Here is a 115,549-nt window from a genome sequence, read left to right on the forward strand (position 1 = left end):
GTCATAGATGTCCCCCTCCCTGGAAAAGAAGATGCTGCTTAAAATGTAATTTGTGTTCATATTTTTTGTGTTAATCGAGACTACAACCAAAACTACAAATTAGTTTTTCTTGTATGTTAGAAGTGGATGAGGACAAAATGCATAATAATGAAACATGGAACAAGGTGGAAGAAGTGCATTAAAGTAGGCTACATGGTTCGATACTTGTCTATCTTTATGCAATGTGTTATATAATACTGAACGAGCCACATAGACACATTTAATCAACACTGCCACAATGTTACTGTTTAACAACCCAGGTCAAGGATGAGCAGTCAACATACAAATTAAATGTAATTGCAGCAAAGCTTTATATTAGCAGTCATGAAAATTCTGATTTTTTTCTCTTCAACAGTAAATGAGCCTAAAAATAGCATTTTTAAAACTCTTTTTCTTCAACTTAATATCTGTTTTTTTTCTTCTTCCAAATCTGATTATGATCTGTTTTTGCACTCTTTTGTAGTTTCATAGTCTGTAGTATTTGATATTTTGTTTCGACCTTAATTAGAGTTATCTGATATTATTCCAACTGAAAGACTTTAAGATTATAAAATTCAATTTTAAAAGAAATACAGTAAACTAAAGAAATGCTGTTTGGGGAAATTTCACATAAAAAAACCTTTTTAAAGATCCACTTACACTGGAAGAAGAAGAGATCTGGAAACATAACCATCTGTGATGTGACACAAAAAGAAACGTACAATAAATCAAGCACTGATCTTCTGTCATACAATTGTTACTGCAAAAGGGACAGCAGAACCTAAGAATATCTGGCTGATTGTAACTGAAGACAGCAGTTTAGTAAATCTTGGACTCAAGTATCTAATAATAATAACAATAATAATAATAACAAATAAAATGACATATATTTTGAGAGGTGATGTCAAGCGTTTACATACATTTTCCAAACTGGTTACGACAAAGAGCTTTCTTGCTGTTGGTGAGTTGAATGATGTCCAGAAGTTCCCCCTGAGTCACATGCAGATAATTCGTTCCTGGCTTCTTTATAACACCATTAGGATCCACCATCATGGTGTGCAGCACATTAAGTGTCCCTTCATACTAAGAGAGAGAAGAAAAAACTGTTACAGGGATGTTTTTATTTTATTTATTTATTTATTTTTAACAGAAATAGGCTTAAAGGTGAAAAACGTTGTATTTTATATATGTGGATATTAGGCATTTCATATTTTTGGGGAGTGTGTCAAGTTCCTCAAGGACATTTTCACAGCCCTACAAATGCTTCATAAACATCATCAACAATTTGTCACAGGGAAATCCTACTGACACAGTGCTTGATCTAACACGAAAAGGACTTCAAATAAACCACATGACCAAGTGTGAAAGTGAAAATTCTTTACCTTAAATTTCTTTCTTAGTTCCTTAATCATTTTAGGATCTATGCTGGAAGAAATGAAATGATAAAAAAGTTGCATTACAAACAACCACACCAAGACATTTTCTAGGATGTTCTCCCATAAATAGATCAAGTAAGTGTGAGGTATATTATCTATTTTTCCTTTCATGCGTTTCACCCCTTTTCGATTTTACATGAAAAATCTCAACATTACCGTACACTGATATTTGAGCTGGACTAGACATTTCCAGATCCCTCTGTGTAAAGCAAGTGTGAGTAAATACCTGACTTCCGGCGGTGGTGGGGGGAAATCCTCAGACATTGCTTCAACATCATCATAGTCATCTGAGGACAAAAAAAAAAGGAAATGACACCAAAAGAAAGTTGTGTTCCTGAAAATCAATCAATAGCAGTTCAAGAAAGATATGATTAAATTCCTTGATTAAATAGAATAATAAAATAAATTATGTCAAGTCATGTGATGTTTAGCCCAGAAGCTGATTAAATAGAGAAATACAAGAGAATTATTGTGTGTCCATTCAAATTCTTAATGATAAATAGAGAGTGTTTTGTTTCTGATTGAGGTCAAATAAAACTGTGAGGCTCTACCATACATTTGCCAGTAATTTCTCTGTGTGGTTGTGACTTACTGTCATCTTCGAGCATGCTGCAGATTAGAGGAAAAAAAAAAAATTAGCTGGAACAAACATGGCGAAAATTAGTAAGCATGTATGTTATTGACTCACAGAGTTAATCAATAATAAGCTAAACTGGCTATGTTGCTTATGGGAAAAGTTGGCTTCAAGATTGTTTTTTACAATATCAAAACCAAAAAAATGACAAAAACAACAACATGATCTAATATACCTGCTCCTGTTATTTGAATCTGCAGCAAGCATCAGTGGGGGGTCTGGAGGTGGCGGTGGCAATGGTGCAATTTCTGGATTTCTAGACTGGTGAAATTTGCGTTTCACTGCCTCATAGTCAATATCCACACATGTGTTACTAATGTATCCATCTGCAAAGTAGCACAGCGACAAAACTTGATTTTAAAAGTGATGGTTGTGAGTGAACACAGATTAATACAAATTATGCAGCAATATAAAGCGTTTAATATACATACATGAATTAAATGCATACTGTATGAGCTCCATGTGTTTTTAGAAAGGGTGAACTAATACACTTTTCTGTCACCAAATAAAATATTAATACCGTAACATATTTGAAAGGCAAGATATCACCCCAACACCTCCAAGGACAAACACGTATCAAAGCTAGATGAAGACAGGAAGGTTCTTCTGCAAATGCTAAACCGATATCGACAATATACTCACAGTTTCCGTTCATAGCGCGAGCTAACCATTTTCCTCCTGGGTTATTCTTCACTCGGACAATCTCTACACTCTCGCCTTCTCGAACACTAAGGTCCAGTTTACCTCCTCCAGGCCAGTCATGCCGGACCCTTGCTGTATGAAGAACTTCAACCTCACCTTGCAACTACAGATCAGAAATTAAGCTTTTAAAAGTTGACAATTAACAGAAATTGAAGTGAGTCTGATGGGGATTCAGTGTCTGGATCTGAAAAACCTCAATATTTTTGGATGCAATCTAAGTTGCAAATGCAAGTTAGAAGAAGAAACTCTTGTTTTAAAGGCATCTATTAAATACATTTTGAACCTTTTTTTATTTACTCACAAACAACAAAAAATATATTTAGCTATTTAATGGAGTGACATAGAAGTGAAGGGTAAAACATGAGATAATTTTACAGCAAATAAATGCTTGATAATTACCTGAAAGTTTTTTCTTAACTGATTTTCTTTTTTCCGACGCTCCGTCTGTTCTTTCTTCTCCTGCTCCTGCTGCCTTTTTGCTTCTTTTTTGTTTTTCTTCTCAGCTTTCACCAGGTTTACCTCCACCTGATCCCTAAAATTGAGCAGAAGATTTGAAAATAATGCAGACTTCTATTCACTTCAGGATTAAATAAGTGTATTCTACTGTTTAATTTTTTGAGGTCAAAAAGTCACAGGTCTACTTATATGGTTATCTGACCCTGGCACAGTGGTCAACAGGACCAGACCACCCAGCAGCTCATCTCTCTCTTTCTGTTTTTTTTTTTTTTTAAAGTTATTTTTGGGTCCTTTTGCCTTTTTTTGAATAGGACAGATGAAGAGAGACAGGAAACATTGAGAGTGTGGGAATGACATGCAGCAAAGGGCCACGGTTGGATTCTAACTCATGAATGCTGACTATAGCCTCTGTACATGGTGCACACAACACACAACTACTAGGCTATCAAGGGTACTCTTTCTGTTTCAATTCTTAAAGAAATTCATTTCTGTTCTTAACTAAAGTTCATCTAAATTATTGAATATAGAAATTGTACTGGTCACAGAGCTCTATGTCTGCACTGCCAGAGAGCTTCTTCACATACAGAAAAGCAATTTGAGTACAAGAACATAGCAATGAAAAGTTGATGTAGAGGTGGTTCCTGCAGCTGCCTTTATACGAGCAAGAGGTGCAAAAATAACATTAGCATCAACAGAAATAATGCGAACAACATCTTCCCTTGTGTTTGTGTGGTTGTAGCACCATCTAATAATAACAAATACAACTGTGTACATGTGCAAACACTTTGGTTACACTCTGAGGGCAGAGAGATAGTACTTACTCGTCAATAGATTCATACACTTCCTCGTCATCCTGCAAAAAGGAAAAAGTTATAATTGCACTTTTGACAAAGAGAAAAACCTTGTTGTGCATAAAGGAACAAAGGAAATTGCCAATTAAAGTCCAGATGCCATCCATTTAGAGAAAAAGTATTTAGTCTGAATAGTTCTAATAGTCTGAATTATAAAAAAGTCTGCATGACATTTGTCTGACCAATTTAAGAGCCGGCACCACAAGAGTCTTCAGTTTCTAAATTTGGTTTGAGGTTCGAAGAGCGCAACATGTTACAAGATGAGGCATGTGGTTTTATGTCCTTAAATAGGATAGCTTTCACTTTTATCAGTTAAATATATATCATTTATTTTGGCCTTACCCCATCCAAACACTGTGAACTGTTGTCACTCCAGGACTCTGTAAAGTTAGACAACAGACAGACATAACAGGTTTCCCCCCCTTGTAATAAGACATAGTGTAGCCTCTGAATAGATGGAGGTGACATGTCACATCCGTCCACTTCATATTAAAACAATGTGTCGGAAGAACAAAAGCAACTGCTGTAATGCAAGGATAAAAAAGTTGTTACACTTACCACTTTTCTCGAAGCTTGCAACGTCATCATAAGTGTCCTGAATATCACTGTGAAGAAATAAACTAAATGTAATCAATTTACAAATAGATAGGGATATATTAAATACAAATACAACCCAGAGACGTTCCTGTCTAGTGATGGCAGCCCTGACACTCTCTTTTATTTTATCAGTGGAAACACTCAGACCTTGACATTGTATCACTTGAGCTTTCTACAGCAAGATTAAATGGTACAAAACAACATACATTAGAGAGTTGGAATCACATCTTAGAACCAGTTAAGACCTCTATCTGAAATATATGTAAGACGCCCAGTTATTGTATTATCAATAATGTTTTGGGGGGGTTTTTTCACTCATTTTGTTTTTATTTTTGAGCCTTATTTTCTCCTTTTCTTGTATCATGCTACAGTATGTGAAATGTTTACAGTCAGTGTGAAGCGGCCTGTTTGGTTGTTGCTCTTCTTATTTGGATGTCAATGCCACCAAATAATGTTTGCTGGTGTTGAGCTTTGATTTGTAACCCACTTATTCCTCCTCATAAAAGTAAAATAAACTTGATCAAAAATCGATAGGGAGCCACATTATCATTCAATTTGAATCTCAGTTCCAATCACATTGAAAATGTACACCTATAATCACCTTTATAAACCTCTGATTTAGCTCCATAGTAAAATCAGCAGCATAATGATACTTATACTTGTGCATTAGACTTTTATAGCGTGTTTCTAAGTACTGAAAGAAGCCTAAGAAATAAAAAAAATAAAACAAAATTAGTGACAACAATACGACGTAGTAATAATGTAAGAGAGGGATGATAAGAATAGAGTTTGTTTGTGGTTGTAGATGATGTTGAAGAGGTGAGTTTTTAAAGATTTCTTGAAGGTATCCAGACGTATGATTTTAAGGCAGCTCAAAACCTTGATGCTGCAAAAATCTCTAAAATGTTCCCAAATATTTCTCCTTTAATTTATTGAACATATATCAAATCTCTGACCTTTAGCCTAAAGCCGTTGTCGATTTCCAAGAAAGAAATTCATTTCTCACACAGTTTCCTGTTTGCCATCATAACACACTAGGTGTGGTGTAGCTTGAGTCAGATTTTATTTTTCTTGTTCATGATCTGCTCTTGAAAGTGTGCAACAAAAAGATTATGCCACTAACTTTATATTACATTTTCTATATATATAACCCCAGAGTTAATACTCATGCTGCCAGTTTTCGGGTAAATAACTCACATGGAGGCAACTTGGTGCGGCAGCCCGATGGGTTTGTTGGATCTTTCAGGTAGTTTTGGAAGACTGGGTACTGCAGGTAAAGACATATTTCTGGCCGCTGAGCCAACAGAACCTTGTGAGAGAATCAGAGAAAATGTCTTTAATGAGAGAAATGTACCGAAAATAAGACGGAAAACCAACAACAAATAAACACACCTTCTCATTGTTTTGTTATTTATTGTTAGATTTAATTTGAAAAAATGGGTAATGTAAACTAATAATTCTACTATGTCGTCCTGTAAGAGCTTTATTTAGATTCAATCATGTATTTATTTTATTGACACAATTTTCCATTGTAAATGTAATTCTTGTTTAAAAAAAACCTAAAAAAAACCCTAAAAAGAGAAATTGGTGTCAATTCTCTTTTATAAAAACATGTTATGCAGGAGTACAACAGTACAAGCCTTATGTGAAGATCTTTTGAAAAGCAGACATTCTGATTAGTCAAATTTGATGAAACATAACTTTTAACAGCCAGAAGTCTTTTGTTATGTTTAAATATCCTATAAAGCCTTGATAATGTGATGGCATGAACAAGAGTGGAGCTGAAGAAACTGATAATTAACTAATTTGCAATAATATATATTAAGAGCATAAATATAAATATTCTAAATTTACTGTTTAAAAAAAATCCTTGAATATTTGCTTTTCACGAAGAGAAAGATCGCAACGATCCAACCTTTCACAGATTTTAAGCCAGGTATTAAAGTTTAACATTGGCACAACCAGATGATCTCAAATGGATTGCAATTTATCATTGGTAAAAAGACTCATAGACTTACTGTCCTGTTTTCCCAGGCCATGAGGGACCGGTCCTCGTTTTGACCTCATAAAGGGCTCCAGGTTGACGTGAGGAGGCCGCCTGGGTTTTAGTGGCAGGGGTCCTTCAGGGGGCAGGGGCCTCCTTAGAGGGGTCACTTCCCCTGTTCTATATTGCCTGGGCGGCTGTCGGAGTGGTGGAGGGATAGAGGCGTGAGCAGCTGGTCCTGCAGACTGAGCAGGTGAAGGACCAGGCCCTGCTTTGGCTGTTGGAGGTATCTTGTGCCTCAGCATCATGTTCTGTAGCATCTCACCAGTCTGCTTGACACAATTGACGTCTGTCGGCTGGATTGCTGCTCTGACTCCAGGACTGGTAGGTGGTCGAGGGGAGAAAGCAGGTCTGGGAGGGATTGAGGCAGCTATTGGTTCTGTCCTGGGGAACCTCCCCAGGCCAGGGCTGGCCATTGGTGGAGGAACCGCCGGGGACAGTCTGTGATTAGCCAGATTGTTCTCAGTCACTGGCAGCACTGATCTCCCAAACCCTGGTCTTGGGGATTTTGGGGAGCCGCTGTCTCGGCTGCTGGTGTCCGAGGTGCTGGCCTTGTTGTTGAAGCGGGCCCTCAGAGCCTTCACATCGACGCTCTCCCCCTGACAACAACACAGGAAAACAAACTCTGAAAGAGAAGCAGCTCTGTTTCTTCAGCAGGAAGTTAGCAGCAGAGCAAGGCATGCCCCCCACGCTCACAGACACACTCAGCTCGACAAACCCTTATCCTTACAAAGTGAGAACTCACTCAACAACAGCTTCCTGGTTGTTTGATCTCTATGTGACTGAAAGTTATCCGTGCAAACGAAACAGCTTTTGAAGCAGTTTGAAGAGAGAGATTGGGATCATTATGAACCTATAGGATTATCACTAAACCATTAAAATAACATCTCTGCTCAACAGTCTTTTAAAAATGAGTTTAATCAAGAATTTTCATAGATTAAAACAATGTATTAAAAACAATAGTTTATTTCCCAATTTGTATCAACAAATTGAAATTAATCAGACCAAAATGAAATGTTTAATAAAGTGCAGCTCTGGACCCTCTTAATCATGTTTTTGATAAGAGACCCAAAATGAATCCGCCATGAGTGAAGCACTGAGACAAGGAAAAGGTTCAAGAATCCGTGTGCAGAACCAGACTCATGAAGACTAATTTGTTGTGTCTTCCAGCATGGGTTGATAAATGTTCGTCACCTGTCTCCTTCTTGTCTCACTCTTTTTGTTAGGCCTACTTACAGTCATCACTGCACTCCTATGTTGACTTGAACGGTTGGTTTCGGCTTCAGGGGTTTGAAATGTAATGGTTGTCTTGGTTGCTCCGATTTTATTTTTGTCAATTGGAGTCAAACAAGCCATAATATGCAAACTAAACTCTTAAAAACAGGTACATGACTTACAGGGTATAACCTCCTTCATGAGGGCAAGTTTTATATCCTACAAATGTTTGATGTGTATCTATGGTTTTGTTTATATTTTGTTTTTTCATTTCCCTTTTTCAAAGGTCTTGTTTTATTTTCTGTGTGTCCTTGAAGGACCTTGAACCTTTTCTGATTTATCTTCTTTCATAGTGGAACTAACTTTATTTTTTGCAGGAACTAATCTTCTTTCAGTTTGCAGTTCGGTTGTAACTACACCAGATTTCAGCTAGGGGGAGCTGTGCTCTGAATCTGTGAGACGATGATCATCACGTAGGTGTCTGTATTTCTAAAACAGAATCACTCAAACAGACTCACCTTAGATGACCCTAAAGAAATAGGTCTAATCGCTCAAAAATAATGTTGTTCAGGTTTGATTGAAACATTATGTCAATTATTTGAACTGTGCGTTTTAACTTGAGGTCTGGATTTTATCTGTAGCTGTTTTGTTTATGTCACCGAACTCAAACAATGAACACAGTGTGTAGAAGGAACCATTATTGAAAATAGAGTTAACGTAGTCCACAGGCAGAAATGATGTCACTGATTAAACTTAGCTTCACAAGGCAGAATTTGAAAACTATTGGAATAGAGCAGTGTTTTAATGACAAATACAATTAGAAAATGAAAAAAGTTCACACACATTCAGTGATAAAGGAGCAGTTATCGTACTCAATGTCAACAAAAATGGGAACAGTTAGTCATGATAACTCTTTTTCTGCACACCTCAAGTAATGAGAGGTTGCAAAGAAGAGCAGGAAGTTCTCCCAACCACACACCTCTCCACCTCGGCTGGTTACCATAGAAACGCTGTCCCGCTATGACTTTTGCACCAATAAGCTGCAAGCTCTGCTCGCTGAGCAGATGAACGAAACAGACCAACAAGTTTTCTCTTTACACCACAAAACACACTTATGGGCTTACACTACCAGTCATCCTGAGATAAAACTGTGCATCCATCTATCTGTGTGTGTGTGTGTGTGTGTGTGTGTGTGTGTGTGTGGGTGTGTGTGTGTGTGTGTGTGTGTGTTGTTAGAGTAAAGCTGTACATAAAATGAAGACCGTCAAATCAAAACTAGTTCACATAGGCTACACACACACACACACACACACACACACACACACACACACTAATTATTGTTCATCTGTATATTTTAAATTTTTAAATTTTAATTTAAACAATGGCCTCTCAACAACTTTAAAATAATTTCCATTGTTTAATTGTTCAACAACTACATCTGTTTCAGTTAAGTTACAGTCATGAAAACTACAGAAGTACAAAATTCTTTAAAATTTAAGAATGAAATAACAACCATCACATATATTTTTCTTCTGTAAAACAAGACTAAAAATGCAGGTAATGTGTGCAAGCCAGAGGATTAAGTATGGTAGGAAGATACAGAAGTACTTGTAAAATGTTGCTGAGCGCACTGTGAATCATTAACCTGTGGTAGCTGTGTGTAATAAAGCTCTCTTTCATCCACATGAACACTTCAGTTTTTTCCTTTCTCAAAATTCAACTTCCCCTTTCGCTGAATGATTAAGAGATACAGTACAAATAATAAACTGAAAGGGAATAAGTCATCTCTTTCTTTTTGTTAATTCTGCTTGTAATATTGCATGTTTTTAACCAGGTTAAAAGTTTTAAAGACTATTCAATCAGTATTAAGTGTTGAGACAGAGGCAGACCCTTGTTGGGTTATTCATCAAGGTTTTGAAGGTCAGGAGGAAATAGTCAAAATCAAACAACAAAAACACAAAAAGAAGTTTTGAAAAGGAGCTATTAATCATTATAGATTGAAAAATTCAAAGACTAAGTCTAAAATTGTAAATATCAATATCTTACCATTTTTTCCCTTTGTGGAGTTTTAGCAACCGATGAAGCGCTCCATGTCTGACAGTGAATCAGAATCCAGGCTGATGCGGCAGCAGAGACACCTCCATGTCCTGTGTTACTTTACTTACTGCAGAGGAGGAAATGCTCAATAACACAGCGTAAGCAACAGAGTGCACAACATGGGATTAACACAAGAAGAACATCAGCATGCTGCCTGTATGATAGTTTTTATTTTTCCTTAGAAGGTCACATTTAACTTGGAGTGTTTTTATTTCTTGCAATGTGAAAATGTTTAAAGTAAAGCAGTGTTATTTGTTTCTTTTGTCTTTCTGGCAACATGTGGTTATACATTTCTATACAGTATACACATATAATGTATAGACATTTCTACATTGATACATATATACATTCCTTCTTCACACAACAGAAGAAGAAAAGAAATGAAGCATTGCAGTCTGAAGAATAATAAGCACCCTTTTATGATTTGTAATTTATTAAGTAAGTGCAGTATTAGAACAAAGCTATAATGAAGAACATGAGCTGTATTTTATTTAAAATAGTAAACGCAATAAATGTGAAGCATCCAAATATAGAAAGGAAAAGTAACTTTGACTGTCAGATAAAACAAAAAACAGAACATTTTCTGCAAAAAAATCAAAATATTAGTGCTCCAACATTTGAATCCATATAAATGTAACTTAATTTGATTTAATTAATAGACACATAAGCAGTAAAACTGATTGTGTATAGTTCATATGTCCCAGGTGCTGTAAACGATAACCCTGACTGTTGTGTTGGATGAATTCATTTTCCAGTTCTCTTAATAAAAACACGACAATTTGGTTACAGAATATACAAACAAAAAGAAGAGTCCAGCGTCGAGCAAATATGGTTCCCAATGGGAGCCCTTTGTCTTCTGTTAATGTTGTTGTAAGTTACATAAAACATATTCTAATTAGCTCATGGCCTTCTCCCTTGCTGTCTTAAGAGTACTAAGGGGTAAGTACAGACATTAGGTCTCACAAAAAGCATTCAAATCACTGGTATGCTCTCGCCATATTAGAAGTGAATTAGTACAATCCATCCAACAAAACCAGTAATATTTAGTGGCTGTAAGTTGTGATAAAAACAAATATCAAAGGGGGAAATATAGCAGCTAACTCCTCTTTGAACTCATCAGTCTGACTAGAATTATTTCATCAATCAAAAGACATGACACCACATGATCAATTTCTCCTATTATCCAAAACCCAGGTTTAATTTCACCATTCAATTTCACAGGAGAAAATTTTGGTCTGAATTTGGAGTCTCTGGCTGGGATGGTCCTGTTGCTCCTGAGGGGGTGAACAGGGAGTTTAGAGCAGCAGGATGCCCGTTTACAGCAGTGGGTAAAACTGCTGTGTTGACGCCCCCCATGACACTTGGATGAAAGCCTTGAATGTGAACCTGACCACCAGTGGGGGGTGCTACTGGTGCCATACTGCCTGGCATTGTGGGCCAGGGTGCCACAGCTGGTCCCGCCCACTGATTTCCCAGAGGCCCCTGCTGACCCCAGGGCATGGCTGAGGGAGAGTATGGAGGGGAGGAGTATGGAGAGCCCCCTACTGGCTGTGTGGGGAACATGGAGAGGATCTGAGAGGTGGAGAGGACTGGCTTTGGAGACTCTGAGAGAAGAGAAGAAGATAAATCAGATATAATATCAACTTCAGCTCAGATTTGTTCTTGTTGGTCAGCTTCATTTTTAAATCCCCATGAAACACATAGCAGATTGTTATTTAATGGCAAATTAGATGTTTCCTTTAAATTGATTTGATGAAGTTAGAACACCAAGAGGACAGTGAGAAGTGGAGCAGGAAAATTCAAAAAGGTAAAACATCTGCTAATCTTCGTTCATTTTAAATCATTGGATAGGAAAAATGTATGTTATTGGATACAAACGAGTAATCCTTTGTCGGAAGAATGAGTTTTTTCATTATTAAATCAGTGTGGGAACTTGTTTTGAGGGACACAGCACATTCCTTTGTTATTTTATATAACATCTTAACATGACTGAAACTCCACTCTTTGTCAGCTCCACAGAGGGAGTTATATAATTCCCAGAGTTCATAATAGACCTCATGAACAAGGGGATCATGGGAAAGTATGTTATAGGGACACTGAAAAATAATGTTAGAGATTCAGGTCAAAGGTCTGATGTTATTTAAAGTCCAATGAGATGCTATGTTTCAATCTGATGCAGACAGACGTATTGTTATCCCTGTGAAAAAATGATGTTTTGTGTGCAAATTCGTATCACTTCATTCACCTTACTCAGATTCAAACACAGTTTCTGAACCACAGAGGGGTGTGTCATACTGTAGAGGTTTTGAAAATCTACACTGAAAAGTGTCCAACTTCACGCCACCTTTAAATATATCTGAGGGAAGTGCGTGTTTGTCTAATGGTTCCATCGGTTTATGAAGTAGCAGCCTGATGATTTTATGATGTATTTTTCTTCATAGTATCACACAATACTCATAAACATTGAGATATATCTTTCCATGAATCATTCTTTTCATATGATGGCAAAAAGCATGGCTCGTAACAGCATTAAAAGCTTTCCGACTAGTTACCTTGCAACCAAAACACACTAAAGCAGATGTTTCTAGAAGTTTTAAATAAAGCTAGAAATAATGTCCTTTTCTCTTTTTATAGTAGCTACACAGTACTTGTTTGACGATTTAAGCTATAATACAGAATATATAGAATATGTGTTTTAAAGGCAACTTAAATCATGTTGGAAGAGAGAAACACTGACCGCATGATAGTCGTTGGCCACAATAGGTTAAAAAGGTCTGTAATGTTATTCACCTGGCTGACTGGCACACGAGCTTTGTGGAAGAATCAGAGGATCTTGCATCTGGATGGAGAAGACTTCTACCAGCTCATTTCTGGAAGACTTTTGTAGAAACACACACTAAAAAACTCTCGTCTTTATTTCACAACAGTGTTCAGTGTCTCATTCTCAAGACTGTCCTTAAGCCTAAATACCATACTCTCTTTTTTAAGCATGTGGGAAACACATGACAGCATAATTATTTTAAACTTGTTAGCCAGCCTATTAGCTCACTTAAGGAGACATAAACCTTTCTGACCAGTGTGACCTTAAGCTTTTAAACTTTTCAATATTTATTGTTTAAATGCTGCCTTCTTATCCCTGAGGAATTACTGTATGATAACTCTATATGTAGCGTTCTCTCTGGGTTACATTCATCCATTGTTTGGAGTTCAAGAAACACATGCTTGAAAAGTTAATTGATGTCTGTTTCTCTCTGTTACAGGCGGAATGGAGAAATTTGTCAAACATATGTAAACATGCAAGTGAGTCTTAGTGGTTAAAAAAATGAAAAAAGTTCATATTCATATTGGGGTTTTTTTCACCTGGTTTGTTTGTGCTGATGATGAGTCTGGGCGTGGACTGAAAACATTCTCCAAAGATGGAACCTGGAATAACGTTTAAATAAGAGGCTTAGTTTATAAAAGAGGCCGCCTTCGTTAAATTAAAAAAAAGATAAAAACTCTTGATAAAATTAAGACTGGCTTGACATTTATGAGTAAAACTTCAACGTTTTCCTTCCCTTACCTGAGCTGGTGGGGAGCTGTCACTTAGAACCAACAAGGTGTTGTTCTGAAAAAAAGGTAAATAATTTAAAACATGCTCACCTAACAAACACATTATTATACAGTCATAAAAGATTTCTGACTTGTGTTTGTGGGGCTGCAGGTTCCTGTGGTATCAGTTTGTGCAAACCCTGACAGACCTCCTTGATGTCAGTCAGGACTGGATCTGCCTGATAAACACAGATTATCACTTTTTAAAACACATTACCTTGATCGTATGTGTGGTCTATCTTATATTGGTGTTAATAAATGTGGGTTGAAGGGTTTTTGCCAGGGTCCCCAACAGGGTAGAGTCACCACTGGATTTAATATATATAGCAGTTTGTTTTTAGTGTATTTAGTTGTCAGCTTGAAATATTACCACTGTGTTTGAGAATGGAAAATACAAATGGAATTTGTAATGAATGTGCCAAAAGTCGGAGTCATAGATTTGATTTCGATCACTACATTATAACATATGATCTGCTTCTTAATTACTTAAAAGGATTATTTGCCAGTTGTTACTGTGCAGTGTTACCATGTTGGCCATCTTGATGTAAAAGAGGTTGTAGGTGTCTTGCTGTTGGTAGATGTAGGCCAGAGCTCTGGGGTCAGACTCATCTTTGGTCAAAGAGCTGATTCTGGTCGTGTCATGGTCATAAAGTACAACCTGGAGAAGGAGGATACACAGGGTTTAAGCTTTTGTTTATGCAACACATCTAACAAGTGCTGCACAGTTCAACCATTGACCTGAAGAGAGCGCTAAAGCTGCAGAAAAGTTGGATGGAGGTTTAAAAAGCAATACCAGTAACTCACCCCGGTCCTTTCATCAACAATTTTTAGTCCTCCGGAGTAAACTTTCAACCAGACTCTCTGCTTGTGTTTCCCTTGTTTCCTTGCTGCTGCCTCAAAGCCCTAACACAGAGGGGGTTCAAAGAACAACGAGGAAGAGTGAAGAAGAGGGGAACAGTGAGAGGAGCTGCTTTCAAAGAAAGGTAGCAAAGAAGACACAAACAAAGTCACACTAAAGTAAATGCTGATGTCATTTTGCCAATTAGTAAGTTCAATTCAATGACCAGACTTTGTTGTTACCAACCAAGATGGTTGCCACATAATCTAAATTGCACATTCATTTTTTAAACAAACTGCACATTAGTTCATGTTACAAATGATGTCTGTAAATAATGTACTTATGAACGTTTATCCTTCATAAGTACTTTTTCCGTGGTTTAGAAAAGGGGAAATGTAAAGAGCTGGTTTAAAATGACTGTTATTCCATTATTATGTTATTACAAGTTAATCTTGATTTATACCAACAGTTGAATAGTGAGAGCAGGAGACTAATAATACACATTTCATGAAAGCCCTTAAGTAGATAATAAAGGTTTTATTGTTTAAATATTCAAATGCTTGGATATAAACCAGACTTTCTTTTTGAATTTAGGGGCAGTATACCAACACGTTCACAGTCTAACAATGGGTCTTTTCTGAAAGTGTCACAGACACATTTTCATATATTCAGTTCTTCCCATTGTGTCTTTAAAGTAGGAGCACTGTTTCAAACGTGTATGAGGCTGCTGGTCATATTTGAAAGTTTCACGTGTGACTATGGATGACACTAATCCTCTTCTTGTTTCCTCAGAGTTTTTGGCCCCAAGTTCATCATCTGTTATTGTTATTCTTATATTTTCCGTCATTTAAGAAAATAAGACAATATTCAAAATAAATTCCCACTGGATTATTCAAAGTCCATTGAGATTAAAGGGCCTGGAGTCAGTGACATCAAGAGTTAGCAAGATGTCAGACATGTCAGAAGCTCTTTCTCCAAAAGAGGATTTTTCCCATGGCTGAGTTCATTTTTTATTAATTAACAATTTACTGCCCGAAAATATTTCAGTGCATTTAATGTGCCTACTTTTTACTCTGATCAACAGGAATATAAATGTAAACTACTTTTAAATAGTTGTCTAAATGTTTGCAAATTTTCTAAATACAGCTTGCATACTGTAAATGTTATCCCATACAAGTTTGCAGCCATTATTCTTTTTAGATTGCTTATAGTGCATCCACACATCTGGACCATAGACTGTAAATATTGATGGATGAAGCCTGAGTGACATGACCTGTCTGTGACTGCAGGGGGCTTTGGTGCTCATTGATGGCGGTCACCATGCTGTAAATGTTGTCTCAACCAAACTTTTAGTCAACCTAATGACAGGTTAAGAGCTGGAGTTGAGGCAGGTTTTAATCCTCTTGATGAACTTTTACATTGCGCCCACCTATCAATCAGATCAGCTACAGTATGCGCCTTATTGTGAGTAACGTAAAATCGAAACGGACATGAGCTAATCAGAGCAATTTTGTTTTCAGAACCGGACTGTAAACATTTTTTCAACTGTGTAAGCATGGCTTTATTTGAATGGGGGTGTATATGTGACTTCCTGTGCTTCTGGTGCCAGCCTCAAGCAGACAGAACTGCAGGATTTCAGCTTCATTTTTAAACATTGGAGGTTGCTGCCTTATCTGGACACATGACTATTTTATTGCTTAACTTTTCAAACATCTTCAAGGTTGCACCTGTGATACACAGGTGAGCATTTTTTCAGTATAAAAGCTGCATGCATTTGAGAAAATGATGGTGACGTTGGTAATGTTTTTCGTTATTACATTATTTTGTTTGTTTGGGATTTTTTTCAAACCTTGACAGCTTTCCAAAATTACCAATGCCGGTAATTCTGAGGGCAGGCAGCACGTCCATTAAAAAAATACTACAAGGTTTCTAATGATACAAAGCTGATGCAAATGTGTGAAGTATCCCTTTAATGTAAATGGTTTAAGTACTACGCCTCTGAAAATGACTCATGGCACATAATGACCTTTCATGTCATATATTATTACGTTTATTTTAAATTATATCCCAGATAATTAGAACTGACAGACCAGCAGTGAAGCAGCTTTAATGAAGAAAAGATGGAGGAAGGTTTATTTTGGCGGTGAATGACACAGAATACCTTCAGTTTCATCATAGAGTCCCAGCACATCTTTTCTCCCTGGGCGTCCAGTACAGGGTCAATGCCGATCAGTTTGGCTTTATACCGAACCCCGTCTCCATGGAAACGGGAAATGGCCTCACTTGGTGGTCCTGGGAAACATGACGATACGAGGGTTAAAAAGGGTCAAACTATGAGGATAAATCTGTGTGAGAGCAAAGAAAAGAATGTCTGTGTGTATTTGTGCTGTTAGTTGCATCTTAATATTGTCTGTAAGTATTTAATGAAAGTACATGTGTTTTTGTGTTATTAAAACAATGTCGTCTTTTTACTCAAATAATTATGTATAACTTTGTTTGTACTGAGTGTAGAACATGTGTTTTATTCGAACACATAGTTTATTATTACAACTATGATTAATTTTGTGTGTGTGTGTGTGTGTGTGCGTGCGTGCGTGCGCGCGTGTGCGTGTGTAGGCAAATTGCTGAGCAAGCGTTTGACTGATCTTTAGTCAATGTTTCATCCCATTTCCTGGAATAAAAACAGCAATTTAGTGAATATGGTAATAGCCAGCATGTGTTGTTGTAACAAAGGTCGCCTCTTAAACAGCTTCACTTACATTGTGTAACACTTTACTGAGTTTTAGTCACTGGTTGGTTTAATGTTCAGCACATGACAACACACAGACCAAAATTCAGTCCCTGGGATGTCAGAAGTCAATTTACCATTCAATTAAACATAAAAGGTTCCTTTTTTCTTCAAGTTTGATGACAGGGAAAATAAGCCAATAATATAAACCAAAATATTTGAGGGGAAAAAAGCCAATCAAATAAACAAAAACACAACCTTTGGTGCATGTGATAACGTAGGCTACAATAGAGTTTGTTTTTTGTCTATTTCTGCTTGAAAGTCCTTTTAAAAAGACAATTTATGTTGCAATTTGATAAGTTTATATAAGTGAACTGTATTTGACAATGCTTGACAATGCCTATTTTCTATTAACAGAATTCGGTGTAATGCAGAATCCTTGGAGGACTGAATTTTGAAATGAGAACTGTTCTGATTTCTGTTTGCTATATGAGTAGTATTGTCCACAAGAAATTTAACAGGCATTAGCTGTGTGCGAGAAAACAGTCCTTGGAGACGGAAAAAAAAGGCCTAAAGCTCTAAAGAACTGTTATATAATCCTAAACCAATCAGCTGTTATCTGATGAGGATTTAGTTTACCTAATATATTTAATCAGATATTTGCATGCCATGCAGCTATCATTTGACAGGCTGCCTCTCAACTCAGTTCCTGATCCACAAATTGTTTGTCAGACTGTAATCAATGCAGTGAATGGAAAAGGAAGTATTCGTCAGCTTTCTGAGATTGTAAACCACTGGTTACACCAAAACCCGCAAAAGATGGCCATTGCCCCCAGATGGTAGTAATTTGGGGGGAATTAACTGATTCAAAGATCTACACCTTGGTACAAAACAATGATAATTTAGAGGGCCTTATCAGCTTTTGTTTTGCTGCAGTTTTTTAAATCATAAAAGCAGTTTTTAAAGGCACATATTAGAAATAAATTTTCAGACACAGTATCTATATTCTCAAAAAACATTATTTCTCAGTATGATTAACATGTCTCAGAAGTTTGTAAAACAGACGGTGAAAGATATACATGTTGTATCTAACAGAGGCAAAGCAGCTGTGTGACACATCTGTAAACAAGGAGCGACAAACAAACATTTAAAAAATATATGTATCCACTTGATGTTCACTGAGTTTGAAATGTGTTTAAAGATTTCCAGTATGCACTTCTGTGGATCTCAACAAATGACGTGTTTCCCCACACAGCTGGAACAGCTTGAGTCCACCCAGAGAAATGTCTGTGCAGTGCATGAAGGAGGAACAACGTAAACAGAATTACCTGTGACCAATCACATATTGACTTCACTGTCAAACATCCGACTGGTGGACAGCACTTAGAAACACTATCTGATGTTGTTATCTGTTGTATCATCAAACTGAAAATAACTGTGGTATTAACTGGACAGAGGGAATCCCCCATTATCCAAAACAACAATCTATAACCCAGGATATTATTCAGTCATTGTAACTGGAAAGGTTACCATGGTGAATTTTCATTTCACTTCCCTGAAGCTAGTGGAGTTTGACTCTGGATTTTGGTCAAAACAAAATCAGTAAAGGATGGTAACTGACTGATTTTCTATAACAACAATGTAGTAATTTGTGAAATAGATTTAAATATTCAGGAGGAAATGGTTGTGAATGTGATAACAAAACCTTTTATAAAATGTAACTTTTGTTCAGACAAAGTTCATAAGTGGAATTTTGAAAAAAATCATAATGTAACAAAACTACAAAAAACAGGCTGCCTAGTGCCACATGAAAAACAAATTTAGGATTCTGTGCACACAGGCTTTTTTGAAGGTATGATAGCAAAAATGAAAAAAAAAAAAAGAGCTAAATATTCCCTGAGGAAAATTCCTGATATTTAACAGCAGCTGAGCAATTGTACCTCTTGCACTGGAGGAGACCCAGGTCCTGACAGCAGTTTGGCTTGGGTCAGGACAACTCGCAGCTGTCTGCTCCGTCTCCATCATGACTATGACTCAGGTTGTTCTCTGCAGAAGAACATGCAACAGGTTTTGTAATTAGCAAATAACAAAACATTCAGACATGCAGTATAAAACTGTTCAAATTCAACTAAACCACAGTATTTAAGCAAGTTGTGGGATAATTTTGATTTAAATGCAGAGTGAAAATGTTTCAATCATCTCACCTGTTGGAAATTTGTCTCTATGTTTCCCCACTACTTCGCTCAAGTCATAGCTCAAACATCTCAGAGTCAAAGGTCAGGCTAACAACTCTCTGGTGATATATTAACATCCCCCGAGGCCTGATTACGTGGGAATCCTTGTAAAAAAAATTGAAAGGTCTCTAAAAGTACTAGTCAGCATGTGGTGTATGCTCCCTCTCAGGGGATGAGGGAGAGGTCATGTGCTTCCCTTAAGGACAGACTTTGGAAGGGTATTTCTTAAAATAACAGATTAATTCAACATGTCTGGCTGCAGAAAATTATCAAGATGCATTACACAGGAAAGATGGTTGAGAATAACCAGAAAGCACCAAAATGTTTCCAAATTAGATAAGATACATTCAGATGTGAAAACGTTAATGAACCCTGAAGGGATCAAAAAGAGCATTTAATCCAGAAATAACTGCTCACATCATGATGTCATGCAATGCCTCATTCCACTTAGAAAGCTTGGCAAAAGTGGCATTGTTAAGTAATCAGTATTCAGCCATTCATTATGCATATATGTTTTTGTCTTTTTGTCAGTAAGGCTGGACTCGGAAATGTTTGGCATATTAACTTAGAATTCTTACAATTCTATTGAGATACTTCCGGTTGGATCAGAGTGGCCAACACATAGACTGACATGCCGTCTGTAAAGCCAAATAGCAGTGCTTGACCATGAAAATGAATAAAATATCACTAGACTATACATCTTAACATTTAGTCTTGTATTGGACAGTTAAACTGCCACCAATAGTTGTACAACTGTCTCTTTGCTGTTTTTTTCGCATGTGCTTTGTATGTGATTTATATCTGAATATGATGCAATGCAAGTTTTGCAAGTTAATGGTAATTTCATTGGAAGATGCGTCATCTCGTCCCAGAAGTGCTAAATTGGAGCTATATCCAACGTTTTGCATGTGTTGCAACTAACAAAGTCCAGTTCCTTTCAATCATTGTCAGTTAAAATTAAGAAATTCATATGGATGCAAGACTTGCCTTGCTTTGCTTTTGACTTTTAAAAAACTCTCCTACTTTCTTTTTGTTGTTATTTATTGATTACATCTTTGCTAACACTAGATAAATCCAGGACCTGCAGGGATTCATTTGACAACCCTCTACCTCCCACAGAAGTGTTAAAAACCACCCACTCACATAAGATTTGCATTCCCATTGCAGCCCTGTAGTTTAGACCCTTGCATGATAACGCTGAAAAGAAAACCCTGGATTCTACGCTTACCATAATGCAACTTAAACAGCAGTAATAAGATCACCAAATAAACTCTTTTTTTAGTTTGCACTGGAGACTCTTGGTTAAAAATACAAGTGTCTGGTTGAGTTAGTCCTCATGACTTCACTATGAAATCTTTTAGATTCGACAAATTTTCTTTCAGACCCACAGAGGACATGTCCTTTTACTCTTTCACGAACATTTTATTATTAATTGTGAAGATGCACTGGAACAAGTTGACTTTTCATCCACACTTTTATGTTTTTACCATTGCCCTTAATGTATTTTATCTTTTGTCCAGAACCGAAGAAACCAACCCCACTGCAGGTTTCAACAAGACTTAAAAACGGTATTAATTCATTGTCCACCTTATTCTATTCATGAGAGATGAACTGCTGCTTTCCTCACAATAAACTCTCCATTAGGTCCATGTAAAATAGGGATTTGTAGTTTCTACCTTCTTGTCTGATCTCTAAATAAATAAGTGGTCACGTGTCAGTTGATGATCAATGAAGGAGATCCTCGATGTTTAACTAATTGAATAAAATCATGCTTGCTTTTTCATTGTTTGAATGATAAGCTATGCTAACCTGCCTGTGATTATAGTCTTTTATTAAAAATACAAATGTAAGAGTTGTGTCATCTTCTACCTCTTGAAGAAAAAATAAATATCAAATCACTTTAGCCATTTTTTTTTTTTTTTTTACTTTCCGGGTATAAATATTACCCAAGACACTGTTAATGAGGATAAACAAAAGTGACTTCAAGTTGCAGGAAGAAATATGGGAGCACTCCACTTTCGCAAGTAAATATTTGTTAACCAGAACACTGATGTGATAAGCAAAGTGGCTTCTTTCCGTGAAGAAGCAATTTTCTGAGGAAGCAGAGTTAATTTGTTGAGACCCTCCAGAATCTGAAAGAGTTTTATGTCAGATAAGAAATTAATTTTCCTCAAATCTTGACTAAATGAAAGTGAATCTTTTTGAGTTAAAATAATATGCAGACATGGAACATGTAGGTCAGTTGGCAGGCAGTATAGTCATTAGTAGCCTGAGGACAAGAAATACTGAATTTAATAGGAATTACTAGTAAATCTTAGGATAAGACCAAAGACATGTCGAGGTCATGTTGATCACTGTCATCACGGAACGGGCGGAGTGGTGGGTTTAAGCTTCCAAAGAAAACTGTGGGATAAAGATCAACAACCTCAATTCCCTCCAGCAACAACAATGAATTCAAAGCATGTGTGACATCCTGAGGAAGAGCTTTAGCATTCCGAGTCCTGTTTTGCAGTTTAAAAGATGTGTCTCATAGAGCTAAAATGGATAGAATAATAAACCATCACCCTGCACGGTGGAGGATTTATACACGTGTTAAATGGTTGTTATTTTGAGTAGTTGTCATTCGATGTCTCAGTTTTTGAGTCTCGTTTTGAAAACCAGTACTTCAGAGAAAAGAACTACAAAGGACATGACAACTTTAATTAGATTTTTTATCTAAAGCCTTGATGAATTGATCCAAAAGGAGGCTCAGTGTATGAAGTAAAATAGAGATAGTTGGAATGACAATCTAAAGGTATTGGAAGAATAACACTTTTATAAATTACAAATAATATCCCCTCTGCACTAAAGGTGTTTATTGACAAATATGAGCAGCCTTGAAGGAGTTGTTGAAGATTTCAGAGAAGACAGAGCACATATCCCACAGGTTAGATGACTCAACTATTGACAAAAGATGAGGAAGTCATCGGAGAGCAATTCCTCTGGCCTCTTATATTCAAAAACTCTGTGCCAAGAAACAGGACATTTTTTATTTGTTTCTTTTGGCGCAAAAAAAAGAATGTCTCAGGAAATGTGTTTTTTAAAAAAAAGTCTAAAGCTAAAAATGAATCTAACTTTGTTTTGATGTAGATAGGTTTTTGGTATTCTGTACTGAAAATACTGTCGCCAATATTTTTGAAAATTGGATGAGAAAATGTAGGACAGTATCAGAGATTAGTAGAACATGGGCATTCAGATAAAAGTTTAAATGTGAGGTTTCAGTTCTGTTTTGTTTTTCTGTGGTAGTTTGTGTTGTCTTTTCTCCCCCTCCCTCTTCTGGTTTTTCTTCCTTCTGCAGGTATGTGAGTGGCAGGGGGTGTGGCTGGCTCCTCCAGGCAGCAGACGAGGCACACCTGACGTCTATCTAATCAACCCCTCCATATAAGCCTGGCTTTCACCCAACTACTCTGCCAGATAATTCCGTATTGCTCGGTAGTGGTCACGTTTGCCTTCAAGCAAATTGGTTTTTGTAGCCTTTTGTGGTTTTTGTGCTTTTGGTGTTTTTTGGAGACTTGATGGACTGACTGTGTTTTTTCTTATTCTCTAGTTCTCGCTGTGTGCCTCCTGTTTTCAACTTGTCGGAGTCCCGTCTTCCGGATCTTCCAGCCAGCCAGCTCCCTGCCCTCACTGCCCTCACTGCCTGCTTTCTTTTGTTTTTTCCCCCCTTGGAACATTAAATATATTTTTTGTTAAAACTATTTTTGGGTTTTTATGTCTCTGCATTTTGGGGTCCGCCAAACAAAAACTTAACGTTAAAGATATGATAGACAAGATTTGAAATGGATAACAAAGGTTACTGTAAGTGGAAACATTTTCGTTTATGTGTGTTGAAAATTAAATATAATGTTGCAAAATTAAACAACTGTTATGTAAGGATTTCTGGAACAATTCCTTTCCAGTGACACTATCTAGTCTGCTGGGAATGTTCAATGATTTGAAAGGTTGTGATGTGGTTTTTCTGTGTTACAGATTCCAACTGCATTCCTTCACGTCGCAGAAACTGTCAGAGAAGAAATATATTGTTTCTAATGATTACCCATGGGGAAACTCCTTTCCAGTGAAACTCGAGTTTTGAAAAAAACACTAATTAAACTAATTAAAGTATTCCCAGATGGAGGACAGCGGGGGTCTCCCAGGAATCCCGCTGAGCTGAGACAAACTAGATCAAGGAATTCACGTCATTGTTCATAGCTCAAATAAACAGGAAAGCTGATTACATAGTGTAGAATCACATAATCGCATATTCTAGCAGAGTTTATCTTCCTCCTTTCTAAAATCTGTTCACTCCTTTTACATCAACACCTTCGGATCTGCAGATGGCTTTTATCACATAAAATGTATATATATATTTTTTCTGATTTCAAATATTAACAAATAATATAGACCATTTATTGTCAAAAACAAACGTGATGTTTAAAAGGCAGTCCCCTCACTGTGGTCACAGAAGGGATTTGTGCTCACCCTGTGGTCACATCCATTTGCAGTCCTGTGCTGATACTTTTTCGAATGATTTCTTAAAGTTGTAAGGCCCATGTTTTTAATTCATACAATTAGCTATTCTCTATTTGTGTGGTATAACTCACTGATTGATTTACCTGCATATGTATAATCTCTTTTCTCGTGCCTATCAAATTTGTATTTTGATTTAGTTTTTATTACTCTCACATCCTGCATATGGATATTGAGAGCAACTCTGCACGTTACTGCTGCTGGTGATTAAGAGACATTTTTAATGGAACTAAATGTCCCACACCTGTGCACACACAGTAGGCGGAGTATTGCCTACTTTAGATCAATGTGGGGAAGTGCTTGACAGCACACTTAACAAAAGTTTAAAAGAACTGAAATGTTGTGTTTTTTTTCTAATAAACTGATGATACAGAGCAAGGGGTTTTCCTTTTCATTGTGATGGTAAAAGGTCAAAGATCACCTCCACTGTGGGCTCATGCCCCTTTCATCTACTTGAGAAAATGTATCAGACACTCATTGGTAAATGTTCAATTTTAGCACAGGGAAGAGTTTATTTTGACTAATTATATTTTTTGAAGTTCTAAATCATTGAAATATTGTAAATACTCATTTATAACCTCAAAAAGTGCTTTCGCTGTACACTGTCCATCTGCTAGAAACACAGGTAGATGTAAACTGCGATTGGGGGAAGCATACAACCCTTAGCTGGTTATTCAACTAACTAAAAGACTTTTTCTACATCCATGAAGTTAAAGCGACAGAATCGGGATAAGAAGGATGGAGGCTGTAATTTGTATGTCCCCGGACCATAAGAGACAACAAGTTCAATATAATGACTAAAATCAGAGCAAAAATGACTCTGCCTTTTCATATGAGCAGCATTTTAATAATCTCAGTCCTGCCTCAATGGAATGTACCACTTTGCATTTGCTTGTGATTTATGTGTTATTAAAAAAACTTTCTTTGTAATGAACCTTTAGGGGTAAACTGTGTCATGTTCTGTTTCTCAGCTTAGTCATACACTAAAATCTACATGGACATTTATAGCAACAACCCAGAGGACAGACCACAGACTGAGATAAAGTGAATTTGGGTATTACCTTAACGACATATAAGAAACCCAGCAGGGACAGCCTGCAAGTCCTGTGATTCACTCTGAGCTGAAGAACATTCCAGTCCACGTTGGGTCAGTGGCATCACTTCAGTGAATTTTTTTTTTTCTTGATGTGCTGCGCTGGTTTACCTCTCAGTGAGGTGTTGTTATTGTCTGTCAGTCGGCCTCGCTGCTGCTCCTCTGTGTAAATAAAAGTGAGACTGTACGAAATGTGCAATGGTTAAAGAATCAGCGCCAGCAGAGTGCACTTACGTCCTGTGTTTACTATTATCCATCAGCCTTCTGCGTTTCCTCACAACCTTTTACAGTCATCTCTGCGCTTGGGACACAGTGGTGAGCTGCGGACAAACAGACTGGTCAGGGAAAAAACAGACTATCAGAGCAGAATAAAACTTTTACCCATCATATATTTATGTGATTATTTTATCACAGATACCGTACTTTTCTTAAACCTTTCTCACATGTTATAAACATGTTTAGTATTTATACGATTTAGATAGTACTTTACCTTTATAAAAATAGTACAAATTCAGAATCCACCTAAAGATGGATTTAAATAAAGAGGCTACAAGCTTTGTTGCTTTGTTGTTGATGTTTATACTGCACATGTTTTCTTACACCAGCCTATGTTGGCAAGTGGAAACGATTGTTAACACAAATCTTCATATCCATACCTGTGACACTGGAATTTTATAACTAAAAAGGAAATACAAGCCTGCCTTTCAGGTAACTGAGATCTCTCTGCTTCAGATGTAATGATTTTACATGTCAGCCATGGAGAGTTTTTCAAAGAATAAAAACATGTGCAGGAAAAAGATCAAGTTCAAACCTTCAGATCTGGATCTGGCAGACCTCTTCCAGTTAATGCACCGTCTCTATGGATGTGTTTCTTACATTGGCTCAGGAGTGGAGCGGTGTCCGTTTACTTTTTGAGATTTGAGCTCTCTGCTATCCAATGAATCCAATTGTTTTATTTACATTCTCTGCAGTCTGACTCTCTGGGAAAAGTCTAAAGATGTCCTCATTATCTCTACATCTTTACTCACCAGCCAGTCCAGCTGACTTCCTGTCATGCTGCTACACTTTACGCAGCTGTGATGACGCCAATACTGTGTGGACGAGATCTTCAGCGGAAATTGGATAGAAAAAAACGAGTCTCTCATCTCATTTCATCCTTTCCCGACAGGCTGCAGGGTGGTTCAATAGGCTATATTAACATCCCGCCTCTCCACTCAGTTTGTGAGGCACGTGGATAACTAAATAGCAGGGAGGATTTACCAGAGATTCCCTTGCTTCCTCCTTATCTGTGTTAAAAAGGAAATGCACTACCAAATTCTCAACAGACCGAATGCTTTACCGCTTACCAACACCAGCCTCGGGGTGCATTTGGACATGGATAACCAGAACTTTACGCGAGATGCTGCATCCACAAACGTCACGCTTAATAGTAATAATAATAACAATAATATCGGAATCAGGACAGCCATCGATTTACCGATTTTAATGTTTGCAGGAGGTGCAATAGGAAATTTAATCGCAATAATCGTTCTTTCAGTATCAAGACAGGAGAGGAAGTCATCAGCTTTCTACACGCTGGTGTGTGGTCTCGCGGTGACGGACCTGTTAGGCACGTGCATCGCCAGCCCGCTCACCATAGCAAACTACGTTGACCGGCAGGTGCTGTTGGACTGGCATGTGTGCGAGTTTCACTCCTTCCTGTTGCTGTTTTTCGGTCTGGCAGGTCTAAGCATTATCTGTGCTATGGCAGCAGAGCGCTACCTGGCCATCTGCTGCCCGTACACATACCAACGGTGGGGAGTGGACCGCCGCTTTGCGCAGAAGTTCCTGCTCTTCATGTACATCAGTCACATCTTCTTCTGCTGCCTCCCAATGATGGGCATGGCGAGCAGTGAGTTGCAGCCATCCGGGACCTGGTGTTTCATTGCCTGGAGGACGCCAAATACATTGGCTGCCGCGTACTCCGTTCTGTACGGCGCCGTCAGCGTGCTGCTCATCCTCGGCACCATTGTGCTGAACCTTGTGGTGTGCGGAACGCTGCTGCTGATGCGCCAGAGGACCGTGCGGCGGCCCGTCACCAGAGGCAGCGTCCGAGAGAGGTGGAGGGCACTGTCCTCCGCTGCAGAGACTCAGATGATCGCAGTGCTGGTGACTACTTCCGCGGTGGTTCTGGCATGTTCAGCCCCGCTTGTGGTGAGTCAGAGTGAGATCGTTCTTCGCAGTTATTGGTTTCCTATAGGTTATGGATATAACATCCCTTTAAACTTTACACATGTAGGAATCGAAAAAAGTTTAGACCATTAGTTTTCCTTCAAGGAGTTTAAACGATAAGATACATTATTGGTCTAAATCCCAAGGTTTTTATAGAATAAAACGTGATGGACAGTGGTGGTCCGACGTTTTTAAGAGCAGGGGCAAACATTTAGGGGCCCCATTTCTATTTGGTTGGGCACTTTAGCCCTATATAAAGAGCAAGCAGTTGAAGTTGTGATTATGTGATGTGTGGGGTGTGATTCATGTGATTCTGTGTGATTCTATGTTGAGTTTAAATCAGAGAAGCTGCTTGAAATAGCGAATAGGGGTCCCTGAGTGTTGACAAACTTTAAACCCTTACAAGAAAACCTCCCTTAGTTGGCCCCATCTGACAGCAATCACTCATTGCATTTTAAGCAACAATTTATTTGTTGGTGTCGAATTATTTTAAAACATAATGGTGATAAACGCTGGTTGGACGACCCCCCCTGAGAATTCTTGCCTATAGGGCCCCAACAGACTCGAGAATTGCCAAGAATTGGTTTAACAAGAAATATGACACAGGGGTCCGTGGTCAGCCAAGATTCTTTGGAATTGGTTTTCAGTGTGGGAACCTCCAAAGAGGCCAAAAGATTTATGTGAGGGGGTCAAAATATTATTAAGGGCAGAATTAAAATATATTTCTTGTACAAAAATTTTTTTTTTCACTGTAACATATTTCATTTACAGAATTTTGCCTTTTCCAAACTCTTTTTAACAATAAAAAAATAATCGCTAGAACATTTTAGAATTTTCTCCAAGAAACTAAGATAACTTTGGTTTCATTTGGGAAAATATAAAAGTTTATAATGTAATTCTATACAAGTACAGTAGCAATATTAAGCTCGTACTTTGTGAATATCTGAATTATCTTTTCTTTTTTTTAAGGTCCGTGTGTTTGCAAACTGCTTCATGATGAATGAGGACCACAAGGCTGACCTGGCTGCCATCAGGATAGCCTCCGTTAACCCCATCCTGGACCCCTGGATCTACATCCTCCTTAGGAGGTCTCTGTTTCGGCGGTTACTCAGTTTATCCAAGCGAGGCAGCAGATCACCCCCTACTCCAAAAAGAAATCTGTTATGTCCTGAACTCAAGACAGACAGCCATGTGTTTAAACAGTTCATGTTCAGCACAAACGTTATCAATCATCTGCCTGCTGCCATCGAATTCACTCCATGCAACAGTATGAGCCTCCAGCAGACCTAAAACACAGAGAACAAGTTCAACATCTGTCAGCGTTTGTAGCTTCTTACAATGTGTGTTGCTGTTATGTAGAAACAGATACTTTGCTTCAGAGACAGTGAGATGGAAAAACTGATGACTCCGGACTCTGTCGAGCGGGACTCTCCTGGCTCCTGTTGTATTATGTATTAATCAGAAGCAAAAAACTGCTCTGACAACAAACAGCTTGTATATGGAGCCTGCAGGAAAACAGGAAAGTCAAGGCTCTGATGTTCTTACCTAAAAAGTGAACATTTATTTTGTGCTTCATCCTCTCCTCATCAGCTCCTGCCTGCTCCTGACCACCACACCTTTATTCAGCTTTATTTTCCCTCTCTCATTATCTCACCCCCAACTCTTCCTTCCACCTGAACAGTCAATCCTCCATGAATGTGAATGAAAAAGCTGCAGGGATATATACAGCTGCTGCTGATTTATCCAATCTGCAGCTCATATATTGTATTGTGGACTCAGAGTTCAGTTGACTCTTGTTGTGAGAGATGCAGGAGCATCGTTACCGTTTGGTTTTAAAAGAAACCGAGCGTTAATTTTTGTTTGTATTAGCCCGGTCTCATCCTCCTACAGAGACAGGCTGATGGGAATCTTTTCACTTCTACATTAAAGGACAAATCAAACACTAATATAAAGTCAGACTAAATACTGATTAAGGCTGTGTACATTAAACATCTTACAGCTCCATATTTGGTGTCGTCTTTTGTTATTTTTTGAGTGTTTGTTGTCTGAAATGAAACTGATGCTTACCACGTGAGTACTTTTGCTCCTATACTGAACTTGAACACTGTGTTTGGTGAGGATTTTATTTTGAGTATTTGCCTTTTTTGACAGTTTGTACCTCTCCTTCACATCTACAGCAAAAGGGTCAAATTGTACTTTTTAAACCATTAAATTTTTACCTACTTCTTTGAAAACATACGTGTGGTTTCTTTAACGCATGTCATTACCCGCTCTCACAGTCTACCCAATTTCTACCTCCATGCTCTTTTTTTAAACAATTAAGTCAATCATATGGGAATGAGCAGGAAGTGGATAATGACTGAACTCCACCTTCATAAGTTCTCCACAGGATCCTTTTCCATGTCTGTACTGGATGTTTGCAGAAAGTCACACTGCATCATCAGCTCCTAACAGACGAGAATGAGCTGATTCAGGATTTCTTTGTCGTAGCTTGAAAATCCATCCTGACCAAAAATGCATTCAAAACGATTTCCTTTGATGAACGTTGATGTAACAATAATTGTTTTTGCCCAACGGGCGGCAGAAATAGACAGAAAAAAGACACAACTACACATTAACCAATTAAACTTAGATTTCTTGTGCCTAACTGTCATGTTGTTCTCCCCCATGTACAGCAGACAGTGTTCATCGCAGCACAGTGGGTTTGAATCCGACCCATGCCCTTTTCCACATCATCCTCTATTCTCACCTCTCAACATTTCCCGTTTCCTTTTCAGATGTCCAACAATAAAGGAACCTTTAGTCATTGCATTGAGTTTTTCAGAACAGTAGTTTGAATCTGTTCTTCACTGGGATTTAGGCTAAATAATTCTTAAAAGTCAAAAGTTACAAGTTTTCATTCAAACTCCAAAAATATATGATACTAGTGGAATATTTAGAGATATAGCACGTATGTGTACACGTCCTTCTCATCTGCACACAAAGGTTAACAGAAGCCACTGTTTTATATCAGGTCATTTTTAAATTACACTAAAGACAAAGTCAAAATGTTTAGTATTCCATGATGCATTTATTTTTCACAGACATTTAAAAATAGCGTTTACTAAACATAAGCAGACGAGACTGTGCAAAGCTGCACCTCTGTACAACGTAGTTGTACCTTGACACATAAATAAAAATCTATAAACATCAGTTAAGTAAAAATTCTGTCTGGAGATCCATGAAAGACGCACAAAATTATAATTATACAAGTTTTACAAAGTAACACCCCCCCTCTTCCTATAGTCATTTACATCTCAAGTACAACTTTTACAGGCGAGTCAACGTCCCAATCGACCCTTTTCAAAATGTAGAGTTCTCTAAACTCTACGTACAGAAAATAAACAATCATTAGGGAAACTCATAAAGTACAACATGTTGTAGTTTATGAATTTTTACATCGTTTCACCTGCAAACAAGGCCCCATGCTGCAACGTGTCAGCATCACAAAGATCAGACTGCTTTTGGCAACATGACGAAGGACAAGGACAAAAAGAAGAAAAGAAAACATTTATGTGATCCGGAAAGGTTGAACAATGAGTTCTTAGTCGTCGTTGCACTGCACTCTGGGACAGATGTAATATGTTGATTTTGAATCTACCGAGCATAGATTTAATCACACAGTGTTTGGGAACTCTAAGCGGAAGCTGCAAAATGACAGCGGAAAATAATTGCGTCATTTCTGCGTAATAAGTTTGTTTGGATGTTAAACTGCTGCTTCACATGAAATCACAATCATCAGCCACTTATAAAAACACCCAAATCTTATGTAGGGGTACAAGACATGTTGCATTCAACTCATCTTCTGCACCGGTCTGATATGAAGACTTAGTCTGTGTTCTGTTAGTTATCAGCTGATCTTGATCAAAGTGTGACAAGCTGTATTTAACAACATAGAAACATCTGTTACTTTAGCACTAAGGTGCTCCTCTGCATTCTCTGGACACCCTCAGTTTTCTCCTTCTGTAGGTAACAACCACTTGTGTGTTTCTGAGAGCGTTACTTACACACGGCTATAAGCCTCCATATTAAAGGTTTACAAATGCACAAGCTGTTAAAGGGAAGGTCCTTTGCGTCTCTGACCACTTCACAGGTTCCTTCACTGTCATCGGCCATGTCTAAATCTTTTACAGTGTTGCCACTCAGGGAATTTGTCTGCTGTGGTGTGAAGAGTTATCATATGATCACAGGTAATTTACATAGCTGCTGCTGCTGAGAGCAGGTGGACATTAAACTATAGCAAACATGCTGCTGTCATCATTCACCATCATTAACTGCTGTTTGGGCATCATGAGGAAAACTTTACTTTGTCATTTTATGAGAAATTATTGCAGAAAATGTCGATTAAAGAGGAAAATACTGAAAACATTAACATTGCAGAGATAAAGAGGAGGACGTTAAGGGATTGCTGTATCGGCTGAGGGGTTTGAATCAACTCCTTTTCTTATTTTTAAAGCTACACTTTTTTATGGAGTGTCTTATTAATGTAGTTTTATGTGGTTTACAATAATTGATTCACAAAAATCTACACGGATAGTAGCTCTGGGGCATTTTAAATACACTTGATCAAACCAAACCAGGGTTTCTTCTTTCAAGGACCTCGATGTTTTCTATCAGGAGCCCTACCTGCAGAAATGGTGATTTCTCGACTGAGCTGCTCTGGCTTCCAAAGCGCTCACAATTATCTCCTACAAAACATCTCAGCAGTGAGAGCTGGATTCTAAATGAAAAAAAAAAAACATCGTTTGACACCTTTGTCTCAAAGACCTCTGGTCTAAACTCTTCAAGATTATTCTAAATTTCAAAAAGCAGCTAAACATAACGCTCTATGAAAAAATAAAATAACGAGAATATAAGCAAACTCTCCTTGCTAACGTGTACAGCTGAAAAATATATATATGAGGCTATAACTGGAACTTATGCGCTGTTAAAAGTGCGTTATCCAACTAAATAACTAAGCAGAGTTTGAGATATAGATGGGCTACACGGCACACTAAGTAATGCAAAATGTCATATTGCTATGGGGAGCTCAGCTCAGTGTGCATCAGAGAGAGAGAAAGCTATCCTGCAAGGAGAAAAGGAAGGGCCTCAATAACTCCTCGAGTAGTAACAGGAGGCTTTTCTTTAGAAATGATTATTAGTAAATAATGTTTAGACACAGATGAATAATGACCAGGATTCCTTTTTCTTCTACATGAGCTCACAGTTGAATCTTTAATTGCACAAACCAAACGTTTGATATCATGAACGTCTGTCCTGACCTGTGACCGATGACCATCTGACACCAAAGACAGTTTGAAATCGTTAAAATCGACAGAGAGACACAAGCTGTGTAACGCATTCAGTTTTATGATGTGCAAATTAGAAACTGAGCCTCCAACTTAAAAAAAACCCACAAAACAAAACAAAAACAAAAACAAGAACAGAGCAGCTTTGGTTCAGACCGAAAAAGAAAAAGAAAAAAAAAAAAAAAAAAAAGGTGACAGGAGAAAAAAAAACATGTTGAAAATCTTTAAATATGAATAATAAAAAAATTACCAAGCCCATACGATGACATCTCAGCTACACTGACATGGTTAAAGTCACTAAGAAATGGGAAATGCCCTCTCAGCACTGAACAGATGTTTAAGGCTAAAATCTAAATTTCATGCTAACTGTTTATACTCTCGCTCCATGATATCAACTGAAATGGATCGATCTGTGAGAGGTCACTGACTGCTCTGAGTGACATCACTCATCTCACTCTTTGTTTTATAGAAAGATTATCTCAGGCTGAACACACCGGGGCTTTGTTTGTGCGTGTATTGTTGCATTTTAGAACAGCAGATTCAGTAAAAACTCTTGCTGATGAGAAGTGTGGCTGAAAGTTTACTCATCTATACAGGAAGTTCACAGCACACTGTTTTGCAGACGGTCTGAATGGATTTTGTTTTGTAACTTTCAGACATTTGTAATTTTGAACAACTCAGCAACTCAGAGTTAACAGCCGTACTAGTGAGGCTTTAATGTTGACGTGCTTGACCTTCATCAAGTTTAATATTTACCATGTCCAACATGTCAGTGTAGCATGCTAACATGCTAACACATACCGACTAATACCAAACACAAAGTACAGCTGAGACGACTGTAAATTGCTCGTCTGTCCACTCGTGTCCATATGTGCTGTCTGCATCGAGTTTCATTGGTAAATCATTTTAATCAGTGGGAACACGTTTTATAAGTTCATTGCTTTCACATCATTTCAGGAGCCTTATGAAGAAAAGTGACAATCCGACTCATGAAACTGTCAAGAACCAAAATAAGACCATTTCCACTGAGCTGCCTACATGACATGTCTCATCACTGTAGTTCGTTTCAAGGTAACTTTTGCACTAGATCATTACAGCGGACATTCTTCCTAAAAAAAAAAAGAAAAAAAAAAAAAGTTAACTAACGTACCAAAACAGTAATCGTGGGTTGTGGAAAGAGATCTCCAGAAAGCAAGGTGAAAATGAATCAGAACTAGCGTTTAGGATCTACTTGCTGTGGCACTTTTTTGTGTTGGGAGAAAATGGCTGAATCTGTCACCAAAGTGTCTGAAGCAGGTGATTTGACGTCTTCCCCCCTCTTGGACCCTCCCATACCGTCTGTACCAAAGTAATGAATGAATGCCAGAAAGTGAAGTTTGGACAGCGAGGGAGTGTTGGAGAGGTCACGTCACTGGCCTGGCATGCGGCTCTTCTCGTTCTTTCTACCCACCACCAAGAGCACTTGCCTTCAGTCTCGTGTGCGGGGTGAAAAGGACCCGCGGCAGGGAGGGCAGCTACACAGCAAATGTCTACGACAGCGAGCCCGAGCGAGGACGAAAGCCTCCTTCACACCACATACTGGTGGTTGTTTGTCGTGTAGGCCTGCCTGCTGTACTGGAAGTGGTCGGTCAGCACGTTGTTCCAGTTGTGCTGCTGCTCCCCGCCGTGGGGGAAAGGCATCGAGCCGTTAGCCTGGATCTTCTCCAGCGCCGGGTTGTCAAAAGACATCAAGTCCTCCTTGGTGCTGGGCAGCAGCTTCTTCTCCTTGTTGGCGTCATACTTGGCCTGATGACAGATGAGAAATTAATTTTATATGACTGGACGTCTTAGTGGCTTACCCCTCAACCCTGAGCCATGGCTGCACACTGATCGTAAATAGTCTGGATGGGTCAAACTTTTCCTCAACATAATAAAACTTCATTATTTACATTTCAGTGAGTGCTGAACAGCCGCTTGTTTGTAGGCAGATTGCCAAGCAGTTGACGGCTATTAAAAGAAAAGGTGAGCTGTCATGGATCTACAGGGCGCATAGTAACTGTAGGTTGCTATGAAAGCAAGCAGTTATGCAAACCCTGTTTAATGCATTTATTTAATAGACAACATCCAACAGGAAAAAGATGGAACTTTTCTTAAGAGCCACTTGAAATGCAACCCGATGTTTATAAACTCCCAGGATTCAGACAAATATTCTCTTCCAGTGTTGTAGTCAGAAAAAAAACAACTTTCCCCCAAAAAATGTATTTGTTGGAATCCTTCATCTTCATAAGAATACTTGGTTTGGCCGACAGGGACACTCATGTCTCTGGGTTGGAGAAGGAAAAATGTTTTCGTAAAATCTCTAATCTGTTGATATCTGCTCGTCATACGTACGTCAGCGTCGATGTTCTGTGACTGAAAACTGAAGGTTTATTTGTATTTATCTCTTTATTTGTATTGTATTTCTTCTTCAGTCCCTCGACGTGGGGACTCACCTTGTTGTAGAGGAAGACGCCCACGATGGCCGTCATCATACCGAGGACGTTTGTGGATGAGACCGGGTTGCGCAGCATTAGCAGGGAGATGCTAATGACCATGATCCTCTTGGTGGCATTGGCCACGGCGTAGCTTAGGGGGCTGACGAGGTTGAGCACGCTGAAAGCAATAACGTTCTGAGCGAAGTTGCAGAAGCCGCTGATGAGCAAAAGGACAAACGTGCTTGTCCAGCCCGAGATCTCCGACTGTGAGGAGAGACGGTTGGCCACGTTACGTTCAGGGTTACAAACGCTCCAAAGTGATGTTATAAAATGACTATCACTCATACTCACCAGGTCTCCATTAACGAGAAACACAGACAGATCCACCAGGACCCAGGTGGGCAGCATGAAGAAAACCGCATTGAAGCCCAAGACATTGAGCAGCCTCAAGTGGTGGATCCTCGTGTCCCGCAGCACCTTCACAGGAGGAAAAGATCAACTTTTAAATAAAAGGCAGAGTTACTACTGCACCAACCAACACGACAGAGATTCATAGTTCAGACTCTGTTCCCCGTTGACTCTGAACTTGTTCAATCAAATCAAGAGTCCACTCCACCAGAGGATTTTAAACTGAAAGACGCACTCCCTGTTCACCTAATGAAACGGTTAGTTTAGTGCAAACACAGTTTCCAGCGTCAGTGACGCTCCACAGCTTTAAACAAATGCAACAATGCAGTTGATAAAACAAAACAGGCCTGTTCCATGCGTCTCTCTTCAGCGAGGTGAAGTCTTCCTCACCAGAGAATCGGACGACTGAATATTCTTCATGAACATTTGTGTCATTAAAAACTCAAAGTTTGGGTTGCATTATGTGTACTGGATGGGAGATTTGTTTGGCAGAAAGCCAGATAGTGACATCCATCACAACCTAAAGCACTAAACAGACATTAGAGAGACACCATGGTCATCTAGTGGCAGGAGCAGGTATTGCATACTAACTAAGAAAAAGCATTTTAGGGACTGAACCTTTTTTTTTTTTTTAAACCATATAATGATAATAATGTTGATTAAAGTCACATCAAACTAAATAGCACCTTACACATTAAAGTCATTTTTTTAACCCCCAACATGTGCGGTGTGACGGCGTCGAGAACGAGTTACCTTTTTGGAGAAGATGTTCTGCAGAGAGAAGCAGAGCGTGGCGGCCAGAGCGCTGATGAGTCCTGAGACATCAAAGGAGAGCTCCGTCGCTGTGGCCAGCAGCACTCCACCGATGATGGGGATGAGCGACACGTAAACCTGTGACAGAGAGCACGCAGCCGGACAGTCAGCAGGAGAGCATACACATAACCGTTCACAAGTTTCTGTACACGCACGCACAGATCAAGACCAGCTGCATCATGAAACGCTCCCCTCAAATCCTTCTAAAATTCTTTAGAAAAGTTCTTACCGAGTCTTTTTGCACTACTACTTGGGGAAAAAAAAATCAAAACTGAGATGAAAGAAATCTAGTACAATTACTCTACTAAAAAGTCAACTACAATTTCATTTTTAATATCCAACTTTATTGCAATGTAAAACAGCTAATGCGATTACTATTAGCCTTCTCGTGATAGTCCATTAGTAATAAGTCCATTTATATTCGAGTACAACCGTTACAAATAAAGAGAGTGAAATCTGCAGCGTGTGCCTCTTCTTCAGGCGTTTAAGATGTCAATCACTAAAACATACATGAAAATAAATTAAGTGTTCCTCAAGTCCGTCGCTCAGATGTTATATTTGTTTTTTGTAGATTTTAAAGTGCCTCATTTCAGTACAGCAGCGCTCTGCTCCTCACACACAAACACGTCAATCGACACCTTCTGCCTCAGTCTGAGCTCGCAGACAGGAAGTAAACATGACAAGCTCATGACAGACTTGGAGGTTACCTTGACTGTTAAACGCTCCTATCAAATAGACTCAATATGAAACTCCAATGTTGATGAGCAGCAGACACTAACATCAGATTGATTTGACATAATAAGGAAACAGAGAATACTACTCAAGGTCATGTAAACCGTTTGTTCTTATAAAACTTGTTGTCCTTAAAAGCCTCACAGCTCAGAGTTCAGGATGCAAGGCTTTCTTTAGATCTCTGCTCTTGAAATGTTCTCCCACCTATGTGACCAAGTTTTTTTAAATCACCTGAAAGCAGTGTGTGAATTCAGAGATTAAACAGGTGAGTGTACACACACACACACACACACACAGATGGCCGTAATATGAGCTACAGTCGTGGCCAGCACGGTGCCACATCACCACTGCTGACTCTCAAACAGTGAGAATCAGGCTGACACAGAGCGGGCCTTGTGCCTCGTCTGCTGGGTCTAACCCCACTCACCTTTGTGGTTTGCTTCTCCCTCATGATTATTCTTGATAACAGCACAACCCATATCGGCATCGTGGCTTTGACTGTGGAGTACAAAAAGACAGAAAGGGGATATTGTCAACTGGGATTGTTTTCCTGGGCGAACACAAACAGCATTTAGCAGCAGCAGGACACCATGTGGAAGTATTAAGTGTCATAAACTGGCGTCAGAGGCAAGACAACACACCTTTGTCAAACACTCAACTTGTATCATTCAAATATTTATAAACCTCTGTATGTCGGACATGATCCTGGTTGTATGCTGATTATTACAAAAGGCTTTAATAAATTAGATAATGTTTGCAAACTTAAAAACCATGAAAAGTTGACAGAGTGCTGTCGAAAGTTGCTGGAAAGAAAGACAGACTGTTAATAGAGTGTAGTTAGTGAGGCCATCTAAACTTGGTAATAGAAGAAGAAACACTATAAACACCTACAAGGCTACAACTCTCAATTTGGCTGCAAAGAAAGACCAGCAGAGAAAGTTTAAGGGTCTAAAGGTGAAGAATGAATGATTCATCTTATCTTGTTACTTTGTAGTTAGGGCAACAAATCAGGGCTGGACAATCAATCGATATCCACATTCAGAACCTTTAACCAACATAATCTTGCCAATGACAAACATTTTCAGGGCAGAGTCACGTGACGACACGTCCGTTGTTCGGACACATTTTGTCTTTAGGGAAGATAAATTGTGACCAAAAAGAAGTCCAATATAAACACAGTTATGGATTTTCTACTTTAAAACTGAAATGTGTCCTTTTCATTTCAAGCGAAGGTTTGATTTCAGTTGTAAATATTCAATACATAACCAGAAAAATAGTTACAGATATCAGCACTCTTTCATTAGAAAAAAAAATCCCAGCTTTAATAGTTGAGTGTATTTACTGTGGAGTCAGCAAACAATGACGGCAAAAACAAATAATTGTTCATTAATCCTACCCGAGGTCAAATGTTCAATTAATCGTGATATTGATTTGAGGTCGTATCGCCAAGCCCGACTGCTAACGGTCAAAGCAAAAATTTCAGTTAATGTTATAAACTCAGCGTCCTGCACTGAATAAGGTCTGTTTTTTGAGGCTTTGGGTATAAACTGGTTTATAACACAATATCCTGAAGTGTTTATCTCCTAACATTTGGTTTATATTTTCTAGGACAGCTAAGGAGACGTTAAATGTTGTGAAGAGAGTGGGGAGGACATGCACTAAATGCTCGACTGGGAGTCAAACCAGAGACCAGTGTGTTCAAGACTGCAGCTTCAGTATGTGGTGCCTCATCTACCAAATGAGCTAAACCTCCAACACCTGTCAATATTCATCAAGTGCATTTGTATCACATGTTCAGCCTCAGCACACACACACACACACCAATATTTTAAACTGGTCTCAAATGAGCTGTCAGAGATGGAAGGTTATGAGCGTCTTGATTTAGAGAGGACTGGAGGATAAGACTTTAACTCATGTATAAAAACCGACCTTCATGGAGAACTACTGAATATATGTACTTCTTAGATCTGTAACACAAATAATAAAAAGGTTAAGGATAATGTGTCTGTGATGCCAGAACTCAAATCAGGCAGACATGCATGTGATGACTCTCATTTGATGCAAAAACATAAAAACTATTTTCACTTCACAATGAGTGACACTTAACTCGGATACACAGCCATGCCATAATAACTCTTTCACACTGCTTTAACGTGGTACAGAGGACGTCTATGTTGCTTCTTTCCTTATTAAGGTAAAATAGGGGAAATATATTCACAGGTTTGTACATATTAATCAGGTATAACGACAGTCCAGCAATTGTCTTATTATTGAACACATGTTTTACAACCTTCATTTTAAATAGAAACAGTGATTTTCAGTAACAGCTAGTTGACATGGCACACATTATAATCCCCTCATAGAGATGTTGTATAAGACTCAATTAGTTTGACATTGACAGCACAGTTTCAGTTAAACGGACCTAATTAAAGCCAATTAACTTTATTACAACAGCAGGTAACTTAAATTGAATCCATGTGGTTTCTTATTAGACATAAACGAAGGAGGACACTCCCATTCAGAGCAGATTGAGGAATGGACCCTCCCCTCTGCCGTAGTTTGTATATCCGCGATAATGAATTTGTCTAGCTAGCTAACAGTGCCACTTATTTATTTGTTGTTGTGGTTTAAAGCTGGACAATTAGAAGTTAAAGGTCGCGAGGACAGGTTTTAAATAATATGAACACGTTTCTGTTCCCCACAGAAAAACACAGAGTTACAGCAGTGACAATAACATAGTTAATGTCGGTGTCGCGGAGGTTGTCTCGAGTTAGCAGAGAAGCTAACATCAGCTGACACCATACAGACACATCATCAGGTTACCCTCACGCGCGCTCCAGGTAGCCTCACGTTATCACAATTATTCAAACACACTCACCTGTGTGCGCGTATGAAACAGGTACTTTCCAGATGCTGAAATGGGCAGACACGGATGCAAAGTATTTTCCGAAAGCTAAAGGCAGGATGGACCACCGGTAGTACCGGCTCGGCAGTTCGGTTTTGGGGACTCCCCAAGCCCGCAACAACGGCGGCAGGAAGACGACGATGGAGACGATGTGAAACAGAGAGACCGTGACCGGGTACGGGAATCCATTTAGGATGATCTTGTTGACGATGTTGCCCCCCGAGCTCACTGTGTACCAGCACACACACAGTAGAAATATCCGGATACCTTCCCTGACCGGGGGCCGGTCCGCCGCAGCCATCTTCCAGCGCGGAGTGACGAGTCACCGCCGGTGCGCTGCTGCAAACTCGAACCGTCAGATCACAAACGAAGAACACGCACAGCTTCCGGTTAACAATTTCAAGATAAAAGCATTCACGTATACAAGTAAGTTTCTAATTTCTGCGCTATTAAAATAGTGGAATTTTAACTTTCAAGGCTAAAATGAACCACTCTAAGCAGGCCATTACTAATTCAAATAAATACTATATATATATACACACATATATATATATATATACACACATATATATATATACACGTTTCAAACTTGTACAACAGGTGCATGAAAATATATTTATCTCCGAGTTGAACCATTCCCTGAGATGAACGTGATCAAATAAAATGCTTTTAGTTGAATTATTTGAACAGCAGACATAGCATCCTGAACTGTGGATTTGTGAATCATGCAACAAAGATAAAGAAAAGAACACAAACAGACGATCACAATTCCTTCAGTCTTTAATTAACACATAACACATGTCCACTTAAAATGGCAAAGTAGGAAATATGGTCTCATCTGTGTTCAGTCTCACACAAAGAGCTCATTTCTGTATTCCCCAAGTCTTTAGGGGGAAAAAAGTTTCCATAAGGCAAACAATATCTAAAAGGAATGATGTTAAGTACTTTATCCAGCATTTCAATTGATATCCCAGCTCCTCCTTACAGTACAAAGATGCAAGCTAGCAGTACTTACTGCTCTGCAATGTCAGTTTATATTTTACAACCTAAATAAACAGTAAAGGGAGAAGGCAAGTTTAAAATAAAATGAGTTAACAGTATTACAATTTCTCTTATGGAAAGTATTTCATGTGTTAAGTAGGATGGTGTATGAGCAGGAAGGGGCGGCTGCATTACCAAAACAATTTTGAGTCAGTGTGGTCTAAAAAAGTATCTAAATTTAAATTAAACATGAATGTTTAAAAGTAAATGCATATCTTTCATGGCTGTCACATTTCTCCCTCAGTGTGTAATGTTTTGTTTTAATACTTGTCTCTCTCAACTCAAGCTGTACAGTCACATCTGGCAGTTTCACAATTTGACCACAAAAAATTTTTTTTTTTGAATGTTCTGTGACAGCAGAAGTCAGTCCATTTTTCTTTCTGCTGGATTACACACTTGTATACTGCTGTCAGTACCACAGGTGCCTTGCAGAATAAGTTTCATGGCTCAAACACTTGCTAGTTCTTAACACTGATGTTATTATGATAGAAACTTTTTTGTTGATACACAGATTTGATGAAGACTTGAGAAAATACCAGCACAGACCTCATTGGTATATGTATGTTAGATTTGTGAAACAAACTAACAAAACTTGAACTTGGGAAAAAAAAATACTGCACTGTTAATTTATTGTGGGTAGATGCAGGAATCATATTCACATGGCAAACAATAAGATGAAGAAATGTAGTTCTGCCGTTTAATGTTGTGTCCTCCTCACCAACACAAACAGTGTCAGGTTTGGAAACTCAATCTGTACAGTAACTAAACACAGGACAACTTCATGATCAGATTGTGCATAGCCCCGTTTTTCTTCCTGTCCACACACATTGTTCAAAAACTCATTAAGAGCACTGAATACACACCTCCACACACAATGAAGCAGTCAGCACATTGACTCAACTTTTATCCAAAGGTGCGAAACACCTCATATATAAGTGCCTTCACATGCAGAGTTACTCTGCTGATGGACAATGAATACAACTTCCAACCAGACCTTGGTTTCAATCCAGACAGACGTACGGCAGTATGTTCAACTTGCTCTCATCTCCATGTGGGTCTAAAGACATGCACTCTGTCCAGTCATACCAAGTACCCTTTGTGTCATAGCAACCGTTAACACCAGACCAGTGTTGGGTGTGTAATCTGTTCAGGTCTTCATTGATGACCTCTCTGCTGACTCCCGGTAAATCCTTTGCTGGGAGTTCTGGTGCAAGCGTGTGTGTCTTCTTGGCATCTCTACTCTGGTGTTCTTCTTTTTTTATGAACTCTGTCATGAAAAAGTGAGCACCAGGTGTGTGTGTGCCCGATGATGTCAGCATGTTGCTTTGCTGGCTCAGGTACGACTGGATGATTTCGCTCCTAGACAGTTCTTTCCAATCCGTCTGCTGGAAGGGACTGGGAGGAATGGGCTGATTGTGTTTCGGCCTTTCAGTGCACTGGGATTCAGGGATGTGGCTCAGCCCGACCTCCTCCTCCTGGCAAGGCTCTTTAAGAAAGGAGGGTTTGATCTGCCCGGTCACAGGGTCAAAAGTCAGCCTCCTGTCTTTTAACCTGGCTGATTTAGAGCTTTCTTCTACAGAATGTCTGTCTGACTTCACAACAACACAATCCTTATGCTTGTAGTTGTGTCCTTTCCTTCTGCCTGTATTGCTAACAATGCTATTGTCCTCCACAGCGACACCATCACTGAAGGACGAGGTGTAGGAGTTGAGAGATGCATGGGGAGCCCTGCTTTTAGAGTCTGAATTTGCAGACCACGAACCTGGAACACAAATATTTAAAGGCTGAAGGGAAGACCCTGACACAGAGGTGTCATCTGAGCCAGGCCTCTGTGCTTGTGGTGCTGTTTGATTAGAAACAGCTTCCTGCTTTAAAGTTTCAGGACTGTGCAAGAAACCACGTGGGCTTCTGGGTTTATACTGTCCCCCAGAAGCAGCTTGCTCCTGTCTGGCATGCTGCTGCAGGACTGATGCCTTTAGCAAAGAAGAAGTGCTAGGAGGCTTGCTGTATCCTGGGGCACTTGGATGAGGTTTAACAGCATTGACTGGGATTTTATTTAGCCTGTTGTTGTCCAAAGGCTCAGGAATATCCCTATCTAAAGGCTGATGTGCATACATATCTGTAGAAATTTCAGAGCTACTGCTAATTCCATTGGTCGGCAGCTGTTTGGAGCATCGTATTTTATCATTAAGTGTCTTTTTGGATATCTTGGCTGGCAAGAGCTCTCCTTCTTTATGGTTTCCCTTTCGTTTTTTGTTGCTCAAATGTTCCATCCTAAGAGGGGAACAGTTGTTGAAATCGTTCCTGTTCTTCAACTCGGCCCCGGTTTTACCTGATGGTGGGGTAATGGCTTGAGTGGAGATGCAACCATTGGAAGACCATGATGCAACAGTGTGTCCCTTGGCCAACACCTCAACATTTCCTGGTTCAATAAGCTTCTGCCAGTTTCGCAAAAGCTTCTTGGCCCTTTTTGCAAGGTCTTCATTCTTGGTTTTCTTGCGGACATCGTTGACGAGTTTGCCGAGACGGGTTTCCTTGAGGAGATAGAGTGAGAGTGTTACAGAGCTGCTAGAAGTGGATTCAAATGTAAGTCCATATTAACTCAACCTCACATTTAATAGGTGCGAATGTAACCTACCTCCAGTGCTTCTTTGGTGATGGGATATTTCTCCAGAAAGGAGATCACCTCCATAACTACCACCATGTTGCATATCTGCTGAAAAGACATACAGATTTACATTGAAAATCCTGAGCCTTCATTATTATGTCTACATTATCCAGGTACAGTGTTTTTTTTTTTGTTACGTTACAATTGATCATCACAACGCAACAGCCTCAATTTGCATGACAGAGAAATGATTTGAATGGACTCTCATATGTGCAGCTGCATATCAACACACGAGGTACTCATACCGGTTTCAGGCACAGAATGAGTAAAGTTAGATTACATGCAAATATGTTTTTTTATTTTAATAGGAAAAAATATATTTAACAGATGTGTTAAAATAATTCTGTTGTGCACTGTTTAACATTTTAAAAGAAATACTCATCAGGTAAACTAGTTGTAAGCATCATGTGATTCTACTTGGAAGTGTTTGGATTCGCTTTGAATCTACAAGTATGACTGCATGGACATCCGACCTTCCTCTGTCTAGGTTGATTGTATTTAAATGGATTATCTTCTTCAACAGAGCTTGTCAATGGTTTTGTTTCCCCCTGACATGTATAAAGTGTTGTGCGTCTCTGCAGACTGAATCACTAGGACACACTCTGTCTCATAAGAATAAACCTCACAAAGACGATTGGCCTCTGTCTTTATCCGTATTCTCACTAAAATATTTTCCATTACAGAATCCCATAAGAAGACCAGATCAGACTAACATGTATGATAGATGACTAGAGATACACAGTGTAAACCTTTTACTCTTTGTAATAAGGATATTATCTCCCCATTGTTTAAACTGTGCTGTGACATAATGCTAAAACTCCTCAGTACTAAAAAGGTGGGAGTCGAGATATTTGTGATGACCTGATTTAACTAAACCCTAAGTGTCTGTCAGTGAAACAAGTTAACCTGTCAATTAATAACACTCCACCTAAATCAGTTTCACAAGCCTCCCAGACTAGAAGCACTTGAAATCTAGTGTGCAATGTAACGCTGGCCACCAGTAAGTAAAACCAGTCTGGAGTGCCTGCACACTGGTGATGTTAGCCGGCTAATTAGCAAGCAAATAGTGACTCACTATACCTACACAACACTACCCCCAACTGTGTCGACCCTTTGTGGCTCTACTGTCTGCCTGTCTCTACCTCCCTTCCATTGCAGACTAGCAGGTATACTCACATTGCTCTGGCCGTCGATGGCCTTTAGCAGCCGGTCCCTCATCACCTGCGGAGTGGCTGTAGCCGCTGTCATCTCCTGGCGGTGTCACGGGTCAGGACGGACTCAGACTGCACTCCCCCCCCACACACACCAAGAAAGGAGAGGCGATGGCTGGGGGAAAACCTGCAGGCACTTACAGGCTAGTCGGAAGCTCCTCTGTGTGTTCGAGCACCATGTTTATGATGCATTCGGATCTGTGTTGTGTTTTATTGTGTCGGCGACGAGCACGAAGCATCCTCCAGAAGATCGGCTACCCCCCTCGGCTGGTAGCCTTCTCCTGCTCGCTCCTCTCATCGGGCTTTTTGTGAAGCGCTGGCGCAGTGCATGGTGGGAGAATTTGACGTAATCGACTGATCACGTTGGTCGATGTTGTTCTCTCTACCATAGACTGTCTTCTCTACTTATGGACAATAGTGTTGTCTATCCTGCGAGGGTTTCTCATATTTTAATCACTTAGTTGGAGTAATAGTAGTCTACTAACCTGAAACAGTTTTTGTATTCATTCTGTTCGTGCTGTATAGGATATAAAAACATCTGTAAACCTGTAGTGTTTTTTGTATGTAGATAGAGTAAAATTGTTAAGGGAGTAATTTGCTTTATTTAATCTTCTGAACACACTTTTCCTGAGTAACGCAGTTTGTTCCACTTCATATATATCATATATACTCATATTCTTCATATATATAATGACAGTCACATATTGACGAAATATAAGCATTTAAGGAGGATGACTAAAAGGAAATGAAAAACATATTTAAGATTAGAAAAAAAAACATTTAATAAGATTGAGGATCTATATTATTGAGCAAAAATAAGAAGAAACAAATCAGAAAAGGCATAAAGGTTCAGGAATGGCTAGAAGATGTATAATTCACAACCTTAAGAGGCTGAGCACTTGCCCTTTACTAGTTTTATGATCCAAATTCCCTCTGACACAATTGTTCCCCACTCCTCACATTTGAAACTGACACTAAATGACTCCAATTACATGCCTTTTACACGCTACTGTACCTGCCATGGGATTCAATACCATGACAACTTGCTGCGTCTTAACTTAACCAAAATTACATAACTATAATGGGGAAGATTTAAAATTAAGACGTCTGCAGACGTCTCATCCTAAATAATGATGGGAAACAGACATTATACTGTATATTCATTTAAAAGTATATAATTGCAAGTCAATGAGCAGACATTAGATAAGAAAACTGTTTTTATTGTTAATAAGGAAACATTTACATAACAGTGCATAGACATTTACATACAGCTTGTGCCCCAGACCTCAGACATGTGTTTAATATCTGAGCGGGCTGCATTAAAAAATGTCTGTATTGATAATGCAATGCATCACAGATGGTGGGTAAATGGGAAAAACTTTTGTCACTTATCACCGACAGAGGAAATGCAGACTTCTTTAAGTGACAGTGGACATTTTGACTGATCTTGTTGAATCCATTTGAACTCTGACAGTATTTATAAACCAACTGTGTTTTAAATCTGTAAAGTGGTCGGCAAGAGCTTTGTTCCTGATCAGGGTCAGAGATCTCAGGAGAGAGAAGAGGCAAGACGCTTTGTCTGTTAAATTTGTCAATATACACTTGGATAGTTTTGACAAAGTCATTTTGGTCAAAACAAGTGTGTATAGAATGTACCAATGAAAGCAATTCTTTCAAAACATGAAAAACTGGTTGGGAACCACTGCTATACAGGCATATACAAGGGCAGGAGACAACACATGTACATGTGAGGTGGGAGTATTGGTGCAGTAACAGCTTTAACAACAGGTTATAAAGTAATAACTTCTGTAGGAAACAATATATCCAAGTAGTTCATAAACACCTGTTCCAACAGGAGCAGCTCTAAGCTTTGGGGTCTTTAGGTAAATGAAGCTTAATTACAGATTTAAGGGCCAAAAGAGCGACAAATAAACAAGTAGTCATAGCGTGCATGTTATCAGCATTCTGATAGACGTCATCCATCCCACAGATGTTGATCATGATCCAAACAATCTGGATGGAGAATTGAAAACATGCAGTCAATTAAAAAAGCAACACATTTACAGCAATTTATAGAACTTCTTTTAAAATACGAGGGATATATATTTGATGTTTAATAAATCAAACTGAGGCAGGGTTGAGGCACAAGGGGTCAGGATAAAAGGAAGAAAACTGAGCTTCATTACTAAAACAATGAATGAATGAGAATTTAACCCTGAAAACTGTATGATAAAAATGTGTGAAAAATATGTGCCTTCGATTTAAAAAATACTACAAAAGTCTTGAAAGACCAGCTCATTTTCCTTAACAACAGTAGATGTTTGACTTGACACTGCCAGAGAGGCAAAACAAAAACAAAATAGAAAGACAAAACACTCTTTTATTGATGAAGCTGATTCGACCATCTTTTTAAGACACAGCTGAGAACCAGAACCAAGAGAGCTCTCAGCCTATCGCTTTAAATAGATTCCCCTTCCCTATCTGTGGCACTCAATCCTGATCCTGGGATCTTTTGACAGGAGAAACCTTTAAAAATAAGTTGGTAGGGGGGAAGCAGAGTAAGGATTGAGTGTTCATTAAAAGAGACGACATTGAATACTCACAGGATCATGCAGAACATCATGAAGATGTTCCACAGGGCGATGAAGATCCGGAAGTATCGCAGGCTGAGTAAAAACTCTCGGATGTTGTCACCTGAATGACATCCACATGTTTAACAACACATAACATAACTACAGATACCTGAGGCCTGTACTATGAAGCAGGATTTGAGCTTAGCGAAGTAACTTCCGGGTTAATCCTGGGTTTTCAGTCCTACGAGGGTCGATTACTTTTACCTGGGTATATCACCACGGTAACTTATGCTGAACACCCAACATAACCTGCTCTGGAGCATGCTATGTTGGGTGTTAGAGATCAAACTGTAAGAGATCAAACTATAAAAATCTCTGCCCACTGACCAATCAGATCTTTTGATCTGATTGAGATCGTGGAGCTCCCGGATCTGATCGAGATGGGGGGAGGACACTTCATGAGTCCTGCATGATTTTATTTTAGAATACAGTCCGTTAAGTTATTGATTATTTTTCACTGATATCCTTCAACAGAGACTGAAAAAAAAAAGCACCGTAACATTTTAGTTGAAAATGTACAATTACAAATATTTTCTTGTGGCTTTGAATGAATGTTTAATGTCTCAAAGTCGCTCTGTTTGTGATGGACAGAGCTGCAGTTCAAATATAACTTCTAAAATCTGTTCTACTCTCCACCTTAAAGAGTCAGAGCAGAAACCGGAGTTATTATAGTCAGTTCTAAGGGGAACTAACGATGGAACAAATATAAACTGCAGTTTTTACGCACAGATTTTCCTTTTTCATTTGTCCTTCCTAAATTTGTTACTGCAGCTGTGTCTCTTGGGAGCCTGTTTGTCTTAATGTATTTATATTGTTAATATAGTTTGTAGTTTTTGTAAATATAAAGTTTGTAGATATGACGATCTGCTGACGGCAGACGCGGTAATGATTGCGATAGGTTAAATGACACTAACTCCGCCCCTTTAACGTGCTCTCTTGGCAACCCTGGGTTGATGGATCAGGTTGATAACCAGCTTCGTAGGACTGATAATCACGATCTCTTTTGTCAGGATTTGTTAAGCCAGATAATCCAAAGAGACCCTGGATATGTTGAACAGGCCCCCTGCTGTGACATGCACTGTCCTTCTCTGTCTCACACAAACACATCACCTGTTGTCGGTGCTCTCGACTCATCTCCAAATCCTTGGGACTCCTTCCTTTTGCTGCAGAAAAACATCCACAAAACAAACAGATTACAGGTTGATGTATTTTAAGAGTTTCGCTTCTCTTTTTTTTAGTTGACCGATTTAAATACTCACAGCTTGAAATTCAGCACAGCTCCTGCATTCACCAGTAAGGTCCTAAAGAACAAATTGGAGAGCTTATTGAAAACAGACTGAATATATACCCACAGTAACACTGTAATCTGTGTTTATTGACCATGGATTGAACAGCTGGAGAAGAGCAGGAACTAACACGGAGCTAGCTTGACATTTAGCTTGTTACGCTGCTAATAAACTAATGACAGAGGACAGTAACACATGGAGAAGGTGTTTAGATAAATCACAGATTGAAAAATATCAAATAAAATTACCCAAATATCAGTAGATCTCCGATCATTTTGTCCACATCACATTACAGTGACGCCTCACTTCCGTGTACGTCCACGCATTACAAGACAGTGACCAATAGAAACCGTGGGTTCAGACGTTGTCTTTGCCCTGCTGCAGGACTGTCAGGCTGCTCGGAGGCAGCGCGTGGGCTCCTCCTTTCCACTGGGGATTATTTTAAGAGTAGATAAAGTTTGGCAAAATGAGATGGGTTTTGAAACAGGACACAACTGTCCGATAAAACTAAAATTGGAAAATAACTAAACCAACTTTGACTTGCAAAATCAGTGACAGTAGATTAAGTTTTTTATTCTCTTCTGTAGATTATCAACAATAATATCGTGAAGGAACTTTCAAACCAAGGCGCCATCTAACACTAAGCCAAATGCATTCCTTTATATTGTGCTACTTACAACAGTTTTTGGGGGATGCAAATTATGCACATGGTAGCCTATTTTAAATGTGTTCTTAATGTTAGGCCTACAACCTTTTTTTTTTAAATCAAAAAGAGTAAAGAATTATTATAATTATATAATTATAGCCTTTAGTTTCCCTTTATGAAGGCTGGAGTCTGGAACTTTCAGGAGGCCTGTAGATGGCGCTACATGGTAATCACCGCATATTCGGGTGATTCTCCAACTACAAGCACGTTCATGTCCTTTGGTCATAATTTAAAAAAAACAATTTTACAAAAATAATCACTCTCTGGTAATTAAACAATAAAACTATCTTAAATATTTTCACCATCTCTTAAATATGTATTTTACTTACTTTTGAACATTTTTATGTGCTTCAATATCACTCTTGTCCTTGTCCCACACCTGAACTTTGCATGTTCAACAATGAAAATGTAGGCTCGTTATAAATCGTGATTAATCATATGAATTTGAATGTACTTGTGTTAAGTAGAACTTAAACAATCAATACATATTTAAGTCTTTAATGTGAAACAATTATAAATATTAATTTTACACAAAATATACCTGTCATACAGTGCAGCATGAAGGTTGTTGTCATGTTGCCTTTGAGGAAAAATGAAGGTAAATATTGCTTGAGCAGATATTTTTATTGTATGTCATTTCCAAACATGCTATCTCCATGGAAGTTTGGCAGAGGAAAGATATCTTAGGTTAATTAAGTCTATTTTGTAAGCATTATATTACCTTTGTCAACCAAATGAAATTATTGAGTTAAATCATCCAGGCTTTCTTTATGCCTTGTGACCAGACGATAGCTGCTGAATTCAAAAGCAGAAAAAAGGCGCAAAAATAACAGGAAGGGCTCGTCAAATAAAAACTGGCTAATTCTATTGAATTGGATTCATTAAAAATTATTTTAATTTAGAAACACAACGATTATATTTAATGCAACCAAAATAAGCAGATACTTTCTCAAACATTTTCGTTTGAAAGTTACTTAAATAATTGCCACAAAATCAAGGACACATTTATGTTGAATACATTTGATCAGATATATTAATGTAAATGACTACAGAATCATTTATTACAGAGTATGCTTGATGAGACGTAGTACAGTCTCTTTCCAGTAGGTAGCGCAACAAGAAGAATTGTGTTATGGTAGATGTGACCTGACCTGGACTGTCATCGTTCACGTAAAATTTAAAGAATGAACTGCAGATATAAGCATTTACTTTTTTGTTTACCAGAATTGGATGAGCCCAGCAATATTTAGCCTGCTGCAAACCATTTAATTATAGAACAGATGACGATTTAAGGAAACATTTTTAAAATGTACTTTGGTGCCCTCTGGTGGTGGCAGATGTCGTTGCTCTGATTATTCTCAAACTCGAAAGGGAATTTCAGGCTATACATCCAATAAATTAAAATGACGATAAATGGCGCTGCTGTTTATACGCAGGCTTCATGGCTGGTGGAGCCTCACTGTGACTTAACAGAAGAGGCTACTGCATTATGCTGGGGAGTGTGAATAACCGATGGTAGCGCTGTCCTAATGTTAGCGAGCTGTTTGTTTGGGATTAGAGCCGATCATCTGACTGCGAGGCAGGTTTGATACAGGATGTGACTGCTGTGGATGTTTCGTATCAGATGACAAATCTCTTTTACATAAAGCATGGGCAATATGTTAGATTTGCAGCGTCTGCAGACTAAAATCGAGCCTCAAAGAGCGTTTTGTTGAATAATAATGACTTCGACGTGGAGCACAAGAGGACAATCCCTTTTTGTTTTTTTGACATTTCAGGCAGCTGACATGTTTGACCCCCTGTCGCGGAGCAGCTGGCACAGAGCGCAGATGAGGATGATGATGCTGCTGAGACTGTAGAGATGAGTGATATTAATAGGAGGGTTTGAGTGTCACACAGTCTTTCACTGTTGAGACCGGGGGGCTTTGGCGGAGAGTCGGTGGACTGGGCTCGGGGGGCTTTTGCATCAAGACTGCGCAGTTGGAATAAAAACAGAGATTTGTTGTTTACCAGACGGTCATCATGGACGTGCTGGCAGTTCTTAATTTGGGCGATTTTGCCCAAATTTTCTCCAAATTGGGAATGTTTCCTGTATTTGATCTCGCGTATTACATCGTGTCCATCCTCTACCTCAAGTACGAGCCAGGTCAGTGCACATGAGACTTTTTTATTTGCTTAAAATGAGCGTTGTACTTTATGGAAATGATGAGCTTTGATGTTTGTTGAGGTCGACATTCAACAGACAAAATGCTATACTTCATTCAACACAAAGAGAGAAAAAACAAGAACAAACAAATAGCCTACTAACATGGGAGTTCACAACTTTACTCATTGAAAACGTATTAAAAGGTCAAAGTTGCCTGTCGCATGAAGTTCATCTTCTGTGTTATATCCCTATACGGACTTTCTATTGCTGTAATCTGTGTCCTTATAAAGCATGAAGTGTTACATAAAGGAAGCAGGAGCACTTGCAGCTCTGCTTGCTTGGTGTGACAGACTCTGATGCTGCAGTAGTCTAACCTTTACACTCTGGAAATCACTGAACTGGATTAAACCACTCAGCTTTGGGTAAAGCCTGATATTTTCCAAGATCGGACTCCTTTTGAGAGCTCGAAGAGGGTGAAACTTGAGAGAAAGCCTTTGCATACCAGCGACTTAGGCAATAAATAGAAGATCCTGAAATAGACAGTGTCAGTGGGCCTCTGAAGCCCCTCTGCTGCACACTTTTCGGCTGCAGTTGAGTGTGTTACCTTGACTGTTAGATGTGAAATAAGCTTAGAGTGACTTTATATTGTTCCTAGGAGTATGTAGCGTTTTGAGATAACTCCAACCCAAAGAAAAGTTTACTCGGGCACAAGAGTTAAGTCATTGCAGTGGAGCACCCAACAACATCTAAAGCTCATCACAACATGTAAAATGTCCGAATCTCTTTTACAGCTTTAATGGAGCCTGAAATGCCCATCAAATACAAACTACATGTGCTGTTTATTTGGAAAACTAAACTTCCATGTTGCTCCACTTTCTTGCTGAGGAGATCGATGGGGCCTATATGTCGCTAGACACTCATTTTAGAATGAGCTACACACTTACATGATTTGATATGTTCTCTTATTGCCCACAAAGTTATGATTGTCATTTTTACAACTAATCTATCTCCACTTGTTTTTGAATAATGACTGTATGAAGTTCACAGTAATACACTGCTTTATGGGATGTCACTTGAGTCAGCATCAGTTGTCGGAGACCTCAAATTTGACTGAAGCAAGACAGAAGTGAATTGACGAGATTGAGATTAGCCCCAACTACTATAAAACCTTTTGACAAAATCGCTCATGATTTAGTTGCATTGTGGGTGGTGAAGGCACACATTTTTGAAAAGTTTATTATGTATCTCTGGTTCTGCTGCAACATTTAATAGGATAACAAAACAGAAAACAAAAACAGTTATTTAATCCCAAAAATTTTATCAAAGTTGTCTCATACCAGTTTGAAATTTTGCTTACATGAATGAGCACATCCATATAATTATACACATGACCAATCCTGAGTTTTAAATCATCAGGGGTGTCAAACTCCAGTCCTGGAGGGACGGCTTCCTCAGACTGTTAGATGTCTCCCCAGCTGAATCCAATGAGTGACTCGTTATCAGGCTTCTGCAGAGCTTAATGACAACACATTGTTTTAAAGCAGGTGTGTTAGAGCAGGGAGACGTCTAAAAGTCACCTGTGATCTAAAGGGTTTTAGGATTTTAAACACTTTAATGTTTTGATGGGAAAACCTTCTTTCAAAACAATTGTTGTATGATCTATAAAATGAGCAGGAACAGGAAAGTCAGTAAACATGTTAAATAAACATCTTTCAGGTTTACTTTAGTATTATATCTGACTTCAGGCTCAGTGTTACATAAGGCTACCAAAGATGACTTCATGACTGTAACTACAAACCTATCATCATATCAGTGGATATTTTACAGTCAAATGTCTCCTGCAGCCAACATTTGCAAGATCATTGTATTCACCTTTCCCTGTGTCTGAGTGGAGAGTCTTAGTTTGCAGTCCATGTTAGAGGAGAACATGAATGAGTATTTGGGGGTCGACATGGGTGGGGAAGGTGAGACAAGTGTTGGGGTTAAAGGTTAAGGCGGGCCTTACAGTTGAAAAGCAGGAGAAGCAGTCAAGCAGAATATATTTAGCGGGCGACATTTCTCAGGATCAGATTGCTTACAAACTGAGCAGCAGCCACCATGACACCCTCACCCACCTGTTGTTGGAGATTTGTGCGGCGAAATAGACGGATTCTGTTCACGTCTTGATTTACTGAAAGTCTCCACCAGGGCTGTTCAGTCTTTAACCAGTTTTTGCATAAAATATAAAAAGTTGGCTTTGACTGGGGGTTTCTACGATTGTATTTTGGAATAACATATCTTGTTTCAGAAATTAAGTCCTTGATTGTACATGTGCTTTAAGCAAACCACTGAAGACTGTTAAGATTGGCCTACCAGTTATGTACAGCACAAGTATAAACTATAAGGGTTCCTTGTTTCTGACTTTTGCCTTTAGCTACAGTGTGGCTAACTTAGACAACATCTGGATGAAGATAAAGTTAGCTAGGTAGTGCAACAATTCAATGAAACCAGTGCCTTTGCTTTGTTCTTGGTTTCCTTTACATCATAGAAAAAGATGACTCCCCTTATTGTGTAACCAGCCCTTAAACCTGGTTAATAAGTATGATAACACTTACTTTCTGCAGGCTATACAACTTTCATCCAGTTTGTTATGTTGGCAAGTTAAGCATGTGCTTTATAATGTCTTAACTTTCCTTTGATGTGAGCAAGAAGTGTACAGTGAACTATCTGTCTTCGTTTCATAAAACCATTTCAATCAATAAATACTTTTTTTATCAGGCTTTGGATGCCATCGGATCTGAATAAACTTTTTGATAAACATCCTTTACATTCTGATGTATAACAGGCTGCTCATAAGCACAAGTACTCATAGTACGTGTGTGTAGACCTCTATAATTGTTTTGGTACAAAATATTACAACATGGGATACATGTTTTTATGTAAAATATATCATTATTATAACTATTTCAGATCAGTTTATGAATTACATGGACATGTACGTTCTGCTTGTAGACTCCCTCACTTGTTGAGTGGGTAAAGTGTCAGCTCATGCATCACATTAGAAGTCTTGAGTCAATATTAGGTTATGATAAAGAGGTGGATTATCAGGGCGGGAACTGAAATGGTGAACTGGGCGTGGATTAAGATACAGCGCGTAGACACATAAGAGATCCACTGATACTGTTTTTTAAGGTCACTGATAACAGTCTGGGTGGGCAGGAACTCAAATTTAAAAGAGAAAATGCATAAATCAATGATTCCTTTCAAACAGATTATTTTGTCTGTTTTTGTGAATAAATCAACTGGGAAGGGCTAAATGATTATGAAAAAGTGTTTAATCATCTTTTAAGGCAGAAAATACGTCATGAATATGTGAATCTTCAAAAGTTTTTCATAGCATTTAGCTTACTAAAGTCACAGAGAAGCATCAACACATTTTAAACTTCACCGAACTCCACCACAGCAGGCCTACTAACTTCACCTATAAACACACATGTTACAAATAATCTAACACACAGCTTTGCTTCTCTCCTTCCATTATGGTGCACGCTATTGAGACAGCCATTTTCCTCTGACAATACACTCAGGATGAAGAGCTCAAAATCTTGTACGCTAAGTCAAATAATATTTAGGTATTAGTTCATGACTTATTCTACATCTTTTTAGTCACAATACAAAGTAAAACTAAGTATTTAACCCCGATGCTAACTTTGTAAAAGCACTGAAGCACCAATTTAGCTAACATTGCTCAGTTACCAAGTAGGCTATCATGTATTAACTGGCCTTTTTTTAAGCTAATGTTATGTTAGTAATTCATTTAAGCAATCTTGATTTTACTTTGTAAAACTAATGTTAGACTCAACTAGTTCCTTGCTAATGGTTATGCTAAAGGTAATATTAAATTGGGTATTAGCGGGTGGTTGATACAAACATTAGCCCAGTTATCTAAATATTTAGGGGTTATTGTCCTTTCAGTTGCTGATGAATGTGGAAGAGAGGGATTTATACCAGAACAAACCCTGAGATCTTTACAGAAACATGTTAGCTTCTCATCCTCAGCATGATGTCAGAGTAAAACGTCTGCTGCATGATGTTGTCCATACCCCTCAGCTTCTCTCTCACCGCTGCTCCTCCTCTTCTGTGTTGCAGGCTCGGTGGAGGTTTCTCGCAGGAGTCCCGTGGCCTCCTGGCTCTGTGCCATGCTCTACTGCTTTGGCAGTTACATCCTGGCAGATATCATGCTTGGAAGCAGCCCCATCGACTATTTCCAACACAACAGTCACATCCTGCTGGCCTCGGCTGTGTGGTGAGAAAATCCTCTGCGCAAAGTTAGACATCACAGGGGAAAGGTTTACAAACAGTGGAGCAACTTCTCCTTGCTTCATTACTGCTTTTCATTAAAGGTGCACAATGTGAAATTTGAAAGCTGGAGAAGTGAAACAATTCTGTGCTATATTTTCTGAATTAAAAATAAAAACTTCATTTAAAAGGAAAAATGGGTCCCTGAAACACTGTTGAGAGCATGGAGCTAAATAGGTACCAGGAGAGTTATGGTTTCACTGTTGCACTGTTCCATCATTTTTCCTGTAGCATTTTATCTTCTTTGTTCCAGGTACCAAATGTTCCTCTGAGGACAGTTTGTTTATAAAGTTATAAACATAAACCAGATAATCTGTATATTTCTCAAACGTTCACATCTCTTTACCAAAACTAAATAGTGCACCTTTAAACTTGTAGGTGTTTCTATCAAGATATTAAAGAGATCAGCATCATCCCAGAACATATTTTCCCCAGCATATCACCAGCTGCTCTGCGGATTTGAAGAAACCATGCGGCCCAGTCACTTAACATGATATTTGCGACGTCATGACCAGCCACTCTAACTGCGATCTCTTATTCTCCACCATCTTTCTCTTTGTCATATAACCTCAGGTACCTCATCTTTTACTGCCCTCTGAACCTCTTTTATAAGTGTGTGGCTTTTCTGCCAGTCAAACTGGTGTTAGTTGCTCTGAAGGAAGTGGTCCGCACTCGTAAGATCGCAGCAGGTGTTCACCATGCCCACCACGCATACCATCACGGCTTCTTCATCATGGTCATCGTCGGATATGTCAAAGGTCAGTGTCTCGTCATGTTGCAGCAAGATTTTCCAATTCACTTTTGTAAATATGCAGTCACCTGTCACAGGGCTGGTGTTGTTGTGAATTCAATAAAATGTCACACAGATTTAGATTCATTATTTTTCTGAGGTTATATTTGATCATTTGTGCCACAACATTAAGTCCATTAGGTTTTTCAAATTTCACAACAACTCAAATTTGTAAAGTTGCTTGCCTGGTGCATACACCAAAATGTTGTCTGTCTTTGGTGTTTATATTGACCATTTTGTGCAGTCCACTGATAATGATGTTGGCAGCACTAATAGGTTGTATAAATTGGACACTCATTTCGAAACTACCTCGGTTCTTATAGTACAGTTTTTCTTCATTAAGCAGCTTTGATGCCCAAGCTAACCAAACCACACAACGAATATTATTCTATGTGAATATACCTGTTGCCTGCAATTAGTAGGGGCAATTGTAGAAATGCTCCTAAGTGTCATACTGGAGAGAAAGAAGGCTTGCAGGAGTTGTTGTTTACTCTCAAACACAATGACATATGAGTTACCATGGCAGAAAACAGTAAGACAAGAGTGTAAGAGATCACAGGTTCAGCTGTCTTTTTATACTTTCTGTTGATGTCTGTGCTTCTCTCTCTGGCAGCAGTTCTTTCTCTAGACAGCTGCATTCATTAAGTGACGACCTCAGGAAACTACATGTCCACATTTAAGCATGAATGAATGCTGCATTTTCATTGACACCGCATACCAGTGTGCACATGTGCTAGTCCCTCATGATAAAGTGAGACACTGCCAGTGTTTGCAGTTTGACAGTACCCAGGAAAGACCAAGTTATATGAGAATCACTCACTTTTATTAGAAGCATGTAAATGTTACAAAAATCAAAGGTATAAAATAAGACTTTCTTCAGTTAAGTTTGACTTATTTTGTTGTACTTTCAAACACAATGACAGATGACACAATGTTAATGATGACGCTAACTAAAATGCATCAAATGGCAACATGTATGTTCAATATTGTACATGGTCCCTTTGCAAATAAAAGGTTAAATAAAGAAATGAAGGAGCAAGCGTGGGAATGCATTTAGTCTTCTGAGACTTTGCAGGGTTATATGTTAAAATAATTCAGTCATTGGAGACACTTTTTGTCCTCATATTCTCCCTCTGTCTATTTTTATTCTTACAGGCTCTGGAGTGGCTCTCATTTCCAATTTTGAGCAGCTGTTGCGTGGTGTGTGGAGGCCTGACACCAACGAGATCCTCAATATGTCATTGTAAGTCTGTGTTTCCAGATAAAAAAACAACTCATCACTGCTGGCTTAAAGCATAATTATAACCCAGAGACAACACTCTTGATTTGAAGAGTTGTATCACTACAACTAGGTCACTTAAATTAACCCTGCTAGTTTTCTTTTCTGGGTTTGTTGAGGTTTCAAGACTTTGGCGCCCTCTTGTGGAAACAACACAAAAGCACTTTGGGAGGCCAATGCAGCTGTTTTACTATGCCACTGGTATTCTTTGAGCTGTTTTGTCTACAGGGGTTGCCAAAATCAACCAAACCAAAAGTTCTCCACAGGAGCTTTAATTTAATGATAATTTTAAAATGAATTTTCTTAACTTGTGTTTTGTTGAGACATATATTTGCAAGAAAAGAGGTAAATATTAGTTTATTGAAAAATGCTTTAAACAACACAATGACTTTATGAAAATAATTGAAATGTCATGCCTTTGTTATTTTAATGTTTCTCTCTGCAGCCCAACCAAAGCCAGTCTGTATGGAGCCATCCTCTTCACCCTGCAGGAGGCTCAGTATCTGCCCCTGTCCAAAAGCACCCTCATCCTCGTCTTCACCCTCTTCATGGCCACAAGCAAGGTGAGATCATCACTGCTGTGTAAATTGCTGCTGACAGTGTTACTTTTTGGATTTTTTTTAAATGTAACTATATGCTGTGTTGTATGTGGATGGTTTTAGATTAGTGAGAATGTTTACTTTTTACCAGAACATTCTCTTGTTTGGTCCTCAGGTGGTGATGACCGCCCGACACTCTCACGGCTCCCCCTTCACTCTCATTGAGTCCTGGATTTGCCACTTGCTGTTCGGCTCCCCTCTCGGTGGATCTGAGGAAGACCACCATCATGCTCCCGCCGCCCCATCATCACCTCTGAAGACCAAGGAGGAACTGAGCGAAGGTGCTCGTAAGAGGAAGGCAAAGAAAGCAGAGTAGGACACCGTGTTACAACAGTAAAACTGTATCTGACTCGGCCTCCACTTGATGGAACTTCCCACTCCTTTCCAGGAAGGGAACAGTTTGATGTTTTACAATTGAAACCCTTGCTATTAGAGCAAAATGGTGCTTTCTGCCTTTTACATAGCACAAGAACTCTGTAAATACCACGGCAATGATTCACACTTTTTACCAACCTGGATAATTTAAACCTATTTGTTTAAGTGTTTGTGAACATCTGCAGCTGTGCTCAGCACTGTGTGGTGGTCCATGTTGGTGTCACAGTGACCTCTGATCCACTTCAGTAGTTGTGTTTCCAGCACCAAACCTTATTTCCCCTTAGAAAGAGGGAGAAACCTTTTCCTAATTCAACCAACTCTCCATTAAAAATTCAAACTTGAATAAAAAAGCATATTGTAAAATAACATTGCTGCTTTTACACTGAGAAGAGGAAAACATGTCTTTCAATAAAATCAAAAGAAATAATGGTGTCTTTGTGGTTTTCGTTACTGATTGATTTATCAATAGTATAAAACACAGCAACATATCAACAGCTTTTGCTATAAGTAAAATAATTGTTCTGACTATAAATGTTCTACATATTAAGATAAACCATTAAACCAGTATATATAGTATATTAAGTGTCAAATAAACATGCTCTATACGTTTTATGAAAGATTAATTGCTAAACCTGATTGAGAAACGTTTCTTGACAAAGTTTATCTAAGCAGTATGAAGGAATTCAGGCTCAATATGTCACACACGACTCTTGTATTTAGGTCTTTTTACGAACATTGTTTTAAGGTAAATATTTCCAGCTCATTATTTTGTGGGGACCATTTCAATTTAATTTTGGTGCAGGTTAAAAGGGTTGAAGCGGATATTCACAACAGAACTACAACTTTTAAGTGTTGATCTGTGAATCTGCTCTGAGTCTGTCATACAAAGACTTCTTTTTTTTTCCCTCAAATTCAATATTAACAATAAGAACAAACTGCATAATGAATTGAGGCTTTCGTTTGTTTGGGTTGATGCACTTGTCATATTGCATTTTTAAAGGAACATTTTTTTCCACACTCTTGTTTGAAAGTGTAAAGCCTCCAGTGTGCGCAGTAGTGTTCCCATCTGCTGGTACTCTCACTCCTCTCCTGAGTTGGTGTCTAATGTTTCATGCCATGTACTTAGTTAAACCTCGACAATAAGTGGTAAAAGTAAAGGCGTATTTCACACTACCACTGGTGCTGAAGTACGTATACTCTGTCATAATAAACCCACTGTTACATAACTGTGAGGTTGTTTGGAGGTGGCAGGAAAGTACTCTGGTCAACCTGAGGTCATGTCCTAACAGACTGGTACGTTCCCTGCTGTGCTGACGATGTGTTGTAGAACAGGCCATAAAGCATCACTAATGAAGTTAGCAGGAGGTTGTTTCACTCGACCTTTGACCTGGACATTCCTCACAGCACCAGAGCAGCTCAGGGCGGTGTACGACCTGTTGGTTACATTTGTTGGAGCTAAAATACAGAAACCATCTCTACAGCTGCGGTCCGGCTGTTTACTGCAGGCAGATGTTTGATTCATCCCCTTTGATTTGATTTCATGTCTTAGACATGGCTTAACATATGAGAAAAACAGTTTATTCTCTCACATGACACTCCAAATAATATGTCACAAATAAAATATATCACATTAAAACATACATAAAGAAATTATACAGTAAATATGTAAAAGGACAAATATCTGTATTTTTACTGACAGTACCATGTTGATGCTTTTCAAGTGTTGAAACAGTATTTTGAATGACTCACTTCAGAGGCTGCAAAAAAGAGCAGCAACATGTAGTTTTAAACCATTGTTAACACTTAGAGTAGTTCATCATTGCTGCACTCTATCCGACTCATGATAGAAAGTTTTTAAAAAAAGAGGTTGCAGATGTGTTTTTCTTAACACATTCTCTTTCCTCTCGAAAATCTGGAGCCTGCGGCACAGTGCATCTCTACTGCTAACACGATGGTAATTGCTTGTTATGGCTAATGTAAAGTAAAACAAACTTTTGAACCATTACTAAATTATTCACTGATCTTAAAAAACGTTCACATCTGCCATAGAGACTAGGACTCCTGAATACTATATGACTTCCTCGCTTCTGTGGGCAAGGCAGCATGCAGGCAATTGCACAGAAAGAGCGATACACTCAGAAACAGAGACAGAGAGAGAAGGACAGAGAGAGAGAGAGAGAGAGAGAGAGAGAGAGAGAGAGGAGAGAGAGAGAGAGAGAGAGAGAGAGAGAGAGAGAGAGAGAGAGAGAGAGAGAGAGAGAGAGAGAGAGAGAGAGAGAGAGAGAGAGGAGGTGATGAGAGCTTATCAAAGTGATCAGGACCAACAACTCCCAAAACATTCAGTGTCAGGAATGTGACCAACATCTGTTGAATCCATTACCCCCTCACACACACACACACACACACACACACACACACACACAGATAGATGGACACATATGTGCAAACACACACACAAACTCAGTCTAATACATTTGTAATTATAAAGCAGTAAACAGGTTTTCGTTTTAAGATATGGAAGCCTTTTGAAAATCTTTTGAAATATATTTTTCTTTGTTAAAAGGTTAGAGGTTAAATACAAGCTGAGATAGGTTTATCTTGTGCAACGTGGGAGATAAATGTACGGACAATTAAATCATACTGCAGTAAAGTATAAAGATGATAATAACCAAGTAAAAAAACATTAAAATTGTTTCTTCTCATAAGCAAGCAGACAAGTGACCTTAAAGTAAATGTATCTAAACAAGCTTGAATTATGTTTTAAAAAAGTATTAGTGGAGGAACAAGACTACAAGTCAGCCAACTTCACAACTTAATGAAGCAAAAACCACCTGACAAAACCAACACTGACCATAAACCTTTTCTATTCCAAATCGAAGGCCCCAGTACAGTAATCCCAAAATGACTAAAATGACTGTGAGTTCAAATGCATCTATTAAAGGTGAGGCATTTATATATTATGCAAACTCCTTTTCCCATTTCTTAGAATTCCTAAAAATTTGTAGAGGAACTTTGGGGGAAAGGACAGGGATGTCAGCCAGGGCGGGGGAGGTGGAGGGGGGGTATAAAAACCAAAAGAGAGGAGCGTCTGCTGGAACAAGGTTTTCAGGAGCGCTGAGTCTAAGGCTGAGTACCTCCGCTTGAACCATGCTGAGGTTTGTCGTGCTGACCTGTGTGCTGTGCATGGGAGGACACGCTGCGGCCGGACAGAGAGGTGAGAACAAGGTTTTATGGAGGCAATATTTAATATCATTTAGGCTTTGGGTTGATCACATCGGAAAGCATAAAATTAAGAAACAAGATGTTGCCAGAGAAGCATAAAGGAGTCCAAATTACCAAAGAGATACAGTATATATGCATGAAATTATTTAAATGTGAAAAAAGTAACAAAAACCTAAGTGTCAATAATCTATCAAAATGCTGAGCCCAAAAACTAGCAACTTTTTGCCCAAAATGTAACAAGATGTTACATTATTAGGAGAAAAATATTTTGCCTGACCCATAATGTAATAAAAAAGTTACTATGTTTTGGGTCCGGCAACATCTTGTTACATTTGCGACTATTTCTTTTTAAACATTTCGGCTCATATACATTTCAAGTAGTTGTTACATTTTGGGCTCTAACATGTGTAGCCCTTATTGTGTATTTTTAATCCAGGACAGTTTAGTTTATAAATGACAATTGTAGAAAAGAAACAGAGCAACATGTTTACAGATTATGAAATCAAATCAATATTACAGAGGTCACATGTGTCAAGAAATAGTTTTAATCTTTTGCCACCACTGTTCTTGCCTCACAATGTGGAAAAACAATCAGCATGAAGTCTCAGTTGTAAGATGTGATGTAAGACTACATTAGCAGTGAGGATGATTTATTCCTGGTATCTCTTCTCTCTGCTGTTGAATTCATTCAGTAAACATGGCTGCTACTAATGGAAAGAGCACATTTCCTGTGCTTCATGCTCAGGGGATTTCTGCCCTCATACTGCTACTGATGGGGAAGGGGTAGTGGTCAAAGTGATCAGGGGCTGGACATGATGGGACTACAGGTCAATTACAAGAAGCATGTTGAGTTCACATGTGAATATCTAAAGTCTAATCCTGTTGGGAAAATAATAAAGCTTCTTCCCTTCAGGGAATCTTGACATCTTGTCCTTACAATTTAGGTAAAATGTTTGAATAACAAATTATACTTTATTGTAAAAACTGAGAAATAGAGAGAATTACCACAAACTCTGAGAATTACCAGGTGTTTAGTCCAGATAGGAGGGTACAAAACACTAAACGACGGGAGAGTTCAGTTCCTGTAACTCACAAGCTTTGAAACATAACTCCCACAAAATCTGTATCATTCCATATCTGGAAAATTCATTTTACGACCGCAATGAAAACATCTCTGATTCCAGTGAATGCGTGGGCAGTAGATCCAAACGAGGCCTGCGGTGGCTGAGGAACGTCAGGTATTTAACGCACAATGGATCATGTTGGAGGAAGTGTGTTTAACCCCCCCCCCCCCCCCATGTCCACTGTGAGCTTCTGCTTCCAGTAGCTCAGCCAACAGGAAACTGATGAGGTGCAAAGACCTGTCATCCAATTTACTACCAAAAAATGTATCCATTACTTATATTACACCATCACTGAACAGCTTCAAAGAAAAAAGACGGGAAGATTAGGGTTTATTAATATGTGTCTTTACACCTTATTCTTATAAACTCTATAAATACATCAGGCAAACCAGCTGCTTATATACATGGTATTGTAACCTCGAATGATTGTGATTACTTTTTTCAGATGGAGAAATTATCAGTCAGATTAAAATGACGAACCTCGCGCTGGCTGAGATTAAAGAGCTTTTGAAACAACAGGTAAAAAAAAACTGTGTTATGGATTTAGTGACTTCTATCCTGAAGGATCTGCTTTAAAAAAACATATTTAAGCAAGGAGACACATTAATTTTGGGTAATAATGTCAATAAATGTCTTAATACAGTTTGATGGCTTCCGAAAACAGAAGTAACTTCATTATTCGATTGTTGAATATTGCAGATAAAAGAGATCGTCTTCCTGAAGAACACGGTGATGGAGTGTGAAGCCTGTGGTGAGTTTACCAGACGAACAGAATCCCTTATCAGCACTTCATTGAAAGAAAGCAGCACGTGTTCATGGTCAATATTAGATCATTTAACAATAGTCGAGTTCAAAGCTTGGACCATACAGAGGTTTTCATCAGTCTCAAATCCTGCATCAATCCCTGTATACAATACAGGGATTCATTTCATGAGCATCATACATCAGTCAGTATGAATGGTATTATGTTCATGTCCTATATGTTTCATGTGTAAGAGGGACATTTGAATGTGTTTGTACTCCATTAGTGTTATGGTTGGGGTCTCCTGGGGAACATTTAAGGGGCAGCAGAAGGATATATAAGCCGCCAATAAACAGACAGCTGGGGGAGTCTGATCTCAGAGAGAATAAGGTTAAAACTGACATTTAAAATGATTCATTTTGAGGTCAAAACAGAACAGCTATTGGAAGAATATTATATTTTCCAGGCCAAAAAAATCTGCTGAACGTGTTGATGCCGATTTCATGTTTCTCATACAATGTGTGCAATGTGAGTGCAGGAGGAAATTTAAAGCGCCTCCAAACTGGGATGCTCAGGATGCTTTCATGGCTCATTTAGATCTGATGAGGTGGATGGTTAGTATCGAGCTCCTGTTGCTTTGAAGCTCACTTTGTCAAAACCTCTCATCCATTTAGCTTCTAAATCATATGAGACATTTTCCCACAGTTTGAGGGTAACGTTTTTTGCGTGGAGCAAACTTTGTTGGCTTTCATATCTACATTGACCTCTTCTGTCTTCAGGGATGGGAGGAATGCAGCCTCGTCCCTCCTGCATTCCCAACCCCTGCCACCCAGGGGTGAAGTGCATGGAGACACCTGAGGGTATAAAGTGTGGACCTTGTCCTGATGGCATGGAGGGGAACGGTACCCACTGCACTGATGTGGATGAGGTACACAGAAATATAATAAGTCAGTGCACCGGCAGTATGGGTAATATAGTTTGGTCATAGGATTTTAAATATGTTTAGAAAATGTTACAATTATTTTAGGTTGAATAAATAGATTCAGAAAGAAACTACGAAAATAATACTCCAGTGGAGGGCAAAGAGTGACCCCGTCTCTTGCTTTTATAGCTATTAAACTACTGAACGTAAAGACACAAAATTTAAACAAAGTGTTTCTCTACACTGAACTGCTTAAATTAAACAAATAAAATAAACAACATTATGATGGATTCAAAACAGACTGTATGAGCTTTAGGTCAACCTGTGGAAGTTCTCTAATTATTGCATTAGATAAAGAACAAGATTTATAATGTTGATGGAAAGTCTTAACTCTTACCTTTGTTGTTTCTGTATCTTTGTTGTCAATAGTGCATGGTGATGCCTTGCCACATGGGTGTACGCTGCATAAACACCTCCCCTGGTTTCCGTTGTGGTTCCTGTCCTGCTGGGTACACCGGCCCGCAGGTCCAGGGTGTTGGGCTTGCCTATGCCAAAGCCAACAAACAGGTTAAGATCAATAAATATACACACAAGTTGACTAACCAATTTGAGTGTTTATTCAGGCTTGAAATGGGGAATATGTGTGTATAATAAAATATTCTAACTTAAGTGCTAATTTATTAGCTTTAGTTGAGCATTAGGTTTTTGTCCAACCCCATTTTGACGCTGTAGTGTGAAATACATCCTCCTACAGCGAAACATAATCAATTTTCACCTTCTTCCTTCTTACATTCATTAGCAGCACCCCCTCTCTGTGATCTACATGTATGTATACAGTGTGTCTCACTGTGTGCACTGGTCTGTATCATGAACATCTTACTCACTGTAATCACTCCACTTGTCCATCTCCTTGTAAGAGTCCTAGTTTGGAATAGTCTATAATCTGTTGATTTCTCTATCTGTGTTTTTGTCCAATCAAGGTGTGCAAAGATATCAATGAGTGTGAAGGCCCTAACGATGGAGGCTGTGTGGCTAACTCTGTCTGTATGAACACACCTGTGAGTACGAACAACAGCAAGATGTCTTAAGGACTGTCAGTGTTCACTATGTCATTATTGAATGAATGTTTTTAATGTTTTTAACATTTAATGGAGGCAAGCCAGGAGTAAAACTAGCCGAGGCAAAAGTTCTCTAGAAGTTTAAAACTACAAGACTACTAATGCAGGTAACACATGTGTTACAAAATACATGTTTTCCTTTCCATTGTGTACCACAGGGATCGTTCAGGTGTGGTCCTTGTAAGACAGGCTACGTTGGAGATCAGCGGCGTGGCTGTAAGCCTGAGAGAGCTTGTGGGGATGGCCAACCAAACCCCTGTCACTCCAGCGCTGAGTGCATCGTCCATCGAGAGGGTAAAATCGAGTGTCAGGTGAGGAAATTAAACTTGCTTCAAGTTGTATTTCTTGGTAAGAAATTGGACACGTCACAATTTTTGCAGCCACAAAGAGTGAAGAATTTCAATGACTGAAGAGAGTAAAGATTTACATTTTTCACTCATTCAAAATGTTGTATATTAGTATCTTTTTGTGTGTTACCATGGACCAATAGAAAGTCTATATAGTTTAAATATTTATTTCAAACCCTTTATTTTATGATTTTCATTCACTGATGCAATGATCCCAGTCAAACAGCTGGTGTCAGATAAAGTGAAGTCAAAGGTCAGTCGGAACAGTTAGGATCATGTGATAGTGTTTGCACTGCACAACAGGGCTGATGTAAACAGTGTTGGATAAAATGAAACACTTTAAACTTCCGCAGTGTGGAGTTGGATGGGCCGGTAATGGCTACCTCTGCGGGCCGGACATTGACATTGATGGTGTCCCTGATGAGAAACTAGACTGTCCTGAGAGAAACTGCAACAAGGTGAGTCTCATTTATGATCAAAAACAGACACAAAAACCAACAAATTCAGAAACAACACTGAACCTAATTAAGTCACCAGCAAAGAATATTTACATCTCTTATTGAGAAGTGGTTTTATAGGATGTGCACAGTATGTTTTCATACTGGTACAGTAATACCACCATTGCATGATTTTTAAAACTCACTTTCAATGACACTTCATCAGAACAAAGTTGAACTACAGTCTTTTAAAGGATGTGGTTTGGGGTTTGAAAAGCATCAGACAAAAATACCTTTTTTTTAACTTTGGTTCTTGTATTGATTCATGATTTCTTCTTCAAAGTGAGTGATTTCTCCTTTCAGGATAATTGTCTCACAGTGCCAAACTCTGGTCAAGAAGATGCTGACAGAGATGGAGCTGGAGATGCCTGCGATGAGGATGCAGATGGGGATGGGATCCCCAACACACAGGTTCAGTTTGAAAAACTGACACAAATCTACATAAGTCCAGCGAAGGTCTGTTTTAAAATGCCACTTAACTTTCAGAGACTAAAAAAGCTTCTTTACAGGACAACTGTGTGTTGGTGCCTAATGTGGACCAAAGGAACATTGACGAAGACGACTTTGGCGATGCTTGTGACAACTGCAGGGCCGTCAAAAACAACGACCAAAAGGACACAGATGTGGACAAATTTGGTGATGAATGTGATGAAGACATCGATGGTGATGGTAGGTATTTAGTTTTCTTATAGATAAATATTGACATTAGTTGTGATTAGTTAATGACAGATCCTCAATTTCAAAGTGGATTGAAGTAAAGTTAGAGGAGTCTATCAATAGTTAAAGGGATACTTCACCCATTTACACAAAACTGTGTATCATTAGAAACATGTTAGCAGTGTTGAATGGTCATGAATCCAGCCCTCATTTTGCCCTGAGACGAGAGAAATGTGTTTTTCTTTGCTTGAAAGTTTTCTTCATGTGATGCAAAAAGCGTCATATTGCATCACATGAAGAAAACTTCCAGGCAAAGAAAAACATATTTTTCTCGTCTCAGGGCAAAATGAGGGCTGGATTCACGACCATTCAACACTACTACCATGTTTCTAATGATACACAGTTTTGTGTAAATGGGTGAAGTATCCCTTTAAGCTCGGCATTGCCAAAACAAATGAAAAATGTAAATGACCTTCACATCTCTGAGTTCCCTCTTAGACTTAGACTGAACTTTATTGATCCTTTTGAGATGACTCCCTCAAGGAAATTTAGGACTTAATGTCTCATCAAGGTTATTTAAAGAGAGATAAATGTACTGACCAACCAGAAGAATTTTTATAAAACATGTTTGTCCGGATTGTTTAAAAGGAGATGTGACAGTGATTCAGTATGCTTCACAGCTTGTAAGAACGAGAACGCCGATGTTTGAAAACATGCTAACCCATGCTCTTAATGCTGTTAATTTAAAGCTCTTATACCAAGAACATGATTAAGACTACTTGAATGAATCACTTCAATCTCAGGAATCCCCAATAACCTGGATAATTGCAAAAGGGTGCCCAACACTGACCAGAAAGATCGTGATGGAGACAAAGTGGGAGACGCCTGTGATAGCTGTCCTTATGTTCCAAACCCTGAGCAGGTCAGAAATCTGTCTTCATACTGATCAGGTCTCAAATGAAACAAATTCACACATAAAGTAAGCAACAAAAATACAGCTGTTATCTCAAGAATGTGTAAAATGGATTAACATCTTTCCTCCCTGCAGTGTTGTTAAAGAGTCGTCCAGGGTGTATCAGACATACTTTAAACTGTATTCTAATCTGTATCGATGTTTCTCAGACGGACGTGGACAACGACTTGATTGGAGACCCCTGTGACACTAACAAAGACAGGTAAGGTGCCACCTTGGAGTAATCCAATCGTCATGAGCCTTTTGGCCTCAAATATCAGCATGTGGCAATGAAAGTGTGTCTCATTCAGTGACGGAGACGGTCACCAGGACTCTCGAGACAACTGTCCGGCTGTCATAAACAGCTCCCAACTGGACACAGACAAGGACGGCAAGGGAGACGAGTGCGATGATGACGATGATAATGATGGCATTCCAGACCTGCTGCCGCCTGGACCTGATAACTGCCGTCTGATTCCCAACCCCTTGCAGGAGGACTCTGACGGTGGGTCTTTTGCTAGCTTAGTAAAGAAAAAAAACCTTTTTTTCCATATAGTGCTTTTGTTAATTATTTATCCTCTCAGGCAACGGTGTGGGAGATATTTGTGAGAAGGATTTCGACAACGATACCATAGTGGACACCATTGATGTTTGTCCTGAAAATGCGGAGGTCACCCTCACTGACTTCAGGGAATACCAGACTGTTGTTTTAGACCCAGAGGGAGATGCACAGATAGATCCCAACTGGGTGGTGCTGAACCAGGTTAAGTGCTGGCTTCCGTTTTAGCTTCATATTTTTTGTGTGTCCCAAAACGCTGCACATTTTCCATAAATCTGATCTCTTTCTTTGTGCAGGGAAGAGAGATCGTGCAGACTATGAACAGCGATCCTGGGCTGGCCGTTGGTGAGAACATTACATAACTGCTCTTCTTAGACTTAGTCTATGAATTTGGAAAACTGGTCATACAGTGAGCAGGAGATACATACAGAAAAAAAAATAAAGTTTTTATGTCCTTAAGGTAAACTTTATTTGGAAAAACCTGGGGGAGATGCCACATAACAAGCTAACTGTACAAATGTTTAAAATGTGCATACATACACATGCAAAGCTTAAAGTTAAGTAATAGAGTAAGTGAATCTAACGGTCGAACTTTTTAAAGGAAAAATAATTTACATTATACCACTCTTTTAAATTGTTCTAACTAAAAGATAGAATACACTGAAGGGTTAAAGTAGTGTTGCTAATCACAGGAGATTGATTTATGTTTGGACATATTTAGAAGGAACATTTAGGCTTCAGGGTTTTTAGTAATAAAGGCAGAAAACATAGGATCATCTTGTAGGATGCTTTTGTAAAAGAGATTTTTAATCAATGACTTTTTGTGGTTAAATAAAGGTTAAAAAAGATCAAAATATCAGGTTCAAAGTTTCCACTAATTTGACATGGTACCAAAAAGCAGCATCTTTGAGCTGCCCACTGACACCTGTGTTTACCACCAGGTTACACTGCTTTCAGCGGAGTGGATTTCGAAGGGACGTTTCATGTGAATACGGTAACAGATGACGACTACGCAGGATTTATCTTCGGGTACCAGGACAGCTCCAGTTTCTATGTGGTCATGTGGAAGCAGGTGGAACAGATCTACTGGCAGGCAAACCCTTTCAGAGCCGTGGCAGAGCCGGGCATACAGCTCAAGGTAGTCTATGGATGTAACACAATAAAAAAAACAGTCCTGCTCAAATTCTAACCTTTAGATTGAGGTCGACTGCTGTTTCACTGACAGATGCAAACATGCATTTTCTTTCAATTTAGCTTTTACAGTTCAGTTTTAAGAGTCACTTAAACTTGATAAGGTTATCGTTTAAAATGTATTAAATGCCTTTGATAATGGTTTATAAATCATATGGTAATGGCTTTGTAAAAGCAAGTAACAGCAACATAGGCTGGGTAACTGTTAAGTGATATTTGACTTACTGGATAACTCCATCACGTTCGACTCAATGATTGCTAATGTCATGGTTAGTCCTTAACCATTAGCTATGATTTATACCTTTCTTCCCTATCATAATGTTTAACACTGTCAGCAGTTATGCTAGCTTCATGGCTAAATCTTAACTCTGGTTGTTGTTGCCATGATAAGTGGTTTAGAGAACATTAAAGTTTAGTCCAGAGGATTAGACTTAATCTTGTTTCTGTTTTTATAAAGGCCGTCAAGTCCGACACAGGTCCAGGTGAGAACCTGAGGAACGCTCTGTGGCACACGGGAGACACGAGTGACCAGGTCAAACTCCTCTGGAAGGACTCACGCAACGTTGGCTGGAAGGACAAGACTTCTTATCGCTGGTTCCTCCAACACCGGCCTGCTGATGGATACATCAGGTACTGTCTGGTTTAACTTGTTTGCAGGATGTTTCACCTCTGTTCTTCTTCATGATGTTTAGCCTCGTGTAGCACAAACATTAAAACTGTACCAAAACATAAACAAACTTCTTGGGACTGCTTTTACATCTAGTTAGAAATGTATATCTTTTTTTTTTTCTGTGCGGATGTTACCTGCTATCTTGTTGGTTCGCAGAGTTCGTTTTTATGAAGGTCCTCAGATGGTGGCGGACACCGGAGTCATTATAGACACCACAATGAGAGGAGGTCGACTAGGAGTCTTCTGCTTCTCCCAAGAGAACATCATCTGGGCCAACCTGCGTTATCGCTGCAATGGTAGGATAAGTTTGCAACGCTGATTCACGTTTTTTCCAACTTTGTCAATTACATTTCACAACTCACAAAAAAATGTTCCACACCTGAAAAAAAACAAAAACAAAACTAAAAAGAAAAGAAAACGTGGAAGAGACCAGCATGCCTGTACATCTCACTTGTGTGTTTAAATGAAATAATTCATTAAGAGGTCTAAACGTGTTCTTTACTTTTAGATATTACACAAACAATAAATGAAAATATAGAAATAATAAAAGGAACAATTTCTGCGTGGATTAATGTTTTGATGCTAAACTAAACAAGAAGGGACTCACTTCTTTTTTTTTTTCTCCAGACACTATTCCTGAGGACTTTGACACCTACAGAGCCCGGCAGGTTCAGATAGCTTTCTGATGACATCAACCAAGCTCAGGGGATTCTGGGAAAGATATCCAACAGAAAACTGGGATAATACGTGACACCAACCTGCAGATGATTCGAAAAGGTCAATCACTCGTGTTTGAAATGACTCAAAAAGGGGATAACACGAGTTGATCTCCTGACAGAACAGTAAGGTCTATAATAAAAAAAATAATCATGATATTAACAGAGTATTTGTCCGATGTATATGTACATTAGAATTTAGACTTATTGAAATATGGTTTTGTAAATGTAACTGTCACTCATAAATACATGTGAACTTTGGTAAGTTATGCCATTTATTAAAAATCTGTGATTTTACTTTTTTGTGACTATAACACTGGATGTGATAGTTTCAAATACTGATTCTTTTCTTACAACCTTGTCAAGAAGGACATTTTGAATTTGAGAGAAATGTTTTAAATCCCAAAAGGCCAGAAGCATCAATAATCTCCTGGACTAGTCAATTGCTATTCAAACAACGGTTGGAACTACTTTATCATGTTAATACATCTTTACATTTCTGGAGAAGTGCTCAATGAAATACATTCAGTAACGGTTATTTAATAGCTACACTGCAACAAAGGCCAAACATTGGATTTTAAGTAACAGACGTAACTTTTTTCAAACTCAACAGCTTTTAGTGGAAATCAACATCCTGAACATTTCACAAGCATGCACATATCCAAAATAATTTTCGAAACTTTGCATTTGGAAATACAGATTACAAAATAGAAACAATAGCAAAGACAATATACAACAGGATTAAAACACCATGCATGTCCACAGCAACAAGCTGCGGTGTTGAAAAATGACAGACGTTTTTTTTCCAGCATATTCTGCAAATCAAGACTAGGTTCAGAAAAAGTCTGTCTTCCACATTCAATTTAATGGACGATTTTCTTTCATCTTATAAAAAAAATGGTCACATAGGGAGAATCACATGGCAACAAAGAAATAGCTACAGATCTTTTACTACAACTTGCAGGACAACAGTAATATAATGTTATTCTCACTATAGTGGAACTTCAACTGTTTTTTTTTTTTTTAATCCAGAGAGAGCTGAAGAGTTACTTAGAAAACCCGTGTTATTAAAGGGAGATTTAAGTCAGACCTAAAACAATCTGGGAACAAGCAGTAAAGACGAGCGGGGACTCCTTTCAGCCTGGGACACAGGACAAAACTTTAAAAACAGGACGGCCTGCTGCGTGAGCTTCACTCATCTGATTGTTCAGTTTGGAACAAGATTTAGCTTCATTGCTTTTCAACACAACCTAAACAATGTGCTAAATGTCGTCTCAGACCAAAACAAGCAGATGAGCCAAGACATAGATAATCTACAAAATGCAGAAAATATACCTTTCGATTTGCTCGTCTCATCTGTTTGCAAAGTTGAATTCATTTTCTACTGCTTAAACTCTGCATTTCACACGAGACAAACTTGCGCTGTTCATGCGAGAGTCTACATGAAATATGGAATTTGAGGTTCACAGTCATTTATGAACCCAGAAAAGTCGCAGATATTGGACTTCATTCAGATTCTAGACTTGTTTCTCAAATTCATTCATGGGATTTATGTCAGAATTTGAAATTACATGCTTTTCCAAAATAGTCCCTGAAACTCTTCTGCAAATGAAGCCTGGAATCAAACTGAAACAGAATCTCAGAGTTCTGATTTTACTTTCACATTGGCTTTATCCTCTTCTGTAAAACTTTTCTAGCTGCCTGAGTTCAAATTCAAATCTTTACCTATTTTCTTGCTACTGCTAAATGACCATGTTCACAAACCTGTGACAACCTACAAATAGCATCCTATCCCTCGGCACATCTGCCATTACACTAATAATTCTTCTTCAGTATCCACTGCTTCATGTACCACATTTTTGTTCTATTTTGCCTTGAAGTAAATGCTTTCAGCTGCCAGTCTCTATGGTAGATGAAGCATGGCGTACTGGAGTTGTTTGACAGGATCTCAATTGGATGAAACCACATTTGTTTCTTTTCCACATCATAAAAGCTGAATGCTAACTTCATGGGGTTAGACCCTGGTGCCCTCCTGCACTCCTGTAGTTCCAGTATTTGTAGCCAAGATGCAGACTGCTACACGAGTGTAACTGATAACTCCTAAGGCTAAATCAGTATCAGTGTAAGAACTGTGAACTGCTCAGATTTTAGGCGGTTTTCGTGAGGAGGATAAACACCCAACTAAGAATTACATTCGAAGTGCCGTTCCTTTCCAACACCAGAGCGCAAGCTGCACTAGAGTAAGCCCTTTCTGGTTTTGCATCCCCTAAAATCTTCACAGATATAAAAGAACAAGACAAGGCAAAATATAGTTTACAAAGGAAAATAGAGAATTCATCTTTTTCTTTGACATGAAAATATCTCCCGAGGATACATCAGGAGAAAAACAGTCAGCATTCACATCGGGCAGAACAGTCCCTGCTCAAGAGCCAGGAAGTCACAAATAAAGTGCGAAGCAACTAGTGGACCGAACATTGCACAAAAAGTAAAAAACAAACAAACAAAACAAAACATATAGCAGAGTTACACTTTACTCAGCCCAGCACCTGACATGATAGGCAACAACAACATAAAACGATCATATCTGATGATACTTCAACAAAGCCAGATCAAACTCCTGTACATAGCATGGGATAAGAATCAGCTCAATGTGTCTATCATGTCATGCAGTTGACTGCGTAATGCAGAAGTTTCTGAAGATTCAAGTCCACATATGCAAACAATCGGTGCACATTTCCATCCACAGTCTTCGCAAGACAAAACCTGCTTTCATTTTGCTCAGAAAGCCAAGAGGTCGTGCTGACAGAGAGGAGGGGGCTGGGTTGAATAGTGTGATTCTTTTTCTTTTTCTTTTAAACAAAAACCAACCGTTTACACTCATATGCTGAGAGATGCTACGAGAGAGAGAGAGAGCGAGAGAGAGAGCGAGAGAGAGAGAGAGAGAGCCAGAGAGAGAGAGAGAGAGCGAGAGAGAGAGAGAGAGAGAGAGAGAGAGAGAGAGAGAGAGAGAGAGAGAGAGAGAGAGAGAGAGAAACAGTCTGAATCCGGGGAAGAGAAGACGGGACACACTGAGGAGCAAAGAGAAGAGTCTGATCTGACTGTGGCGTGACCAAGAGATCCAAAAGACACCAGGACACTGCCACAGGAAATACATTCTCTTATCATTCATGAAGGAGCATTATGCTGAGATGGAGGTAACAAGAGTTACTAAAGAGGAGACCGAGTTAACTGTTGCAAAGGAGAAAATAATGCATGCATCCCTTTAGACTCTTTGATGGCGTTATGTTACACTAATCAAACCTGTGCAGCTATAGAAGGACTTCATTTAGAGGTTTTACCTGTCATTTTCAGTCATGCATTTTAGTTTGAGCAATAGCGTATGTACAAGGTCAGTGTGAGGGACTATAGTACTCTGTGGGATGAAAGGAGGCAGGTGACAGGAAAGATCAGAAATCATAAACATACCTGGAAATAAAGAAATGACGTTTGGCTTAAACACAAAGCTTCATTTGTTTATGAATAAAATCTCTGGAAACATGTAATGTGGAGAATGAGTTCTTTACATTTGTTTCAGCGACTTAAAGGAAAAATCTAACTTCAGATGCATTTCTGGGCCCAATTTGGAGTTTTTTTTCTCCTTCATTTAGTCATGAGTTACAGCCAACAACAATAGTCAGCAAATTTCCTGCAGCTAATGGAGTGATAATCTCATTTTAGCATCATGTTTAGCGTCAATTCCTCTGGGATTAGAAAGAGTGAGTTTCTTCTAAGACAAAAGTTACGAAGACAGCAACGTGTGAAGCTGTGAGCTACGAGTTAAGTAAAAGCCCAGCTGGATTTGTTTCTTCATTGGCAGGAATTAGAAAGGAGAAGTTTAGAGTACGACTTTACATATTTTGATTGTCATAGCACCACTGCAACACTCCGGCACTCATCTCGACTAGACGAGTTTACAACAGTCAGAGCTTCATCCTTAACGTCAAACATACCCATCTTTGCAGATTTTTAGAGGTTTGCAATGCAGATCAACAATACTACTTTTGTTTTCTGTGAAAAGCCTTGTTACAATATAGCAATAAACATGGAGCCAGTGTTATCAAAAGGAGAATATTGTAGTCCTAATAGCCGTACTAAATAACTCCACTATCTCCCATTTGAGAAGAAGAAATCCAGCGTCACTTCCTAAAAACATCACAGGTGGATTTTCCCTTTAAGGGTCGCTTTTTGTCTAATTTGCATAGGAATCACAAAAAAAAAAAAAAAGTTGAAGCCAAGAAAACCTTTGATGGACGAGTACAGCAGACAAATCATCACTTCAACTCACTAACTGTAGAGGTGTGCAGTAAAATCCAACATGATTCCTTTACAGGTGGGTGGGGACGAGATCTCAGCGTTTAGGTGGATAAATGATTAGCTTGTCTGTACATGAACATTACAATACAGCAAACATGACCCCACAGACCGACACACACCTCTCAGGGAAACTCTGACAAAAGGCCGTTGCAGAATCAGATCTGAAGTTTGACACCGTTTGTTTGACACGCGTTGCTTAAAACGAGATGGGTCATGGATGTATTGAGAGCTGATATCAATATGTACATTTTCAGATGAACCCTGTGTAAACATTTACAGTTAAAAAGGTTTTCGTAAACAGTTTTAGACTCTTCTACATCCCTGATTATATTTGTGACGGTTTTGTTTATTCGACTGAACAGACCAGGGTAGATCTCTGTGCTGTGTGCGTAAGATACTAATCATATAAATACACTGTTTCTCTTTGTAACAGAATCTTTATGCAGCCACTACGTTCTCCAGTGTACTCGATGGAGTACACAGAAGTTAATATCCTAATATTCTTTTAAAGTAACAACCATCTTAAGGCTTCTGTACTGTTAAATATCCAACATACAAGCATTAGTTCTTTATACTTTGAAAATGTCTTTTGTTGTCGACCTTTGTGCCATTGGTCTTTAGCTTTTTTGTTAGAGCTTCCCTGTAATGGAGCAAAAAGCCTCCCCATAATTGCACTCTTTCTCAAAAACTTCAAACCCATCCGTTGTTTTGTTTTTTTTAAGCTCCACTTTTAAAAAAACATCGACAATTTGGCTATAAACTGTACCGATACAAAATACAGTACATTGATTTGTCAAACCTTACACAACAGAACCACAAATATCACTGACCAAAAGTTTAAGTTCCTCTGAAATACAGGAAAATGTTACAATAACTTACGAAAATACGTTTGTCACGTGAGACACTTAAAGTAGAACAGTAGGAGACTCATGTAAGGCAAAATCAGGTGATTTCACAGTGACGACTTCCAAAGATTTCAGATTTTAGTGTTTCAAAACTGACTGAGTCCTTCACTAAAAGGATGTTCAGTCTGGATAAATATTAGCTTTTCCACCAGCAGGAAAATTAATTGGGACCAATTTCTCTTGCTTTCTAGTTAAATAGAAATACCTGATGGATTTTCTCAGAAAAAGTTAATTCAAGTGGCGTACAAACCAACCCATTTCTGGAGCATGCAGTGTTTTCTGGAGCGGTGCGAGATTTTGATTGGACCGTTGGGCTGCAGCATGGCAACTTGCGCTTCGCCCCTATATCGGAGAATGGCACATCGAACACTTAAGAGCAACTATGGGGAGGTTTTGCACTCCTTCATTAACCAAGTAGCTTAACAAACACATAGATATAAATATGTACGTAATTAATAAATAGACACAAATTACATCAGTGCAATTTCACACTATGCCTAGAGAGAGCATTTTGGCATTACATTTAAATTATGAAATGGAATATAAAATATCTGTAACCAAATAAATAAATAAATAAAACATATAAATACAGAAAGCATCAAAACATACAGTACATGATGAAAATAACATTTGGTTGTCAAAAATAAAGCTTTGTGAGAAATAGAAAGCCGTTACGGCATGATGGAAAACCGATTCATTTGATTGCAAGGTACAAGCAAACCGGCTGTTTTCTTCTTTTCTTTTCCGTTTTAACACAGCATTAAGGACAGGTACGGTTTAGACCATTGTCCTAGCAGCTTCCTGCTACGAGTAAATAAAATAAATATAAAAGTGGATATGAAGAGAAAAAAAAAAAGTCAAATGTGCGTTTTTTTGGAATAAATGTGGCATGTAATGGTACACTGTAAACACAGCAGGCTAGCGAAAGCGCCGAGCGACCAATCTCATTCAAAACGATAGCGAGGCCATTCCCCTGCAAGCCACTGGATGTCTTTTTCCCTGTTGTCTTTTGGTGGCGCATCATTTTCCAAGGGCTTTACGGACTTGAGGGCGAGGTCGGGCAGCTGGACGGCCATGCAACAAGGGACAGGGTTCATCCTGCCCTTTGTTTGTCTCCATTCACAAGTTAGTGTGTTTATTTTTTTTCCCCTTCCTGTTCTCAGTTTCTCACGTTACAGTCTATCCATCCTGAACGTGTCCTCGGTGGCGGGGTCGGCGAGCACCATGTCAGGGTCGTTGAGCATGTGCAGTCCGTCTAGGGTGAGCGGGTCGATCTTGAGCTCGTCCAGAGGAAACTGAGAGTCTGCGTCAAAGCTGACATCGCCCACACCGGCCAGGGAGTTGGTGAGCTCTTTGGAGAGGCTCGGCGGGGACTCGCCTGTGACTGAGAGACAACACATCAGTGAAACAGAGACACTGACATGTGAGAAACAAGGGAGGGGTCAGAGTGTTTTATAGGAACATTTTCTTACAGGTTCACCTAGAATCTGTCAAAGACTTATTATGTTTAGAGATTGTGTTGTTTTGCTTATAAATGAAAAAGGCCACATTAACAACATGCAACAGCTCAAGTTTCTGTTCTAAATAAAATGTACTGGCTCTGTGATTTATTTTGCTCCCACTTAAAAAAACAAAACCAAAAAATCCTCAGCAGACGGCAAATGGTTCCGTGACTTTATAGAATCCAATAGTGGCGTCTGACTGATATACATGTTTTAACAGTGAAGCCGAAACCAGGCTGAGTAATTTCATTTCATAATTAGGCGACTTTTTGTCGTCCTTGGGCACCAGCATGAAACCAAAACAACTCGAGCTGCATTGTTGTGCTAGCAGGCTAATGGTAGCGCACTTCAGTTTGCTTGAAGCTTCCACTCTCGAGCTCGAAGAAAAATCCACTTATACAGGTTTTTTTGTTGTTTTTTTTTAAGATTTATTTGGTAACCTGAGAGTCTATCGACCAACAAAATTTTAAATAAATTCATCAAGTCATTTGTTTGCGGTCTGCATAAGTCTTACCACACAGTTTCAAATATTCTCCGTTTGTGACATCACAAGCTGGATTCTGGTATCTTCTCCACCCATGGACTTCACCCCCTGCCGAGAGTAAAACTTTTGCACAGGTCTGCCATTTTTATTCTCTCTGCAGAGGAGTGATGTCTACTGAGAAAACTCAGGGGGGGGGGGGGGCTCATTGAATTTAAAGAGACGCACACCAAAACAGCGTTCTGAGAGAGCTGGTTTCTACCATGATCTAAAAACGCTTATGTGATGTTCAAATAAGCAAAGAGTACAGCATGTTGTTCTTCATGTTGTTAAACAGCTGTTATATACAAGAGGATGAGCCGGCCGGCCGCCCCGTTCATGTTCACACAATGTAGATACGGCTCAGACATCATCACAGACAGCGCGATTCAGGTGTCACAGTCATTGTAGACAGTCATGACTCAGAGGTATTTTCAGAGGATATTCTGTATTTAGGTACAACACTTTGCAAATTCAGCCTTTAAGCTCTCTCTGCAAAACATAAACAACAAAGTGCCATTCCATTTTTTTTAAATCAATCATTGATTCGGCAGATTTCCCCAACAGACATTTTAGTTGTTAGTATCTGTATCTTCAGGAAAACTGAATGTGACACCGGCCAAAAGCTAGTAGATACCGGCTAGCATACACCTGAAACCACTGACACACGTACACACTGCATGGAGTACGGTTTGTTCAACACAGCACAAGTTTAAAAACACTCAAGTACACTCAACAAAAATATAAACGCAACACTTTTGTTTTTGCTCCCATTTGTCATGAGATGGACTCAAAGATCTAAAATTCATTCCAGATACACAATATTACCATTTCTCTCAAACATTGTTCATAAATCTGTCTAAATGTGTGATAGTGAGCACTTTTGCTTTGCTGAGACAATCCATCCCACCTCACAGGTGTGCCACATCAAGATGCTCATCAGACACCATGATTAGTGCATAGGTGTACCTTAGACTGTCCACAATAAAAGGCCACCCTGAAATGTGCAGTTTTTGCTTTATTGAGGGTCTGGGGACTCAGAACCAGTCAGTATCTGGTGTGACCACCATTTGCCTCATGCAGTGCAACACATCTTCTTCGCATAGAGTTTATCAGATTGTCAATTGTGGCCTGTGGAATGTTGGTCCACTCCTCTTCAATGGCTGTGCGAAGTTGCTGGATATTAGTGGGAACTGGTACGCGCTGTCGTATACGCCGGTCAAGCACATCCCAAACATGCTCAATGGGTGACATGTCCGGTGAGTATGCTGGCCATGCAAGAACTGGGACATTTTCAGCTTCCAAGAATTGTGTACAGATCCTTGCAACATGGGGCCGTGCATTATCTTGCTGAAACATGAGGTGATGTTCATGGATGTATGGCACAACAATGGGCCTCAGGATCTCATCACGGTATCTCTGTGCATTCAAAATGCCATCAATAAAATGCACCTGTGTTCTTCGTCCATAACAGATGCCTGCCCATACCATAACCCCACCACCACCATGGGCCACTCGATCCACAACATTGACATCAGCAAAGCGCTCACCCACACGACGCCACACACGCTGTCTGCCATCTGCCCTGAACAATGTAAACCGAGATTCATCCGTGAAGAGAACACCTCTCCAACGTGCCAGACGCCATCGAATGTGAGCATTTGCCCACTCAAGTCTGTTACGGCGACGATCTGGAGTCAGGTTAAGACCCCGATGAGGACGACGAGCATGCAGTTGAGCTTCCCTGAGACGGTTTCTGACAGTTTGTGCAGAAATTCTTTGGTTATGCAAACCAATTGTTTCAGCAGCTGTCTGAGTAGCTGGTCTCAGACGATCTTGGAGGTGAACCTGCTGGATGTGGAGGTCCTGGGCTGGTGTGGTTACACGTGGTCTGCGGTTGTGAGGCCGGTTGGATGTACTGCCATATTCTCTGAAACGCCTTTGGAGACGGCTTATGGTGGAGAAATGAACATTCAATGCCCGAGCAACAGATCTGGTTGACATTCCTGCTGTCAGCATGCCAATTGCACGCTCCCTCAATGCTTGCGCCATCTGTGGCATTTTGCTGTGAGACAAAACTGCACATTTCAGAGTGGCCTTTTATTGTGGGCAGTATAAGGTACACCTGTGCACTAATCATGGTGTCTGATGAGCATCTTGATGTGGCACACCTGTGAGGTGGGATGGATTGTCTCAGCAAAGCAAAAGTGCTCACTATCACACATTTAGACAGATTTATGAACAATGTTTGAGAGAAATGGTAATATTGTGTATCTGGAATGAATTTTAGATCTTTGAGTCCATCTCATGACAAATGGGAGCAAAAACAAAAGTGTTGCGTTTATATTTTTGTTGAGTGTATGTCGGATGGACTTGTGGTGCAGCTACCTGTTAGGATGATGTTGGGGATGTTGCCATGGCTGCTGTAGCCGAGTTGCTGGGAGTCCTGCAGGCTGCTCCCGGTGAGGCCCATCATGGCTGCCTGTGTGTAGTTGAGAGTGGAGCACTGGTTGTAAAGGCCTGTGGAGCTGATGGGGTTCTCGATCATGTTGAACTGCTCCAGCTGAAAAAGGGACAGAATTGTAATCCAACGTTAAAACGGAAAGTAGCTGAAGGCAATCTGACATCTTCATCTTCATGTCTGTGCGTTTGGTGTCACCTGGTGGGAGAGGGCGTTGGTCTGCCTCAATGCCAACTGCTGATCATAGAAAGAGTCGCCGAATATGCTGCCTACCACAGGAATGTGCTGGAAGAAGAGAAGAACGCTACAGAGATCACACACGAGGCCAATGAAGCAGTGGTGTTGAAAAAATGAAAACAAGGCTGGAACAAAAGATTACTCAAGCAAAAAAACATAAAACCCACACGTGTTGGACTGAGCAGTGGCCAAAGCGAATGATAGTCATGACTAGGGCTGTGACGGTTTAGTGACAGAGAAAAAGGAAGCTGTAAAAAAAAAAAAAAAAAAAAAGATAAAATAAGGGATGATTTGTCCATCATTCAAATTGTAGCTAATGTTTTTAACACATTTAAAGAATGAAAAAGAACTCTGATTGGCCATGGAAGTATGAAAGTGATGTGGTCGTTTTTCATCCCTGTGGAAAAGACACAACAGTGCATTGTTTTTGTTGACCGCAGCAGCCCCGTTCACTGTGATACAAGCACAACTTCAAGTTGTTCAAAGGGGAATTCAGCTATTTCTCAACCCAGACTCTGTTATTCTGAACATTTTGACTTCTGGTCATGATCATATTTAAATCCCATCATGCTTTAGAGTGAGCTTCTAGCAGCTTGATGTTAACAAGCATGATCTAAATGAAGCCTGATTGGAACCTGAAGAGGTGACGTATCCACAGCAGCTCACTGCAACAGGAATATAAGAGCTTTCTTATTTCTTCTCGAGGTGTTGAGTAGAATCTTTTTTCATAGTCAAAATCTAAAATAGTATACGGCCCAGGTTGACAGATACAGTAATTCCCCCTGAACATTTTATCTGCTATGAGAAAAGCACAAACACTATGTGACTGGCGTTTTTTTAGTGTTGGAGTCTGAATCAAAACAAGCATTATCACTCTCTAGACACAAGTGTGAAGCGGTGATCAGTAAATGTTCATCTATCTCTAAATCTAATTTAATGAAGATATCGGTCGATATATTGAAATCTGATTTTTTCTCTCTCCCCAATATCAATAATGGTAACGGACCTGAAAACCCACATATCAGTCGGGCCTTAATTTGACATCTTGTAGAGCTGTAACGTTTTTGCAATGGTCCTTACTCTGAAATATATGAGAGTGAATTGGCACACAACGGTTTACATTTTAAAATCAAACAGCATGTTTTGCATCCTTAATTAGTAGGACCAAGTTCAAATCCTAAACATTATTATTAGTCTATTGACCTACTCTTTAGTTCGAGAGAAGACTTTTGCAGACTGCAAGACTAACATTTAAAGACTCCATCAACAAGCCCTGGCTTTCTTGTCATGCACATAGTGAACAGTCGAGATGAAGACATGGAAAATGCAGCCGTTGGCGACATGAGTGATTAACTGCTGATACAGAGAATGAAGAGCAGCCTAACTCATCTACAATAAGCTTTCCCCCAGGCGCAAAGCCCTCCCCCAAACAGCAGATAGCTTGGTGGGTGGGCCCTTACTTGAGGCGAGCCACCAGGGGAGAAGCCTTGATTGGAGACTGGGGAGGTTGGAGACTGAGTGGCTGGTGAGCCAGTCTGATTGCGGTACTGTTGGAGGGAAGAGGGTTAGCTAGCACTGGGCTTCATGCCTGTCACACACAAATCTCAGAGGGCGGGATGTAAGAGTGCAGGAGCCTTGCATCGTATGATGGACTACAATGATATAGTAGTATGGGAGGTATTCAATCAGCTACAGAAGTTTGGTAGTCTGTGGTTTGTGTACACATCTGGAAAATAACACAACAGTTATATTTGCTTAAAAAAAGTCTTATATTTCACTGAGCAGTGCAGACAATCAGTTAATGGAGTAGATTTGTGGTCGTGCCGTGGTCAAGAAGTGAAGCTTAAGTGCTTGATGCTGCATTCATGTGGTGTCGGACATATTGGAAAACTGAGTTTCTGATTTGGAAAATGCATGAGAACGGCTGCCAGATTTTGGTGCCCGACTTGACGTCATGTCCTGTGCTCCTCGTTGTCACTAAAATACTGGAAACAGCGATCACCATGGGGTTTAAACTCTCTCAACAGTGACGTTCCTCACATCTCCTTCTTCTTCGCAGCAGCCTTGTTCCTGTTGCTGTTACAACATTCTTACTTTTCAAATTTAAAGCATGTGAACACATTGAAGGCGGAAAAAAAAACGACTTCCCAACTTGGAAGCTGGGACCATCTGAAGAGCACATGAATGCAGCAAGAGAATGGCAGAATGTGTATGATATGTGTTTTGTATCTTGTGAGCTCATATAAGCCAACTCAACACTCAATTACATTTGAAGACATTTTAATGAAACAAAAACTCCCACTTTTTAAAAAAAATAAATGATCATTTGATGAGTATAAGAACTTGCTAGAATCTTTAACTGCAGTGATGTCAACCTTACAAGGCATATATTTCTTCTGCTTTGAAGGTAAGTGGTGAAGCTATAATCAGGTAAGAGTGCAGATGTAGTGTAAAGAGCTAGCTGTACTTTGTAGAAGTGTTTAAAAGCAATATAACAACTGAACCCACGTTCAATAAGAAACTAGGTTCCTAGTCGTTTCATCAAATCTGACAAGACTTCCTGGGTTTCTTACCGAGCTGATGCTGATGCTGGCAGTGGTCTGGCTCTGGCTGTCGGAGGAGGGGCTGCTGGCTGTTCCAGGTGAGGCCAAAGGTGGCAAAGTGATGAGCTGGATGCCCTGCGACAGAACCTGCTGCTGCTTCTGAAGGTCGCTCAGCAGCTGGGCCTGGGCCTGAGCGGTCAGCTGGTTGAACAGGGGGTACTGGGCGAGCTGCTGCTCCAGGGTCAGCAGCTCTGTTGGCACAGCCTGCGAGGAGACACGGATGAACTCTCAGGTCAGCGTTTCAAACTGTGGTGTATTCTGAATGAAAACCACTCCTTACATTGTGGAGACAAAGAGGGATGAAAAGAGGCATGTGTGGACTACGTTGTTTGGGATTACAGTGGTAAAGCCAAACTATTTAAAGTACAGAGTAAAGAGGGCATTAAGATTTCTAAAAACAATGACAAAAAATCTGAAATCCATCTCCAGTCTTTGACAGACAACTCTGAGGATAAATCGACGTCAAAACTCCAGCTGCTTCTTTGTGATTTATAAAAGCATGCACGATCGTTCGGAATAACACTGATTGTTAGGATTATATTTCCATCCAAAATGTCACGAGTCTTACCTGTGTGATATTTATGGGCGAGGAGAGGGTGGGTGAAAGCTGCTGTGGAGACTGTTGGAGATGGAGGTCAGAGGTGAGGGTCAGTGGCACCACGGGTGGTTGGCGGCGCTGTGCTGTTACAGTCATGGTGGGCTGAGAGGAGGTGGTGATCCCTGAGGAAGAGAAACATAAAAGTAAAAGTGAAAGGTTTATTTGTCTTCCGTCTGCTGACCATGTTAACTTTGATGTGTGCGGCTCAAACCAAAATCGCTCCATGTTAAGCGGATATTGCATTAGAGTTTTTCCCAACATCCTCCCCACTTGACGCACATGCCAGTGAGCCCACTTTGACTGTTTCGAGATAGAAGTGATTACCATGGCTTGCAGCACTGATGCCCAGGTGGGTGAGGTTGGTGGTCAAGCTTCCCGTGCTGTTGGACGCGCTGAGGGAGGGGAAGGCCACGGTGTCGTCAGGGTCCAGTGGGGTGGAGAGAGGAGGAGGGAACTGTATGTTGGTCAGATCGGGCAGAGAACCGCCGGTGTTGTGTGCAGCTGGCAGCAGGGAAGGGTTCAACTCCTGGTCTGGTGATGGGAATATACTGAAAAGACAGAAATGAGCTTTTTCTCAGTTTCATTGTCAGACTCCATCATTAAAGTTTGAACCAGTCGTGCAGTGGGTGCAGGATATGAGCGTCATCTTCCCCGACACCCGCTCTGACAATCGCAGAAATGTTCGACACAGAAGATAAAAGTGCCTTCACAGCACATTTCCACTGAACTTGGACCAGCTGCCCTCAATCAGCGCTCCCACTGCATGACTTATTTATGGCTGTGTGAGTGTCGGAGTAAAGGTGGATAGATCCCAGTGATATTCCACTGTAAGGAATAATAAAGGAAAATACAGAAACCACTCACTTAATTCCCGGGACATCACATGTGTTGGGCTTTGATGAATCATCCTGATGAGAGAACAGAATCATGAGCTGCACATTTACGTGCATAGAGACACATGTACACATTGCAGCCCTTCCCTTTTCCCCATCAGTACCTTCTTGTCGTCCCACAGCTGTGTCTGCCCATCCTCATCTGTGTTGGACTCAGAATCCTCCGTTCCAGGCACTGTTAGCAGCAGTACTAATTAGTGAAACGGCAAGACACAGTTGTTTGCTATGACTAAAATAAATGACAATTCGAAAATCAGTGCAAAAAATGAGTCATCGATATCGGAGCCAGTCAGGCAGGATGTAGTGCTGTGCGGTCTAAAAATAGCAAGGTGACCAGCAGACAGACTGAGGGGGTGCCAGCCACTCTGGGATTCATTGTATCAGAGTGTCACACCTAAAAAGACATAATCCGTGGATAATCAGTGAATTATTGATCGCAGGCTCTGGATCACCTGGAGACATTTCCATTCAGAGATGTAGAGTGTCGGCATGCTGAAGCAGTTCTTTGCAAAAGATCAGTATCCATTCCCTTCATGAATATTTCACCAACAGCCCAGCTCTACTTTCTTTGCGACGTCTACCTTTTTATGTCATTTAAGGTTTGCCGCCTGCATTGGCACGTGGCGCATTAATAAAGGAAAGTGGCTCTGTGTCTTTGTAACCGGATCTTCCATTACCTCGTTTGGGCTGCAGCTCCTGTGATCCCCCTGCAAACACCTCCTGGGGCTTCGGATTCATGGCGCTCTGGTGTAAGGCCGAATCCGAGTTTGTCCTGAACGTGTGAGAAAGATGAGAAGTCAGCAACATTGCTGCCAAATTCCCCGATTACAGGCAGACAGCCAATTCTACAGCATACACATCCACTGACGAATCACATGCTGTCATAGACCTCTCTCTGCAATCTTGTGGACAAAAAGATGCTCAGTAAGTGAGTTTGGAAATGTCGTACAAACACAAGGACACAGTTCTTTTTTTTTTTTTTGTAGTTGATATCTTTGGTTCAATACAACTATCATCTCATGTTGTCAAAGGGATAAAGGGGAGGGGGCTTACCTTCTCCAGCTGGTGTCTGGCGGTGGGGAGAGGTAAACTGAGCTGTAAGGACAGCTGTCGATGTGAACGATGTGTGTTAAGGTGAAAAAAGGAGAGGGGATGAAAAAGAACGTCTCAGAGTTTCGCCAAAGTTTCCTGTCTGTCGGCTGCTTTTATGTCTTAGACCGGATACAGAATAAACAACCACAAACACACACACACACAAGTGTTATTGGGGTCCAGTTGCGTTAAAAGCCGCTTCATTATCATCTAATAGCGGAATATATTACCAAGAGTAATCTAGTCAAAAGGGCCGGAAGCAATACCAAGCATTGTGGTGTTGAACAAAGACGAGGTGCCTCCTCTTTCCATCAGCACATGGAGTGATTTCATGAAGTGTTTAGCCATGACGAGGAAACCTACACAGTTTAAAATGAAAAGTCTCAATTCATAATGACCTTTTAAAAGCAATATAAGACATGTCTCGTTTTGGTTAAAGAGTGTAGGTTTTCAATTCAAGTCCCGTTTCTTTACGAGTGTTAGTTTGGCCTCCAGATGAAAACTGTGTTCTCACTTTTCAAACGCACAAAAAATACCATCTCATTGCAGAAACAGTAGTCAAGTCTTCCAACCAATATGTAAGCATGCATGTGACAAGAACAAAGGATATCTGGCGTCCGTGTTTATCGACCGACAGAGGTCGGCGATGAGGAGAGGTGATGCGGTTCCGGTCGCGGTAAACACGCTCCACCAGCCCGTGGTGCCTGGTGGTCCTGCTGGTATCCAGCACTGAGTTCTGGAGTGAACACAGCAGGCGAATGAGGCCAACAACACAGCTTACATGCGCAACACAACTATGTCTAAGGGTCATGTCTTTGGACTAATGGCGCAAATGTGTTTGTCTTAAAATGAGTCAAGCCATGGGCCACCCATACTGATGCTCGAGTTGGCAAATGTTTTTAAAGATGGAAAGCCATGACAAGCAATGGTATATTTTTAAATTTAGGAACCAAATCACACTGCAAGGGTTGAACCTTGTCATACACAATTCTAGCTTCCTTTCACCCCTGAACCATGAAACGACCTTTGCAGTTCTGACCTCTCGTGCCATCAAAGCCTCGAGCTCATAGCAGAGTTTGTAAGACATTGTGGAACTACAGTTCTTTGCTTTGAATCAAGCTTTTCACCGAAAGAAAAAGAGGACTGAAAATGGGTTTGTCTAAAAATATTTCAGCATTTTTTAAGGTAAAGCTAAAAAAAAAAAAAAAAGTAAGGTTGAGAATAAACCATTGTTTAACCAGCCGAGAGAGGCTAAGGGCTCACCTGAAAAGGCAGGTCAATGTTGCCATTTCCAATCTGATTGACATTGGGCAGTGAGCCTCCATAGTACTGTCCACGATTCTGCCCTAGTTGCAAATACTGGGTCTTCTGTAACTGCAACTGTGCAAAGTAAAATTGGATGAAAGCATGAGTGAATGATTGATCTGAATCAATAAAAAAGAGGATGACAGAATGAAACCTGCCTGTCCACAGTGATGGAGTGAAAGATTCATGAATCATTTAATTAACAGATGAAACATGATCAAACAGGCAGATTGAAGCACACACAACATCTGTGTCGCAAACAAAGAAAAACATGAGACCTGACTGACTCACAACTGCTATAATCACAGTATTACCATTTAAAACAAGAGACAAAAATCAGTCACAGAAGTCATGTATGTTTGAACAGAAACCGTGACACGGTAATGTAAGCCTCCTTTCTTGTTCTTTCTTCTTTTCTTTTTTTAACGAATAATGAGCTGCAGTAAGACTCAGCATGGTCTGAACAAATGCATCGGGTTGATGTTTGGACGATAACACAAAGACATCTGACATGTAAAACTGACAAAGTGACTTTTTTTTTTCTTGCATTATGTGACAGTAAAACTCAGGTTTACGGCGCCAGGCCTGTGGTAAGTAAGTGGGGATCATTTCCAGCATTAGAGCTAATAATGAGATGTTTCCCAGCAAAACATTTGACTTACTTTGTGGCTGTGGTCGGGAGAGAAAGGAGCATTTGGTGATTGGTAGATAATTAATCATCAGAATAATCAGTGGGAACTAATTCAAAAATTGAGTCATAATTTCTGTTTTTTAAAGTTAAATATCCATATAATGTGTAAAAAGTGAAAATGTGCTCTTTACTTTGTTTTATATGATTATAAACTGAATGTGGTATTGTTGGAAGACATTTCAAACACTGGAAAAGGGATTTTACAACTTATTTCTGATACTTAATAGATAAACCAAAGTCTGCATACATTATTTCTATTATATGTTCACATAATCATCAGTACTCGCGTTGTGTCCGAGAGTTAAAACAATGACAGGAAATGCTTACAATACGCTGTTCAAAATGCAGATTTTGTCCTCATTTTACAATTAAGTGAATCATGTGGAATACATTCTAGAAAGTTGTTTGCATTTTTTTTTATCTATATTTGATTATATTGGCTATAAATGTACAGATCATCTATTGGCAACAAAGAGGAGAACTTTAATCAGAAATGTATTGATGACTAAATATTAGTTGAAAGGCATGTGTAGCTGAAGTTCACTTGACATTCAAATTCAATTATTCTATGTTTTAAAATACAGGTAAACCAGGAGGATTTGTTTGCACAGGTCTGGTGTTTGTTTGTTAAAATAATCATGCAACACTTTAGAGGTAACATGAAGCAAACAGAGGATGATGGTCAAAAGGTAAAAAAAAAAAACACAACATCACATCTGGGAAGGCTGTTTAACATCCGACAGGCTAACACATGCTAGAAATAATGAGCCCATTTGGTTGCCAGAGGTTGACTTTTCTAACATGTCTTAAACGTAATATTGACATGTTGGACTGTGTGTTAATGAAATGACAGCAGTGGCCACAGGCAGAGCACAGGTGCACATCAGTCACCAGCAGCCTGGATAAGCTTGTTATCACTACAAACCACACCATGTTAACTTGTTTATCCGATGATGATTTTAGCAGGCAGAAATGAAAACATACATTTGCTGAGTTAAACTGATGCATCTTATTTTAACTTTAGCTACCTAGCATGCAAATGTTAAGATTTATCTCCGCAGCGTTCATTACATGCCAAACAGCGATGCAACGACATGTAAACAGACCGGGTGTGCAGGCCTTACCCGTGCAGCTCGGGTGATGTTCAAGTCTTTCATCACTTCTTCAAACGCTGCGGTTTCTTCCGCCTGTTTCTGGTTGTGCAAAGCGATTTTTTCGCTAAATTTGCGAGGATTGTTAGAGGACGCCATCTTTCCCCTCTTCTTCTCAATGGCATGATACGTTACAAACGACGCTGGGGCCTTCTGCTGTCGTCATCACGTACAACACGACAACTCGTGCTTCTGCTACTGACTGCTGCTGAGTAATGTTGGGGGTGACAGAGAGGCTGAAGAAAACACAAGACAACCATAAATTAGTATTATATATATATATATATATATATATATATATATATATATATATATATATATATATATATATATATATAGAGAGAGAGAGAGAGAGATATAGATAGATAGATATGTCGCGTGGTGATTTGTCATTATTATTTTAGTTGAAATTATTGGATGTCTTTCTTTATCTCATTTGTTCATTTTTCTTTACATTTTTATGTCAATGTTTTTAATGTGAAGCAAAATGAGTTTTTACCTGTGTAATGAAATGTGCTTTACAAATAAAATTGACATGACTTTAATTTTATTATTTTATTATTTATGGAAAAAGACTGGTTTAAATCATCCAGTGTTCTTCAGAAGTAAGTGTTGATAAAGGTTTTGAAGCCTATAAAATCCATCATCTTAAGGTCAACTTCAATGTGTTTGATTAGTGTTAATTGCACAGGTTTAATCTGTAATTATGTTTACTCTTAGTCACACAGGGGGCTTCTTAATCTTGTTTTGGGCTAATTGTATACAGAAAGGGGGGGGGGGCAGCGGTTGTGTATTGTAACTAATGTCTTGTGTCCTGCATGTCGTGTATACTGCTACTGGATGCCTTGCCTTGGGATCAATAAAGTATCTATCTATCTCGACGATTGTTTCACAAATACAGCCAGTATAAGCTATTTCGTTGCTAAAACTTTATCAACTTTGTGGTGATATTTGAAAAGATGCCTACATGGCACTACTGACGCTTATTAGTTCAGTTTAATTTTCTGTTTACATGTGTATCAAGTAAAAAAAGAACATTAAGCTGCTGCAGCTGTTGGATTGTGAATGTGTGATTATGTGCTCTGTTTTATTTACCAGTAAATAGACATGTTAATATTTGACTGATGAATGGAGAAATTACAGCCCATTTTAAGATTCACACTTGGTTTTTGGACCTTTTCCGCTTCTTTTTAGGAATTTATAGGTTGGAAAAAAAGGATGGCTAGTTTAAGAAAGCAATTGGCACAACATTCAACAACAATGAATGAAAACAATTCCTAATTGCAGTCCAAATGAAATAAAAACAGCTTCTGACTTTAAACTGCAACTGGTTTAATCATTTGTCTTTGAATTTTTGTGGTGACAAACAGTTCAGCTTTTAGAGTGCAAATCAGTGCTTCAGCTAGCTTGTGAATATACATCATATCAAAATAAAACCATGGAAAGCAACCGAGAGGTATTTTTAAAACATGACACATCTTTAATAAAGGATGGACATAAAGCAACACGATCTTGTACATTCCCCTTTGACTACTGGATATCCTTTATATTGCACTTCAACAAGAGAGCATGTGCTTTTGCTTGTACAGTCAAAACAATACAAACACACATTAAGGCATACACGTGACACATTTTAAAACAGACACTCCCCAACAGCACAGGTGGTTGTGTCTAAAAGGAAACATTAGGAACTTAAAGCTCGATTTTTTTCCATGCACACACAAAATCAGAATCATGTTCTGACAAATACTGCTTTGAAAAGTGAAGGACTGCAGCAAAAAACCCCCACTGCAAACAGAAAAATTAAGTAGCATTTTCCACAGATAATAGAAAACCGCCTGTACTACCATAACAATAACAGCATGATGTAGCACTTCTTTGACATACAGCAGCACATGATGGCATTCCACCACATTAATAGTTCATGTAGCTGCCTTAAGAGGTCCATGCTGATTTGTTACGTTGACTGAGATAACACTTAGTGAGTTAGTGTTGGAGTCAGACAGTCACAATTAGTGAAAATAAACAAAGAAACCATCAACATCGAAAATCTTACATTAAATTAAACAGTACAACAAATGTTTATTTGTGCAGGCATTACTATGCACTGATTAAGTGGTTTGTTAATTACGCCAAATAAGGAGACGCAAAGAGAAAGATTTTCCTTCAGCTCGATTGTCTGAAACATTAAACAAAAAAGAAGCAAACAAAACTAAAACATTTACAATGGTACAATCAACATGTCTAACAATAAAGAAGGTAGAGTTGGTTAACAACACAACACAACTCAAGACCGTCAGTGGGAGATTCAATGGACATTTCCAAGATTACTTGTGCTGCCTGTAACGTAAGCCCTTTACTGGTGATAATACCAAACTTTTTCAGACTAAAAACTGTTAAAAATGTCGTTCATGCTTGTGTTTTACACTTCATTTGGAGATTATTAACGAATAAATGTTCGACACACCGTGCCTAAAATGAGACCATGGTAGGTAATTGTGCTTGGTTACTTTTACAGTCATTTCCTCAAATGAATGAACACATTCACACTCACACACACACACACAAACATACACGCAGGCACACACACACACACATATACTAACGCATACAGAAGCTTACATTAAATATTCACACTTTGTGTTGACCCGAGGTTGGCAGAAACAGCTCATGGAATCAAATCTTCACAGTCACAGGTCGCATGGTCAGTGTTGTGTCGTGTTTTGTGGAATTATTATTGGTGTACAAGCAATGCCAGCAAAGGATTCTGGGAAGTGCAAATCCCTCTCCCACTCATCTGTGTCTGTGTTGTACACCTGCACAATGCTTGTTACGTTGTTTAGATGCCAGTTGTAGCCCCCTACGATGTAGATCTTATTGTCCAGTAAACAGCAGCCCGCCTCAGACTGCCCAGCTCTCATTGGACTGACGGTGGTCCACTGGTCATTTTCTGGAATGTAATACTCGACTGCTAGCACGTCAAAACAACGGTCCACGTGGTCCATGCGACCGCCCAGAGCATACACCCGACCTCCGGTGCTGATCATGGCATGCAACACTCTGGGCTCATTCATAGGAGCCCTGAAGTCCCACTGGTCTGAAACTGGGTCGTAGCGGTGGAGTGTTTTCTTGTCTTCCAGTGAGACCCCATAACCCCCTGATATATACAGTTTTCCTCCACATGGTGTCCCTGCATGACCCCAAATCCTACGTTTTAATGGCTCCACATAAGTCCACAGATTTTTCTTTGGACAGTAACACTCCACAGATGACAGACTGCCAGACCGATTGCGCCCCCCAGTGGCATACAGCTGTCCATTAAGAACATGGAGCTGAAACTGGATCCGGGCCTCCTGCAGGGGTTGGATACGCAGCCATTGGCTGAGATGTGTGTCGTAGCGGTAGCAGCTGTCAACTGCACCCTCACCACTGCGATACTGCAAGTGCTGTCCACCCACAATATACACAAAGTTATCAAGCACTGAGACACAAGCGTGGCTGCAGCCCGCCTCCATTTCTGTAAGCTCTTTGAACTGTCGGGAGGCGATGTCGGGGAGGTGGTACACCTTGCTGCTCACTGTTCGGTCATTGTCAGTGTACGGCGTCCCACCAAAAGTAATGAGTGACATGACGTCGGAGCGAATGAGTGTACGAGAAGATTGCATCTCGTGCTGTCGGAAGGGAAGAATTTGATAATTGAAGGCCTCGAGGAGAAACTGGCGACAAAGCACGTCCTCCACCATGATGTCCACAGTTTGAACACTGTCCACCAGCTCTGAGGAGCGCATGAGGGGGAAGCGCACGTGGCAGAGGACGCTGCTGGCTTGAGCCCGACGTGACTCGTCGTACTTGAGCCACCTGATGGCAGCATGAAAGAGGTCAATCTCGCTACAGTTTTTCAGTTTGTTGCTTTGCAGGAAGAAGACAAGGCGCTCCATAGGAATGTGCAAAAAGTCCTCCTCCTCTGCAATTTGGAGGAAGTGTCGGAAGGTGAAGGCATCCACCGATTCTTTGAGGGAAGACAGGCTGAAGGTGGTGGCCATCTGACCGATGTGCAAGCAGGTCTCCACGCTCATCGCCGACTTGAGGAACTCCTCACAGAGCTCCACGACTGGCACCATCTGGAGAAACACGGCTGCACCAAGGACATCCTGAATACAGTCGAGGTCCAATGTGACCTCTGAACTGTAGGCAAAGTCAATGATATGCTTCAGCCCACGGGCAGACAGACCCTTCAGCTCAATGGTATCTTGACTTGACTCCCTCATGCCTCCGGTAAACATTGCTCTGAAACACAAGAGTCAATAAATGATTTGACATCATTTTACTTCCAACCTTTCGAGATGTGCTTATAAAAAATTTAATGGATTTGACTTATTGCAGCACACACATTATGTACAGCTACAATTTAAATCAATCAGTTGTGCATTCTCCTAGTGTGTGCTTAGTAATTCAGGATGTTGAAATTTCCTGACTTTATATAATTGCATTTGTAGCTGTTCATAGACAAAAAAAAAATTCAAGGGTAAGTGATTTAAGATTATAATTATTAGTGTCCTCTTTTACCTTCCCCCTCTCTTCACTGTGTCGCTCTCGTAGCTAAGTAAAGTAACCTATGAACTCCAGCTTGCTTTAACAGAGCACTTAGTGAAAATTGCTGAGTCTAAAAGCATTGGATAAGTGCCTCCAACTTCAAATATAAATGTGCATAGAGGCAGCTTGTGATTTAGACTAACCTGAAGTAATCACTACAGGAGGCCAGCACGGCTTTGTGAACCTGGAAGCGCTCCTCGTTGATGGCAAGCACGACGTCAAGGAGTTGGCCCCGAGACCGCAAAAACGACAAGCCCTGGAGGAGGGTGGCACTGTGGCTTGGGGCCGAGAATGTACAGCGCAGGGTGCTATTCTTGTTAGCCATACTGGGAAGAAAAAAAGGGCCTGGTCACAATGGGTGAATCAAGGCATCCTACAATTTTTTCACAAAGAAAAAAAACCTCCCATATTTCCAGACAGTGATGACATTCTCAACTGAACTTGTAGATTTGTTTGCGGTTGTTTTGCTAATATTAAGTGTACCGCATGAAGCTATTATACCAAAATAGCCAGTTTCTGTAGTCTTGTGTTAATAGACACTGATATTAACAGAAATACATTAACTGACATTTAATCAAGTTGGCCACAAGGAGGAAATTGTACCATTCAGGGTCTTTGCATTATTGAACATTTTAGAGAGAGAAAAGATAGCAATGAGTAAAAGTAAAAATAACTAAACACAAAACAAAACAGTAAAATACTAATACTTGTGACAAGTGTCATAATAGTTATTATTTGTATCTTTGCAGTTTAAAAATGGCTTTGAAACACTCAGGCTGTGTTCAGATTACAACAAAAAAACAAAGAACACTTCAAAAGTGATCCTATTTTATGTTCAAATAAAAACTAAATTTAGAAATATGGTAGGCCATTTAATAGAAATGGATTTCAGATCTACTGCACTTAGGCTCTAGCTCCTAAAATTCAACAATGCAATATCAAAACACACAGCCAATGTTTATTTTTTGTTCGTTTTTTAAGGTTCCCAATTCATTTAAAATCAATCTGCATTAAGAATGATCTGTTTCCAATATGACAGTCTAGACAGTAGACTAGACTTTGACCACGATGTTAAAGGCCTACTGTAAGATCATTTCACACAGAGTTTAAAATAGTGTTACAGTATAATTGACTCCTATGTGTTTTACTGTACTATGTATACTCCTATGTATTTGTTGTTCTTGTAAAGGTAGTCCTGCGTTAATTGCATCAAAAATATTATCAAGTTTTTGCAGTAGCCTACTGTCTTCGGACACAGTTACTTTATTTCTGCTGGTCAGGATAAAAACAACAGGCACAGGCGGTGTGTGGATGCCTGTAGGCCTGGACAGCTCCACGGTGTTTCCTGAATTTAATAAGCGACCCCAGCATGCTCCGGCCCGGGTCAGGCTGCTCTAATGAAGGGCCGTAGACGTGGACGTCTGCAGCACAGCGACACGGAGTCACCTGTCACACATCGACACATGTTACATCCTTACGCCGCCTCACTCACCTGTTCTGTGGATACTGCGAAGCAAAATCCCCGCCATCTGACTCCGCCATCTTCTAGCTCAAAGCAACATGCATGGGGCATTTTCAGGAATGTAACGAGAAGGTCAATGGCTCAGTGGCCTGTTCATTTTTTATTTACAGGTGTGGAAACGGCCTCTTGTTGAGTTAAGGACGGAAGACATCCCCCAGCCTCGGCTTCTTCACTGAACACAGACGGCGCAGACCTCTCCCTTAGTTTGCTTCACTTCCTTCCTCTGTGCAGACAGTGTGTGGCCACTGTGAGGCACCGTTGTTTCGTGTTTGCAGGTGAAGAAGGCCTATACTGTTTTCTGCCACTCCACAGGTCTTTGAAAAGGATAACGTAGGCCTGCGTCAGTCTGTGTGCTTAGTGCTCCGAATGTCAACAATTGTGAGTCGATACGTGTGCAAATAAGTGTTGCCTACAAAATGGTTAGATAGTCTAGTCCTGCAGGAGTGAGGATATGTAACAGGATTTAAGTCTTCTTGAAATAATAATCAAGATTTTTTTTTTTAAAGCTTTGGATACTTTTAACTTCTAAAAAAATATGGGCTAACCTACTTCCTTGATCTTATTAGTGATCAGATGGTAGGCACCAGATTTTTTCCCAGTCCAAGATTTAAAGAGGCTTCAGTTCTTCAAAACAACATTTGAATAACATTTTAGGAAATGTCATCACTATTGTTAAGTTGGCTGAACTTAGACAGAAAAATGACCCGTCTTCAGTTTAAACCACCACAAACACACCTTCTATAGCCAACTGCAGTGAAAATACAGGAATGAAAACATTTCTTGCTGTTTTCTTTAATGTTAAAAATAAAATTAAGTTAATCCGTGTACCAAGGTAATGCAGATAGTGCTTACATCAGTCACACCAGGCTGCATTCCTGTATGCCATAATATTTACCAACATGACAATAAAAAAAACAAGAACAGGCCTGTTTAATAAACATATAACCTTAACTTCAACAGCGTTGTTCTTTTTGTAAACTATTCCCAATGATGTCAAATTGAAAATGATTTTTTTTATTTTGAAACTATAAATGGGAAACAATGGAAAGAATGAGGATGTAAGATGAGGAGGAGTTGCTGGAATAAAGACCATAACATGAGGAAGGAGAAGGATATCTGTCCGTTTCAAACAATTCAGTTTCACAGTCCTCCACCACTTCCCTCAAGGTGCTTCTCATTCCTGTCATAGAGCTTGTCTGTGTTAATTTTAGCAAGGGAAAGCAAAACCATAAACTATCCAAACCTTGGCCTCCTTGATCCTTTGTTAAGGAGTCTAAAATGCTAAGACAAAAACCTTGATAATTCATTTAAAGAAATATTGTTTAATCTGTAGATGGTGGATGTTTCAACAGTAACAAAGCTTTACCTTTTTATTTTGCTCTCAAGGTTGATTGCTTTTGGTTGTTGTTGTTGTTGTTGTTGTTTTTTGCCTGGTACAGTGGATAAAAAATCAGGATAGGAGAATCTGGAATGACGAAGTGTCAAGGGTTTGACTCAAACTAACGATTCCCACTTCAAGGAATAGCCTTGTGGGCCAAACAATGGTGCACTCTGTCAATATCTCTTTTTCTTTGTCCTTTTCTTTTGGCTCTTATAAGGTAGATAAAGATCTAATGACAGTTGGGTGTGCCTGGAAAACCCCCGAAGCGAGGCATCCAGGAGGCATCTTTACCAGATGCCCAAACCACCTACTGGCTACATTCGATACAAAGAACAATTGGTCTACTTCAACCTCTAGGCTACCCCCGAATGTCCAAGCTTCTCACCCTATCTCTAAGGCCAGCCATCCTCTGGAGGAAGCTCATTTCAGATTCTTGTATCTGCGATTTTGTTCATTTGGTCACTACCCATAGCTCATTACCATAGATGAGGCTTGGAATAAAGACCAACCGGTAAATCGAGAGCTGAGTCAATTCATCTGTCAGTCTCACAATCAATCCTACCCTCACTCATGAACAGGACCCTGAGATGGTTAAACTCCTTCATTTGGTGCAAGTCCACACAACACATGTAAACAGAATGAGCAAAAGAAACCATGCAACGATTAAGGTTTAAGCCAAGGCCAGGGTGGAGTCCATATTATTCCTCCTGTATCCGAGGTTGGACAATCGGCCAGCGCCTCCTTTCCAGCACCTGCAGTTGATCAGTTGACAGCTCTGCTTCTCTCTACACCTGAGTATCAAAACAATACAGTCGCAGATCTGATGAAACAACTACAAAGTCGATCATTGATCTTTGGCCTCGGGCGTTCTGGTATCAGTTTCCTTTATTATTATTGACATGGTCACAGTAGTTTACCTGGACTCGATCCTAAAAAAACCATCCTCCTCTTATAGATAGTCACTAGAACATGATTATGTTTTAATCCACCACTGGAAATATGCCAAACACTGAACTACTACTTTCTGGGTACAAAAGCTACAGTGCCAGTGTTAAGGCGATTACTTTATTTTAAGTGAAACTGTGTTTTTTCTACCTGTTTTAAAACGTTCTCAACGATAAGAAAGAAATGCATGTGCATGTCACATTTTTCTAAGAAACTGATGCTTCAAACCACCGCCTGGTGAAGAAAGTCAGACATCAAACAAGAAAAGACCGCAAACAACAAATGAGCTGTAAATGATATTGTGTCGATATGATACATAGCATAGTTACATTTTGAAAAGAGATTTAAAAAAGCAGTGATCCACAATATGAAGGAAGGTTAATTCAAAATCATGAAATACCTGCAATGTGCAAACTAAAATGTGAGTAATTTGGGCTCTATAAATTAATTCATGGATGTAGGCCTCTCTACTTTTTTTTCTGTTCTTTGAATAATTTCTTTGTTTATGTCTTTGTCAGTCAGCCTGGAGTACAATCTAAAAAAAGTTGTATTGAAATAAATGGTAAATTGAAAAAAAAGAAAGACTTCAAAGAGTTGTCACTTTCAGAATGACTGCTGTGTCTGTCTCCCCCTGCATCAACACTGTGGTTTCACTGCATTGTTGAGTGCTATCTAACCTGAGAGATATGAAACCTTTCTGACATTTCTGAGAAGACTGCTGGGTTACATGAAGACGAGTTGATATATGGACTCTTGCACGCCGAAGAACAATCCTTTGCTACTTTCCACTTCACCTGATGGAAACTTTGAAATGCTGGCTCTCACTACATGGATATACTGTTGTGTTTATAGTCCTCACAATGATCAGCAAAGGTAAATTGATATGAAACCATTGACCTTTTTCCAATTTTTACTTCTCATACTGTATCTACTAAAATTGCTTTGCTCTACTCTATCCAATCACATGAAAACAAAGGGTAGATTACACATCAGATAAGTAAAAGTGACAGTTCCATTACAGCAAAGTAAAACATGCACCGCTAACTATTGGTTAGCTTATCAGTAACGTGTGGTTTCCACTAGCAAAAGACATCCGCTCTCTTTTACTCTGTGAAACCTTATAAAAGTCCCTGCCTCTGTAGTCTTGTCTAGAATGATATTTTACATGATGGCTGGTAACTTTTTTTTAGGGATTAATAAAAATGAGATGTTTGTTTTTAAATTCTTGAGCTTAACCTCAAACCTATTGTGTTGTCAGAATAACAGTGCTGATACAACTTAAAAGGTTTAACAAATAGCTTTTTAGAAGAACAAAAAAAACAAGTAAGTTCTCCACTTTTTTTTACACTGTAAATATTGTAGTTCCAATTAGAAGTGGAAATTATATAAAGTCAAAATCTGTCACCTCAAGCTGGCTGGACAATTTCTTGATAATTTCTGGATGTCTGCCATACATCCTGGTGCAAGATTAGATGTAGAAGCAACAACTTGAAAGTGGCAGACAATACAACAAAATCCCCTATACAACTTAATGATAATATTTTTCTTTATATTATTGCTGTGTGTAGTTCAACAGAATCCTTATATCAACCAATTAAAGAGCAGAGAATAACATACTGGCGAACAAAAAACATAATGCAACAGTTTAATTAAGTGCAAGGAATTCGTACCATTCGCGTGCACATGGTCCACGAATTGGGCTCTGATTGCAGAAAATAAATCACCTCATCCCACTCGCTCAAGGGGAATTATTCTGATAATATTCTGCTGTATTCTCAGAATAACTCATTTAGACTTTCTGCAGAAAAAAATATTAAAATGCAAATGTCATTTATTAGAATTATTATTCTGAGCCTGCAGTCATAACGGTTTATACACCATCAGTATGGCAAAGTGTTGTATGCTCAACCAATAGACAGTTGCCCTCACTCCCAGGGGCGCACAGGAAAGTAAAAACAAATGAAATTCATCAAAATGAACAAACTATGTAAATTAAAGAAAGATTAATGAGGCTCCTACACTGGCTTGACCTTTCTGATAAGTTCCTCCCTTTTTGTGATTTTTAAAAAAAACAAAAATCCCCTCCAGGATTTATGTTTGTACGATGATTAGTATGGCGGGGATGTGAGGTCACAGTGACATTTGACCAACAAAATGTGATCAAATCTTCTTTGTGTCCAAGTGGATTCAGACTTCAAACTCAGGCCAATAATGCCTTGAAAAATTATTATTATTATTGTTTTTTAACCTAAATGGGACTATTCCTGGATAAATAAAGGTTAAATAAATAAATAAAAACAACTGTTGCTGGTAGACTTGAGGTTCAATAAGAAATGGTTGGTTGTAGCCTTTCAATATAAATACATACTGAAATAAATAAATGGCATATTATTGAAATGTGTTTCTCAAAGGGTCACCATGTGAAGCTCCTTCCAGTCCTAGGTGCTTCAGACGAGGTGCCAATAAATCTATGTACATGTGTGAGTGGAGCATGAATACAACAGAGAGCGATGTGACATTTGACTTCTACCTTAAGTGAGTATTGTTTCCACTACAGTGTGTATTGCTGTAAGGCACTCTGATGTGAACCCTTGTTTTTTGGTCTGACCCTTTTAGTCCATATTATGCTTTATTTCAGGAATGACCTTTGATAAGAGACAATTTAAAATATATCTCTGATTATACACGGTAAAGGGTTTTAAAGTGAAATGTGATTGTTATGAATGTTGCTCGTAAGCTTTATTGCCTGGAGTAAGATTAGTAGATTGCTACCACTTAGTTGGGGCTGTAAATAATGTTAAAAGTTAGCTTAGCATAAAGCAAGAATCAAGAGGAAACAGCTCGCTTGGCACTATCTGAAGGTAACATCTGCAGAAAAATAGAGATTACAAATTACAATGTGTTCAGTGGTTTACAACAACACTAACAATCGTAAAGCAACTTAAAGGATCGACAAGGACTTTTGAGATGTTATCAGTTTCTGTCTTTCACTGAACTCATTGTATTCATTCATAGTGAAACAAAAATTGAGAGCATAAAGAAGAACACCTCAGCTAAGTTTCACGAGGAACGGCTCATCAAACTGGAAACTGTGTACATTTGGCTGGAGGCTCATGTTGGAAGCTCCAGCTGTACATCACTGAAGAGTTATGTTGTACTGGCTGACATAGGTAGGAATGTGATGCTTCTGTCGTTTCACTAACACAACATCCACGATCAATACATGATGTTCACTGGTTTCGTCAAGTCAACTCAGAATACATTGACAACTACAATGATTACAGACGAAGAAAAACAGATTTATTACGTCTTTAAAGGAATATCATACTTGAAATATTCTGCTTTATCCTGCACAGTTAAGTACGAAGCCCCACAGAAGATTAAGATGTTATGGGTTAAAGACAACCTCAGTTTAAGTTGGAAAGCAGCAGAGGACTATGCAGCCTTAGCTGAGGTCCGGTACCGTCGACATGGACACCCCAATGATTCATGGGTGAATGTAAGACCTTTTTTTTCTTTTTTTTTTCTCAATATATCGCAATGTGTTTTTCTACATTTAATGAAATATTATACTTTTCATCCATTTTGCTCTTAGACACTGAATTCAACAAAAACCAATGCAGGGACTTCAATGTGTGAGTAGTTTTATGTAATGCATATTCCTAATACAAATGATTTTGAATGCAGTGTTCATATTAAGGTGAGTTTTGTTTTTACTTTAGAGGATCTACAGAGTTGTAACTAATATCAGGCTTTGTTTTAACTCTTACATTATCTGATAACCAATTATAAAAGAATACAATTCATTTTAAGACTAATTCCCCATGCTAATTCTCTACATTCGTAGGCCAAAATAGAGGGAAAGGCTTTAGGCTTTTACACTTTATTTTTTATTGTCAAAAAAAAATCCGGTGACAGGGGGAAATGGCAATTTTTTAAATATGTGAATTCGAAGTTTTGTCTTTGATCTGAACAGATCAGGTCAGTCTGTTGAGCAACTCTGCCTACCAGGTTCAGATCAGACAAAAGTCCACTCTAGCCCGTAACCCGCTGTGGAGCGACTGGTCACCAGTTGTGGACGTTCCTGCAGGTAAAGTCTCTGTTTGCACTTTAGATGTAACAACCGTTATTTTGATTACAATAATTTTCGTTATGATTTAAGTCACTGCAGGCTACTTGTAAGCGTTTAAACATTTCCAAGTTAAGTTATGCCTCAAGTTAAAGTCATAATACTTATAAAATGTAAAAAAACCCCAATGTGTTAATTAAAAAGAAAAGAGACTCAAATGCCCTGTGGCTGAACTCTTTAACTGATTCTATCCTTTCTAAATTGTCTAATGACATCTAGTCTGAAATAGTAGATGTAAACTATTTATCACAAAACATAGACTTAAATATTCATAATTTCAACAGATGTATCTGTAAGAGTGAGTAAAGCTATAATCAAAAATGTATGAGATGGATTGATTGAGATTATTTTGTTGTAAATCATTCAATCAATCATTCAATTAATATTTCTCTCACTAACGTTTTGTGTGTCGTTCCCCCTTCAAGCACTTCAAGAAAAACCTGACGTCACCAAGACAACAGCACTTGTGAATGGCACTCGAAAGGTGACTCTGTTTTGGAAGGTAAACCTGTGGGGGGAAAAACATGAAAACATGGGTAATCTGTTTAAAGGTGTTGGCTTTGTGCTGTGCTCTATAACCATTCACATAAGAGTATGTAACGTACAATCAAAGAATCATGCATACAAATGATCTTTTATTACAACTTGTATTACACTTAATCTTAAATGTTTTCAACAACCATACACTAATTTTAATTCATGTAAAAACATTTAAATTACCTATAAGAAGTTGCTATTGAGTTTAGAAATTAATTAAAGCGATTAGTCATGAAGTCTGGGGAAGCTGAAACTTCTCTCTATGTTCAGTCAAAACATTATCTTTCATGCAAATTGCACTCCTCTTTCTTCTGACTCTCTGTGGGCCAGGCATAAAAAGCCCCGCTAACAAAGGTTTTAAGTCGCTAACAGTGATTCTGTGAGGAAAAGACTGAAAAAAAACCCAAAAAAACTATAATAAACCTTGATGGGCCATTGTACTATTCTTTCAAAGCAGGAGTTAAGACTTTCCAGGCTTTCCTGAGAAACTTGGTGTAATTTATCTGGCGACTGAAGAATTTTAAAAAGTCCATTATAATGCTGCTGATGGCTCACAGTCATTTAGGGCTTTCACATACACTGTTTGTGTGAACGCTAAGAGTCAAATTGTTTGCTCGGACTTCCTCTATTATATTTTCCACAGCAAGTTCAAGAGAGCTGATTTGAGAACGCAGCAGGATATTCTCAAGAGAATTCAGCTCCCCCTCTCGTCTGACAGGGAAAGTCTCCAGCTGTGAGGTGCAATTGTGAACAGCCAGGTCAAGAGAATATCCAGAACAGTCCCCCTGAAATGATCTAGATATTGTCAGGAAGGAACATGTGAAAGCGGCTATAGTTTTGTGAGATAACAGTCATAACTATGGAGACACTGGCATAGTGATCCTTTATAATAATGGTGGTGTTTGTTTGTTTTCACCTTGGTTTTGTTTTGATGTGTTTCTCTACTGGATTCCTGTGTCTGTTTATAAAGATGATGATGACCTTTATATGAAGTCCAATTTGCAAGAGAGGATGATCTCAATGTTTCCTTCATTTTTATGAATTTTTAAGTTAGAGGAGCTGACATTTAAAAGCAAAAGAAAAATGTTTCAATAAACATAATCCAACAATCTGAAACATATTCATATTGTCAGAGAGGACAACGTTGCTATGGGAACAAATGTTTCTTCACAGCTGCTGTCTAAATTGTCTTTATTTCCACTCATTATAGTTAGAGACTTGTTCTGATACTACACTGTACTTCTTCAAGATCTGACAGTGACACCAATGAAAAACAGAAAGAAACAGGCGCCCTCACTTTGCTAAAGATGAACTTTAACAAGAGTGAAAACAATGGTGCACTATTACATTTGTTTGCATAGTTTATAGGCTCTTACCTTCTGTCTTCAAGTATGCTTATTTCTGACATTTTCTTGATTTCATTGTTTTAATAAATAAAAATATGCATCAAGAGCTGTACACAAATGTTTGAAGAATTGAACACATTTTTGCCAGTGACTCAGATCATATATCTTTCCAATCAAAAAGTGATTATGACCTGTTTTGCTTAAGCCTTTTGGCTATTAATAAAACAGCTATTTACTCATCCTTTAGACAGCAGATACAGTTGTGTTGTACCATTCAAAGTTGATTTTGTGATCTACTTCCTCGCCTAGTAGATTTTCTTTCACATGTTTTTCCTAAACTAATATCTCGTCTGCCCTTCAGCCAATGCCTCCTGCCACAGCAGTCACAGGAGTGACGTACAGCCTGAATGACACGCAGTCCTATCGTGGATGTCCGTGTGCGAAAAGAATCCATAACATCAAAAACAACAAGCAAACTATGTACTTCTCTTACTCTGCTGTCAATATCCATGTTACTGCCAGCAATACAGCAGGGCGTTCTCCTCAAGCTGACGTTACTTTACCTGCTGAGGTCACAGCAGATTTAAAAGGTGTGTAGAAGTGTGTACATGAGTGTCAAGTATGATTGTTTAACCCAGACCTTTAAGGCTAATTGCCTCTTTTTTTTCTTAACAGCGTGCAATGAAACGTTGTTGGATAAAAACTTAAACAAGAAGACTTGTCTTGAATGGTACGAGCTTCACAACGGAGATCCAAGGCCAGAAAATGTGATCACTTTAACAGGAAAGCAGAAGAAACCGGAAAAAAAAAGAATAAAGAAGGGCATGTTATTTTTTGATTACAGGAACAATGTTATTGAAAATACAAAAAGATCACATTGCAAGCCAAACCAACACATCAGTTGGCCTCCAGTCTTTTCTGCTGTATATGATTTGTTTGTCATTAACCCTTTCTTTTCCTTAAATGTGACAAACTTGTATTAAAACAATTGACTCTCTCCCCGTTTATGTTACAGAGCTGAAGGACTTTGTTCGCTACCTTTACTATGAACACATATGTGATGATGGGAAACCACGGACAGTTAAAATGTGTCTCTTCTATAAAAAAGAGGAGGGTAAGTGTCTCTCAGATACAGAGTAGTGATTAAAGTCAGGTGTTCAATACTGAACTTCTCATTAGATGCTAGCTATGTAGCTCTACGGATAGCAACATCTGTCTGGTAATTTCTTCGGTTAATACAGACAAATCTCAACATCAACCACATAAGTTGCCATAGATGTTTTTTTTCTTTTGACTACAAAGAGATACATGAACAGAGAAAGTATATTTACTGTAATACATGTTTTATGTAGGAGATGCTCCTACAGGTGCCATCTATGGATTTCAATGAAAAGTGATCATCTCACTGGATGGAATGGAGCTTGACATTGATTCAGCAATGCATACTTTAAATACTGCTATCCAAAAATGTAATCAGTCATTGAATGGCATGATTTATTTTGCAAATATAGTCAAAAGACAGTAATGTGTTTTTTTGTGATATTTTTTTTCTCCAGCTCCTCTCACAGCACCGCAGGAGTTCAGTGCTTTTGGTGAAACACACTGCTCTGTGAACATGTCATGGCAAGGGATTCCCTCTGAGGAGCAGCAAGGTTTCCTCACACACTACAGCCTCTGCAGGGAGAAAATCAGCTCTCAGGATCAACTCAAAGGTGGGAAGTCACATTAACTCCTCAGTAGTTTTTAACAATGACAAAAACTCTTACAGTATAAATCTACATATAGAGTGCATGTAAAAAAAAACACATTTAAAGTCCAGTGAATGGCACATTTATGTTAAGTCTCTCTCTTCTCACTTCACCAGAGTGCTACAACATCTCTGACTCATTATTAAAATACCGTCTGGAAAACTTGACCCCTGCAACCAAGTACATCATCAGCCTGGCTGGAGTGACACGAGGGGGAGAAGGACCTAAAGCTACTGTCACTATAAACACACTGCCAGAAAAGACTTTTAATGGTATCATAGTAAAAACAATATTTTCATTTAATTTAGGCAAGGCAAGGGAAGTTTATTTATACAGCACATTTCAACAACAAGGCAATTTGTGCTTTACACAAGACATCAAAAGCATTGTGACATAACTTAACTACATTCAATGGATTGTTTTTTTTTCTATATGTGTGTGCTAACAAGTTTCCATATTATCCTTTTTGTCCCCTGAAATCAGTGTGGTGGAGTCTCGGCTTGCTGTTGTTGTTCTTTTTATTCCCAACAATGTGCGCCTTTATTTTGAAGAGGTATGTAACGCTTCCACTATTCATTAAATTGATATTGATATATATTATATATATATATATATATATAGTCTATATATAGTAATATAGTAATATATAGTCATTTTGGCTACATGGCATGCTGGAGCATTTGATTGACTCTCAGCCAATGTGTCCAAATAATTCCATGTGGGATGGGTCATGTAAATTACCTGACATGACAATAAAATATTTATTAATTCATTCTATGCCTAGAATCAAAATCAAGATCTTTCCTCCTGTGCCGAAACCTGTTATTGAATTCAAATCGTATCCAACGATGAATCAGGTAAGAATGAACAACTATTAAACCTAAAATATTGAAAGAATCCCCTAAAAGAATCTAAATGATTAAAATTAAACCCATACAAAGACAGATACCAATGTGCAATATATTTAAACTTGATAACACCTGACATCATAGAGTTGACAATGGAGATGAATGAAACTAAAATAATTGATTTAAATGTTATGACTAACGATCCTGAAAGTATTCATTGTACTCCAGTATGTCAACTTCTTCTAAAACTATTTTCTTTTGAATCATTGTAGATTGTAAAAGTTTAACTTAATCGTTTAAACTTTTAACAGCAATCCCAAAAAAATCCAAAGACAGTAGTGTTTGATTTAATGAAGTTTGGATTAATGTCTTCTTCTGTCAATTTGACCTGAAACAGGAAATACAGGTCAGAAAGGAGGAGGTGCATGAACTCACACTCTCCATGCTGCCATCAGAGGATAAGACTGTCCAAGAGGAGACAGAGGGGATGACTGAACTGGGAGGAGAGTGGGATGGCACTGAAGGGGACATGGAGAATGAAAGGGGGGATTCAAGGATGTCAGGAGACATCAGCGATGACGATCCTGACTGTGCAGACGATGCACTGAGGAGCTCCACAGAGAAAGACATGACGGATCGCCAACAGCTAGAAAACGAGTTTGAGAAACTGATATACAGAAATGGTTTGGTCTTTGATGTCAAAGCAGACTTGCCTTAAAATGTACCTTACTGCCTCGAAGCATAGGATTACCTGGCTGAATTATTTGTGGATTTATACTTATGCCTGGAAGGATGCAATTTCTCTTTCTTTAAGCTCAGTGTGTGGACATTTACTCTTTAAGTAATTAACTGCTGCAAACTCAGCTGTGGCAGTCATCGCCATTACAGCTCAGCAAAGTTCAGATACAGCCTCAGAAACCCACTACTTATCACATCCTGCTTTATCTGTCACCACCGGATTCTGCCGTCAGCCTCATTACCCCTCCGAGTACACAAAGTCCTCTGATGGAGCGTAATTGCCAAAGACATGGCACATTTATCTTTTCTTGCTCAGAATATACAAATGTTTCATATTCTTTTTTAAAATGTGGTTTCATTTCTTGGAAATAAAGAGATGCACCTGTGGATGAAAGCATGTACTATAAGAAGGAAAGTTAAGGTCCCACATAAGACTTAAATAAAAGCTGCTAAAAGCAAAGAAAGCAAGATGTTATAATTGAAAAATATCAACCCTGCCTTTAACTTTATTTTACTATTTACAATGGCCAACAACAAACTCACAGTATATACTCCGTCATTGATAATGTAATTTGAGTGTGGGCTGGTGCATGCAAGGAGTCGAGCGAGGGAGACAGGGAGGCGTGACTGATTCATCAAACTGGAACCTTGTGGCAGAGATTGGTCGCAGTTTTTACAGGCGTACAAGTTACAACTGCTACAGGTGATGGATTTTCTTTGTTCCTTTTTCAGAGCACAAAAGTTAAAAGACAATTTCAACCAAAATCTGAAAAAGTGTATCAGAAGAAAATTACCAAACCTGAGTGTAGTAACCATGCTCACTAGAAGTCTTATATTGGTGTCTGATACGTAAACCAATAATTACTCTATATACTTTCTCATGGGATGCGTCCTCACTCTAAATACCAAAACAGAGATCTCTGACAGAGAGTAGATGCACAAGACCTGAACAAATTGGACTGGCTGCTTTGTGGTTTCCCTTTGTAATCTTTGTATAACTTTCATTAAAAACAAGACAAATAGTTTCCCCCCCTTTGACAGCACTTTGAAATATAAAGCTTTTCTCCAAAGAGTTTTGGCCTTTGTCAGGGTATACAGAAGAAACCTGAGTCTGCATAAACGTATACACCGGAGTAAGTCATGGCTGACAAGCACAACTGTCAGCCTGCTGAAAGGAGAACATGTGACAGGAAGTGGTCTCAAAAACAATGACCTTAAAAAAACATGGTATTACACACAAGTTAGATTACTCATAAATGGAGAGACCTTTGTGGTGTTCTGATCTATTGTTCAAACTAGAACAGGTGCTTTGTGAAAAGTGATGACTGCACTCTTAATTTCCCATCAGACAAAGTTTTTCAGTTAAAGGTCTGTTGTGGCCTATTGAAGGAGAGTTAAATTAGCAAGGTTTCACTTTCTTGAGTTTGAAAACATCTGTTCTGAACAGCAATCTTAAATCACAAACATGACGTGTTGCAGAGAATAAAAAAACTATTCTGATACCATACTGATCTTCTTTGTCAGCGTGTTCTTTAGGTACAGTAAACACATTTGACTTCTGGGCTCATCCAAACCTACTTGGATATAGTCAAATGCATGAAGACTTATTTGATTTATGTTTTAACAACAATGGGTGAGATAGAAAGAAACAGCACAATCTTAAATGTATGTCCTTTTCATTTTAGTTCCAACAACACTTCGCTGACATGAATGTTTCTCACCCTCAATGCAGTCTCAAATACAACCATCCCTTGATCTGTTTTGTACCTATCAGTGTCTTTCTCTTCTTTTCCTCCACTTATATAAACCTGTCATACTTCAGCAGCCGTATTCAGGAAGCCTCCTAAATACTTAAGAGTTGGTCTTAATTACACAATTCGAGGAAAATTCTTTGAATCAGGACATTTTCTCTCAACGGTGAGACTAGATCCTCCATGAATAAAAGTTATTCACAGAGTGTGTTGACTTTATTTTCTAAGTAATAACACAGAATGTCCAACAGATGGTGATAAACAGTAAATGACTTTCATTCATGAGGTGAATATTCTATGGTGGCCCTGAAGGTCAACTGTCTAAACATTTCACTTTCTGCAAATACATTTCACCTGCTGCGAAATATATTTCACAAACCAGAAAGGATATGTCCCTTGTTTGTTATTGGTCTGAAGTCAAGTCAATGCAGATATGTGACTCTCTTTAGTTGTACTGTCGCCAGTGTGTCATCTATAGTGCTATAGTTTTTTAGACTGGCTTCAGGTGTTGACAGGAGAGTTTCATTGTGGGAAGACAGGCTGCAATAAAGTCAATTTCTCAAATAGTTGGAACACAGTTGTTATGGGCAGCACTTATTCTTTTATAAGACACCTGCAGTCTGTCTCAACTGATCAGGGCGTCTCCACATGTAGGTAGACGCAGTGCTCATGTCAGCAGGACAGCAGCCCTGTAGTGAAATCTCTAAAATGAGTGTATACTAACAGAATCAGAATCTAATTTTAAGAAAGAAAATGTGTTTTCAACACATCCCAAACGTACCACACAAGGTCTATCTTGTGGAATATGTATATTATATGATCACATTTGCTGCACTATCACTGCACACAAACCTTTGCAGTTTGTGTAAACAGATTCTATAAATTTTAATATAAAATAAAGTTAAGAAGACCTTCATACAGTGATACAAATCAATGAATTAACTTAACTTAGCTTAATATTATAATAATGTAATGATCAAATGGCTCAGGGATTTAACAATATCACATCCTTAAATAGGTAAAGAATAAACATTAAGACTCAAATAGTTAAAGATAGCCTTAGCTTTGAGCAGTGAATTATTATAAATCAATATAATTGATGTGCTTACGTGGAGAAGTGAAGCCATTGGAATATTTCAGACTCAGCTTTTGGGGAATCAGATTCCACTTTGATGAGCCAGACTCAACCCATGTTTTAATGTTCTTATCACATAGTGGGACAGCCCCCCCCTCAGGTGGAGCACGAGAGGCAAGGGAGACTTTCAGTATCAATGTCTTTATTCGTGCTTGAAGGATAAAAAAAAAGCCTCCAGTCACTAGGTGGCAGCAGTGCTCAAATTACTTTTTCATTCTCTTCAACCTTTGGATTTTTTAGGTATTTTTTAGGTCGACTGCATCGTAACAAGAAAAGTTAAAGGAACAAAGAAAAGGCAAGCCAGCAGAGGTGCAAAGAATACTGCAGTATTATACTCAAGTAGAAGCACTGTTACTTTAATAATATTTCATTTGAGTAAAAGTACCAGCTTAAAAATCTACTCAAGTAAAAGGTAGTTCATTGAAAATGTAAATATAGACATAAAAAAAAGATTTCCCCCCTTTTTAACAAGCATAAAGGCTGTTTTATGACACAAAAGGTGGAGCTATTCAACTTCCTGATACTTCTGCTTTATAATAAAAAAATACCAAAGCGATTGCAATCAGGGACCTTTATTGGGAAAAACTTTCTGGAATTAAATGTGGTTATCGCTGTGACCTTTTGCAGAACTGCAACGTTGATTCTGTCAGGAGAAGCAGCGTTCACAGCCACTTCTTTGCCCATGAGTCAGAGCCTCAGCCAGTTGATTTTAAACATCTTGGACTGAAGCCAATGAGCAGGTAGACCCACTGCAATGGAGGTGCGTATCTGCCCTGCATTAACTTATGGTGCACCAGCGCCATCCTAATATTCAGATTTTTTGCTTTGAAAAATAACTCATAAGCATCTAGAGTGGTGTTACTTTTTGATTGTAGATTAGATAATTTGATAAATGAACACATCACAGATGCACATTTTCATATCTTTGATCAAAAGTACGAGACGATTGAGTAATTAAATATTATTGACTAATATTTCTTATAGTTTCAAAGGTGTATCTTTTTCAAATCATAAGTGTACATTCTATTCTTTAAACACCGTCCTGGTGCGTAACATAAATGTAACCAGTGGCGCTGCTTGTCAACATGCAAGGAAGGCAACTGCTTGAGGCCCCTGAGCAGTATGGGGGACCCTTGGGAAATGGAGCTCAGCGTAAGTTCAGACAGGAAGACTGAAGACTGATGCTTTCATTCATTCACCTCTTCATTCATTCTTAAAACCAGCTGATCATGGGCGTGTATCTTCCTGGAATTAACCAACCAGATTCTGCCACGAACTGTCTCTACCAATCAATGTCTTGCGTCAACAGTTTAAAAACTCTCTCTCCTCCACAGTTATACTGTTGCTCATGCATAGCAGCAACCCTCCACCACCCCAGTCACCTCCATCCAGCTCAGCAGAGTCCAGGCCCAGGCTGAAGCCCACTCCTCTTCTCAACCTCCATCCTCTTCACCACCACCAGTGTCTAGACTCCACAGGGGGGCATCCTATCCAGCGTCGGCCTCACTACCCCTCAGAGCTCATGAAGTCGTCATGACGGAGTCTAGCCCCCAAAAGACTTTGCACATTTCATTATAATTGTTGCACATTCATTGTTAATAAATAATTGTTCATTCCTAATTAAGTCTCTCCTGATTGAATTAAACTTAAACCAAAGCAGTGGCAGAAAATGTGTGCAACGTTTTTAATGAAAGAAGGAAACCTCCCTATGGGGACCCCATCTGACAGCACTGACTCTTGTTGCCCTGCTAAGCGTTGCATCGATTATTGCTGTGAAAACCAAAGTTTGTCAATGAAAGTCTAAGAGAAATGAAGATGAATCATCGGTTTTTACTGTCTATAGGAGAGGGGTCCCCCAAATATTTTTTTTTGCATGTCGCTCCACCAGACTGACTGTAACTGTATAATTCGTCTGTTCAATCCCCATCTACCATCTCATTATTTAAAGAAACAATTACTATCACATGATCCCATAAGTATATTGGTTTCACTCAAGCAAATAAAATAGGTTATCTTTGTGTATGTGGAAGTGGTTTTTTTTGTGGTTTTTTTGTTCGGTTCTTTATTTGATTTCTGTATCAAATTCGTGATAGCTATTTGTCCCTTGTATTCCTGTTTTTATTGTCAAAGCACATTGAGCTTACCTGTAATAAGTGCTTTATAAATAAACATGTTTTTCTGTTTTTTGAGTGGCATAAAACTGACTTGATATGAGGTTTTTTTTAGGATGTTTGTTTAGCTATTTTAGCAGAAATGCTGTGATTGTACGTTGTATATGAAGCTTTTTTACTTCCCGGAGGAGACGCACATGAGTATCCAGCTACATTATGTCTCTCTGCTCCTCAGTATCATGTGCATGTGCAACCCCAGTTCCAGGTTCACATGGAAAAACATGTTTACAGTAAGTAACATGGCAAAAGAGAAATACAAGTTAAGAGTATGATCAGGTCAGCTGGCCTGCATTGTCTATGCAAAAACAAAATAATTGGCATGTCCTTAGTCCTAAGGCTATACTTAACCTGCTTCCCTTATACCGGTGTAACTGTATTCATGTGAAAAGTGCTGGAAGCCACAGTCTCTGCTCTGCAACCCTGTCACAAAAGGTATTATTGTAATCTGTTCCTGTAGTGTGTCTCCAAATGGGGAAAGGGGTCTCAGGTCGGCTGCTCCTGAGGCCTGGAATCTCCTGCAGTCTCCCGTGTCTGAGGGAGCGGATCTCTTCTTTTAATTTTTAAAAAGCTAGATCGAAGGTGTTGCTCTTTCTGTGCAGTATATCTGTAACTTTAGTTTGTTGAGCTGCAACCCCTCTTGGCCAGGACACTCTTGTAAAGAGATTCTTAATCTCAAAGAGGTTCTCCTGGTTATTTATTTATTTATTTTTAAATATAAAGATAATAAATAATTGTATTTAATAAGAGATGCATGAAAAGGGAGAAGAATGTCTATTGCACTTAAAATCATCTTCTGCAGATATCCCACAGACGATCTGGCTTATACACAGAACAGATGTTTACTTACAGTTTAGGATGGGTTCAATGCACAATGAAAGCTGGACACACCTTCAAGTAGATATTAGTTATTTAAAAAAAATAAATCAATATGCTTGATAATGAGACACAATTTGTTGCTTTTTTACCTCCTCATCTGTTTAAATGGGTGAAAAATCAGAATAGTCTTAATACAAGTTAACATCAATTAGTGTCATCTTAAAGATCACCATTACATTACATGCAGAGCGAGGCTTGTTCCGGTTTCTGCTAATGAGTGGAATATCAGCTCTGTATCAGCCTCAGATCGACAGATTGTCACATCAGCAGTGTAGGATTATTAACACACACATACACAAACACATACACACACAATGTTTTTTTCCACGACACTCTGGTTTCAACCCAAACAGAAACAGGAAATGGGTTTGTTTTATTGAATTCTGTAAGTTTTAGAATACTGGCAACCAAGCACAAATTACCATGCATGCACTGGTGTCACAATTTACAGAAGGGCAAAATGACAGAACAGAAAAAAACAAAACAGACAAACAGGACATTATTTCAACCAATAAGTAGCCAATAAGGCTTAGATGGTTATTGGTCATAATTTCATACTTACCCTTTTTTTTCTTAAAACTCTTGTGTGTTAGATTCTTTGTACATTTTGCAAGCTTGAACATATCGTATCCAATGAGAAGGAAAGTTGGATGCATTGCTTTTGTACTGGAATTATAACACAAGTGTAGGAACAACATTGGTTTGGCATCAGGTAGGCATTAATACAATACACAGGGGTGAAGTGAAGCAAATGAAGCAAGAAGTCATAAAGGCCAGTGATGAGCTTTAGTCCCAGTGTTCCCGTCAGGGGGACAAAAAGGTCAAAGAAGGTCAGAGTTGGGCTTATTAGCGTATTTAAACAAATATTGATTAATTTTTGCATTTACTGCTTCTGATAATTCCTCAGAGAAAGAGTGAAATGTGAGGTGTCATCACACTTTAGTTGCATCGTTCTGGTCTGCGCTATGATCATTAAATGATACATACAATAGATGCAACAGTTTACAGCACATGATGGTAAGGTGATGTTTGTTGAGGAGAAACCTCCATACAGAAGAGGTGGGTGTTATGTGGTTCAAAGTGCAAACGTATCTGAATATGATGAATGCAGCAGCAGCAAACGTGCAGATAATAATGACTTCCAGTTTCCACAGATGAGTGTGCAACAGTTTACTTAAATGATTTTCTTTGTGGCTTATTTGGTTTAGGTCTTTGTGTCTTCAAATACTAAGCAGAGACCTCATGTGCTTCTGTTTTATTTCACCAAATACAAATGTGACAGAAAGTTAGACACCTACCTTTCTACTGAAACTGTGGGACAGTGCTGCATTCTTGAAAGAGTAGTAGGAAGAGTTAGTAGGGCCAACAAGTTAAGATCCAGTTGTTGAAATGTAACTCAGCCAGAACCCGACTTTTATACAAAGTTAGTTTTATCTTCTACAGACGACTTGTACCTTTGTTATATAGCAATGAGTACAGCTTTTTACCTTCTTTTTGTAAAGTGTCTTGAGATAACCTTTATGAATTGGCGCTTTACAAATAAAGGTTGATTGATTGACAATGATGTTAAAGACAAGACAGCGAATAAGCAGCAACTTTTCAAAAACATTTCAACTATTTTTTTGTTAAATCTTTTGTAAACCTCTTTACACCTTCACACTTTTTAAAAATAATTTTAGCACAACACTATGAAGTGTGCTCAATGCCCTTTCATTTCAGTTTACAACTTTCTTAAAACATGCATAAGGGCCATCAGAGATCCAACATAAATATGCCAACCTTTTTGTCATTCCAAAAA

General features: G+C 39.1%; 11 protein-coding genes across 19 annotated transcripts in view; 4 read left to right on the forward strand and 7 right to left on the reverse strand.

The window, feature by feature from the left end:
* Positions 1–10,108, reverse strand: part of LOC306828517 (FYN-binding protein 1) — a 10,832-nt gene extending 724 nt beyond the window's left edge. For both annotated transcript variants that reach the window (XM_079351036.1, XM_079351035.1), the window contains exons 1-15: positions 10,000–10,108; positions 6,713–7,337; positions 5,892–6,003; positions 4,656–4,702; positions 4,440–4,477; positions 4,068–4,099; positions 3,190–3,322; positions 2,731–2,893; positions 2,264–2,414; positions 2,047–2,063; positions 1,681–1,741; positions 1,401–1,443; positions 939–1,101; positions 679–712; positions 1–19 (exon numbers count right to left, since the gene is read on the reverse strand). The exon at positions 1–19 is cut by the window's left edge and continues 19 nt beyond it. In XM_079351036.1, the coding sequence (XP_079207162.1) occupies positions 1–19; positions 679–712; positions 939–1,101; positions 1,401–1,443; positions 1,681–1,741; positions 2,047–2,063; positions 2,264–2,414; positions 2,731–2,893; positions 3,190–3,322; positions 4,068–4,099; positions 4,440–4,477; positions 4,656–4,702; positions 5,892–6,003; positions 6,713–7,337; positions 10,000–10,002 (1,641 nt within the window). In that variant the 5' untranslated portion in view covers positions 10,003–10,108. The remainder of the gene's footprint in view (positions 20–678; positions 713–938; positions 1,102–1,400; positions 1,444–1,680; positions 1,742–2,046; positions 2,064–2,263; positions 2,415–2,730; positions 2,894–3,189; positions 3,323–4,067; positions 4,100–4,439; positions 4,478–4,655; positions 4,703–5,891; positions 6,004–6,712; positions 7,338–9,999) is intronic.
* A 570-nt stretch (positions 10,109–10,678) lies between these two features.
* On the reverse strand, positions 10,679–26,914 carry LOC306827849 (uncharacterized protein). Of its 2 annotated transcripts, XM_079349924.1 has the most exons (12): positions 26,871–26,914; positions 25,317–25,417; positions 25,051–25,244; positions 19,148–19,253; positions 16,641–16,771; positions 14,446–14,544; positions 14,168–14,299; positions 13,734–13,820; positions 13,613–13,657; positions 13,411–13,473; positions 12,841–12,928; positions 10,679–11,654 (listed from the first exon to the last, which is right to left on the reverse strand). In XM_079349924.1, exons 4-12 carry the CDS (start codon positions 19,230–19,232, stop codon positions 11,266–11,268), a joined length of 1,119 nt encoding a protein of 372 aa, XP_079206050.1. In that variant the 5' UTR covers positions 19,233–19,253; positions 25,051–25,244; positions 25,317–25,417; positions 26,871–26,914; the 3' UTR covers positions 10,679–11,265. The 2 variants fall into 2 exon arrangements, with proteins under 2 accessions (XP_079206050.1, XP_079206051.1); XM_079349925.1 differs by lacking the exons at positions 25,051–25,244; positions 25,317–25,417; positions 26,871–26,914 and adding an exon at positions 19,412–19,481.
* LOC306827848 (prostaglandin E2 receptor EP4 subtype-like) lies at positions 26,233–29,317 on the forward strand. Its single transcript, XM_079349923.1, has 2 exons — positions 26,233–27,275; positions 28,263–29,317. Exons 1-2 carry the CDS (start codon positions 26,385–26,387, stop codon positions 28,581–28,583), a joined length of 1,212 nt encoding a protein of 403 aa, XP_079206049.1. The 5' UTR covers positions 26,233–26,384; the 3' UTR covers positions 28,584–29,317.
* Positions 29,318–30,343: 1,026 nt separating this feature from the next.
* On the reverse strand, positions 30,344–40,304 carry slc35e1 (solute carrier family 35 member E1). The gene is made up of 6 exons (XM_079350226.1): positions 39,905–40,304; positions 37,454–37,524; positions 36,235–36,372; positions 35,425–35,550; positions 35,092–35,337; positions 30,344–34,405 (listed from the first exon to the last, which is right to left on the reverse strand). Exons 1-6 carry the CDS (start codon positions 40,230–40,232, stop codon positions 34,187–34,189), a joined length of 1,128 nt encoding a protein of 375 aa, XP_079206352.1. The 5' UTR covers positions 40,233–40,304; the 3' UTR covers positions 30,344–34,186.
* A 389-nt stretch (positions 40,305–40,693) lies between these two features.
* Positions 40,694–45,292, reverse strand: LOC306828815 (mediator of RNA polymerase II transcription subunit 26). 2 transcript variants are annotated; one of them, XM_079351506.1, is made up of 3 exons: positions 44,817–45,292; positions 43,611–43,685; positions 40,694–43,506 (listed from the first exon to the last, which is right to left on the reverse strand). In XM_079351506.1, the coding sequence occupies exons 1-3, from the start codon at positions 44,886–44,888 to the stop codon at positions 41,974–41,976; spliced, it is 1,680 nt and encodes a 559-aa protein (XP_079207632.1). In that variant the 5' UTR covers positions 44,889–45,292; the 3' UTR covers positions 40,694–41,973. The 2 variants fall into 2 exon arrangements, with proteins under 2 accessions (XP_079207632.1, XP_079207631.1); XM_079351505.1 differs by having other exon boundaries at positions 43,611–43,688.
* A 763-nt stretch (positions 45,293–46,055) lies between these two features.
* On the reverse strand, positions 46,056–49,185 carry smim7 (small integral membrane protein 7). The gene is made up of 5 exons (XM_079351114.1): positions 49,019–49,185; positions 48,744–48,785; positions 48,595–48,647; positions 47,455–47,545; positions 46,056–46,864 (listed from the first exon to the last, which is right to left on the reverse strand). The coding sequence occupies exons 1-5, from the start codon at positions 49,042–49,044 to the stop codon at positions 46,849–46,851; spliced, it is 228 nt and encodes a 75-aa protein (XP_079207240.1). The 5' UTR covers positions 49,045–49,185; the 3' UTR covers positions 46,056–46,848.
* Positions 49,186–50,924: 1,739 nt separating this feature from the next.
* tmem38a (transmembrane protein 38A) lies at positions 50,925–59,430 on the forward strand. The gene is made up of 6 exons (XM_079350035.1): positions 50,925–51,622; positions 55,751–55,907; positions 56,534–56,718; positions 57,906–57,993; positions 58,475–58,592; positions 58,744–59,430. Exons 1-6 carry the CDS (start codon positions 51,499–51,501, stop codon positions 58,942–58,944), a joined length of 873 nt encoding a protein of 290 aa, XP_079206161.1. The 5' UTR covers positions 50,925–51,498; the 3' UTR covers positions 58,945–59,430.
* Positions 59,431–62,082: 2,652 nt separating this feature from the next.
* comp (cartilage oligomeric matrix protein) lies at positions 62,083–75,121 on the forward strand. The gene is made up of 19 exons (XM_079350315.1): positions 62,083–62,217; positions 63,795–63,868; positions 64,049–64,100; positions 64,871–65,019; positions 65,443–65,580; positions 65,994–66,071; positions 66,290–66,442; positions 66,832–66,936; positions 67,279–67,386; positions 67,485–67,644; positions 68,436–68,554; positions 68,755–68,807; positions 68,896–69,089; positions 69,169–69,347; positions 69,440–69,488; positions 70,085–70,281; positions 70,792–70,964; positions 71,161–71,300; positions 71,632–75,121. The coding sequence occupies exons 1-19, from the start codon at positions 62,151–62,153 to the stop codon at positions 71,688–71,690; spliced, it is 2,247 nt and encodes a 748-aa protein (XP_079206441.1). The 5' UTR covers positions 62,083–62,150; the 3' UTR covers positions 71,691–75,121.
* Positions 75,122–75,211: 90 nt separating this feature from the next.
* On the reverse strand, positions 75,212–90,263 carry crtc1b (CREB regulated transcription coactivator 1b). Of its 5 annotated transcripts, none has more exons than XM_079350317.1 (15): positions 90,005–90,263; positions 88,148–88,264; positions 87,493–87,620; positions 86,846–86,905; positions 86,470–86,564; positions 85,897–85,967; positions 85,764–85,807; positions 85,224–85,447; positions 84,870–85,021; positions 84,272–84,505; positions 83,159–83,245; positions 81,660–81,746; positions 81,389–81,563; positions 78,995–79,072; positions 75,212–78,362 (listed from the first exon to the last, which is right to left on the reverse strand). In XM_079350317.1, exons 1-15 carry the CDS (start codon positions 90,128–90,130, stop codon positions 78,151–78,153), a joined length of 1,890 nt encoding a protein of 629 aa, XP_079206443.1. In that variant the 5' UTR covers positions 90,131–90,263; the 3' UTR covers positions 75,212–78,150. The 5 variants fall into 5 exon arrangements, with proteins under 5 accessions (XP_079206443.1, XP_079206442.1, XP_079206446.1 ...); XM_079350316.1 differs by having other exon boundaries at positions 85,897–85,982; XM_079350320.1 differs by lacking the exon at positions 78,995–79,072.
* Positions 90,264–91,488: 1,225 nt separating this feature from the next.
* Positions 91,489–96,509, reverse strand: klhl26 (kelch-like family member 26). Of its 2 annotated transcripts, XM_079349841.1 has the most exons (3): positions 96,117–96,509; positions 94,768–94,950; positions 91,489–94,318 (listed from the first exon to the last, which is right to left on the reverse strand). In XM_079349841.1, exons 1-3 carry the CDS (start codon positions 96,164–96,166, stop codon positions 92,737–92,739), a joined length of 1,815 nt encoding a protein of 604 aa, XP_079205967.1. In that variant the 5' UTR covers positions 96,167–96,509; the 3' UTR covers positions 91,489–92,736. The 2 variants fall into 2 exon arrangements, with proteins under 2 accessions (XP_079205967.1, XP_079205968.1); XM_079349842.1 differs by lacking the exon at positions 94,768–94,950.
* Positions 96,510–99,194: 2,685 nt separating this feature from the next.
* On the forward strand, positions 99,195–107,979 carry il12rb1 (interleukin 12 receptor subunit beta 1). Its single transcript, XM_079351083.1, has 15 exons — positions 99,195–99,345; positions 100,884–101,007; positions 101,488–101,642; positions 101,829–101,971; positions 102,068–102,107; positions 102,449–102,562; positions 103,027–103,103; positions 104,846–105,074; positions 105,160–105,464; positions 105,502–105,598; positions 106,041–106,196; positions 106,349–106,504; positions 106,716–106,785; positions 107,017–107,089; positions 107,478–107,979. The coding sequence occupies exons 1-15, from the start codon at positions 99,270–99,272 to the stop codon at positions 107,796–107,798; spliced, it is 2,136 nt and encodes a 711-aa protein (XP_079207209.1). The 5' UTR covers positions 99,195–99,269; the 3' UTR covers positions 107,799–107,979.
* The last annotated feature ends 7,570 nt before the right edge of the window (positions 107,980–115,549 follow it).

This window comes from Symphodus melops, assembly GCF_947650265.1.
Source record: "Symphodus melops genome assembly, chromosome: 8".
In the NCBI taxonomy this organism is placed as follows: Eukaryota; Metazoa; Chordata; class Actinopteri; order Labriformes; family Labridae; genus Symphodus; species Symphodus melops.

Coding starts and splice junctions, on each gene's coding strand:
- il12rb1 (XM_079351083.1), top strand. CDS start 99,270: ATGGAAACTTTGAAATGCTGGCTCTCACTACATGGATATACTGTTGTG. Junction 105,075..105,159: donor GGTCACAGCAGATTTAAAAG/GTGTGTAGAAGT, acceptor TTTTCTTAACAG/CGTGCAATGAAACGTTGTTG. Junction 106,505..106,715: donor GCCAGAAAAGACTTTTAATG/GTATCATAGTAA, acceptor CCCTGAAATCAG/TGTGGTGGAGTCTCGGCTTG.
- LOC306828815 (XM_079351505.1), bottom strand. CDS start 44,888: ATGACAGCGGCTACAGCCACTCCGCAGGTGATGAGGGACCGGCTGCTA. Junction 43,689..44,816: donor CCATCGACGGCCAGAGCAAT/GTGAGTATACCT, acceptor ATGTCTTTTCAG/CAGATATGCAACATGGTGGT. Junction 43,507..43,610: donor TCACCAAAGAAGCACTGGAG/GTAGGTTACATT, acceptor TATCTCCTCAAG/GAAACCCGTCTCGGCAAACT.
- slc35e1 (XM_079350226.1), bottom strand. CDS start 40,232: ATGGCTGCGGCGGACCGGCCCCCGGTCAGGGAAGGTATCCGGATATTT. Junction 36,373..37,453: donor GGGAGAAGCAAACCACAAAG/GTGAGTGGGGTT, acceptor TCTCTGTCACAG/GTTTACGTGTCGCTCATCCC. Junction 34,406..35,091: donor GCGTCTTCCTCTACAACAAG/GTGAGTCCCCAC, acceptor ATCTGTCATCAG/GCCAAGTATGACGCCAACAA.
- comp (XM_079350315.1), top strand. CDS start 62,151: ATGCTGAGGTTTGTCGTGCTGACCTGTGTGCTGTGCATGGGAGGACAC. Junction 66,443..66,831: donor AGGGTAAAATCGAGTGTCAG/GTGAGGAAATTA, acceptor AAACTTCCGCAG/TGTGGAGTTGGATGGGCCGG. Junction 69,348..69,439: donor ACTGGGTGGTGCTGAACCAG/GTTAAGTGCTGG, acceptor TTCTTTGTGCAG/GGAAGAGAGATCGTGCAGAC.
- LOC306827848 (XM_079349923.1), top strand. CDS start 26,385: ATGCACTACCAAATTCTCAACAGACCGAATGCTTTACCGCTTACCAAC. Junction 27,276..28,262: donor CATGTTCAGCCCCGCTTGTG/GTGAGTCAGAGT, acceptor CTTTTTTTTAAG/GTCCGTGTGTTTGCAAACTG.
- crtc1b (XM_079350316.1), bottom strand. CDS start 90,130: ATGGCGTCCTCTAACAATCCTCGCAAATTTAGCGAAAAAATCGCTTTG. Junction 88,265..90,004: donor ACATCACCCGAGCTGCACGG/GTAAGGCCTGCA, acceptor TACTTTGCACAG/TTGCAGTTACAGAAGACCCA. Junction 84,506..84,869: donor CGCCCATAAATATCACACAG/GTAAGACTCGTG, acceptor GTCTCCTCGCAG/GCTGTGCCAACAGAGCTGCT.
- LOC306827849 (XM_079349924.1), bottom strand. CDS start 19,232: ATGATGGAGACGGAGCAGACAGCTGCGAGTTGTCCTGACCCAAGCCAA. Junction 16,772..19,147: donor GGTCTCCTCCAGTGCAAGAG/GTACAATTGCTC, acceptor CATGTTTCCCAG/GACCACCAAGTGAGGCCATT. Junction 13,474..13,612: donor ACAGCTCCCCACCAGCTCAG/GTAAGGGAAGGA, acceptor ACGTTATTCCAG/GTTCCATCTTTGGAGAATGT.
- klhl26 (XM_079349841.1), bottom strand. CDS start 96,166: ATGGCGGAGTCAGATGGCGGGGATTTTGCTTCGCAGTATCCACAGAAC. Junction 94,951..96,116: donor TCGCAGTATCCACAGAACAG/GTGAGTGAGGCG, acceptor TTTTCTTCCCAG/TATGGCTAACAAGAATAGCA. Junction 94,319..94,767: donor TCCTGTAGTGATTACTTCAG/GTTAGTCTAAAT, acceptor CTTGTGTTTCAG/AGCAATGTTTACCGGAGGCA.
- smim7 (XM_079351114.1), bottom strand. CDS start 49,044: ATGATCGGAGATCTACTGATATTTGG. Junction 48,786..49,018: donor GGAGATCTACTGATATTTGG/GTAATTTTATTT, acceptor TTTGTTCTTTAG/GACCTTACTGGTGAATGCAG. Junction 47,546..48,594: donor GTCGAGAGCACCGACAACAG/GTGATGTGTTTG, acceptor GATGTCATTCAG/GTGACAACATCCGAGAGTTT.
- tmem38a (XM_079350035.1), top strand. CDS start 51,499: ATGGACGTGCTGGCAGTTCTTAATTTGGGCGATTTTGCCCAAATTTTC. Junction 51,623..55,750: donor CTACCTCAAGTACGAGCCAG/GTCAGTGCACAT, acceptor TCTGTGTTGCAG/GCTCGGTGGAGGTTTCTCGC. Junction 58,593..58,743: donor TCTTCATGGCCACAAGCAAG/GTGAGATCATCA, acceptor TTTGGTCCTCAG/GTGGTGATGACCGCCCGACA.